Source organism: Centroberyx affinis, unplaced genomic scaffold (assembly GCF_046629955.1).
Source record: "Centroberyx affinis isolate AG114_WGS23_722 - 3 ecotype Tasmania unplaced genomic scaffold, CSIRO-AGI_Caff_v1 ptg000334l_1, whole genome shotgun sequence".
Classification (NCBI taxonomy): domain Eukaryota; kingdom Metazoa; phylum Chordata; class Actinopteri; order Beryciformes; family Berycidae; genus Centroberyx; species Centroberyx affinis.
The window spans coordinates 1-133090 of record NW_027279009.1 but is presented as its reverse complement, the minus strand read 5'-3'; the positions used below and the strand labels follow the sequence as shown (position 1 = coordinate 133090).

The 133090-nt window shown below is 40.6% G+C and overlaps 7 protein-coding genes across 14 annotated transcripts; 6 read left to right on the top strand and 1 right to left on the bottom strand.

The window, feature by feature from the left end:
- The first annotated feature begins 15304 nt into the window (after positions 1 to 15304).
- On the top strand, positions 15305 to 33220 carry LOC139641041 (uncharacterized). 3 transcript variants are annotated; one of them, XM_071515265.1, is made up of 38 exons: positions 15305 to 15463; positions 15674 to 15739; positions 16656 to 16721; positions 16987 to 17049; positions 17509 to 17583; positions 18151 to 18198; positions 18911 to 18946; positions 19050 to 19103; positions 19204 to 20397; positions 20585 to 20812; positions 20956 to 21048; positions 21314 to 21376; positions 21574 to 21633; positions 21843 to 21878; positions 21977 to 22039; positions 22127 to 22177; positions 22270 to 22329; positions 22531 to 22587; positions 23070 to 23147; positions 23251 to 23355; positions 23781 to 23843; positions 24703 to 24786; positions 25083 to 25148; positions 25234 to 25287; positions 25399 to 25458; positions 25828 to 25887; positions 26174 to 26275; positions 26372 to 26422; positions 26537 to 26632; positions 26959 to 27081; positions 27202 to 27303; positions 27390 to 27434; positions 27609 to 27686; positions 28870 to 28938; positions 29083 to 29122; positions 29255 to 29312; positions 30374 to 30719; positions 31512 to 33220. In XM_071515265.1, the coding sequence occupies exons 1-38, from the start codon at positions 15443 to 15445 to the stop codon at positions 31914 to 31916; spliced, it is 4419 nt and encodes a 1472-aa protein (XP_071371366.1). In that variant the 5' UTR covers positions 15305 to 15442; the 3' UTR covers positions 31917 to 33220. The 3 variants fall into 3 exon arrangements, with proteins under 3 accessions (XP_071371366.1, XP_071371365.1, XP_071371367.1); XM_071515264.1 differs by having other exon boundaries at positions 23248 to 23355; XM_071515266.1 differs by lacking the exon at positions 19050 to 19103 and having other exon boundaries at positions 23248 to 23355.
- A 247-nt stretch (positions 33221 to 33467) lies between these two features.
- Positions 33468 to 45979, top strand: apold1b (apolipoprotein L domain containing 1b). Of its 4 annotated transcripts, none has more exons than XM_071515245.1 (22): positions 33468 to 33771; positions 34572 to 34644; positions 34733 to 34801; positions 35398 to 35454; positions 35545 to 35616; positions 36598 to 36657; positions 36756 to 36827; positions 37407 to 37466; positions 38244 to 38315; positions 38463 to 38528; positions 38897 to 38974; positions 40233 to 40292; positions 40393 to 40458; positions 40910 to 40981; positions 41565 to 41639; positions 42359 to 42412; positions 42714 to 42755; positions 42974 to 43051; positions 43148 to 43187; positions 43545 to 43590; positions 43951 to 44365; positions 45123 to 45979. In XM_071515245.1, exons 2-22 carry the CDS (start codon positions 34573 to 34575, stop codon positions 45606 to 45608), a joined length of 2112 nt encoding a protein of 703 aa, XP_071371346.1. In that variant the 5' UTR covers positions 33468 to 33771; position 34572; the 3' UTR covers positions 45609 to 45979. The 4 variants fall into 4 exon arrangements, with proteins under 4 accessions (XP_071371346.1, XP_071371344.1, XP_071371348.1 ...); XM_071515243.1 differs by having other exon boundaries at positions 33469 to 33771; positions 42971 to 43051; XM_071515247.1 differs by lacking the exon at positions 34572 to 34644 and having other exon boundaries at positions 33470 to 33771; positions 42971 to 43051.
- Positions 45980 to 58565: 12586 nt separating this feature from the next.
- Positions 58566 to 64166, top strand: LOC139641033 (mucin-22). 3 transcript variants are annotated; one of them, XM_071515249.1, is made up of 8 exons: positions 58566 to 58744; positions 59715 to 60287; positions 60363 to 60535; positions 60751 to 60942; positions 61146 to 61241; positions 61991 to 62126; positions 62374 to 62544; positions 62978 to 64166. In XM_071515249.1, the coding sequence occupies exons 2-8, from the start codon at positions 59717 to 59719 to the stop codon at positions 63019 to 63021; spliced, it is 1383 nt and encodes a 460-aa protein (XP_071371350.1). In that variant the 5' UTR covers positions 58566 to 58744; positions 59715 to 59716; the 3' UTR covers positions 63022 to 64166. The 3 variants fall into 3 exon arrangements, with proteins under 3 accessions (XP_071371350.1, XP_071371351.1, XP_071371349.1); XM_071515250.1 differs by having other exon boundaries at positions 59715 to 60344; positions 60456 to 60535; XM_071515248.1 differs by having other exon boundaries at positions 59715 to 60535.
- Positions 64167 to 64729: 563 nt separating this feature from the next.
- Positions 64730 to 83155, bottom strand: LOC139641040 (salivary glue protein Sgs-3-like). The gene is made up of 5 exons (XM_071515263.1): positions 83104 to 83155; positions 77608 to 77855; positions 76047 to 76180; positions 68991 to 69088; positions 64730 to 68573 (listed from the first exon to the last, which is right to left on the bottom strand). Exons 2-5 carry the CDS (start codon positions 77813 to 77815, stop codon positions 67742 to 67744), a joined length of 1272 nt encoding a protein of 423 aa, XP_071371364.1. The 5' UTR covers positions 77816 to 77855; positions 83104 to 83155; the 3' UTR covers positions 64730 to 67741.
- Positions 83156 to 85490: 2335 nt separating this feature from the next.
- On the top strand, positions 85491 to 94121 carry LOC139641046 (uncharacterized). The gene is made up of 11 exons (XM_071515275.1): positions 85491 to 85783; positions 85908 to 86053; positions 89659 to 89953; positions 90078 to 90223; positions 90546 to 90834; positions 91344 to 91495; positions 91594 to 91885; positions 92425 to 92564; positions 92778 to 93027; positions 93749 to 93927; positions 94014 to 94121. Exons 1-11 carry the CDS (start codon positions 85491 to 85493, stop codon positions 94073 to 94075), a joined length of 2244 nt encoding a protein of 747 aa, XP_071371376.1. The 3' UTR covers positions 94076 to 94121.
- A 3775-nt stretch (positions 94122 to 97896) lies between these two features.
- Positions 97897 to 130661, top strand: arhgef40 (Rho guanine nucleotide exchange factor (GEF) 40). The gene is made up of 21 exons (XM_071515274.1): positions 97897 to 98133; positions 106829 to 106918; positions 107953 to 108060; positions 110907 to 111192; positions 111998 to 113258; positions 113728 to 113969; positions 114157 to 114342; positions 115393 to 115507; positions 116508 to 116601; positions 116761 to 116847; positions 118898 to 119014; positions 119883 to 119981; positions 120971 to 121122; positions 122591 to 122729; positions 123172 to 123291; positions 123828 to 124019; positions 124543 to 125067; positions 125737 to 126107; positions 126741 to 126990; positions 128092 to 128181; positions 130452 to 130661. Exons 1-21 carry the CDS (start codon positions 98131 to 98133, stop codon positions 130659 to 130661), a joined length of 4737 nt encoding a protein of 1578 aa, XP_071371375.1. The 5' UTR covers positions 97897 to 98130.
- A 69-nt stretch (positions 130662 to 130730) lies between these two features.
- LOC139641035 (pleckstrin homology domain-containing family G member 4B-like) lies at positions 130731 to 133085 on the top strand (the record flags this gene model as incomplete). The annotated part of the gene is made up of 3 exons (XM_071515252.1): positions 130731 to 130748; positions 132331 to 132510; positions 132969 to 133085. Coding segments are annotated over exons 1-3 (315 nt in total), but the record flags the coding sequence as incomplete, so codon positions are not given.
- Positions 133086 to 133090: the final 5 nt, after the last annotated feature.

Below are 133090 nucleotides of genomic sequence, written 5' to 3'. Positions count from 1 at the left end.
TGCTGAACACAAGTGATGTTTCTTCCATGGGTGGACTCTCTACCCTGTCACCAAGTCAAAGCTCAAAGGAAACGGCTGCGACTACAGACATATACACATCGACAGCATCAATGCACAGCAGCCTAGTGCAGCCCTTCCCCAACACCTCCACAAGCCTGCAGGCGTCACAGCTGAGCTTCATTGGTGAGAAGAGAAGACACACTGGTGCACTTTATTGAACTCAGAATGTTGAAATGAAATGAACTACAGTTATCTTCTACATGTGAAACAACCTTCACATCAACATTTTTCTCTTGATCTTCTCTATTTCTATCATTATCTCTTCTGTGTGTGTTTGACAGGTGCTTCTATAATGGTTCTGCTGCCATGTCTGAGCTGAGAAGGGATGAACGGCAGCAGGGAAATCAAGATATCCCCTGTGGTGATACCCAGCATGGCAGTGGCAACTTTAACTCCAGCCTGGTCTCTCTGAAATTTTGTGAAATGAGCACGATGTCTTAAAATAATATGCTGCATGCAAAAAAGTGAGGGATATACATGTACGTTTCCCCACCACAAGAGGACTACATGGAGGAGACACAACTAGAAACTGACATTGAAATAGTGCAGTGGAAAGTAAGGATGTTGCCTTCAAATCTGACTACCCAGGTTCAATTTCCAATTCATGCTGAGACCTTTTTTACTGTGAGTGAAGTCATTCATGTTCAGAAAAAGGTTTTCTTCTTCAACCATGAGCAAAACTTACCCTAAATTTAATTGTTTTAGTTGCCTAACCTTAAACCAAAGGCTTAGTTGCCTAAAACAACCCTAACCTTAACAAAAGTTGCTTTACCTGCTTAAACGTAACCATTAGCTAACATTTTCATGTGACAAACTATGAAAATGGTGTTTCCTTTTTTTGTTTGTGCTCATTTCACAGAATTTGATGGGACTGTTTGCAAACACTGAACCTGTGACAAGCCTTCAAAGTGTCATGTCTTCAGTCTCCACTGCTCTTTTTACTTCTAAACATGCAGGCAAACCTCAGTACCACATAATACCACACAGTGGCAGCAGTGAAGCGATTAGATTTTGTCCCACTCTTGCCTTCACTGAAGTGTCTAGCCTATTTGCCTTAATGCCGAGGCCTCCATGCCAATTAAACCTGCTTCAGTTCTGAGGAGCAAGGACTGGAGAATCAGTGACAAATGTGACAAAGTCTGAAAACAATTAATGTGCTAATCATGAAAGAGGTGTTGTTTCTTGTAATTTGATAAAAATTATGACATAGATATTATATGTTGTATTCATATCTATTTTAGTTATTAGGCAGAGCTATCAGGCCTCTGTAATAATAACATACATTAACAATACATTTTTTTTTAAACATACAGAATACAAATATTTCTTGTCAATATTGTTTTATAGCCTTCCAAAACATACACACATTCATTGAATAATAAATGACATACATTTTAATCCATATTTATTTAATAAATGATAAAAAGGTAACAAAAACATTTTTATATTTGTTCTCGAAACCGAAAATTTAGCGTCACAACATTGCATCTCTTGCATCATTCTTTTCTGGTTCTTAAAAAATTTACAAAATGGGATCAAGAAAATAAATCATGGAAAAATCCAAACTCCTAATCATTCATTACTCAAAATATATTACATCATTATCAAAATATAGAAAAACTATCTGACAATGAACAAAATTGGACAAGGAATAGAAAAACTGCAAAATGAAATTAGGCAAGATATACTGTATATATGGCTCAAATGAAGAGTAAAATAAACATAAAACTATAAAATATAAACTCATAACTATAGGTAAGACTTAGGGAAGACCTTAAAATTTTAAAAGTTAAATAAAAAAATAAAATCATCAATATTGAAACTTCTATTAGCAACCTTTCATCAGAATTGACTGCAGTTAATAAAAAGAAATATGCTACGTGATATGTTCTGTAACAAAGGACAGAATGTATTCACAACAAAAACATTTTCTTAAGCAAACTCCTCATTATCCTACTCAAACACTGGGTCACTATGCTTATCTGAGTAGCATAGCAGGTGATTTTCATGTTTTAACTTCAATTGAAGGATCACATTGTCCTCTATATGATGAGAAGATTCTACAACATAAAACCCTTCCAAAACCAACTCGATAAACTAAACAACAAAGCTGTTTGTTTCCTCTGTTCCTGAAAAGGTTTTCACCCAGTAGCAGCAATATGATGTTTTCCCAGTCCACTTGCTGTATGACTGCGTATGATGTAGATGTCTTTGCAGAGTGTATCTAATCCCTCACCACTGACTAAAATGATTCCAAAATCACTGAAGACCTCCCAGCTACTCAAGAACTGAGCGTTAAAGCTTGAATATCTTTGAGAAAAAGCCACCAAGAGAGAACGAGAGAATGTCTAATGTATAGACATGAGTCAGACCCAGAGATTTAAGACACTGAAGTTCTCTGAGAATGTCAAAGGAGGGATCATTGATGAGCTGCTGCTTTTTCTGAGCATTTTGGGACAGGACTTGAGTCAGTGATCGGATGTTTAAGATTTCCAAGGGGATAACACACAGGAGTGGAACCATGAAATAGACTAATTGCTCATCTACCTTTACATCCTCACCAGTGTCTCTGGCCCTCTCTAGCTTTTTAATGGCCTGGTTTATATTTGCCTTGAAAAACTCCAATACTACATATTTGGCTGTCATGTGCTTGTCAAATCTGGTGACTGAGTCACTGAGGGGGGTTTTAATTGCCTGTATGGAGTATGTATGTGTGACTTCGATTTGTTTACAGTAGAATTCTATTGACTTAAGTGCATTTGTCAAATCTTCCAGTGCTTGATTGATGCAGTTTCTGTCTTGATTCCTGTCTTGCTGGGCCAAAGATGCAAAAGCGCGGTTGTACTGTGCAACTGCAGCCCAACAATGGTCCTCTTGTATGGCTTTAGTGTACATCTGGATGCTCTCTGCAAGTTTTCCCTTTGTGCGCAGGTCCTTGCCAAATTTAGTGTAATGGTGCAGGATGGAAGAGGATGATTCTCTCAATGCCAGTTTTTGCCTCGCTGTGTGCATGTCTGCATCCAGTCTGCTTTTCAAGTCCTCAATGGAGTCTCTCTCATTGAAGTTCATCAGTAGCCACAAACCCCAGGTTTCATTCAGTGTGGACAAGTCTGAATCCGCTGGCTTGTTAGAACTGCTTTTGTACAAGTCATCTAATATGGCAAGATACTGACTGAAGAGCTCTTCCTTCTTCTTTATGTTTAGGATGTCACACTCCATATAACTAGAAAGTCTTTTTGCCACAAATGCATCTGGCCCTTTTAGCTATCATCATTCCTGAGTTAGAGGTTTGGGTTAAAATATGTAACAATGTTGAAGACATAGAGTTACATTCCTCATCCCTGTAGCTGTTTTGATACAACCTAAATTGTTTCACAAAACGTTCTTGGCGATTGTATGTGACATCAATCATATTTTCCAATAAAGAATAAAGTCTGTCTGTAGTAATTAGCAATTGCAGTGGTTCTGACAGGTGTCTGGAGCAGATGATGAGTTGAGCAGACCCAGGACATCCTTGTCTAGCTGTGCGGCCAAAAGCCTGTTGCTCCACGCGAGCATTCTTGGGCAGGAAGGTCTGCACTACAAACAAACCCCCGGCACAGTTATATTGTACTACCTACCTTACCTACCTTGTGGCTACCTTATATTGGCTGACTTCCTTGTTTACGGTGTCGCATAAAAGAATTCCCCGTACATTCCTCCGTGTTCTCCGTGGCTTTTCTTTTGTTTTCTTGAAAATCACATGCTTTCATAGTAGAGGCTATACACTTTGAAGCCCAAAATATGGCATTCTGATGATTCCCTTCAATTCGCTATGAACAAAAACATTGTGACAAGTCAAATGTTTGAAAAGATAGGCTTCGTCTCACAAAATGATCTTACTGATCTTACAATTAATTTAAGACATTTCAGGGATCTTTGGGTAAAAAACTGTAGCATACGGTGTTTTTGCATGCTTTAGCCCATTTACTACACTGCACGCATAGCCTACAGTACTTGCCAACCATTTTACAAATCATAGGTACTTTTTTAGATTTTTTAATGCAATTTTCATACCTGATAGGCAGTCATTTGTTTCCATTAATTTCACAGTACGACAATCTTGCAGCAAACTTGCTTGAGTTAATCCATCACAGTGAACATGCTGTCTATTTTGTCCGTTGCTTACCGTTGCGTGGTAATAAAGTTATGATATTCGGAACTTAATCAATTCGAAAATGGAAGTCCTGGATGTCGGAGCTTCCCACCAGCACCCGGACGCACAAGAGGACCGCAGACATATTGCGCTTTCAACTAAATTACCAAGCATCAAACCCTGACAGGATGTTCACTGTGACGGATTAGAAAACGAAAATGAAAATGTAGAAAACTATTCAATGAGTAAATAATGCAAAAGCAAACGGATCTCTGGCTTCTAATGTGATAGGCCACTTTACGGATCCCTGTAGGAAAATTCTCTTTTCACTTGCCCCAGCTAAAACGGATTCAATGTCTTGCTCAGAGGAACTTAAGCTGCCACTAGGCTACCCTGCTACTGTTTGTAGAGATCAAATAAATATGCCAAACATTTAAAATATTCCTAGGCCTACTAATTGGACCAGAAGGGTAATATCAACAAATACAGTATTATGCAGTGAGCCTGAGTTCCTTTATTTTCCCCAAATGAAATCATTTTATCCCAAGCAACGGCCTGTTGAAATTCTTTCATAATGTATTTTGAATAAAAAAAATCTATTTTTGATGCTCAGGGCCCAGTTTTTCAAAACTTTTAATTGGGATCAGAATTATACACAATTTCTATCTGCTTCCGTGTAATCCAAGATCAGACTGATCTTGCTGATTTTTAAGTTTTTCAAAAAACATATCATAGGATCATTCTGAATCTGATGCCACAAGTGTTTAAATAGGCCACTATCCTGCCATCTCTTGGACAAATAATGTTACAACATATTGTTAAACCAAAAGACCTGAGTGAACTAGATGAAGAGATTTTGTAGCCTATACTACTTTTATTCACTTATCTGCATAAATATACAATGCATAAGAATTTAAAGATGAAAAATTAAGATTAAATAGAAAAAAAAGTCTGCTTGGATGGCAAAATGATTACATTGATTTGAATTCATATTTATTTCATAAACGATAAAAAGGTTACAAAAAACAACATTTTTATATTTGTTCTCCAAACAGTGAACTGATAGAACACAAGTTAGTTGCACAACATTGCATCTCTTGCATCATTCTTTTCTGTTTCTTAAAAAAATAATAAAATGGGATCAAGAAAATAAATCATGTAAAAATCCAAACTACCAATCATTCATTACTCAAGATATTATACTTCATTACCAAAATATAGAATAGATAGACAATGAACAAAATTGGACATGGAATAGAAAAACTTCAAAATGAAATTAGGCAAGATATACTGCATATATGCCTCAAATGAAGAGTAAAATAAACATAAATTATAATAATTATATAATATAATTATAAAATATGAACTCAAAAGTATAGGTAAGACTTGTAATTAAAATATTAAAAGTTACATCAAAAATAAAGTCTTCAATATTCAGACTTTTCATCAGACCTTTCATCAGAATTGACTGCAATTAATAAAAAAAAATATGCTGCATGATATGTTCTGTAACAAAAGACAGAGTGTATTCACAACAAAAACAGTAAAATCCTCATTTTCCTACTCAAACAGTGGGTCATCTATGCTTATCTGAGTAGCATAGTAGGTGATTTTCATGTTTTAACTTCAATTGAAGGATCACATTGTCTTCGATATGATAAGAAGATTTTAGACCATAAAACCCTTGCAAAACCAACTGGATAAATTACACAACAAGGCTGTCTTTTTCCTCTGTTGAGATGCAAGGTTTTCACCCAGCAGCAGCAATATGATGTTTTTACAGTCCACTTGCTGTATTACTGCGTAAGATGCAGATTGTCTTTGCAGCGTATTTAATCCCTCACCACTGACTAAAATGATTCCAAAATCACTGAAGACCTCCCAGCTATTCTAGAACTCAATGCGTGAGTTTGAATATCTTTGAGAAAAAGCCACCAAGAGAGAACAATGTGTCTAAGGTATAGACATGAGTCAGACCCAGAGAACTAAGACATTGAAGTTCTCTGAGAATGTCAAAGGAGGGATCATTGATGAGCTGCTGCATCTTTTGAGCATCTTGGGACAGGACTTGAGTCAGTGATCGGATGTTTAAGATTTCCAAGGGGATAAGACGCACGAGTGGAACCATGAAATAGACTAATTGCTCATCTACCTTTACATCCCCACCAGTGTCTCTGGCCCTCTCTAGCTTTTTAATGGCCTGGTTTATATTTGCCTTGAAAAACTCCAATACTACATATTTGGTTGTCATATGCTTGTCAAATCTGGTGTCCCTGAGGGGGGTTTTAATTGCGCGTATGGAGTATGTATGTGTGACTTCGATTTGTCTACAGTAGAATTCTAATGACTTAAGTGCATTTGTCAAATCTTCCAGTGCTTGATTGATGCAGTTTCTGTCTTGATTCCTGTCTTGCTGGGCCAAAGATGCAAAAGCGCGGTTGTACTGTGCAACTGCAGCCCAACAATGGTCCTCTTGTATGGCTTTAGTGTACATCTGGATGCTCTCTGCAAGTTTTCCCTTTGTGCGCAGGTCATTGCCAAATCCAGTGTAATGGTGCAGGATGGAAGAGGATGATTCTCTCAATGCCAGTTTTTGCCTCGCTGTGTGCATGTCTGCATCCAGTCTGCTTTTCAAGTCCTCAATGGAGTCTCTCTCATTGAAGTTCATCAGTAGCCACAAACCCCAGGTTTCATTCAGTGTGGACAAGTCTGAATCCGCTGGCTTGTTAGAACTGCTTTTGTACAAGCCATCCAATATGACCAGATACTGACTGAAGAGCTTTTCCTTCTTCATTATGTTTAGGATGTCACACTCCAAGTACCTAGAAAGTGCATTTGCCACAAACGCATCTCTGGCTCTTTTAGCTATCATCATTCCTGAGTTAGAGGTTTGGGTTAAAATATGTAACAATGTTGAAGACATAGAGTTACATTCCTCATCCCTGTGGCTGTTTTGATACAACCTAAATTGTTTCACAAAACGTTCTTGGCAAATGTACGTGACATCAATCATATTTTCCAATAAAGAATGAAGTTTGTCTGTAGTAATTCGCAATTGCAGTGGTTCGGACAGATGACTGGAGCAGATGATGAGTTGAGCAGACCCAGGACATCCTTGTCTAGCTGTGCGGCCAAAAGCCTGTTGCTCCACGCGAGCATTCTTGGGCAGGAAGGTCTGCACTACAAACAAACCCCCAGCACTGTTCACTTCATTAGAAACCTGAAGGTCTGTACCACGACCCGCAAGGTTTGTTGCTACAATGACTTCTCCAGCCTCAAGCTTCTTCTTTAAGACTGCAGAATTGTCCATGTTGTTGTTTATATAAAGCTTTTTGCCCGGAACTCGATTTCCCAGAGCACGGTAGAGATCCATTGCTCCGTTGATGGTCTCACAGATGACCAACACAGCTCTTTGAGCCCTAAATAGAGTGGGATGGACTTGTGCCATGATGACACTGCAAATCTTCTTAGTCCACTCTTTCTCATCATCTATGATCACTCCTTCAACCTCAAACAACTTTCTGCGTTTGAATACAGGTATCTGACAGGTCTTGATACCTGTATAGAGTTTCTGCAAGGTGTCTGTCTCTGATTGTTGGCCAAGAGTCCCAGAGATTCCATATATCTGATCCCCATACTTTTGAAGCAAACCAGCATTGGACATATAGTTTGTGATGACTGTCATGTCACTCAGCTTGGTCTGATGTTTCATTTCAAGGAACTGCTGTAGTCCATCTGACCATGTCATGTTGTTTTGAACAACACCTGTGCAACTGTAGTCCACAGGCACTACTCCATGTCCCTCAACGATATATTCATGACCCATTGTCATTGTTTGTGCTTGGAATGCATTTTGTATCCAAACCTTTAGTTTGGAATTCACCAGATCTGTGAGGAAGCCGGGGACATAGCAGATATTTGTATCTTGGTTCAGTTCACATGGTGTAATGCACAGGACTCGTTTTATTTCCTCTTCTGCAGCAGTCAGCACACTCTCTTCATCAGAATACATATAACGGCAGAAGCCTCCATTAAAAAAGAGTAATGACACTCTGCGTCTTTCACCTCTGTTTTCTTGTGGTCTTTCATTCAGTTCTTCCACCATCCTATCGTTATTTCTGCAATGCAGGACAAAGTGGCATGATGGGAATTTCATTTCTATTGTCTTGAAGAACTCTGCCAACTGGTTTGAGGTAACACTCGCAATTTTTTCAGTTAAAAGTCTTGGGTTGTTTCTAATGTCCTGGACTGAACCTTTTGCAAGTGTACCTGTGTCCTCAGCCATCTGCAGGATGGTGAACTCGTCAACATCTTCACCTGTGATTATGTTCTCAAACACAACATGATGGAAGGGGTATTGTGGCCCCACTGTTGTCTCTGTGCCAATCTTACTGTACTGATTAACAGTGGCCCATATCAATGCCAAGAGTGGATTGAGATGTTGCAAAACAGGCATATCACTACTTATATAGACCATGTGAAGACCCTTATCCAGCATCAAGGAGTCCACCTCATCTACAATTGCACATTGGAATTTTCTTTGCCCAAATATGTCCTTCCTGTGGAACTGTTGCGTTATCCAGTCTCCAGCAAACTCTTCAGCTGTACCGTAAACAACCTTACACTCATAACATTTTTTTAAAGCTTCCTCTTCAAATTTGTTTGTGTTGCAGTCTACACTGATTTTCAGATCTTTATAAAATTCTCGCCATTCATTCAAATCTCTTTCTGCCAGAATTGGTGAACTGGACATGATGTCCACTTTCTCTCCCCTCATAGCTCGAAATGCTGCAAACATTGCCACAATACATGACTTTCCCTCTCCGGTGGCAACCTGAATTAACCAGCCTGATTTGGAAAGAGCCATAACACACCAGCTCACCATCTGTGTCAGTCGTGGTCTAAAGGATTTAGTCTTTTCCACTGCCCTACAGAGGTGCAGCAACTGTTTTTTCAACCCTTGCAGCTCTGATCCACCATTGGGTGAATCAAGATCTTTAGCAACTGATGATACAATTTCTTTCACCTCATTTAAAAGTGTTTCATCAATTTGATTTAACTCTTGTTGGAGGATTTCCTCAAGAATGTCATCCAGTTCCTTTTCTGTATCATGGCCTAAAAGTGTCAGGAGGTTTTCATCTGTTATGGTCCTGTCACAGACCAGCTCCATAACCGTTTTTCCTTCTTCAAAATTCAAACTGGGATTAATATAATTAATCTCTATTGAGTGCAACATTTTCATCATCCATGAGCTGAGATCTGCTTGTTCATTTGTTGATTTTGACTCAAATCGCTTTAGAAGGGCATTGAACAACTCCACGACATCTGTTGGTTTCCATTTGACATTTGTAACCAGTCCTTTAAGCTTGTTGAGAAGAAGCACTTCATTATTGTCAAGAGTTACCACATCAATAGCACGGCGTAAAGTTGTAAGCCTGTTTATCATTTCTTGGACTTGGAGATCTATGTCACTGTCAGCCATGTTGTGCGAAAACTGTCAAATCTGGTCCACAACTGGAAAAACATGAAAAATGTAGTCTGTGAGGTTTTTTTTATGCTGCATCATGTCTAAACAGCGTAATTCAATATTGTAAATAATACAATGGTAATGTGTTTACTTATTCAATATCAAAATAAAATAAAACATCACTGTATATAAACTGTAATTTATATTTAGCAGATTATTCAGGTTGTTTTTTCTACACTACACACTCTAATCAAAATATTCAAAAGTATGCAGCCATTAATTTTACATTGTATTATTTAGCTTAACTGTTTTAATTATGAACTCACTGAATGAGTGTTGCTAGTAGCCTCATACTCACTTAAAAGAAATAGATGAAAACGATGAGATGAGGTCAGCTGAGGTGATCTTTGATGCCAACTGGCTTTGGTTGTGCTTTTTCATGCCAGTCACGCATGGCACCACCCTGGGGAATTTCCTTTTATCCTTTCGATTTGTTTTGGACTCCTTGTAGACGTGTTATTTAGCCTACAGTAGACCATCAGGGAGTTGACCTCACTAGATGACAGAGTTTTTGGTTATCATTATTTTGTTCATTCAGTTCATATAACCATCTAAATTACTTGCTAGAGTAAATGCTTGTAAATACACTTGATTGATAAGCAGTATTACAATAGATCCAGTGCAAAATAATTTTTTTTCCAAAATACATTTTAAGCATATTGGCACTTGCATTTTAGTTGGGATACTCTAATCTGATACATATGAAATGCTATGAAAAACTGTGAGTCTGTGAGGTTGTTCTGTTTAAAATATTGCATCATTTTTAAACAGCATAATTCAATATTGTAAATATTTCTACAATATACAAATAAAACACTACTGCATATGAATTTCTCATTCAAATGTTGCCCACACTTGCAGTACACTTTTGTGGATTGACCCAGTAATTTATAATTAGCAGATTATTCAGGTGATTATCTTATCACTCCAACAATCAAAATATTCAAAAGAACGCAATTCAGCAAAACACATGTGATAATTCTCCACTGTATTATTTAGCTTAACTGTTTTAATTATCAATTTACTGAATGTGGTGTTAGCCTCATACTCACTTCATAAAAAGATGAAATAGATGAAAGCCAGGTCTGTCTGTAGGGCATCTGAGGTGAGCATGCCAACTTGATATGCTTATATTTATGCCACACACTGGCACCACCCCCGGGGAATTTCCTTCTATCCTTTCGATTTATGTTTCCAACTTCTTGTAACCGTGTTATTTACAGTAGATCACATGCAGGGGAGTTGACCTCACTGAGATGACAGAGTTTTTGGTTCTCATTATTCTTTTCATTCAGTTCATATAAACATCTAAATTACATGCTACAGTAAATGCTTGCAAAGACACAAGATTGATAAGTACTATAGTATCATGATAGATTCAGTGCTCATAAAAAAATTGATTTTAAACATATTGACACTTGGGTTAGGGTTATTTCAGTTGGAATACTCTTTCGTCAATGCTTCCATCTGATACATAAGGCTGTGCATTCATTAGTTGGATGCTGGTTGCAATATTTTAGAAAGGTGAACATGCAGGTGAAGGTGAACACCCTCCTTCACATTCATACAGCTGTTGGCTAGTGAAAAACAGTGCCCATCAGCAGTGTCATTTCACTAAACCCAAGATATAACAAAGTCCCAACATCTCATGATTTGCCGCCAAATCGACTGTATATTGATAACTAGCATTATATCATTATGGTTAGTGTGATAAATTATTAGATGTAGACAATGGTCTGAATGCTCCCCTGATGTGATTTTTTATAATATGACTGCCAAATAGTCTAGATCTCTGGGGATTTTAGCACGAAGGTACAGCTAGTGCAACTGATGCCCAAGATAGAATTGTTTACGATGCCAGCCAAAACATTCCCCATGCATCCCTGCGTGTTCCCAAGGAGTTTTACTTTTGTTTTCTTGAAAGTCACATGCTTTCAGATAGATAATGGCCTGACCATTATCTATCTGAAAGCATGTGACTTTCAAAGCTGCCAAGTTTTTTTTTGGGGGGGGGGGGGGTAAGACACATAATTGCATAATTGGCGGGGGGGTCTGGGGGTCCTCCCCATCAAAAAAAAAAAGTAATTTAAAACAAATTGCCTGCATTTCTACACCCCCTAACCTCTTGGATTAGGTCAAGAAACAGCAACCCTGTATAATATTAATTAATATTAATATTAATAAGCAAAAATGTTAAATTATGTTATATTACTAGATTTCAGCATTGAATTGCATGGGAATAAATTACAATATAATAAATTTGTGTATATTTCTCACTTTCCCCCTGATGGTCTGAATAACTCGCTGCTGCGCGGTGCTGCTCTGTCTCGTCTGTCCTGCTGTCAGTGTCTCTTTTCACGCTGCGACGTTATCAGTTATGAATTTGTTTTTCATTGCGTGAGAAAATGGACTTGTGGCGTGAGAGCCTGTGAAAAGTGTCAATTGCCTGAGTCTCATGGTCAATGCGTGAGAGTTGGCAGCCCTGATAATGGTACTTTTATGATTTGGAAATTAACTTTACACAAAATAATGTAGGTAATATTCTCAAAGCATTCTTAATAAAGCTTTACTAAAGTTTCATTTTATGCAGCCAGATTGTGGCACAATTCAAGGACTTCACGATTCCTGTTAATTAAGGATTTAAATTCCAAAAGTTTACTTTCCATAAATTGCATGAGAAATAGTTCCAGTGGTCTTATATTGAATTTAAGACATTTCAGTGATGAGCCTATATTTGGATAATTAAAAAAAACTGTATACCTAACAAGTCCTAGAACTTTCATCCAGTCAATGAGACATAGGTTACAACCAATAAATGTAGTGATAAATAGAAAGGTTGGTAAACTATGACCTGGAGTTGGTGATCATCATAAGGCAAACAACCACCAATATTTTAAAAAATCAATTATATTTGAATATACAGTATATTAATTTGTGCAGTTTTCCCATGAAATACCTCATCCTTATTTATAGAAGCTCTGCAGGAGGCATCATTTTGCATAATTTTGTATGCCATAGATTAGCATTTCTATTTGGTGTGTCCTCCAAAATCCCTATGAATAGGCTTTTAAAAAAATGCCAAAAATAAGGACTGTTTTGAGTGGATAAAGACGAGACATTCTACATTTTGTTCCATGGGTTACAATACGTCCACTAGCATCACTCAATCTTTGCTAACAAAATGCTAATCATGTGGGAAAGCAGACTACAGTAGCACAAAGGAGCTACTTCACTACATCCCTAGTTATACCAAGTGACTGGTTAAATTTCTGCAGTTCAAAGCATCCAAACAAACTATATGTCTATATGAAGCAGGTAGACCTGTGGCTTCTATATATAATACGTAAAAATAAAGCATTATAATCTCAAAATGTTGATCTATTTTTGATCACCTTGAAATTATACAGATTTTCTAGACAGATTTTTTTAATCCAGGATTCTCATCTTGCTGATTTGCTGAAGTTTTTCCAAAAAAACATCATACAGTATAATTCTGACCCAGATGCCACAAAATTTGCAGTCTATAAATGGGCCACTATCCTGCCATCTGTTGGACAAATCACGTTACAACATGTTTTTAGGCCAAAAGACCTGAGTGAACTAGGTGAAAAAGAGTAAAAGAGAGTTTGTTTGTTACTTTTATTCACTTAGCTGCACACATATACAATGTAACAACTTAAAGATGAAAAAATAGGATTAGATAGAACAAATCAAAGTCTCCGTGAATGGCAAAATAATTCAAAACAAAACTTCTCCCACTTCTCTGCAAACTGTTTAGGTTCACAAGAAGAGCATGTCTCATTGACTGTCCAGCTGGTCCAGCACTTGGTATGAGACTTTGTTTTAAAGATTTTTTTCATTTAATAAAATGCAATCATTAAATACAATTTCTAATCTATATTCAAGATGTATAGGCTGTATTTTCCCCACATCCTAACCAGTTGCATCACAATTTCCTGGTTATATATAACGCCATTAATGTCTCTAAATCCACCCTGAATCCTTCCTTCCAGTGGGATTAAGATTATTAGAGATTTGAAACAACATTTAAACTTGATAAAAGGTAGGCTTGGGTTACCAAATGCCAATCTGGAATATCAGAATCTCATTTAAACCCAATTTTCAGATTTCTGATTACTGATTACAATGTGATTAGCTTACTGAAATTAAGATACCTGTTGAAAAACTGGGCCTAGCTGCTGGTATGGATGTTGATGCTGAATATAGAGCCAGTGATTCCACCAGTCTCTCAGTTATTACCTGCAGCTCACAGGCCAAATTTAGCCACCTAAAAAAATGATTTTGGACCTGGAGAGTGTGATGAAATATAACATTCAGTCCCATTTGATGCAATTTAATTACATTTGAGGAGTTGCTTTGAGATAATTTGCTTATTTCAGTATTTCAGTTTAACAAACAGTACACTTGCAAAATACTAGATGGTGGTTATTTGCCTTATAATAATCAGCAACTGGAGGTCACAGTTTACCCACTTTGACCCAGCTGCCTGTTTTTCAGTCTGCTTTCATGTTAAGTGTTAATTAAGACCGGCCACATGTAGTAGCCTATGTATGAGGTGTAGGCTGATAATTAGGCCATTGTGCAGAGTTTCCAGAGCGCCTACCAGCACGTCACAGCAGCCCGGACCACACCGCCCGGTTCAGCTGGGCGAGGGCAACCGGTCGGTTTGCATTGAGATGAAGGCAACCGAGGGAAAGGGAGGGGACGGGAGGGAGGGAGGGTGTGTGTGTGAGAGAGAGAGAGAGAGAGAGAGAGAAGGGATGGTGGGGGTGGGGGGGTGGGGTGGGGGGGGGGGGGGGGGGTGCTGTGTCAAGCCGGTATTGCCAGAATAAGACCGGAAGTTATACGATTTGGACAATAATATTGTATCAAAATAATGGAATAAATATAGCTTTAAAAAAGATAGGCTACTTATAGCTGCACTGGGCATTAGCCTAATTATTAAAAAAAAAAAACACCCACCTTATCACAAATCGGTAAGCTTCCCAGACACTACATGTATTCGCTCTATTTTCCCCACATTAATGTCATGTTTTGGATATGGTCAGCGGTCTTTCTCGGGCACACACAACAGAAGTGACAATTCATGCTGCATCTCCAATCCCGATTTCTCCGACTTGATCATCTGACACAATAATAAGGTGTTCAGGTGGCACTGCCTGCCTGGTCGGAAACTCGCTCAGACCATAACGTAAATCCTCCACCACTTGAATGCAGGGTAAAGTCCTGCACATCTCGCGTCAAATCGTACCCCGGACACTCAGAGAAGACACACGTGAAATAAACCAATTTTCACCTGGATGGTCTCATTTTTCTACTATCAGAATTAATTATGAGAATAATATATTGAGGTTAATGTTCTACACGGCGGGGTTATAATCACAGCAGTGCCACGTTGTTCATCTATCCCAAGCCAGCCAGAGATGACCAGAACAAGACCAGAATGTTCGCCAAGACGGGATTTTATTTTGGAAAAACCTGACCGGAAGTTTAGTTACTGATGGTGGCTGTCTTGACACAGGTGAGTCAAGGCGAGATAGTTACCGATGGTGAATCCTGTCAATCATCTCGACGTAGCCTACAGACACGCTCTCAAAGCCAAATAAACGTGTCTTCCACTGAATAAATACATCTCCCCTGTGGAAATTGGATCGTCTAATGCAATAATCGAGCATTAAAACAGCTTTATTGGATTGATCATGAAGGGAGATACAACTGTGGTAAGTCTTGGAAATTGTTATCTTTTTTTTTTTTGCAGGTTGAGTGCCGAACAGACACGTGCGTAGCCTAATTGATGTTCATTAATTCCCATGCCTGTAAATAAATGTTTAACGGGGATGGAGCAGTAGCTTTAAAAATGTATCAAGTGTTCGATTCCAAAGTACCACTGAGTTCTACTGTTTTTCTATTTGCCGATATCTGCGTATCAGGAGAATGAGGATGGTCATGATGGGCAGGCTGGACCGAGAGATGCTTCTTCAGGGGAAAGGCGACCGGTGAGTAATTAAATGGAAATTAAGTTCTAATTAGGTAGCAAGCAACCTGCCTCTCTTTCATCTGTCACACATTTTACCCTAAACTTTGATTCACAAAAACACTTCAGGGTGTGTTCTTGAATAGTCTGCATAGTTTGACATTGCTTCCATGCACCTATGGCTCAGTGTGTCTTAGCATTTTTTTTTTTCAAGGCGGACAAACTGTTCAGCCAAGCCCAAAGCTCATTATTTCAGCTACTGTGAATGTCTTGTGCACCGTCATGCTCTGACAGCTGTTTTGCACAGTACAGAGCGTCCTCCATAGTCACATTACCATATCCATTTTGACTTAATGTTATTGCTTTCCTATTCTCTTACTGCTATGGGGGTCATTGTCTGTCAGTATCTCAAATAGGATAATACAGCATCAGATATATATATTTAAAGAATTATATTCATGTGGAAAAATCAAATGGACACAAATAAATACAATATATATAAATAAATACCTCATTCTCTGTACTTACATTATTTATTTATTAAATTCAAGTTTTTTATTTATATAGCCCATTATCACAAGCATGTCTCAGAGGACTTCACAGATTACAAACTTTCCATGGCTTGTCAGTAGGAATAAAATGGGCTGCCATTTAAAAAAGTTAAATTACTTAACGTTTGTGGGGTTGCATGTTTTTTGCATACACACCCCAAAACTGTCAGTTATGTTTGTTTTTTGCATAATTTTTATTGCTAAAATAGTCAGTCAGTGACATAATTTTAGACGAATCAGCAGTGAAATTGGAAAAAAATGATTGTTGCTAATTCTCACCTTTGTCCCCCCCAAAATCCTCTCTGTGCTAAACAACCTGAATCTTTTGTTAGGCCAGGGAAATTTGGCAGCAAAGGCGACTGATCATTTGTTTGTGTTTCTTTACAGAGTATTGTGAAGTTACAAGGAATGCTGAAAAGAGTTTCCCAAAGTCCTTTCCATAATCAATACAGGGTGAGCAGATTCACTCACAGACCTACTTCCTCACTCAAACACACACTCTCTCTGTTTGTCTCTCTCTCTCTCTCTCTCTCTCTCTCTCTCTCTCCCACTCTCTCTCTCTCTCACACACACACACACACACACTTACATTCACTCAGTCTAAGCAAGGGAGTTCTATCTAATTCTGTCTCTTCCTAAAATACAATACAATATGTATTCTCTCTGTCTCTCTCTCTCTCTCTCTCTCTCTCTCTCTCTCTCTCTCTCTCTCTCTCAGACTCTTGTTCCATCAACCTCTGACTCCAGTGGATCATCTATGAACGAGTCTCAAAACAAGCAGGTTAGAGACCACTGATAACAGCAACTTTGAACTCTGTATATATACACACACGGATGCAGGTCGTGGGTTGGGGATATGCGATGAAAGGCATTACATCACTTGCATATTTCCAAACTCATTTTGGAGACGCTGCCATTGCTGACGTGTTAGGGTGTGTGTTTGATTGTGAAAGACAGAAGAAACATAAATTCTTATTGATTTGATCACATCGGACAGAAAACCAACAGTTGTAAAGTCGCTAAAAGGATGTTCAAAATGTCTCTCCAGCAGTCACGAGTGTTTTCAAATTTTTGTTTACATTTCTGACAAGTGACGCATGGACTTTGATGGTGTATTGAAGTCAGGTTTGGAATGCATGTTGTTACCGCAATACCTGCGTGAAGCGCAAAGCATGATTTCCCACGTTCCAATCATCCCTGAGTATTCATTTTGTCTTTCATTTTGTCACGTTGTCTACAGGATGGCGAGTTGCTTAGTGATCTCTCTGCTGCCACCGCAGATGTGCCAGACGACCACCAGCTACACCTGGGACAGGTGAGGATGAACTGTTCTTTAACATCTGCAAAGCATGCAAAAGTAACATGAAATGGAATGGATATTTTTATTTATTTATTTTTTATGACATTTTATTGAGGATTTTATGTTGTACAAGCTGAAAACAGACAAGATACGTGGAGTGGAAGAAAACAAAGAAACAAATGAAACCGAACACAACAAAGGAAATAATATGATGGAGAAAGTATACTGGTAGTGCTACATTGTAGTACTATGCAATATATTCATATATCATATAGCATTAAGTGTATACAAAAACTGCACAAGCCCAAATATACATGTACGCACACATTCATGTACAAGAAAACAAATGCTTCTGAACGCATTAAGATATGTACACATACACACAGCACACGCCCACCCTAAGAAGGACATACAAACATAATCCTACACACCCAAATTGGATCATTTTTAAGTGACAGTTTAGATAAGATAGTAGTTCAGCATTCACCGCACTGTGGTTGTACTGGCTGTTCGCATTTCAACAAAACAAATCTCTCATCTTTCCTCTTGACTGATCTGTTTTCTTTTTTTCTCTATCCTCAGAATGGGTTGAAGAGGAAGGATAACCATCTCCTCCCTGCTGCTACCCAGGTAAAATCGCCACCCATTCCCTTGCTATGTTTTGTGCACTGTAGTCATCGTGAGATCTTCATAATTTGGTTGTAGGTATGATAGTGGACTGCGTTGGTGTATGACTGGGGTTTGTTTTTACTATTCTATAAATAAGCTGTTCATTATAGGAATGTAGCAAAGGGTTGTAGCGGAGATCAATGGTGGCATTGAAGCCCATTCCATTACACATCAGGTGTGTGTGTGTGTGTGTGTGTGTGTGTGTGTGTTCTCATGTACAGGGTCCACAATTCAAAATTCAGGCAAAATTTGTCTTTTGGTGGGAAAAACAAGAAGTTTCACCCGCTACACTGGCCAGTAACCTTTTGAAACAATAACATCTGAATGCTTCGGTTATATAGAGTTTGTTCTCAAATTTTGTCCCTGCTGACCACTGTACACTCTTTCCGACCGTGAGCCAATCAAAGCAACAATGGCACTGTATCAAACAGGCTCCTGATTGGCTGCCCTACACAAAGCGGTGGCATCTAAACGTCTTCAAAATTTGACATATTTCCATGAAAAATGCATTTCGACAGGTAAAAATAATTGGCAGGTATTTTTTAAAGTTTACCAGTCACTGGTGGAAAGTTCATTTTGGACACTGCTCATGTGGTTCCTCTCGTATGCACTGACACCTCATGGATCAGTCGGCAAGTAAAATTTCTGTTGTGTCACTCTCTCATGCTTTCAGAATGCGGAATGGGATCCATTCCATCCAAGCCCTCAGGTATGTTTTCAGATGCCTGTTAAAAAGACTCTGAGGAATCTGTCATCAGTGAAATCTTACACCTCTTCCTCTTCTGTCTCATTTCCCTTTCTCTGTTTATCAGAATGGGGTCAATGGAGGTGTGGCCAGAGGGAACCCTTTTTATGCACATTTTATAGTATGTATGAAAGATTTATTTTTACCAAATCATAATGTTACTTTAATTGTTATCAGTTGTCTTGAATGCTTTCTTAATGTCCATATGTTTTTTCCATCAGGAGTCCAGCAGTAAGAGTCCTAACATGGAGGATGTGGAGGGGAAAACCTCAGCAGAACCGAGCTTCGCTACTATCTTTGCTCCTCCACCTGAATTTCAGAGTTCACCTCTGGGTCTTACATCTGAAATTAAGACTTTTGAAAATGACAGAACCAGATCACCTGAAGCCCAAAGGGACCTATTCCAAACCCTTACCCACAGCCATACGCAAGACCTCTTCCGAACGTCAACCTTGCCCCAAAACACGCCTGCCAACGGTAGTCTTTTTCACGATGTAACCCTGAACTCACCAGATCTATTTAAGGCAACTTCCCCTCAACCACAGAACCCCTTCATAACCTTGCAGTCAGATACCACTGACCTGCTCAAAGCCAAAGGAGAGGACCTCTTCCAGACTGCTACGAAAGAGGATTTATTTGCTTCATCCACTGAGGAAGTGAACCTCTTTGATACTTCTCCCAGTAATGTTCTGGACCCATTCAGATCTCCTTCAAACAAGGAAGAGGATCTGTTCCAAGGAGTGGACCCATTCCACACCTCGACCAAGGAAGTGGATTTGTTTCAAGCTTTTCCAGCTGAAAGAGGGGAACTCTTCCAGGCCAAGGAAAACAATGTCTTTCAAGATCCCTTCGCTGAGGTAAAGGACCTTTTTGACACATCTTCTAAGGAAAAACTGGATATATTTTCACCTTCATTCACAAAAACAGATGACCCATTCCCAAGCCTAATTACAAATGACCCATTCCAAAACAGTCCCAATGTGTCTGACCCCTTTGGTACTACTCCATCTAAACAATATGACCCTTTCCAAGACTTTTCAAGTCGGACTCCGGACATCTTTCACCCTCTCCCCTCAAAGACCCAAGACAGTTATGAGTCCTCCCCCGCTGCCAGCAGCAATGATATTTTTAAGACAACCCCCAGCAATACAGCCTCTAAGACCACATACTCTACACCTTCCTTCAACAGTCCACCAGAAATGACGTTGGACATACTGTCCTCCTCCTCAGTTGATAAGTCTCCCGATCTCTTCAAGGCAACACCTTCTCATCCAGCCATCCACCCAAACTCCACACATGAGATTGTCTTGACCACTCCTCATGGATCCAAGCATGACATTCTCCAGCCAACCCCCTTCAGCCAGGCCAAGACTTTGGCCTCGTCACCTAGCCAAACGCCAACTGAACTGACACATGTAAGTAACAAGTGTCTTTGGACACATTGAAAGCCATTGTGCTTTGAAGTGTACCATTGTTTTCGTGGAGGCCGCTGCGTCCTACTGTAGGACGCATCTGCTGGGAAAATTATTTTAGATGTAAGACACACACTGTTTTATATGACATGCACTTTGGCTGTACCTTCTATTATAATCAAACTTGCAGGTGAAGACCTTTAAACGTCCTCCAAGACCTCTACCTCGAACCAGACCACCCAGGCCAGCAGACCCACCGAAGCCAGCAAACCCAACCAAGCCAGAAAACCCACCGAAGCCAGCAAACCCACTGAAGCCAGCAAACCCACCCAAGCCAGAAAACCCACCGAAGCCAGCAAACCCACCCAGGCCAGCAAACCCACTGAAGCCAGCAAACCCACCCAGGCCAGCAAACCCTGTAAATTCACTGCAAATATTATTAGAACTAATTTAAGCATAATGTTATTATGACCTACTTTTCTTATTCACTAATTTCTATCCTTCTGCACCTAGCGTGCTGTTAATTATTTTCTTTGTCTGTGTTGTTTCCACTGTCTTTAGATTGAGCCTGAACTAACATCCCCAAAAACTCCTCCCAAACCAGCCCCCAAACCGCTCCCAAAACCAGTTCCTCGCAGCAGGCCGACTGTTCAGGTGAGAATGCAGTTTATTTGTGACCTAATTAGCTGCCCTAATTAGCATGCATAACAACACTTTCCTGTATCTTGCCCCAAATAACACAGATTCTTATTGTTTGTACTGTTTTCATGATATCAGCTAATTCAATAATCGACAGTGAAAGGTCAAGCATGGACGGTGTGTGTAGCTGTTAAGGGATGCAGATACACTATGGATAAGGCATAAGTAGGAGTGAAAATATTTCCATAGGCATGTCTTGAATATTTGTATTGTTTTACAGGATAATAAACCAGATGAAGCTGAGAACTATGCTGTCTTCGAGGACATTCTGCTTATTGGACAGGTCTGTTTTAAGGATATAAAAATATTGAGAATATATTTGAAATTTCTGCTGCAAGCAAAATAAGATTAACAACAAAACGCTGCCATAAGGAGAGAGAGAGAAAATATACATACTGCACATTAGATTATCATGAGAAACTATTTAGGAAATCTGTCTATATAATGGTTTGTGTTACTTTCACTTTTATCCCCAAACAGGAAAGGTGTGTGGAGGACTGGCCCGAGGACAGTCCTCAGCTTGACCCCGACTTTAAACCAGTAAGAAAACCTCTTCAAAACTTCATGTACATCCTTCCTTGACATTCACTCTAAAATGTTTGCACACCATTGAGTATTTTCAGCATTGTACTCTATGCAACTGTAATTTTCTGTGGTAGACTTTTTGGGGTCACCCCCCATAGAGCTCAGCTAATGAATGCCAATTATTTTTAATTGTTGTTTTTTTCTTTTCTTTTTTTCTTCTCAAGTCTGGTAAATTTAGACTGCGGCGGGAATCCTTGAAGGTAAGAGTTTCAGTTCCTTAGTTTGTCTTAGTATATATATATATATATATATATATAAAAGGAGAAGTTAAAACTATACATACACTGCTTTCTCTTAGATGAAGGGGGACTCTGATGGAGGAAGTGGAGAGGATCAGGATGGCTCTGGGATTCATGGCAAGGTATGCCCGCAGTCTGTGTTCACTGTTTAATAATTAATGTTCAATATATTTTCAAGTGTATAGCTTAACATACAAACACTTTTACAGAAAAAGGAAAGGAAGTTCAAAGTCTCCCTACTTTCCAGAAGAGGGTCCAAGGTAAATAATGTTCACAGAACGTTCACAGATTCACTCCTTTGATTGTGTACTTATGTTTGTCCTTAATATTGTTAATAATTTCCACTTTGTAGGATAAATTTCCGGATGACCCGAAGGATGGGAAGAGTGGGACACTACCTCGAGGATCAAAGGTAAAAATGAGGGTGTCTGTAATCAAGTGTAAGCTGTCCAAGGTAGCATGTATGTGTTATAAAGTTTTTATCAAACACATGCATGCCAAAATTGCAGCATAGCATGAAAATGTGCAGCATAGCATGAAAGTATTAAAAACACATATTTAGCCCTTATAAGTCTTTAAGGTTTTTAATGACATTTTTATAATTAATTTTCAGGAGAAACATGAATCAAAGGATGCAGGTGGCAGCAGAACACTTCCTAGGAGTTTGAAGGTGAGTGCTGATGTATATTGTCTTAAAGGTGCTCCATGTAACATTTTAATATCACTAAATAATTACCACATTCATTTTGAGATATTAGTATAATTAGTGTAAACAAACAACACAACCACTTTTTTTCTTATGTTTTTTTGGGGGAGTATTATTATTTCTTCCAATTACAACCAAATTACATCCGATTTCTAGGCTGTTAATAATAATAATTGTTATTAGCCTAGAAATTTGATTGTACTATTCAAGCATTGGAGGAAACAACAGCAATAAGGTGTTATTTGCTCATTCCTGCCATTTTCAGAAAAATCATGGGAATATCGCGATACAAAATATCGCGATACTCGATAATATTGAATATCGGCCCAAGCCTAATGCCGTATATAGATATACTGATGTTAAAAATGCTACACTTGGCACCTTTAAAAATGGATGAGAGTGAAAAATATATTTTGGCCTGTTGTTAACACTGTGGTGTTTTCCAGGATGGATTTCCAGACACACACCTTTTGTCTGCAGGAGATAATGAAGATGAAGAGCAGAATGGCATGGACTACAAAGCAGTGTGTTTCTTACTATTATGTCTTTACCATCTCATCTCCATCTTTATGTGACAGTGGTAAACCAATGGTGGTGTTTTAATGTCCTCTTTTTTTTCATCAGAAGAAACCCCTGAGGACCAAAGTCACCCAGCTGCTTCGAAGAGCTTCCACTACTTCTTCTGTCGTTGAGATGAAGCACATGAATGGACATTTACCTCAAGGATTAAAGGTACGCCAACTGAAGTACATTGTCTGTGTTTCTGTAGAAGGATAGGGATTTAGGTTTTCCTTGAAACCTCATATTGAAACCTGATATTGAAACCTGATATTGTCTAAAACTGCACTGGTAGTTTGATCCTGGATCTAGCTTTCACCTTGGGCCGTTTAACAGACTTTGGGAAAAAAAGGTGGAAACAATGAAACAATACTTTTTCATATTGCATTTTTCAAATTGTACAACTTCACATTTTTCATTTCACAGTTTTCATTCCATATATTGATAGAATAGAGAAGTGCAGCTCTCGGACAAAAAAATCCCAAATAAATGCATTTTTTTATTTTCCCTTTGTGACAGACCCAAATGTGCAAAAAGTCAAGGAAATTGAATATATTTGAAGCTGGTGTAGTGACTTTTTCTCTCTAATGACACGATAGGATGATGATATCCAGAAGCAGAAGGTCCACAAGAAAAGCTCCAGCACACGTCGATGGTCAGAGGTAAAATAACTAAAAATTTTATTGCGTCGTGCCATTGTCTACTGCAGTTTCCAAATTGTAAGAGGATAAGGGGAAAGGGGTTTCAAAGAGTTTCTCTGGCGTTGTGCAGAATCACTGCCCAGCAATGGAAGTTGCATGTTGGAGGTTCATTTTATTCCAACTGGACAAATCCTAAGTGCTGAAAAGGAAAAAAAGCAAACACATGCGTCATTAATTCATATCACAATGTCAGTACTTGTATTTGTGTTGTATTTTGTCAATATGTTGCAGCCATAAAAATAAACGATTTATTTACCTGTTTTCTCAGAGAAAACAGGTAAACTGTATCATGATTTGTACATGGCACAAACTGATTACTAAATGAAAGCAGATGTGATCTCATAATCAAATTATTCCAACTTTGATAATACAGTTAAAAACAGTTTAACTTTCCTCCGAGCCCAATTGTTAATGAGTTTTCACACTGGTGTAATGAATCTTTTCTTAAACTCAATGTGTCTAAGACCAAAGAAATGGCCATTGATTTTCGAAGGGGAGTTGCTGCCCCGTCTCTTATGAAAATGTTCTATTCATCCTGCATTGAGTCTATTCTTACTTTTGCTCTCATCTGCTGGTTCGGTAATCTAAATCGGAGAGAAAAGAACCTGTTAAGAGGAATTGTGAAGCTGTCGGCATAAATTGATGTTGTGCGATATTGTCTGTGTTTTTGTGATATGTGATTATGTTTCTCTGATGTTGTTGATGTATTGCAACTGCTTGCTGTGAACCGAATTGCCCCACTGGGGACAATAAAGATTTCTACTACTACTACTACTACATCTACTACTACTAGCTTGATGCAGCATTTGGTTTCCAACAGGGCACAGTATTGGATGGCAGCTCTGAAGAGGAGGAGGAGGAGGGGGAGGAAGCCAGGCACGAAGACGCAGGCAGCCATGGATTTGTATGCTTTTGTTATACTTTGATGTTAATTAGCCATATGCACATTAATGTCAGGATTTTAAACATGATTGATCTATTTCATCTTAGCATGGCCACATTTCTCACCTTGCAGCTTAAAGTGGTTGAAGCACACTGTTACTCTTCAACAATCTTTCCAACCTGTACAATTTATTTTGAGTATACGTAAATGTTTTGAGTGGGGCTCTAAATTCAGTAGACCTTTGAACATTCAGAGAGCAGACCTGAGAGCGTTCTGGCATGTATTCATTTGGGCAATCTAATCTTTTCACTCTCCAGAAGAGAAGAAAGATGGTGAAAATCAAGTTTGTGCCTCAGAGAGGATTTGCTATCAGTGTGAAGAAGGTAAAGGGGACGACTCCTTCGTACACTGTATTATGGTGATAGCCTTGATGAACGTGTGCAACATTAAAACTGTTCTCTCCTGCAGACCGATGAAGACCTGAAGGGGGCACATGGGCATACACCTCGCAGAGGCTTCAAGGTATACAGCCAGTATATTTCATATCAGCAGTATTTTGTGTGTGTGTGTGTGTATTGTACTTGCACAGAATATGTCTATACACTGTAGTTAGAGTGTTTTTTTTTTTTTCAGGAGAAACCTCAGGATGAAGTTCATGGAGCACACGGCTATACTCCTCGCAAGAAGTCCCAGGTAACGGGATGTTGTAGTCCAGGGTTTGAGTCAGTCTACCTTCAGTTCAATCAACTCAACATAATTTGAAACTCCAACCCAAAGGATGACGATTCTTTCATTCTCTCTAATTTGGTTAATAGGTTGAACATAGTTTCCTGTGGATTTTTTTTGCAGATCTAGGGGTAATTTTCGTTCGAGACCAGTCCAAGATCAGTTTGTTGGTGTTAGTTTGTAGCATATGACAAGTTGTTAGTTTTTGAATTTTGACGAAAATCCACTTCCCTAATCAACTGATTAAAAAGTGAATTGACTCCATCTCTGATACAGTTATTTTGTCGCTCCGAATGAACTTGTTTTCCAGAGTTTTAATACTTATTTCACTCTTAGGATGATGCTTTTGAGGATGTAGAGGGGGCCAAGGGCTACACTCCTCAGTCGACTGGCAAGGTACCATTTTTGCGACCTAGTACTGTCATCATGGGATGAATGGATATCTGATAAAGATAGTTGATATTTCAAAAAAGCAAGTCTTAAATTTAATTATATTCATATGGTGTTTTTGTTTTGTTTTTTTTAGCAGTAATTTTGTACGATTAGGTGTCCAGTTCTTCAAATGGTGGATATGTCACTCTGTGCAACAGTGTTTTTGCTGCAGGTCTACCTGTCAGACCTACCATGCCGACATTCTTGATTTGCCTGTTAGGTAAATCCTTGTTTTGAATATGTTGCCTAGGCTGCTTTCATGGATGACGAATACTTACAAAAAGGAGTGGACCAGCTGTCTGTAGGAGTAACTGGAGATGAAGATCACCATGGAATGCAGGACTGCAGACCTGTAACTTTCTTTTCTTTTAATCCCCAATTTTTCACTGTATATTTTGTTACCTGATTTCACCTGATGGAAAGTGTTTTTTCCCCCCTCTATTGATAGAAGAAGCCAACAAAGATCAAACTGCTACATGTGGGTCGTCGAAAATCTAAGGTGAATTTATGTTTCAGTGAAGTGTTTAGTTGCAAAGCAATGGGAAATGAAGGAATGGAGGAAATGGTTTTGCTCAGTTTGGGTTTTTCAGAGATCTGTATTTCTTTGGTATAGGATGACATGCTTGATGACATCAGCCCTCAGAAAAGCAGCATCTCAGCAGCAGAGATGGAGGATGAAGAACAAAATGGGATGGAGGACTGCAAACCGGTATTTGTGTCTACTTTGTAATAGCAGTAGTATAGTAGCAGTAAGCGCAGCAGCAATAGTAGCAGCATTAGTAGAAGAATTATCACTTTGTTAATCTAAAACACAATATTGTACAGTGATACAATAGAAAAAACAAATGGGACGACTGGTGGATTAATCGAGTCGATCGACAGAAAATGAATCGATTATAATTCTGATAATCGATTAATCATTTTAGTCGTTTATCAAGTAATCTGATTTTATTCCCCTCACAGCATATGAGGGCTTAATGTGTTCTTTAGGTCTTTATCCAGCTTTACCCAACACATTTTGGTTTCCTTCATCAGAAAAATTCCAAACATAAAGGGGCTCTTCCCATTCGTCGCAAATCTAAGACAACGCAGGATCCCATCCTGCACGAGCGCTCGCAGACCGGACTGAACCACCACTCACCTCAACAGGCATATGATGTATGTCTGAATTTTGGCTTGATGCATAACATAAGCATCGGGACATTATTGTAAAGTCAATATGTTGCAGCCATAAAAAAAAATTCTCCAATATCAGCTCTATTTCTGTTTTTTTGGCAGGGTGTGTTTGCTGAGGATGATATTCCTCAGAAGGGAACAGATTTGTTCAGTCCTGGAGAGATGTATAAAGACGAACAAGATGAGATGGAATACTGCAAACCGGTATTTATGTCATTCTGAGATCCACTTTTCTGCTTCCTTATTGGGTAATTTAATATGCGAGTCTCAAACATGTGTCTGTTCAACAGAAGAAGCCGTCGAAACTCAAAGGCTTCAAAAAGCAAAAAGCTAAGGTAAGTAAGTGTGTGGCTACAGGTACACTTGTCCTTTCCATGCAACTTTTATCATCTGATCACACCAGGACACATCTGTGACAAATTCCTGTACTTCTGTTGTACTTGGCAATTAAAATAATTCTGATTTTGCTGTCATGTTCATCTTCCTTCTCTCTCTCTCTCTCTTCCCAGAGCAAAACTATGGCTCTGGAGTACGACGATCCACCAGGAGCCACGTCTAGTGACTACTACCGGTCAGAGGCAGCGGAGGTAAGTCCACACTTTTTCTATGTACAAAATACTATGACCTACTTAGCCAAAACGTAAGCATGAACTTGGCAGCGATGATTATTGAAATTGCATTTTTTTAAAGGTTAGATACATAATCTCCAGTAATGACTGACAAACTTCTATACCTTTTCCACGTGCGGCTCAAGAGCCAAAAGTGACCCATGCTGTACAGTACAAAATGCATACGCCTCCTAATAAATCTGTGACACTGCCAAAGTGGATTGCATAAATGTCCCAAATAAATGACCCAATTATTTACCTAACCCACAGCTTTACTTCCTTCACCCAAACCATCATGCTACTTTGGCATGCGCTAAAAAACTGTTTCAACTGACTTGTTTTTTTGATCTGATAACATATTTTGTATTAGCCTGTGAGACATTTACTGTTTAAAGGACCAGACTCACTTTATGGCAAATAAGCTCTTTCATCAGATTATTGTGCTACAAGAATGTAGCTCTGCCCGTATTTAATGTTGTGTATATGTTAAAGCTTTAAAAAAAAATATTAAGCCACCTGTTCCTTTTTTACCAAACATACAAAGTCTGCTAAAGCTCTTCCATGCAACACAGCAAAAAACAAAAAAAACAAAACATACTGGACATGGATATGAAACTGCAACACATTTTCTTATTGTACAATGGTGACTTGATCAAGAAGCTTATTTGCCAAAGCGTCATGGTATTACTTTAAGGAAACCTCTACAAGATGAGACTCAGCTCCTATTGTGTAAATAGGGAAGTATTTTTGTTTGAACGGTTCTTGTGGGGAAAAAAGGCATCATGAAGTAGAATTCTGGCATTATTCACATAAGGTGCATAATATTGATTCCAGCTCACAAGTGAGAAACTATTATGCAATGTTGTTGTTTTCCACTCTTATCTGTGGAATGGGTCAGGCTTGGTTATCTTCCTCTCTGTCTGTTCCCTTATGGGACTCATTCCTTAGACATGTGACTGGACCGGTTCAGCTACATAGGATAGATGGCAGCTGTTGAGAAACAACTAGACCATAGAGAAGGCTTAGTACCTACAAAGGCCGTGGTTAAAATAATGTCAGATGGTGATCGGATTGTGAATATAATAAGGTGTGTAGCAAAGAGTTGTTGTTTTGGTCATATCCCTCTTTGTCAACTCTCTCTCTCTCCCCCTCTCTCTCTCAGGCGGAGTGGATGGCTGCTCAGATGGATGAGCGTCTTGCAGCTGGTTTGGAAGAGGGCGAAGAGGAGGGGGTCAGTTTCTCTTAACATTGGCTATGCAAAAATTCTATTCTGCGTCACCACTGTGGCATTCACTGCATATGAAAAGGAATCATGTGTTAAAGTACGGTGCGGTGTACCGGTGTGACGCATCAACATTATCTTCTTGTGTCACAGGACACTGACAGTTTGATGGAGTGGTGGAACACCGTGGAACGTGAGTCATGTGTGGGAAACACACACACACACACACACACAAACTTTCATTCAAACGCATTCAGACACAAGCAACGGAAACTGAGCACAGAAACACACAACACTGAATTTCTTCAACTTGATTGTATTTCAGAATGGGATGAGGTGCCTTCAGACGATGAAGACAAGGCCATAAAAGAGGATGAGGCCAAGTATGTCTGTTCATCTCAACAAAATTATGTCCTTTTAATATTAACTGCTATTTGATAAGAACTCCTCAATTAGCTCTATTTATTCTAATTGCCATACTTCATGGGCATTGAAATGGATAAAAAAAGATACCCACAAACTAGATGGATGTTTATTCAGCTACTGTTTGACCTCAACTCACCACCTTTCACTCACTGAATTTTGGGTAAACCACTAAGACACTATTTGGGTCGGCTATGTCAGGACAGGCCACACGTCAAGGCCAGCCACATCAACCCCCCCTTCACCCCATTCTTGGGATGATGGCATGTGTATATATATGAAATTGTGAGTTAGGGTTGCTTGTCCAAGATTATGCTGCCTATTTAAATCATTGTCTAAAGCAACAGCAGTCAAGATTTGAATAGCTTTTCTTCCCTAAACCTAACCCTTTTCTAAAATTTTGAAATTAAAATTTGAAAGTTTGAATGGGAGAATTCTTCACCCCTTGGCTCATATCAAAAATGAAATTGATAATTGAATCGTTGGCGGCTTATTACCAGCAGGGACATCAGCAGTTTTGTTATGTTTATTATGTTTGGGTTATGGAAATTATAATAAGGCTGTTACAATGGCACCACTTTGCTCAAAAATCAACATCATTATGGGCCATTACCCTTTCCTATCTTGTTACTGAAAAAACAAGATAGACTGAAGAAACCACATGATTAGAAATAAAACACACCCATACAAAAGTAATATTTATGTAATATAGTTTGAATTCATGGAAACTGTCTGTTACAATGGACCTGCCAGATAACAGTTGGTGCTTGGTGAAAAGATGGGTTAAAATGGATCATATACTACTTTTGATGTATCATTCTGAAAATCTAAAATCCCTTGATGGAATGGCCTTTCTCTATTGTTAAATCAGTAAGTGAGTATCTTTCTTCCATTTCATTGTTTAGCCGTTTGTACTAACAACCTGGTCAGTATTTTAAATGTGCTCACACTGTAAATAACTGCCTCCTTGCTCCATACTCAGCAGGCATAACATTGCCTCTCTCCCCTGAATAAATCTCAGGTCATTCACCATCTTGGCGGAGAAGGTTCATCGCGGCCTGCGTGTCTTCAACAAGGTCTTCACTGAGCGCGCCGAGGTCCTCTGGCAGTACGTCATCATGCTTCACACCATCGCCGATGACATCAGTAACTTCCACCAGAAGGCCAAGATCGCCAACATCACCGGCGGCACCACCACGGCTGTGGGCGGTGTGACGGCCATCGCCGGCCTCGCTTTGGCGCCCTTCACCTTTGGCGTCTCTCTCGTAGTTACCGCCGTTGGTGTGGGTGTGGCCACGGCTGGCGGAATTGCTTCGGCTTCAGCGACCATCTCTGATAATGTTAACAATATGCATGACCGGAAGAAGGTAAGTTACATTTTCAAAACAACAAATGGGTACTTTAATGTCGACTGCCGTATTATGAATGCCTGTAAATGTTATTTTCTAGTTTGATTTTGTTGCATCATGTGTTATGATTTTAATTGCTTCAAATTGGACATCCACTGGGATTATGATGAAGACTGAACAAAATGGAACATTGATTTGAATTTAGTTTTAGATTGGTGATTATCAAAATCTAAGAATGCCATGTCGATACTGTCGATAGGCTGTTTGTGGAGAACGTTCTATTTGTGGAGAATGTTCCTCCCATGTTGTCTTGGAGAGAACAAACTTCTCAAGAAAGTGAGAACAGAGAACTTATGCGAGTTAAGACGTACATGTTCATATTCCCAGCTGTTTCAACTGGCTCTGTACTGTAGACTATAGCAACGTTTAGACATGATACGCCGTTCTTTGAATGAATCCTGGGGCTTCCCATTTGTGCTTGTTGGCCAAGTCACCATGCGATGCATCCTTGGCTGTCAAGTAAACTCCTAGGATCTGTACCCGTCCTCGTGTTGTGTTGTTTTGGAATGGTACTTCGGACATTACATTTTATGTTGAATGTGTCATGGAGGACACAATAACACTCAAGAGTGCAAATTGAGAGACATCCTTGTTGTCCACTGTCTGTATGTCTGGTAGTTTGTTCCAGTGGGCGGAAAATGTACAAGGATCTGGAAATGTAGATTTGTGGTCATGAATGGCTTAATTCAACATTGACTCCCTATTGATTTTGTGTTCCCTCTGTCTGCCTTTCCCTCTCTCCTTCCCTAGGTGGAGACTGTACTGCAGGACTATGAGATTCATCTGCTGGACATCGGGAAGATCCTTCACTTCGTCGATCAGGGCTTGTACAGACTCCGAGGCCATCCTTTCCTCCGGGGCGGCACCCAGCACTACTCCGAGGACTGGGAGGTCCGCAGGGCCGTCCAGATGATCAGCTTAGTCGACGGGCCTGTGATGCGAGCGTCGGAGGTCACAGACAGGGCCGTGGCCTCGGTCCAAGGACTCTTCAAAGGCATGGACAAGTACTTCATCAAGGACTCCCGCGAGCTGAGGAAAGGCTGCAAGAAAGAGGTGGTGGCTCAGATAAAGGAGGTGGCCAATGTGCTCAATGACGGGATAGTGGAGCTCAATGCCATCAGAGAGGAGCTGCAAGATGCGAATGGCAACTTGTGAACTACATCCCCCACGATGCAACATTGGCCATGGTGATTCCTTGTGGATCACCATCCCCCTCTCCTGGTTCAACTGGGGAACGGTTTCTTAACCAGAGTTCATGGGCCCTTTTAGAAGAGGCGTTCAGTGCCTGCTGATCAGTAGACAGTGAACGCATCATTGTACTGAAAATGGCAGGATGTTATGCTGTTTTTTGGGTTTGACTGATCAGACATCAGCATAGTCAAACCAGAAATTAGTAGTTGAGAATCTACTGCAATGTTATGCAACATGAGATAGAAATTGTGCAAACAAAAAAGTGATTGTGTCTCCTTCAGTAAGATTTGAATGTAGATTGTAGTCTCCAGTCCAGTTAGTGTACCATCAGGTCTGTGTATGTATGTACCCCACCAAAATCTGTGGTGACATCTAGTGGTGAAACGTATGCGACAGGTGATGTCACTACCTGTTGTACTCCAGGAAGGTATGGAAGGTGACATCACCTGGCACAAAGACCAGCCAATGGCCAGTTCAGTACCCTTTTCATCATTAGGTGCCATTTGTGGTTTAGTTACTCTTTAAATAGCAACTATGTTCTGCTTTCTTATCACATCATCTCATAGGGACATTACCAGTTTTCACAACTTTTTAATATATTCCTCTTTTCTGTAATGAGGAAACATGACTATGTTCCATATCAAATTGAAATGGATGTCACATTATGCCTGGTGTAATTTACTTTTAATGTAATTAATATTGCTGGTGTTGGAGAGTAGGGAATACGCATATCTCCTAACAAGTTTGGGAAATGAAGAAAAGAATGCAAATTTTCTCCTTAATGATGATCATTTTTCCTTAATATCAATGTATTACACTAGTACAGTGTTGTTTTTAACAGGTTTGTAGGGCCCAACTGTCATAAGAGTGTCCACACTTTAGTGGTAAAATTTAAAATTTAGTGGTAAAATTGAAATTCAAATTAGCCCCCCCCCCAAGTGAATGACACTGCAGGTTGGTGATTATATTGAATATTTTGTGTGCACATTTCTTTGTTTACATTCTAGCTTTTTGCACAATCCACTGTGTTCCCTGTTACATTTTCTATCACCAAACACTGGAGACATCCTTGATCTTGCCAGGTGGTGTGTGTATGTGTGTTCGCGTGCAGGTAATATTGTACTATATCTACCTACATTATTTTAACCTGAACAGAAGTACCTTTATCTTATTGTATTTTAAAAAAAACTAACAATCTTGATTCCTATAATTCCATATGTCCAGAGATGTTAATGTATTAATGAATTTGTGAATAAATAATGTTTTGAATCTGATGCTCCCACCCTTTTGTGTGTGTGTGTGAGAGAGAGAGAGAGAACTGAATTTGTGATGAGGGCTCATTTGGCTTTTACATGACTTGTTGAACATTATACGTGATGTATGATCCAAAGAATAAACCTGTATGGGACATTTAGACATTACCGCCTATAAGGCCACGCCCAACTTCAGGTAACGCAGGTGCACTAAGTGAAAACACGGGGTTGGTTTTTACCCGAAACTTTATTCACAACTTTGAAACAGGGCGTGTGTTGTAGCCTATTGACCCCAAACCGCATCAAATGTCTATTGTTCCCGTTTGAAACAGAAACTTTTGCTGAAATCAGAGCCAGAGAAGAGTCTCATCATACTGAAGTAACCTAATTCCTCTGAGGTCCGCCTCACTTCACTTTTTGCTAAACCAGTTTGGCGTCTCGCGGCTAGCAAGGGGAAGTGAAGGACTCCGTACACGTAGGCTACAAGTTTGAAAATCTGTTTCGCCCTTCTGTTCTCGCATTGCAACCGAACATTTTGGTTTTTGTTTTTCTGATTCAACACTGAGGTAGGCAGCCTGTACTCGTTGCATTGTGTTGTTGTCGACCAGTTGCTGGTATTTTGTCTTGTCAAACATTCCTCTGTAGTGGCGGACACAATAGACAACGCGGATAGCCGCAACAGGTGCCGTTCTCATGTGTGGGCCGAACTGTATTCCAAATTCAGACAATTTATGTTTCCATGCTTTTCGGCAAACGCACTTACCTTGTAGAAGGCAACTTAAGACCTTTTATGAATCGTTAGGAGCCACTCTTCAATTCGGCATACATCTAATACACCAGGCAGTATTTGTGTCAATAACATTGCAACTTTTCGAACTGGCTCGGCTTTTCTTCCCACGTTCGTCTTCCACCAAAACACACTGTGGTGGGCGGAAGCGAGCAATGTGAACTAGTTCAAAACTTTATTTTTTTTATGGAAAAAAGTGCTGCCTGGTGGAGCGGATGTAAGCCGAATTTACCAGTAGATCCTTATTATTCAGAAAAGGGCCCAAGTCATGTTTTGCGATGAATATACGTTTGCCCAAACAAGATCACATTAAATAACCAGAAATCTGAACGGAATTTGGTGTGACGGTGACTCCGCAAAGGAGAGGAGGGCACGCACTGGGGCTTGTCAGCTGATGACAACATGCTCTAAATGCTCTAATACCTACTGTATTGAAAAGATTACATAGCGTAGCCTACTTGGCATGCCAGAGTTTGTTATTTAGTTGGTCAGTAATTGTTCTGGTAAATTAAATGTCATCACCTCTAATACTAAACAACTGACTGTGCACACCCCCTTCTCTCTCACTCTGTATTTCAGCATGAACATGTTCAGAAGAGATAAAGGCAAAACAGCAGCAACTCCAGTGGTCCCACCTAGACCCAGCAGGGAGGTATTGTGTGTGTGTGTCTGTGTGTGTTTGTTTTTGTTTGTTTTGTTTACATGTGTTTGTCATTAACCAAGGCTTCATTCATCACCAGGAGCTGGATAACCCCATCGCACATGGCCTGAACAGAGAGGATGCAGGGATGCAGGGTGCTATCTCACAGGTAAATGTGGTTAATCCATACACACACACACACACACACACACACACACACAATCCATTTCCCACTTTTTTGACTGAATTACTTATTGTAGGAGAACAACAATGAGGTCAGGAGTCATGTATGTGTAAATTCTTTTCTACCATTTTAACACACATGACCCGGGAATTTTAAATTATGCTGATCCGGGTCAATCCCATGTAGGAGGTAATTCACACATAGCCTAGCACAGGGGAATGTCCCATGGGCCTGTGACCTTGTTATAAAGCCATCAAAAGCATGTGTTTTCATTCTGTGTTCAACATGGCGGACAATCAGGGTCGACTTGCCGCGTGAACCCTTTCACACCGACGTTCAACTCACGTTTTTCCCGGATTTCTAGTCCAGTGTGAGAGGGATAGTGGAGTGCTGATCTTGGATCTGTTACTTCTGTGTCAATATTGATTATTTATCATCTGATATAGAATGAAAAATTGATTCTTTAACATCACTGACTGCTGATTCTTTATCATCAGGTCTATTTTCAACAGGGATCATAGGTCATATTTCAGTAGTCATCAGTTTATCGTGATGAATCTGTGTGTTTGCATTAAATTCAGAGGACTGGGGTGATGGGAGTTATGCAGAAGGTCAACCCATTCAAGTCTACCTCACAGGTAAACACAAGGCACAAAATAGTTGTTGTTCTAATTGTGACTACTTCATATAAAATCAGACGTTATCATTAAATCATCTTTTGTATTCAGGCTTCCTCTACAGTCAGTAAAGCTCCTTCCTCAGAGTCACTAGAACAGGGAGCTGCCCCAGACTCCACACAGGTGAGAATACAATGAGACGGATATTTTTTTAAAGTTTTTATTTATTGAAGTAAATCTTTATTAGACAGTTTTTGCGTTACCCGCTTCAAAAACATGCCATTGCAATATGGCTTGTGCTGCCAAGCTATGATTTTAAACAGTAAGCCAGTCTTATTTATATCAAGCATATTTGGATTGCGTTTTTTTCAATTCAATCTGTCAATAATGACAGATTACAACACTAACATGTTAAGTTACTAGCTACCACACACTGCAAAAACTGACAAACTTGTTATTATCTTGTTACTTATTTTTTCTACTTATCAAGCTTTATTTTAGGATTTTTCTTTGTGAAATGCACAGGCACATTATTTTTTTTAATTTTATTTTATTTTTTTATTTTACAACAATAATGTAACTTGTTTCAGGACATTTACTTGGTAAAAGTGAAATTGTCTTGGAGAAAGTTTCTTGTTTTAAAATTGTCTTCATTGTTTTATGATGATTTCTTGAAAGAAGTCATTTTGGCATGTATCAATTGAAATTTATTGAAACCAGCTAGATTAACCTATCTGTCAGTACATGAGATAATTTGACAAAAAAATCACAAAATAAGCTTGATAGATCTGGAAATGAGTTAAAATCACTGGAAAAGCTTGACATTTTTTGCAGTGCAAAAAAGTAATCTTAGTACCATAATGCATTACAAAGTAGAATGCTACACAAAGTAACACATTACCCCCAACATTTGGTGACTGATGGTCTCACGTTTTGACAGTTTAACACAGTGGTTTCCAACTCCAGTCCTCAGGATCCAGAGTGCCACTGGTTTTCTATCCTACCAAGGAGTTAACTGTATTCACCTGGCGTCCCAGGTGTAAATCAGCCCCTGTTAGACGGCTAGAATGAAAACCAGCAGCGCTCAGATCCTGCGGACTGGCGTTGGGAACCACTGCTTTAATGAATGCATTGGCTTCAGAAAGTTATAAAAACCTGTTTCAGAACCCTAGTATGCTGAAAGGCGTCATGCAGAAGGTCAACCCATTCAAGTCTACCTCGCAGGTAAACACAGCAGTAACGTAAAACAATGGCTATTATAAGATGATTCCCATTGGGGAAGATCAAAGGCGGCTACTCAGCTGTCTTATTTTTTCATGCAGGTTTCCTCTACAGGCGGTAAAGCTTCTTCTTCAGAGTCACTGGAACAGGGAAGTGCTGCTGATTCTGCGCAGGTGGGTGAGGGATGATTAGTTTCAAGTAATAATCTGCAACATTTTCATATAAATAAATGTTTGTTTTGCTACACTTTATATCCAATTATTAGAACACAGTGTGATTCAGCCTATAGCCAGTTGATGAAAGCTTTTACATTTGCTGTTCAAAACACCTGGCTTGTAGGTCTTTCCTGGTAGGGAAAAATCCTCTGGTGCACAGGAAGTATGTTACCGATGGCGGCAACAGCAGTTTGTTTGGACAGAAGAAGAACTGGGTAGTTAGTATGCGCAGTGATAGCCACCATGGCTGAACAGACACAGAAAAGAGCGCCACCTACAGAAACTCAAACTTCACACTGTTTGACAAAAAAAACCCAACAGCAATGACTGCTTAGCAGCAAACATGTCACCAAAATAAATATACATAAAAGAAAAAAAGAGGGAATCACAGATCATAACTTTAACTTGCAAATAAAAAAATGGTGGAAAATGCCTCCAGCAAAGGGCTCCTAAGTTTTCCTCCTAGTTTTTGCCAGTGCATTTTATATACTTGACAGAGCACAGGATGATCCACTAATGTTTTATGTTGTGTTTCAGAACCCCGGTATGCTGAGAGGCGTCATGCAGAAAGTGAACCCCTTCAAGTCTTCCACACAGGTACCACACAGGCTCCAGTGAACCCTGCGAACTGACAGCAGCTTCAAACAAGCCTTGCAAGCAAATCATTGGTTTACAAGTCGAAGTGGCTGGAACAACATATTCCTGCCAACCGAAAAAGACACAACTGCACACCTGAACCTCCTTTTGACTGGGACTGGTGGATTTAATCACACCACGTTTTGATTCAGACACGCTCAGCAATTTGGATAGGGTGATGATGTCACTAGAGGAGGCCTTTAACAGCAATTCAATTTCACTGTCATCTCAAACAGTTCAGAAAGTTGGATTTTCAGAATTAAAAAACTGGAACTCTTCTGCTGTAACAAGGTGCCCATATCCAATATATAAAGAAATGATTGAGGATGAAGGTTCTGCCATTATTGTGTGAATAATAATTTCAATAAACATTTTGAATTACAAGCTGAACTCTACTCTGGTACACACTCACAAGCCAGTCGAATGTCCACTTTAAATTCAAAGCTTGATTTGCGCCATGCAGGAAGTCTGGTTTGCAGACAGGGTTTACAATATATATATATATATATATATATATATATATATATATAAACAAAACAATCAAAACTAAACACAATAAAACACATCATAAAATGCTTAACAAATCGCCACCACATATACCATAGTGACAAACATCAGTTGATAAGACCAGACGGAGCTAGCTTGATATAATGCAACGAAAACTCATTAGTGCAAAGAATGAAGTTCTGCTTTTATTTTGTTTGTTTGTTTTTTCTCTCCATCCCCTCTCGGCTCTAGGTGTCAAAGGAAGATCCTCAAAATGACTCTGCAGATGCACAAGCGACTGGGAAACAACTTGAGGGCAAACAGGTACAACTTGGCCTATTCTAGATAATCCACTCGTGTAAAACTCATCCGGCGTTGATTTGCCAATTTACCGTTTGCTCGTATTTGGATAACTTTCTGTTGTTATGCTCAAGTTTTGTCATTTGTCCAATAAACGTCTTTATTATTTAGAACCCGGGGATGTTCGTAGGGATGATGCAGAAAGTCAACCCATTCAAATCCTCCACACAGCCACAGGTACCAGTCACGATAATGAAGATGTCACTAATATATGGAACTAGAAAAGGTTAATTGTGTGCTTGCTTCAGTCTGAAAGTTTAGAAAGAATTCATCAGAAGTTATTAGCCAACTAAAGACCTTTACTTAAACATTGGTAACACTTTTATAATTAAATCATCTCTATTTTTAAAAATATTTATCAATGTAATTCCAGGTAGCAATTACTTTTCAAAATACATATATCACATTTTTAAGAATTAAACCTTTCATATGGCCTTGAAATTGTATGGAACCTGTTCCCGTGTTGTGAAAAGACAGTGTTGGTTGTGATTTTGTCTGCTTATCAACACCACGGCTATATCTGAACATCATTCTTGTCGTTTCAGGACACTCGGTCCCTACACAGCGACCTCTCCTCCAGTGCTGGAAGCTTAGCAGAGAATAACAACTTGCCAGAGAAGCAGGTAGCTCTATGCATTTTTAACACTTGTCACAACGCAAACCTATAAAGTCTTTCAATTGAACATGCAGGTGCACGTGGCGGACAAAATAACAGCAACAGCTAACAGTATATGAATATCAAGTACCTCAAGGTGGAGTAGGGCCACCCTTTGCCTTCAGAGTAGCTTCAATCCTCCTTGGATTGCTGTAATACGAGTCCTGAACTGTGTGGTGGAATATTGGACCTAAGAAGGGGAGAAAAAAAAAGGTGTAAATCTACTTCCCATAAAGGTTGAATGATGTATAGATCTGCTGATTGGGGAGGCCATGGAAGGAGTTTGACTTGGTGTTTATGAAACCACTCTTGAATTTTTGAATCTTCTTGAATCGTGGTGGTTATACGACCATACAGAGAAACCAGTAGACCTGAAGACTCCTGTGAGATGCCTGTCCATACTATTACAGATCCACCACCATGTTTGACACCTTGAAACTGTAGGTTGAAGGCATCCTTTAGCTTTTTCCAAACATAAACATGTCCGGACATAGGCAAAAGGATGAAATTGACTCATTGGACCATATGACTTTTTCCAGTGTTCAGGGCTGCAGGTTTTGTGCTCCTTACACCAAGTTATGCATCTCTGTGCATTGGCCTTGAATACAATACTTAAAAAATGACAGCCCTGCCATAAATACCAGCTTTGAGAAGCTCACAACATAGTTTTTGTTGAGACTGTGTCACATGGTGTTGATTCAGGTCTGTTGATTTTTAGTTTTCTGGTCATTAGCAACTATTCTATCAAGTTTTGATCTATGTTCTGTTGGTGAGCTTCGAATTGTAACCACTGTTCCTCTTTGCTGATGCGATTTGCCTGTGTTTGATCCAAATTGTCATGCTTTTTGAGACTGTTCCTGGGACTCTGTTAATTTCCTCGTGTTGCTTTGAAAACTCGTAAAAGTAATGATCCTCAGACCTCTCAGTTAAATACAACTCGCCTGTGTAGCTCCCTTTGTATTTGTGATTTTAGTTGCTTCAAAATGAGTCACTTTTCATGTTTCTGTTATTTCGTCCACCCCATGTATATTTTCTTTTTTCTGTTTGTCGCCTGGAGGTGACAAAAGAGGATGCCTTTTAAAAGATACAGTGGATAATCAAGTGACCAAACATGTGATATTTAGTACAGCTCATAGCTAACAGAATGAGATGAATAAATCTACTTCCTCTCTTGTCTTTTTTTCTGTTATGGAAGTATTTTTGTGTCATCTTTTGGTTTATTTTAGAACCCAGGGAAGTTCAAAGGGATGATGCAGAAAGTAAACCCATTCAAGTCTTACACACAGGTACAGTAGATAATAAGATCATAATCGGCTAACTTCGCACAAGCCAGCTGGATGTACTTGATGTGTTATCCATCACTTTGTTTTTGTTGTGATTATTTAGATCCCAAAGGAGGATTGTCAGACGGATTCGGCGAATCCCCAAACAGTTTCCTCAGTCAAGACGCAGGTACTGGTCAAGGTTTAGTGATGGTGGAAGGGATGATGAGGTTGCTGATGATTGTTTCAGTTTTATGTTAATTTTTTTTTTTTTTTGATTGACTTATTTAAATGTATTGAAGAAGTGACCTGAATGCAGTGATACACAGGACAACTGCCTCAGTATTTTCACATTAATCAAATAGATCTTGTTGTCAGGTAACTTTTGAATAGAGTTTTGACGTTTGTCTCACTTTTTTTTGCCTGTTTCTGGGATCGTTGTCCATCTACAATTCCCAACAAAAGTTCCCAGTGTATCATAGCCAGCAATAATACTTTGCTCTTGTATCATTTTGAGTAGGTGGCATCAGTGTCATTTGCTCTTTGGATATAGATATATATATATATTTTTACCTTTTGAGACTGACACTCAACTATTCGTAACCTCTCTTTCACCCACTGTCTCTCCATTCTTCATTCAGGACAGCCAGTCTGTTCACAGTGACCTCTCCTCCAGCTCTGGCAGCTTGGATGAAAGCACCATAGAGAGACATGTAAGACATGCAGTACATCTCCATGTTGTCATAAATGCAACTGAAGTAACCCTAACCCTAACCCTATTTTCCTTTATGTATCCAGAGTATAAGTTATTGCCTGAAATTCATCATTCTCTTTATAAGTTGTGCATCTTAAATATCAATATTCAGTCACTAACTAGGGCTGTAACTAACGATTGTTTCGATTATTGATTAATCTATCAATCTTTTTTTTTTTTATTAATAACTGAATTATTTAGTCTATAACATGTCACAAATAATGACAAATTCCCATCACAAGTTACCAGAGCCAAAAGTGATGTTTTAAAATTGCTTACTTACAGCAGCAAAAAAAATATATATATATTAATTTTATAATGATATGAAATGGAGGAAAGCAGCAAATCTTAGCATGTGCGAAGCTGTAACCAGTGAATGTGCTATTTTTACTTACTATTACTTTACTAGTACTTTACTACAATGTCAAACGATTAGTCGGTTGTCAAAATTATAATGGATTAATTTTCTGTCGATCGACTAATAGATGAATCGACGAATCGCTTCAGCACTATAACAAACTAACTGCACAACTTCTCCACAGTCTATTTGGTACACCGATGTTGACACCAGCAGTGAAGTGAAAAGCCAGCCGAAGGAGGCACCGAAGAGAATCGGGGTACGTAGCACAGGCTTGAGGGCAGGTTACGTTCAAATGAGTCAATTTAACACGTAAAGCAAAAGTGCTGTTTATTGGTTAACACTAGAAAGGACAGTGACATCAGTTGAAGGGGGTTAAATATGGTCATACTCCTTCTTTGTGTGATTTTGAAAATCTAAATCCAACAACACCGGATTGTGATTGTGCGGAAAGTGGATCTAGGAAATGTAATAGAAGGCATTTTGAAATGAGATACTGTATCTCCATTGTAAAATTCAAAACAGCAGCCAACTGATGGTATCTTCTTTCTAGTGTTAATAGAGCAACCATTCTTATTTTTTCCCGAAATATAGGTATGTGAGCCTTTTTTTTTTATATTTAACTTACCCTAAGGCTGAAGCAGAGTATTTTCATAGCAATGTGAACTCTGGTCTAGAAAGTTATACTGATACCAGAAACATTGCATACTTACTTACTGTCCTACAAGCACAAACAGCTTTAAATATCACTGGTCATGAGTAGACTTTAGATTTTGAAGAAAAATTCTACCCATAAATGTGAAATGGAAAAACTTTCTTCTACTTCTATCAGCTATACTTCTGTCAGGACAGGGGATAAATGCTGATGTCGTTTTTTTCAGATTCATTATTTACACACTTGCAGTACTGCTCTTTTACTTTGGAGGGCAGTAAAGTAAAAAAAAAATCATGCATCTGTACTCTTCTTTCCTCTTCCAGACTTTCAGAATAAGGAGAATTCTCCCCAGTGCGTTGTTTGGCTCTGGAACCAAGGTACCAGTAAATAAATTTAATTTAGCTGATAAATTAAGAGTTTTATTCTCAAAATGCTGTACACCCATTTCATTATCTGATGTTCATTGATCAGCATTTCAAAACACAAATAACATCCTCTGTGTTGGGAGAAAGGGGCTCAAGATAGCTAATAATTTCAATAATATTCCATAGTGAGTTTTGTTTTTCACTAGATGTCACTTTTTTTCAAATGGTGATCATATGATTTTGGAATTGGAATGTTCTCCTCTTCAATGATTTTTCATCTTTTCATGTGTTTGTTTGATTTTTTTCTGCGCAGGACTCTGCTACAGGATCATCTGACTCACAGCCTTTGCCCCAGGTTTGTAGAAAAATAGTTTTTTCTTCTTTTTCACATGAAGCACTGAACTGAAATGGGCTAAAATGTACCATGCTGGTCTAATTTACTCGTTCGTTGTACCTGATTAAGATGAAACTTTGGACAGGCACAGATTGGCACTGCAGCATTGTTGTCTGTATTAGTGGATAGTTTATAGTTGAGGATTGTATTCAGTGTACTGTGCCTCTCTGTCCTAGGAGGAGGCAGTAGAAGTCCAGATGCTGGAGATGGCTGAAGTACCAGTGCCCAGTGAAGGAACTGTCCTGGACCCTCTAGATGTATGCTTACCTTTTATGTTGTGTAATCATGTGTATGTAGGATGGTGTGTTATGTGTAATTTGTAAAATTATTAATTTGAAATGATAAATTTTCAGGATGAAGATGGCCTTTTGACATGGTGGAAAACAGTAGAGGGTATGTTTGATATTAAAAATGTTTTGTTTTGTGATTCAGTTGATCCATCAGTAGTTATTCTATTGCAACTGTTACTCTGACTACTGACTACTCTAACCACTACTGCTCACCATTTATTTATTTATTATTATCTATCTTATTGCAATATTCAAAACAGTTACAATAGAATATAATCTGTATTTGATTCCAATCTTATCTTTGTCTTCTACTGTTTTTATAGATTTTTTATATTAGTGTTTTTTTATTCTTTTCTGTCTTAACAAAGTACACAAGCAACCACTGAGCTAAATTACTTGTATGTGCAAATATACTTGGCCAATAAAATGATTCTGACTCTGTTTCTTTTGTATTTCTTAGGCTGGGATGAGTGGAATGAGTCAAACCAGAATGAAGACGCTGAAGAGTAAGTTAATGTTTACTGAAGTTACCAACGTGCTTGTAAAATTAATCTTCCTTCAAGGCTTCAGAGAATTATGTTCTGTTAATCCTGTACCATCAAGGTAAGCAAGTTGTCTGTCTGATCCACTATACCAACCTTTATCGAGTGAAGGTTTGCTGAGTACGCATGATCTTTTTCAGCAGCGTACTGCTTCACTCTCATATATGCAGACAAAATAATTTTTCTGCGTATGGGAACAGCTCCCATTCTTTCTCCCTCTTTCCATCTTGTTGCCTATCAGTCATCTTCCCCCCCCCATGACCTCTCTCCCCATCACACCTTCCACCTCTCTCTCCCTCCCATTCCCTTGTTCCTCTGCCTCAGAGTGGTGGAAGAAGCAGCCGATCGTGTCTTTATGGCGGCTCGTCTCTTTGTCCGCCTTTTCAACCGGCGCGGCGCCTCTCTCCAGCAACGCATCCTCGAGCTCCTCGCTGTGGCCGATGCAGCCGACGTTTTCCATAAGAAAACCGTCACGGCCAGTGTCGGCGGCGGCGTGGCCAGCGTCGCGGGATCTGTCACCACCATCACCGGCCTCATCCTGGCACCCTTCACCATGGGAACGTCGCTCATCGTCACAGCGGTAGGCATCGGCGTAGCTACTGCAGGCGGGGTGGCGTCCGCCTCGGCCAACATCACGGACACGGTCCATTCAAAGACGGACCGCAAGAAGGTGGAGAAGATGATCAAGGACTACCAGGAGGAGATGAACGACATCAAGGAGTGTCTGGAGTTTTTGCAGGTGAGAAGGGAGGAGGCGGGTTGTTATTTATTTATCTTTTTTCATTAATACAGATTCTGGAGTACTAAGCACGAGAGTTGCTGGGGAAAGAAATTATTTTGAGCTTACAAAACATTAACTAATGTGCTCAATATGCTATCGTGTGCAAGGGATACAGTATAAAATGTGTTTTAGTTGCATACAAAGCTTGCAAACAGTTTGCCAAGACGTACCCTCAAGACATGTGTTCTCGTTACCTCGAAGTAGAGAAATCCTATACGAGGTCTGTCTCGTTCGCACACAATAGTGCCCTAAATGTTGAAGATTGTGCCCTACGTAGTTTTTTTTTTTTTTTTTTTTTTTCTCTCCCTTGTTGCGTTCACTCCCAGGCTCCATACTCGTCTCTCTGTGGTTTTCAAACCTGTGCCATCGAGGCTCAAGTATATGCAGGTTTTCATTTCAATCAAACACTACAGCAGCCGATTTGGAATGAAACCCTGCATACTCTTGCTCATGCCGTTTCAGAGGCTTTTTTCCACCCTGCCAAGAATACAATTCTGGGGAAAACACTCGAGTCCTTATCATTTTTGAAACTGGTATATTTGAATGTTGTCACCAATATTGTCACCAAATATTGCCTAATCTCAATATTTGGTGACAATATTCATAATCGGCAGCTTCAATGGACAGATATTAGTCTTCAAATACCAATATGGGTCGAACTCTAACACGTTTACCTCTCCCCTTCACATCCCCCGTCCCCTCATTCACCTAACAGGACGGCATGGAGACACTTGAGGAGTGGGACTTTGAGGCGTACTGTGAGAGTATCTCAAAGAAACACCTCAACCAGAACGTCAAGCACGTAATGAAGGAGGGCGGCCGCGCAGGCAAGGCTTTAATGATCAACACGGAGAGCCTGATTAGTACTGTTCAGGTTCTCAGCGTCGCTGGTGGTGCAGCTAAAGCCGCCCAGGTGATGAGCGTCACCACGGGAGTCATGTCGGGTCTCTTCCTGGCACTCGACGTCTTCTTCCTGGCAAAGGATTCCATGGAGCTGAGAAAGGGCGCCAAGACAGACTTTGCTGCTAAGATCCGAGAAGTATGTAAGGACCTGCAGGACGGTCTGCTGGAGCTGAACCGCATCAAAGAACAGCTGCAGAAAACCATGGATGGGATAGAGGTGGAGGTGGAAGAGGAGGAAGAGGAGGATGAGGATGTGTTGGAGTCTGATCCGAAGAAACTTGCCCAGCTTGAAGAGTGAAGAGGGCAAGAGAGATGGAGGGACAATGGTTAAGGGAAACCAAACCAAAGCTTCACTGCCTTAATCCTAAATCACAAAAGCCCAGCAAGCCTTGACAATTTGAAGAAAACCAAGTTACAGCTCAATAGTTTTGAATGTGATTAGGTAGTTTTGGCAACAAATTAGGCTTGCCGTTACTGTACAGGCTCAGGCTGTGAGAATTGTAATTTTAAGTAGCTGTTTTGTAGTAATATATTTTAAGTATTTATATTATTTAATTTAGTCATTTTAACTTTATCTACTAAATTGGAGGTTCTGTCTTGTGTTGTCATTTTGTAATTTATGTATCTGTTAAATCAATGTTGTCTTAGCAATAAAAGGGGTTTCTTGTTGATTTGTTTGCTGCTGTATCAAATTACTTTCTCTTAGTTGTGGAAGTATTGCATTGTGTTCATACACAATGACTGTGTTTACATGGACTTGAGTATCCCGGTTATGATCAGGTTTTTAAAGTATCCTGTTTTTGTGTTTGCGCATGTAAACATCATATCCCGATTTCAGAAACCTTGATATGCCCTTATCCTGGTTTTGAGAAACCCGATTATGCTAGCTGGAGTACTCCAAAAGAAACTGGGATACTGTTGCATGTATACATCTTATCCCGGTTTCTGACCGCTGCCGACTACCTGCGCAGGCACGGCTTCAGCCAAGTGACATAACAGGAAAAACACAAACAATAGTGGCAACCAGAGCGTCTCACTTCTGGAGCGATGAGGAAACGGAGTTTTGTCTTTCAGTGACGAAAGAATTAAATATACTTGGCAGTTTAGATGGGAGAAAGCATCAAAATGCTGACCTATTCAAGTCTGTAGTATAGAGACTACAGGACACCGGTTTCCCAACACGTACAGTGGAGCAAGTCAGGTCATGGTGGAAAATACTAAAGAAACATTCCTACGTGGCCAAACATCAAAACAAAAGAAGTGTCTCTGATCCAGCAACTTTCAAATTTTTATTAAATTTAATATAAGCCAAAGTGGTCTCATTTTCAATAGCCACAGTCAAATTAATTTAAGGTTAACCGTTACAGAGGAATATCAGATTAACGATTTCAAAATTGCCGGTTTGTGTTCGTGTTGTGCAAATAGCATGCAGTAATCAGTAACCGGGATACTAGTATTAATCATGTATACGGGGATATGAATAACCAGATCGCTATATCCCAAATATGATCAAAACCGGGATAAGTCTCATAACCGGGATACTCAAGTCCATGTAAACGCAGTCAATGCAACAGACCACTAGAGGGAGGAACAGGTAGTTTTTAAGCGGAGGAATGAGGAGCGGAGCAGACATAATTATCTTGGGTTCAGAGTGAGGCACAGGCGCTTACATGAACAAGTGTTGAAAGATAACCCTGCCAGTCTGGCTCTCGTGAATTCCTTTGCGTTAAATACATCTTGCGTAGCCACCATTTCAACTGTTTACACCTTCCATTAGGGCTTTACAACTCTTACAGTGAGGAATGTATTTAACAGCTACACAGTATTAAGCCATTGACAAGGAGCCAAAGGAAGGAATCAGGTGCCCGGATTTGAAAAGGTACAAGGAACAAGGAAAAAGAAGTTCCAGACGATCCGGTTTTTTGTTTGTTTTCTTCTATGTTGCGTCTTTATTCATGTGAACTCATGAGGAAGTACCTTGAGATCATTCCACCATAATCAGTGTTGTCTTCCACACGCGTCATGCATGCCTGTGTTCATTTCAATGAGAAAACAAGGTTGAGAAATTTGAAAAATGGATGGGTCTTTGACGTGCTAGCCTTGTGATGGATGCCGACCTCTCCAGGGGTATTTCCGCTTTCCGCCCAATGCATGCTGGGAAAGGCTCCAGTCCCCTATGATCCTGAAAAGGAATAAGTGAAAATGATTGAATGATTGAGACTTGTCGGAGAGGAACAAGGAAGGAGGTTTACTGAAAATTACTGTCATGTGAAAAGGGAGTGGTGTCATTTGCTATCATACTGTCACTGTTTATATAGCAAATGCTATAAAGTAAAAAAAAAAAAAAAATGACGCACTGGAGGTAAGACAGTGGAGGCAATGATGCACATTTTCTGCCAGTACAAAACTTTACTCAAGCAGCCCACATTGAGTTTTTCCCTGTGATTTCTTCACCCTATTTTGCCCATCAAAACCATTCTTCTGTCATTTTTGTTTTAAAGAACAGGCATTTGTCCAGGTACAGGAAAGAGGTAGAATGGCTTTTCTGAAAACACCTAAAAAAGTGATATGAGAAAGATTATGATCCATCTGTCGCAATCTGTGAAAATGTGCCTCGCCAGTGCAGAAGGGACTTCATGACAGAGAACCATAGCTGTCCGTTTGAGGAATCACTTGTTCCCATTTTGCACTGTAAAGCAATGATTTGCTAGAATGGCTGTGTTTGAAAAATCCCTTATTTTTAGGGAGGTCACTGGAAGGGGCCACTTGAACCACTACATTACCTCTGAGCAAATAGGTCCGGTCTAAAGACTGATGCTTTCAAACAGATGAACAAAAAGGCCTTTGGTCTGTAATCACTCCCATTTACTAACTCCCAGTATAATCCCTTGTGCTATGGAGGGTGAGTAGTGATGTAGAAACCTGGCTTGGCTCTCAGAAGAAAGGAGGATGGGAGGGAGTGGGTATGTAATTGGGGTTTGTCAAGTGGGTACCTCCCATCACAGATCTTTTGTTTGTGTCTTGTTGAAAGTTTAACTTGAACCAAAATAGCAGTTTTTCTAAGTTGCTCAAACAGTTGAGATGCACTTGATGCCACTTCCCTTAAACAATAGCAGAGCAAAGGCAAATAAAGGCAGGACGAAAGCCAAGTTACAACTCACTAACTGAAAACAAATGACAAACCTTGCAAAAGAGAAACTACAGAAGCACATTAATCACCGGTACTGACCTATAAACTTTCTGCATCTAACTGACTGAGGGAATAGGATTTCCTAGGATCAACTTAGGTGAGAAGTCATTTAGTAGTTTTTAATAATAGTTTTTGACATGAAAGCCTTACATTGGTGGCTTTTTAAACTTTATTTAATCAGGCAAATTGCAAAAGTACTGTAAAACTTCAATTAAACGCTGAGTCCCTTTTACTGGCCCGGTGTGGCTACACATTTTGACAAATAAAGGCTGGTCTCAATTAGAAACCGGTTGCCATTGACGCTGCAAAGCATTTTATTTTTTTTTTACTTGCATTCAAACGTCAGTCACATTTGCTGATCGCCATGCTGGCACAGAGAAAAAGTACGACCTGAAATTCAAGCTGTCAGTTGTCAAATTTGCTGAACAAAACTCAGAAGAAGCAGCAGCAAGACATTTCTCCGTTGATCCCAATAGAGTCAGAGAATGGCGGAAAAATTGAACTTCAACGTCTGTCTGAGGAATACGGTAAAAGGGCCAGAGTGCGTGGTGGGGGGAGGAAGAAGGCTAGCGATGAGCTGGAGCTAAACATGTGCGAGTGGATCCACAGCATGCGGGCACAACATCTGAGTCTCCCGCAAAATGATCAGGATGAAGGCTAAAGAAATCTACACCACCGTGAGTGACAGTAGGGATGGGGAGGACTTTGCTGCTAGTGCAGAGTGCTCTCTCTCTCTCTCTCTCTCTCTCTCTCTCTCTCTCTCTCTCTCAGTGCATGAGGTTGGCCTAGATGTGCTGTCTCTCGGAACGAGATCAAATGAATGATTCGTAATTGATATGTTATTCGATAGCCTAATTTTTATACAACTAATATTCATACTGGTTTAAATAATCAATTTGATAGTATTTCCCATCTTTGCTGAGCAAGAGTTTTGTGTGAAAGGAATCAAAGGCCTGTCCCATATAGACGGCTGTCTCAAATATAGGCCGGTTGAGTTCAATGTTTGAAGCAAATAAAAGCCCGGACACGCCATTTTTACGCGTTTGCCATATGAAAAGGTTAGCCAACCATTAAGGGAACTCTTCCACCTGATCGCTGTAGGGCGCCCTGAGCTTTGTGAGTTAGGAAAAGAGAGAGATAATGAGGTAAATATTGGACTTTTGGACCAACAGTGCAATCATGTGGCTACAAAACAGTAGGATTTCCAGTTGGTGGACGTCTGATGGAACAAAATTCTTTCTCCTTAGAAAGTGTTGTTAGTCACAGTAAATTCCCTAGATGGTTCAAGAAGATCTGAAGCCATGAAGTCATAGTTCTTCACATACCTCAAGATGTGGCTCTTACAAAACTCGTCAGGTTAAATGGAAGATATGTGGGAGGGGTGGGGTCTTTGAATGACTCATACAATCTTTACTGTAAGAAGTGTCAAGCAGGTGTCACCGGTGTCGTTGTGGACTGTTGACACTGCCCCAAGGCAATATCGGTTTTATAAACGTTTATTACTGTATTACGTTTATAACTATTTCGCCTCTACCTAATGACTTTGGGATTTTACTTCAGACGTGTGTTAAGTGGATTATGTCATCTTGATGTGAGTTGGTGTTTTGGTGTGTTCTCCCACTCTATTCTGTTCTTTATCTTATCTTAAGTTTATTTAACAGGGACCGCGTACAATAAAAATATAAACCTCTCAAGAAGTCTGATGCATTGTAGAGAGATATAGCTCAACAGCTAATTTTCATCCCCAGTCCCTGGACAGTTGAACAAAGGTATATACATACACAACTACAAATCTTCAAAAAACAAACATTACATAAAATTACAAGGCAGCGTATATAAAACCACAGGAAATTTACAATGGTAGTCTAATCTGTTCCATTAATATTCAACATTTCAACTACTGCCACTATGACATCATCACCACCACTAGATACTACTGCCTCTGGGCATAAGGTCAATATCCACACTTAAAATTAAATGACAATAATAGCACAAATTGACAGCCTGTGAGATTTAAGAAGGCTGACACATTCACCCGACTGCTAATGCTCCATATTATATACTTCAAGTGTTAAGTAAATATAGTTGAGTCAAATGGAGGCAATAGCCACACTTCCCATTACCAACCGACACGTCAGCATCACAAACCAGCTGGAGCAGATTCTTTATGTCTGACGCCGCTACACCTGAAAATCCAGAAAACAGATACTGTTGATGGTACAGGGGAAGCAGTCTAGGTCACAGGTTCAGTTCCTATAACACCCAATGTGTCCATTCCTTCTCAAGTAGACAAGTAGTTTATAGTTACAGTCTCATACCATCAGAGATCAAGATGTATGCCATAGAGATGTATGAGATGAACATAACCACTACATTCCCAGTATGCCTTTTACTGTACACCCATGACGCATTTACAGAAACTTCCCTGGGGCTGTTTAGTTTCTGTGTGTATAAGTATCTTTTCTCTAAAGTAATCTAGCATACCATGCCCATTACTTTCATATCTTAATGTTTCTTTCCTTACATTATAAGAACAGCCAATTTCTGCTTTTCTGTATCAACATTCCAAGTGTTTGAAAGTATCTGATTACATACAATCTTCTTCAATCTGAAATATCTACAGTACATGTTTACATACTGTATATGTCAATCCAGATCTTCACCTAAGGCAGTTATTTGCATGTTTGAAACGTTTGTTTTATTCCAAAGCCACTATATATCCATTTTGGGAATAAATTATTGCTTGAAGTTTATCATGCAATTTCTCTAAAATATAGAGGATCCAGTTAGCAAATGTTTGTCAACCAAGAACTCAATTTACCTACCATCCTTTAATAAGTTCATAATTTATTTTAAATTGTGTGCTTCCAATCATTTCGTAGCACTTAAGGTGTAACACTTTCCAGTTGGTGGACGTCTGATGATGGAACAAAATTCTTTCTCCTTAGAAAGTGTTGTTGGTCGCAGGAAATTCCCTAGATTCAAGAAGATCTGAAGCCATGAAGTCATAGTTCTTCGCATACCTCAAGATGTGGCTCTTACAAAACTCATCAGGTTAAATGGAAGATATGTGGGAGGGGTGGGGTCTTTGAATGACTCCACAGCCTCCATGACCAAGGACAAACAAATCAAACTCAACTTATGCGTTTGAACAAACAACAACCAAGATATAACAAAATTCATTTTGTGAAATGAGCACAATGATGCATGAAAAGTCAGCCAAACATTTCCCACCACGAAAAGATCTCCATTTGTAGTCCATTTCAGCCCCAACAGCCTCAGTCATTCCTGTCTCAGCCCATACTGTAAAAGCTTGTAGTGCCATGACATGCCATTTAAAACAATGGTATATTATTGTTCACACCATCTTTACTGTAAGAAGTGTCAAGCAGGTGTCACCGGTGTAGTTGTGGATTGTTAACACTGCCCCAAGGCAATATCGGTTTTATAAACGTTTATTACTTTATTACGTTTATTACGTTTATAACTATTTCGCCTCTATGTAATGACTTTGGGATTTTACTTCAGACGTGTGTTAAGTGGATTATGTCATCTTGATGTGATTTCAAGCTTTTACTGTATGGGCTGAGACAGGAATGACTGAGGCTGTCGGGGCTGAGATCACTACAAATGGAGATGGGCGCACAGGGTGCAGACTGAAGACGGGACGAAAAAAAGAAGACGGGAGGGAAGAAAGAAAGGAGGAAAAACACAAAATTAACCTGACTATATATAACAAAAGTCCTAACCACAGCCTAAAAATGAAGTTCAAGAAACAAATGAAATGTCTGACAAATGTCAGTGAAACAAATTATTCCTTTTCCCTTCTTGTCCTTGATAATACGGATGTGGTGGAATAATTTATTTAATCTTAGTGAGAGTAAATAAGAACTGTTTGACATAGGTTCTTGAGGTCTCTCTGTGTTGTCTGTCTAGAGGGTGTGTGCAAACATTAAACAACCTCAGGGCTGTATGTGTTTTCCTGCTTTTAAGAATTGATGGTTAGTACCCTAATTTGTCACTACGCTGTGACATGGAGTTATTTTTTAGTGTTTGTGCATTTTGCTCGTGTCAACGACGTACGTATGCAGTTATGTCTGGCTGTGTTAATTTCACGTCTAAATAGTTGTTTGTGAATACCAGCGAGATTACACTGTCAAGATTAACACATGTTGACAGATGATAGAGACAGAGGTATTTTAATATATGTGCTGGAGAGAGAGAGAGAGAGAGAGAGAGAGAGAGAGAGAGAATCAGTCATATAGAGAGAGAGCAAATGATGTGAGGAGAGAGGAGAGAAAGATTAAGAGATGCCAAAACTTTTGAATCTGCCGTTTAATTCCTGTGGTGAAACCCGTGTCCCAGTGATGCAGATAAACAAGTGGGGCTCCATTTTTGTCAGTCCATCATTCTTGGGCCCAGCCTTTAGCACACAAAGTATAACGTCTCATATTTCACCAGGGTTGGGAGGTATTCTTTTGAAATGTATTCAGTTACAGATTGCTGTCTGCCTGCTTAACAGAGCAGAAAACAGCACAGCGGCTGGTAAATTGCAAAATTCAGCAGCCTTACACCATTTCACCCACCCGCTGGATTTTTAGGGTTGATGAACCTTTAAATGATGGTTGGTTACAGGCCAAAATTGGATGGCAGCTGGGGTTAATTTCCCATCCTTAAAGTGATAATGTGCAACATTTTCATATACATAAATGTCCAATGGTTCCTCTCGTTTTCTGATTGATGTACGAGACCGCTTTTAATTTACAATTGTAAATGTAACACCAGGCCATCCTAACTAGCTCTAAACACCATTAACCTAAATATCTTGTTCAATGGCTGGGTCCTGCAGGTATTATTACCTCCGCCAAGCAGGTAATGTTTTCACCCGCGTCTATGTGTTTGAGGATATCTCAAAAAGTTTGTCACGGATTTGCACAAAAATTGGAAGGTTGGTTATAGCCAAGGAAGAACTGATTGGTTGTTAATATTCAGGTTGGTGAGATTTTGGCCTGTTTGCAAATTACCTACAGCAGCTTTAAGTGATATGATATAACATTTAGTTTAGTTTATTCAACAAATACAAGAAGCAGGATAAGCTTGCAGCTTGTTTATCAAGGATAACACAATAAAGTCACAGACTTATTTCCATTGTGGTCGTTGATATCATTACCAAAGATAACACAAGTGCATTTGGCTAGTCAACAACAGTAATCAATAATGAAGCATCGCATTAGTTCAGGCAGACCACTGAAGTCGTGCACGCTATCAGCTGATTGGCTATCAGCTGTCCAATCCAAGCTGACTCTCATCACCAATCACATTCAAACAACTCAATGAGGTGGTCTTTATAATCTGCCAGCTCACACTGCCATTCATTCATGCCACTGCTGCTGTTGACCCAAGTCGATGCAAATTCCTTCCACCACCCCAACCTCCTCCTGTATTATCTGTTCCCAGGATGCTTGTGCAAGCTGTCTCTATCTGGTTTTATGTTGGTTCATATTATTAATGATATGTCTACTATGCCTTGGGGGGTTTATTGCGCTCCCCGCATAATCTCTCGCACGCTGCTTGGATTCATTGGGGAGCATCCTCAAGAGCAAAGCCTTTTCCGCCAAATACAACTGTATAACCATTAGTCCTATAATGGTCCAATCTCCTTTGATGTAAGTGTCTCGCTACCAGACCTTTGATATTCTATCAAGGGTCTGGTAGCAACGTATGCATATTCTGTGCAGAGCGGCGTTAACATTGAAAAACGTTGACATGGAAAACCATGAATCATGGTTGAGGGGGCAGGGATTTTAAGCCTCAGCATCATCTCAGCGTGTTTGGTGTGGAGCTTGTAAATCAAAATGCACCTGTATCCCTCTTCAGCAAACGTGGAGCTCAACGTCACCCACGCCTGATATATTAGATATAGGGAAATCATTTACAGTGAAGGCATACTTTTTTATTTATTTATTATTGCATGATTGAATTTACAGAAGAGTCTGGAATTTACAGAGAAGCTTTGTCGATCGGACCCCATCATGGAATTATCTTCATGGGGTAGTAACCCTATAATTAGATACTGGAACTACAATTTCAGTATGTATTTTGAGTTACATAGGTCAATTGGTCAATTGTTCCCAACCCTGACACACACCAAGATGGACACACCCACTCATACAATGGAATGATTTCAGCCATTGTTGTTCAGCAGGGATTGAGGAACAGGCTGGACTGGAACATGATGAGACTGGCAGAGAGGAGAGTAAATAATATGCATTGTTCACCACTACCAGTCCAGTTTTTCTTTCTGAGTCAACAGAATTAGTTGTCCATTAATCAGCATCATCAACTTGCCTGGCTGTCATGTGTGCATCCGTGTATGTGTGTGTGTGTGTGTGTGTGTGTGCATGCCCAATAAACATGTGAGTTGGACTGAATCTCAAAACAATAATTTACAACTACATGAATTGAATTTTGACCTGACATTCAGCAGCAGTTGTATTTCTCTAAACCCTACTGGGTTGTTGTGGGGTTCCTTCCCTGCTGTGTCTTCCTCCTAAAAAGAGAAGTAAGTTGTCAAATTCATTCCAAATCATTACACAACAGGATTGTAACGAGATATTGCAATCATTTTACACACTTTATCAATCCCAGTGGGAATTTAGACTTAATAGCTACACTACCAGTCAATTTTTTGTTTAACACTTTTTTGGTCACTGCATAATTCCATTTGTGGTATTTCATAGTTTTGATGTCTTTACTGTTATTCTAAAATGTGGAAAATAGTAAAAACAAAGAAACATATTCTTTAAAATAAAGAAAAGTTGATCACAAAAAAGAAATAAAGAAAGATGTGTGTCCAAACTTTTGACTGGTAGTGTACATACATAGAAGAGCAGGCTCAATCGTACATTCAAAGAGAGAACAGTGCGTGAACCCAAAAGAGCCACTGGAATTGAATTTGTATCTTTTTATCTTACTCCCATGCTGGGAAACAGCCCTATTCTTTCACTCTCTGACTACCTGGGCAGCAGAAAGGTTTGCGGAAATGTTCCACCCAGATCAGCTTAAGTCACCAGATAAGCGATCATGTTACAGTATGAAGGATGAGGTTTTTTTTTATGCCACACCAGTAACCTTTTCAACTGGTGGCATATGAAACTATACTGTGTTATTCTCCCCATACGTTTCGCATGACTTCTTACCCATTACACTACCAGTCAAAGGTTTGGACACACCTGATTGAATGTACTATGTTTTTCACAATGTTAAAGCCATTTTGATCTAAAGGCTTATGCTTAAATGCTTGAAATTTGTTTTTGTTTTTTTTGTTTTTTAGAAATAAATAGTGTTGATATAAATTGATGCCTATGTATGAATTTCTTTCCAAAGCCTTTGACTTTCCATCAAGGCAAAATTCCATTTATGTTATTTCATAGTTTTGAGTCAGTCTTAACTGATATTCTAAAATGTGGAAAATAGTAAAAATAAAGAAAAATGTGTGTGTGACTGGTAGTGTACCTCTTCCATAATTTTATAATACACACCAGGAGGTGACATATTTTTGGTGTCATGCGGGTGTCATGCCTGAGCATCCTGTTGGTGAGTGTCAGCACGTAGTGTGTGTGTGTGTGTGTGTGTGTGCACATGCTCGTGCCCAGGTCATTATGAGTGCACTTAAGCTGAATCACAAGACCAGATGCGTACGTTTGGTAATAACTGCCATGCCGACCAAACAGGTTCAACGGTGCGAGGGCAAGGCGGAAACGTCCACGCTACCACAGTGACTAACAGTAGATACCTTTGTTAGCCATCTTCATATATTTGAACTCTCACTACATCTTAATGACAAGGTATAATTTAATTTAATCATGGTCACGGTAAAAATGTGTTATTTCATTTTGTATATATATTGTAATGTTCATATCATCGCTGTCGGGTGGAAACCTTGTATCTTCAACATTTCATCTTTTCAGGAACAAAAAAAAAAGAGCCATTGTTTTTAGCTTGATGACAATGCATATTTGAGTTTATCCAATGGGGTTTTGAATGGTTTTTATCAGCCCAAGAGGTCAGAGAATTTTCTCGACCCATAGAAGAGCATGTAATCCCTTATTGATTATGAGGTTTCCACACAACAGCAGTATGGAATGGTTCGCATTTAGATTTTTAGTTTGTTAAAATTCACTTGGGGGCGTCCTGGTGTCTCAGTGGTCTAAGGCGCGTACCATGTACACATGACGTCCTCCTGTGTTCGAAGCCAGCTCGTCCACCTCTCTCCCAATCTTTTCTGTCTCTCTCAACGTTGAACGTTGAATCGAATAAAGGCAAAAATGCCCCCCAAAAAAAAATCTTTAAAAAGAAAGATTGAAGTGTTTGAAGAGCCTTGTCTATCCAGAGCTACCATTCCTAAATCACTAACCAACATTACAAGCAGCATAGAAAAGAGTGCAAGGGTCAAATCAACAGCATCCAGACAATCAAAGTAACCCATTCCTGTATCCCTAGCATGTCCATTTGTCCGTTTTCAGAGCCATGCATGCTTCTTCTAGCAAATTTCTTTTTCAAGTTCACACTTTATTTGAATACAATATCAAGTTTTAAAGGTCTTCTCCTGTGATTATGTTCCTGTACATTGTGTATGACAGCAGAGACCTTTGTTAATAATTACTACTGTCCAGCCTTTCACAGAGTTGACAGCTCAATGCTGTCTGGACTTGTCTGTTCAATAGCTGGGGAGGGCAAATGTTCAAGAAAGAAAACATTGCAGACAATGAGGATATTGAAACAAACACGGGAGCTGGCATTGCCGTCAACAGACCAGTTCTTGGCATTGTCTTCAGTCTCATATGACTGCTTTCAAATATGAACCCATACACACACACACACGCAAACACACATGCACACACACGGTACATTCTCTCTTTCCTATGTGGGAAACAAACACTAGTGGAGGTTTGTATGGAGAACTCGTTAAAGAGATGTAAATGGCAGGTAATGGGTGATATGTTTGAGAGGTCAGGCCTCACTGATAATCACCAGACAATCTCACACACACACACACACACACATACACACAGACACTGGTGCTGTTGCTTTGAGTGTGTTACCAAACCCATTTCCTGTAATTTACCTTAACGAGCCCTCCAGTCAAATCCCCATAGGTGGCTCTCTTTTAAAAGGAGAGGTCACCTTGCCTCATGTCAGGAAAAGTAAGACACACACACATTTTCTTATATAGCATCAAATGACACAAAATCCAAACATTTCAGATGTTACACTGTGTGACACCCTCATACCTCAGACACTGGCAGCTGCCAAGTGGAAATTACTGACCTCAATTATATTACTAGAAGGCACTCAGAGAGTGCAAACTTACTGTTACACCCAAACACATCATTCCTATCACTTACATTTTAAGTTAAATTGATTTCTTGACCCTGTAAACAAACCTATAAGATTTGGAATCAAGTCTTTGTCTTTGTTAGTTTAAATATAATCAATTGTTCAATCAATCAATCGAGGAAACTCGTTCACATTTTTGTTTTAAATATCCTGCTGACGAACAGATAAACTAACAGAGGCAAAAACATAAACTCTTTGGTAGAGGTAATAATGATAACAATAACCTTAATTTAGATACATTAGAAGATTACTAAAGATTTTGCAGTGTGAAAAATTTGAAGTCCTCAATAGAAAACAGGAATCCAGGAAGATATACTGTACTTTGGCCTACAGTAATGATAGTGTTGGTTTCCTCGTGCTCGTAATTTATTTTCAGTCTAGTAGGTTACGGGTATTGCAAATCTGAAGGAAGGAACAGGTAAAATGTGCAGTGACTTGGCACAATTCCATTGTCAGGGGTCGTGCAGGTGAGCAGCAGAATTGTTTCCATCACATACACCCTTGGGCCTATACCCCTCCCTCCAGAGATGACATGCATGACGTCAGAGGCTTCTGGGAGTGGAGTTAAAAAGGGACACACCTAAAACGAAATGAGTTTTGTTTTTTTTGTTCCCTTACCTACTCCGGTGTCTACACCCCTCCCTCCTCTGTTTAAATACTGGAACAAAGTGAACAGAGGTACTACATCCTCACCTGGGAGCCTGCTGAGAGCGTCTGGGGCAGAAGTCCACCTGTGAACCACACATAAGAGGAAAACTACAGCTACACAAATTCTTTATTTCAAGGACCTCGTTGTCTTCTTTGCCAAATCTCACACATCAGATTAAAGAAAAAAAGATCTACAGGTAGGCTACAACGATAATGACAGCAGTGAAATGTAGTGCTTACGTTGTTATGATGTTACACCCTTTCACCTGCTATGTAGTGTCCAATTGTAATTTACCTAGTCATAAGTGATAGTGATATGTTTATAATAATTTTATTTATATAGTATTTGTTTATTGATGGATGGATAAAATTAGTACTTGACAATGGCAGTTCAAATTTAATTCATATTATAGTATCCTTTTAAGTAAGGTAGTAATTAACACAAATTTACATTAAAACATTTTTGTCTTTAAACAGTCATCAAATTTTTTAATATTCAGTAATAGAAAAATACTAAATGAATGTGGTAAATATAATAAAATGGAATAGAATTTTTGGTTTAGATTCCTTTTAGGTTTATACATACATGGGTTTTTATATGTTTTGTAATAATTTTAGTTCTTAATTATTCACAGTTTTTAAAAATCATGATTTTAGTAGAACAACTACCTACTTGACACCTCAGGCCCATGATTTCCTATACTGAGAGAAAATGTATGTTAAATTATTAAGCAGAAGGTAAAATGATAAATTACAGCCTAATCTTAATGATTCCAAATTTTTAAAATTCATAAGATTTTTTGTCATGAAATGGTACAGTAAATTACACTTCAGACCATGTACTTTTTATGTTAAGAGCAAACTGATTTGTTAAATATAGAATGATAAATATATCTTAATCATATCTCATATATAATATATATAATAACAATATATATTATCTTAATTATATAATATTCATTATTCTTCTTTTTTTTTTTAATTAATAGGGTTAATTTAGTTGTAAAAGGGTATAGTATTTTACACTTACGACAGCAATTTTTGATTTTAGAATTGATTCATTTTAAATATTTTTCTATGCTAGTCTGAGCTTAATAAATATAAGTTACTGTAGCTGATGAGCCTGTCCCATTACTTACTTGAATGATCTTTACCCACCAACTCCAGATATGGACAACAAACTGGTCCTTACTGTTGTGCTTGTGGCATGCGCCTGGATGTCTGCGGGCACCAACGCTCAGACTACGACCACAATGCCCACAACAGCGAACGCTGCGACTACAACAGCAAACGCTGCGACTACAACAGCGAACGCCGCCGCGACTACAACAATGAACGCCGCCGCGACTACAACAGCAAACGCTGCGACTACAACAGCGAACGCCGCGACTACAACAGCGAACGCCGCGACTACAACAGCAAACGCCGCGACTACAACAGCGAACGCCGCCGCGACTACAACAGCAAACGCTGCAACTACAACAGCGAACGCCGCCGCGACTACAACAATGAACGCCGCCGCGACTACAACAATGAACGCCGCCGCGACTACAACAATGAACGCCGCCGCGACTACAACAGCAAACGCTGCAACTACAACAGCGAACGCCGCGACTGCAACAGCAAACGCTGCAACTACAACAGCGAGTGGCGTGACAACAACAGGCGGCATGACAACAACAGGCGGCATGACAACAACAGGCGGCATGACAACAACAGCGAGCGGTGTGACAACAACAGGCGGCATGACAACAACAGCGAGCGGTGTGACAACAACAGGCGGCATGACAACAACAGGCGGCGTGACAACAACAGGCGGCGTGACAACAACAGGCGGCGTGACAACAACAGCGAGCGGTGTGACAACAACAGGCGGCATGACAACAACAGGTGGCGTGACAACAACAGGCGGCATGACAACTGTAATGACTACAATTGCCACAACAGCAGCCCCACTGGTGACCAACACCACAGTAGAAGTTCTCACGGTGAGTGAAAATAAATACTACAAAACAGAAAAGCAAAGAGCACAGCAGAACAGAATAGAGTAAAATGATAACATAAAATAGAATGTAACAGAACAGAGTGGAATAGAATGGAATAATTTCACTTTCATTGACGGTGCTGGACTGCATCACACCTCGCACAATGCGGCCCTCTTAAGTGTTCCCTCTCTTCCTCCTCCCATCACACACACACACAGACACCTGTCTCTAGGGAACAATGTGGGACGACCCAGCTCTGCGCGAGCGAGCCATCTGACTGTAACCCAGCTGTACCAGGGTCGTGTTTCTTTGTTGGCATCCAGCAGACCAGCGGCCAGAACTTTGAGTTCCAGCTCTCAGGAGAGACAGATGGCTATATCGCCGCCAGCCTGTCCACCGACACCACACCGGTATGCAAGGCTCACTGTAACTATACACATAGAATTTTAGTCTGCCATTGAATCTAACCCTCAACTGATTTCCCTGGTTTCAAGGTAATTAAACTAATCAAACTAATGAAATGTCATGCAGATCTTGTGGCTCTGCCATGTAGTTTGTTTAAAATCAGTTGTGTATAGGTGTTAATCGTTCTGTCTCCGGTTTTGCCCCACAGGGAGGTAATGACACCACCTACATCTGTGTAAACAACAACAGCGCTGTTGCCTTCTTTGGCGCTTTCCTCGACAACAACCAGCTGACTCTAATAAATGTGAGTTTTACCTGCCTCTCTGGGACAGTGGGGTAGGGCTGGGTGGGGGTTGGGGGTGGGGATGGCTTTGGGTGGGGTAGGGCTGGTGGGGTGTTTGGGGTGGGGATGGCTTGGGTGGAGTAGGGCTGGGGGTGTGTTGGAGGTGGGGTAAGGCTGGGTGAGGGTTGGGGGCGGGGATGAGAAGCGTGAACTCCCCACCTAACATTGTGTGGTATGTTTTTTCGTCTATTGGTGTCCCCTTCCCTGTAGTCTGGTATTGTTCTTTTGCTGGTTTGCCCACTGAAAAATACTGGTAACATAGATAACCCCACCCCAACACGAGCTTTATGAATGCTGATTCAGTCCTCATGTCAGCTAATATACTACTTATGTCATTAGTTAGACAGTAATTAAATACTAAATAAATGCCTTGGGGTAAACCATGATAATTTGTGTTTGGAACCTGTTTTTCATGTTTATGTACTTCTCATTCTCTCCCCCTGGGTTGGTTCATCCTCTGCTTTTTGTTTGAAAAATCAAATACTGAATAGAGACTTGACATGCAATGATTGAATCAATATTACTTAATTAATATTAATGTCCCATGTAGCTGTTTTTAACCTGCTGCCCAGGCAATGTCAAGGCAAAGTGTTCATTTAAAATGTTACCAGGACATCTCTATGGGGGATGAATATTGTTTATATCAATACACCATTGAAAAGAAATTGTCATCTGTGTCCTATACTAAACTGAGTGTGTTCGCTCTGCAGCTGCCGGTGAACTCAGTGAGGGGCAGTGTCAATGGAAGACAAGTCCAGTGTACATTTGCTGCCACCATACCTGACTCTACTGCAAGGGCATCAACAAGCTTCTCTACCACCTTCTCCACTGGAGCCTTCAACAGTAGTAAGCTAATGAATTTAAGATACACATATACACACATACTGTACATCATGCACAAACACAGAGGTAACACACTCACAGCAGACAACTGCCTGCCTCCACTAAAACTTTCAACAATAGTATACAGGCATATACACACACAAACACACAGATAATGGATTTCTGACCACTGATCATACTAATCCTAATTCTGTTCTCCCATTTGCTGACGACATACCACTAATCTTTTGTCTTTTGCTTGTGCCCTTAGGTTCTGGTGCTGTGGGGAGCCCCACCACCCAAATCCGGACCAACATTGTCGACCTGTCAAACCCCAACAGCAACGTCACCAACCAGATTTCTAGCAACACCACCGCCGCACCCACCACCGCCGCACCCACCACCGCCCACGCCATCACACTCCAGCAATCCCTGTCCCAAGGTAAATACAAGAGAATGGCTTGGTTTTGCACAACATCTGAAACTAGGATCTTCCCATGCCATATATATATTATTAACCAGTCGCCGGTAGTGCATGAATTTTCTACGTCGGCTATTGACCACAGTCAGCTTGTTTCCTTGTGTGACGGTGCGGAAATAGTTGGCTGCAGCTGGATATTTGCCTAGTATCACCTGTCAGCAGCCATTAAACATGAACAAGTGTTGCTGTATGTCTCAGTTATAACTGCAACACTATTGGCAATACATCCAGCAATCAACTATCTTAAATTAGAGCACGGCGATATGGTTGCTTGTGATTTCGACGTAAAGAATGCCTGTAAAGTCCTAAAGATGAAATTTGTCTGTATGACTAAACCCTCTGTTTTTTTTTCTTTGTCTGTCTTTGTCTTTCTCTATTCCCCTAAATCCAATAGCTCTGCTGATCATTGCGGGCTTGCTGGGTCTGGCCATGCTGTAAGGAAACTGATGACCGAAGCCAAACCCCTGAGTGAAAACAGGAAAATCACAACTTCCCTATCCATATACATCTACCACTGAACATATTTATAAGTCCCATCACTGCAAAGCATCTCACAGGAGAAGAGTGCAGTTTCTCAGAGTTCGTATGTTGATAATTAAGAGAATTACGTCATATGGGGGAGTTGATCCTTTATCCTAGACTACACCTGCTACTCTGAGGTGCTTTTGGTGACACAGTACATCCCAGACATTTAGGATCACACTACATTTTCTGTCAATTCACTGTAGGCTACAGGAAAGTCACTTTTCTACAGCCCTTTTACAGCAGGTTCTGAAAGAAAGAAGTCAATGATATTTTAAGTGTGTTTTAATTTAATGTTATATGTGCAATCCTCGTCTGCAGAAGCCAGAGTACTGCTGGTAATAAGAACCTTAGGCCCGTATCGTTACTGTCAAGCGAAAACCTCATAACCATGACCCTAGAAAAAATCTCTGTAAAATTTCAATATTACATGGGTGTCAATCTGTAAAATATAAATGTATTTTAAGTTTATACAATTTTATTTTCATCAAAAGTTGAAGGCTCAGAGATAAGGTTTCTCTCCGACAACGGCCAAATGAAGAACTTTTTTTATTTTATTTTTTTTACCATGATTCTGTTTTGTTTACCCTGAGAATCAGATGTGCCCTCATGACTATGTATGTTGTCTATTGTGTGTGTGACTGCACATCTGCCTGTGTGTACTGTGCGTTTTGTGTACACACACAAGAGACAAGCAGATGAACAGACACTTAATATTTGTCAGTGCCTCCTCTCCTGTCACTCATATAATGATGCCAATAGATGGCAGACATGAGTGTTTTTGTGTACCTGTGTTCTTCTGACCGGTGTGAATGTTGAGTGAGTGAATGAGAACATAGTGTCAGTGATAAAATATTGCTCTAAAGATGAAGCCTACATTGGCTGATATTTGTGTGTGTATGTGTGTGTGTCTGTGTACTGTATGAGCATGCATGCAAAAAGAGCAATCGCTCTTGAAGGAGAAGCAATGTAACCACAGGTTGGCGAAACACTGATATTGCACTTTGTAATATTTAATAATGGAGTTTTTACATATTTTTGAAATAAATGTTTTACTCATACTGATTCTCTTGTTGCCATTTATAGTATATTATACTATATTATATTACATTACATTATATTATATTAATACATACAGTATATTATATATATGTGTGTATACCTATATATATATATATATATATAGAGAGAGAGAGAGAGAGAGATAAATATATAATATATATATATTATAATATAATATATATATATATATATATATATATATTATAATATATTACCATTTACACTCTTTGGCATTCCTACTCTTGGATGTTGACACTGACAGCAGCACCGAAATCTCCTGAGACAATGAAAAGCAATATAAGATCCAGATAAATGATAGCTGCTTTACAGAGAATAACTTCATTACAATAAAAAAGAGGAAATGTACATTATAATGTTATAATAATTTTTTTATTATAATGAAAACTGAAAATGCTACTTTATTATTGTGAAAACAGAAAACTATAATTACTTTGAAAATGATCAAGAAAACTGAGAAAATACAACTTTATTATTATGAAAAGAAAACATTACTTTATTATAATGAGAACAGAGAAAACCTAACTTTATTATGCTAGAAACAGAAAAAAGAAAACTTAACTTTAACGGAGAAATAACTACACTTTATTATAAGAGAATATTTAACTTTATCATAATAAAAACAAAGTAGAGAAAATAACATTGTTTCCAGTAAGTGTAAGAATCTGCTGCTGAATCTTTTTGTTTGGTTTGGTTTTGTAAAGTACAGTAGAAGTGGCCAGTTAACTTTACTTGATTTATGAAGAAAAATAAAAGGTATAGAAACAAAAGAGGCTTAAACTGGGATTTGAACCCAGGCTGTTGTGTGCCCACTGTTTGCACGGTAACTGGTCAATCCAGTGTTGACCATTGATTTTTTATTTTGTTTTTTTAAATGTCTGTTTAACAAAAAAATGTCTTTAACAATCCAAAGGTCACATTCTAGCAACAGAATCCTGAATCCCCTATCAATGGATACATCACTAAATACATCACTAAATATATACAAGACAGGCAACAAATAACAGGCCATTACTGTTTTACAGCAATCCTTTTTTTCTATTCCTAAATGCTATAGGAAAAATCCACCCTAAAACACTTAAAAAAAAAAGAAAGAAAAGAAAAAACAGCTACTGGCAATGACTTTGCTTTTTTGTGTCCCTTTTGTTGTTCACTGATGCATTTTTCTTTTCTGCATGCATAACTGTCCAAACATAGACAATGTGACGCCACGTTGAGATATTTCCAGTGCAGCTACAATGGCGTTTAATACTGTCTAACAACTGTCTAAAATGGTAAATGTCAGGTTATGGTAAATGACACAAGGGTTCCTTTCTAGAGCCGCCATTTTGCACCAACGTTCAACAATCATACAGGGAGAAACATCACAAACATCACAGATTGGTAGTATCTAACAGTATAACAGTAACAATGTTGCCTTTAAGTTCATATTTCTAAAACAAATATACACAAGATCAAGTCTGTAAAAAGGCTATCATGCTGTCAACCATTATATTATAATCTAAGGACAATAATCTTGTGAAAAGCAAGGTTATCTTACATGTTACTGTGAAAGAGATCCATGCACTGTAGTAGCATGCATATCTCAAATCAATTGGATCATAAATGAAAGTATGTAGCTGGACAATGAGGATAAATCCTTGACACAATGAGGATAAAGATGTGCATATGATTTAAAACTGTATTTGAATAGTTTCACTGACAATACATATGAAGAGTTCATTTTTAAAATGCTATTTATCCATTTGGGGGGAAAAAATATACTATATATGTGGCGGTTATCATTCAATAACTCCAAAATATAGAGCATCCGTTTCAGCACATATTGCTTTCTTCAGCATAAAATATCACATCATCTCAGGGACATAGTCTGCAAAACAGGTGTTCCAAATCAATGACATCATGGGGCAATCAGACAGAAAGAAATAGTGTCTAGAAATGCCAAAAAAGACCATTCACATATGTCTACATTGTTCAAGGAACCACCAGATTCAATGTAAAGATTCACAGAATAGAAAAAAACCCCAGTAGAAAAACATTAGAATATACTGTATATATACAATTAAGTAGATATAAATAGAAAAAAGAAGGTCTACAACAGTAGAGAATTCAATATTGCACCCCAATAAGGAATTAATTAAATCTTACATCAAGAACAGAGTAGAAAAATAGCAAAAATATAAAAATTCTTCTTTAGTACTGTGCATTAAGTCAATGTATATATGAATATGCATTTAGGAAACCAATCTTTTCAGGAATCAGGAATAAGCCTACAAGAAAACTACAGGAAAGGTCTGAGATTCGTCAGCCAAGGACATCAGTTCCCTGCTATCCTTTAAAATGTGCTGTAATTTGTTTTAACTTTGTGCCATCAACCAGTATGAGGACATGCCACTAAATGGTGGCTATCTCATTTTAAAAGAAAAGATTTTCCCACAAAAAATATCAGTATTATTACAAATGACATTTCAAATAAGTAACAGAGAACATAATATTAATAAATCTGGCCACTGCAGTTAGCTATGGCAGCAGTTAGGACTGTTCTGGTCATAGGAATTGATTTTGTGCAGTGAAACCCACTCAAAGTGAAAGACCAAGCTTTTGTCAACTTTGGGGCCAACTCAACTGTCTTAGAAGAGGTGACTGACAAGTTCGAAGCATACCAGCAGTATCAACAAACGGACCTACAAAAAATAGAAAAACCTGTGCTTCCTGCTCACAGCAACGTTCCATTAAGAGTCACAGATGGATAGGAAGAATAGAGTCACACTGCCACCATGTGTAAGACTCAAGGAACGGCTGGAGTTGCCCCCTGTTACAGCCAACCCTCATGTAATGTCATTTACATTTTAGACATTTGGCTGACACTGTTACCCAGAGCAACTTCCGAGAATAGAATACCATTACATTGCTGAATCGCCAACATGACAAGAGATTAACTGCCATAAACACTCCTGTGTCACTACAAGTGCTAAAAAAATAAGAAAAGGTACATATGTTTTTTTGTAAACAAGTCAGGAGCAATTTCAGAGCAAGTTGAGGACAAAGACATCAAAGGTTTACAGTGACATTTTCCTAATTTTATAGCAGAACAAATACAAAACTTTAAATGGCTGCATCTTTTTTTTAAATTAAAAACATAACATCAGAATTAGCTGATATTCCTAACAAGTGCAGTCACATATTTTTTCAGTCTTGGACACTTGAGTCTTGTGGATTTTCCCTTTTATTTTAATTTTGTTCATGATTACATATGTGTTCTTTTGACCATCACATAGAGCTCAGCCAGAGCTTTCCAATGATATGCAATACTCATTTTTAGCCAAAATGTCACTTATGCCCCTTTTGCACCAAACCCTTGATATAACGGACAGATGTATGATTATGACAGTTCATGTATGTATGGCAAAAGTCAAAGACATTATTGCAGGAGATAGGAGAGAGATGTAGGCAATGCCAAGAATTGCAATACAGCTTTCAGGGCATTGGCAATTGTTTCACTGGTAGTAGAAGTGATACTACGAATAGTACTGGTAGCAAACTTAGTCATACTAAACTAAAACTGAACTAGTAGCAGCACTAACGGGAGCAGGAGATTAATGGTTGGTCCAGAAGCAGTCGTAGGGGATTGGCATGTAGTTGCAGTAATAGTAGTAGGAGGAGGAGGAGGAGGATGTGTTGTAGTAGTGGTAGAAGGTTCAGTTGGTGTAGTAGTAGCAGTAGTAGTCGTAGGAGGATGTGTTGTAGTAGTGGTAGAAGGTTCAGTTGGTGTAGTAGTAGCAGTAGTAGTAGTAGGAGGATGTGTTGTAGTAGTGGTAGAAGGTTCAGTTGGTGTAGTAATAGTAGTAGGAGGAGGCTGTGCTGTAGTAGTAGTAGAAGGTTCAGTTGGTGTAGTAATAGTAGTAGGAGGAGGCTGTGCTGTAGTAGTGGTAGAAGGTTCAGTTGGTGTAGTAATAGTAGTAGGAGGAGGCTGTGTTGTAGTAGTGGTAGAAGGTTCAATTGGTGTAGTAATAGTAGTAGGAGGAGGCTGTGTTGTAGTAGTGGTAGAAGGTTCAGTTGGTGTAGTAATAGTAGTAGGAGGAGGCTGTGTTGTAGTAGTGGTAGAAGGTTCAGTTGGTGTAGTAATAGTAGTAGGAGGAGGCTGTGTTGTAGTAGTGGTAGAAGGTTCAGTTGGTGTAGTAATAGTAGTAGGAGGAGGCTGTGCTGTAGTAGTGGTAGAAGGTTCAGTTGGTCTAGCAGTAGTAGTAGGAGACTGTGTTGTAATAGTTGTGGTAGCAGGCTCAGTAGGGACTGCTGTTGTAGTGGTTTGTTGATTGGGTGATACTCTGGTCACTGTAGCGCTAGGCACTGCAATCCAATATGTGCGGACGCTCTGCATAAATGTTGCTCTGCGTGAAGACAGGACATATGGTGATCAGTACCTGAGGTGGGTTTAATGGGGAAGTCCACTGTATGACAACCTTTAGCTTGTTCAATACTGGGTGAGTATGCTGAGTACCATGTATTCTCTGTAATTTTAGGAAAATGTCTACCATTGCAGAATAATATCACAATATAAGAGAATGGATAGGATGGACAATTTGGACTTTCACCAATTGATGTTGTTTTGTAGAAGTCTTGACAATTTGGAAGTGGGTTATATCTTTTAGAATTGTGTGCTGTTTTATGTTTAATGTGACCTATGGGATCAACCCACCATGTTGAATTCCTTGCATGACAAAACTTACTTGACCAATAAAACTAATTCTTATTCTGATTCTGATAATTATGTGGTATGATAAGGTTACTGTACAAAAAAGACTTACCTGAAAACAATGTTCCCCAGGGAATTTGTGGAAGGTGCTGTCCAGACTGCGGTCACACCTCTCTTGGGTCGGTTATCAGTCTGGATCACTGCACCATTCTTTGTGGTTGAGAAAAATAGCATGCAAAGCAAATCAAGATTTTTTTGTTTAATCCAGTTCAAACCCAAAATACACAAGGCCTTGGATTTAGCATTCGATTAGATGCCAAGGATTATTAATTAATTATGGATCAGGACTAAATACATCAGACAAAGACCGCACATAGCATGGTATTGTAAATGTCACACAAAATCATCCAAATAAGAAGGCACTTCTTGGTGTTAGTGAATGTGTGACTACATGGACAGTAGGGTTCGACTGACAGTGGTTTTTCAACGCTGATACCGCAACCCAGTCGCCAGAATAAAATGTTGGCATTTTACGTTTCTGCAAACCACGGATACATTGAACGTTTCTGAACCAAAAATACATTTCATATCAACATTTCTAGATACGTATATATCAACGTTAGAGTGTTTTAACTGCATTTACATTTACATTTTTGTTTGGAATCCCCAGCCCCCCAATTCTCGTATATGCGCTTGTTTACGGCCTATGGCCATAGGCTAATTTAATTTTCTGTGACATGCACGCATATTTCCTTTACGAAATATGAACACAATATTCTTAACAACCCCCGAAATGATTGGTTCTTGGTTCCTGTGATAGGAATGGGACGCTGTGATGAGGTAAATTAATGTTTAGAATGTTGCACATTCTCTGCATAATGTTGCACAGTCTGCGTTGTTTACGAGTTTATGAGTTTATGTAAAGTGTCATTTACACAAACCCAGATGAAGATTCGTCACCTTAATAGTGCACTTGAGTAATTTACTAATTTAAAGATAAATGATTTTAGCCGGCTTTCACTCCTAAACCCAGCGCACTCGTTGCCATAACGACGGTAGCCCGGACAGATTTGGCAGTGACACAGCGCGTAGCAAAGCTCGTTGATTTCAACGAAGCACCTTTATTTGACAGGATTCATTAATTTATTATTATTCATATTTCACATCCAAAGGAAATGCAATACATAAAGTCAGTCTGTAAAACCTGCAATGACATTTTATTAACTCTGCACATTTTATTTATTTAGCTATTCACTTATGTTTTTTGTAAATTAATTTTTCATTTAAAAGCCTAATAATAATAATAATAATAATAATAATAATAACTTTATTTGTATAGCACTTTTCTAAAAACAATGTTTACAAAGTGCTTTACATACAGTAAAATCCAACAGCAGCAATAAAAGAAAATAGGCATAAAAAGTAAAATATGATGTAGACAGGTACAAAAAAAAAAAAAAAAAAAAAAACACAAACCAACAGAGATACAATTAAAAGCAGATCGAACTTTACATAAAAGTGTGTGCCGAAAAGAAATTATAAAAAATAAAAAATAGGAATAAAAGGTAATACAGGAGATAAACAGGTGCAACTAAAACAAAGAAACAGAGATACAATTAAAAACAGATGGAACTCTAAATAAAAGTGTGTGCCAAAACACAAAAAAGGCAAAAACATGGACATACAGGTAGAAGTAGGCAACACTACCGTTCAAGAGTCCAGAGCCAGCGAGAACCCTCCATGCCCCCGAAAGAGACCGATACCCCCAATCCACCAGGGCAGCACCAAACCAGAAACACAGCCGAGACACCGACAATGCCACAAACCAATACCACCACTCCAAATGACTGCTCCACTCCCCAAACCCCCGGCCCATCAAGGAACCCCCCATGCGCAGCAGCGACAGCCCCGCAGACCCCAGGCACTCCAGCCACCATGCCCCCAGGACACCCGGCAAAGCCCCGCCCCACGCCCCCTGCAGAACCCGCCACCGGCGCAAACGGCCCACAGGGCATCCCCCACGGACCCCACGATCAAGCCACCCCCACAAAAGCCCGACAGGACCCAGACCGGCCGACCGCACCGGCCAACCCGGCAGAGACAGCACCCGTCTCCACAAACCCGCCAGCCGATCATCGCCCCGAGAGACGAAAGCCACCCCAAGCGCGACATCGCCAAGAAACCGAAGACCCCCGCGCAAAGGCGCACACCCCAGCATGAAATCCCCAGCCTCCCGGCAACCCCACGCATGGAAGCAGCCCCCATCCCCCAAAACAACAACCGACCGCCGAGCCAGGAGAGACGAGCACCGCCTCCGACAGACCGACCAGCGAAACCGCCCGATCCAAACCCCATCAAGCCCTGCGGGAAACAGCCTGAACGCACGGCCCGCGAGAAAACGCCCCACAAGCCAATCGCACCCATGGCAAGTGCCGCAGGAAGCGCGCGGCGAAACCCCAGCCGAGAATCCTTTCTGTGCTTTAAATGTAATCAGTAAAAAATGATCTTAAAAAAGATCTTAAAATCAATTCTAAATCTTACTGGTAGCCAGTGCAGATGTGCTAAGACTGGGGTAATATGGTCTCTACGTTTAGTGCCAGTTAAAATTCTAGCTGCAGCATTTTGAACAAGGTATAAAGGCAGGTATAAAGAGAGTTGCAATAGTCTAGACGAGATGAGATAAAAGCATGAATTACCTTCTCTAAGTCAGCATGAGATAAAAATGACTTGATTTTTTATACGTTTCTTAGTTGAAGGAAGCAAGACTGCACAACTCTCTTTACCTGATCCTCGAAACTCAGGTCACTGTCAAAAATCACTCCTAAGTTTCTGGCCACAGGCTTTATGTTAGATGATAAGTCACCCAGATCATGTAAAATAAGATTTCTTGCGTTGGGCTGCCCAAATAAGACAATTTCAGTTTTGCTTTCATTTAACTGAAGAAAATTTTGTGACATCCAACACTTAATGTCCGTAAGACAGTTTCTCAGAGTGTTAAGGCAATTGGGATCATTATGTCTTAAGAGTAGATATAACTGTGTGTCGTCAGCATAGCTGTGAAAGGAAACATTATGCTTACGAATTATGTGACCAAGTGGAAGCATGTAGAGGGAGAAGAGGATGGGGCCAAGAATTGAGCCCTGTGGAACCCCACAGGTGATGTCTGCTGTGGTCGACGATGACTTTCCTATTCTGACAGAGAAGGTCCTATTAGATAAATAGGATTTAAGCCAACCCAGTGCTAAGTCTGAGATACCTACCCATTGTTCAAGGCGCTCAATTAAGATAGCATGATCTACAGTGTCAAAAGCTGCACTCAGGTCTAGAAGGATTAAGACTGAGCATTCTCCTGCATCTGCTGTGAGAAGGAGGTCGTTTGCTACTTTGACCAGGGCTGTTTCTGTGCTGTATAATGCTCTAAAACCTGACTGGAATTTTTCAAAAATATTATTATGGTTCAGATAAGATAATAATTGGGTAAAAACAGTTTTTTCTAAAACTTTTGATAAAAAAGGCAGTTTAGAAATGGGTCTAAAATTGGTAGGATCAGACACATCAAGGTTGGGCTTTTTAAGAAGAGGCTGAACCACTGAATGCTTAAAACTAGAAGGAAAAGTTCCTGTGGCCAGGGAGCTGCTGACAATAGACAGAATACTAGGACCTACTGTGTCAAAGACATCTTTGAGAAATTTTGTTGGAACAACATCAGAACAGCAAGTAGAGGACCTCATTTGGGAGACAATATCCTTTAAAAACAATAAAGAAATTGGTTGAAAACAATTTAAAACAGCTGAATTTTCCAACAAAACAGGTGAGTCCCTGTCAGCAGGTGAAATCTGACATCTTATATTTTCAACCTTCTGAGTAAAAAAAACTAAAAATTCCTCACACTTCTCTGGGGAGGCTTCAAGGCTGTGGCTGGGGGAGGGGCTAATGACAGAATCTATGGCTTGGAACAGAACCTTAGAGTTATGACAGTTTTTAGATATAAGGTCTGAGAAAAAAGCAGCTCTTGCATCCTTAACCATTTTCTGATATGTGAGCATTCGATTTCTCAAAATATCATGGAAGATCTGTATTTTATTAGCCTTCCATTTTCGCTCAGCTTTTCTACATTCTCTTAGAGAGGCCTGAGTTGTATCATTGAGCCATGGAAGAGCTCGAGGTTTTGACTTCCTGTTTTTGAGAGGAGCAATGGAATCCAGTACTGCCAAACAGGTTTGATTAAAGTGAGTAACTAGCTCATCAGTGTGACTGTGGGAAGTCATGACAGATATATCACTGTGAGTTGCCAGGAAAGCCTCAGAGAATCTGGTAGCAGAGGTTGCGTTAAAAATGCGAGAGCTGAGGGGAGAGGATGGCTTTCAGGTAGAAGGAAATAGTGGAGCATCAAATACAATTGCCTTGTGGTCAGACACACACATATCCTTTATCTCAAGATTATTTAGGGGCAAGCCAGATGATAGTACAAGGTCAAGAGTATGACCCTTTACATGAGTAGGCTCAGTAACAAATTGAATAAGGTTAAAAGACTCAATAAGCTGCATAAAATCAGTGACAAGTGCATGTGATGGGCAACACACATGGATGTTAAAATCACCAAGTATTAAAATTCTGTCGTATTTAGGCACAATGAGAGACAGAAGGTCAGAGAATTCCTGGATGAAATCTTGGTTCAGTTTAGAGGGTCTGTAGACTAGGACACATAGCAAGGGAGCCTTACCATTTACTAGGAAACTCAGTGATTCAAAAGTGTGAAAAGTGCCATTACAGATGGGGGAACATTTTATATGATTTTTGTGAATAACAGCTACCCCACCACCACGACCAGATAGTCTGGGTTGATGGAAATGAATAAAACCAGGGGGTGTAGCTTCAATCAATGGAGTGAAATCACCTAGACTCAACCAAGTTTCAGTAATCATAAAAAAATCTAAATTAAAAGAGTTAATAAAATCATGACAGATAAAAGACTTGTTAGAGAGAGATCTAACATTCAAAAGTCCAAACCTGACAGCTAGGTCGGAGGTGGGAGTGTAAGATCTCTTCTTAGTGCAGACAATTGATAAAAGATTCTGAGAGTTGACGCCTCTGGAACTGATCCACGGCTTCACTATATTAAGTCTTTCCCTGGTAATAACGGCAATATTAGTGGGGGAGAAATTATCAATGGGACTGTTTTTAACCCTAACCCTGTTTTTTGATAGACCAAGCACTGTGGGATATTCTGATTTTGACCCGGAACCGAAGTTATAGTTACTTGGCCCCTGGGGACGTCAATCGGTGACGGAGTTCTCAACTATGTTAATGGCCACAAGGTGGTCACAGGAGGCTGAGTGATGGTTGTATGTGGTTGAATAAAAAAATGTTACCAGCCAACATTTGTGAGCCACGGTGGTTAGGGTGGAGACCATCCCTTTTGAAAAGGGCAGACCGTTCCCAGAAAAGATTAAAATTATCGATAAAACCATAATTCAGACGAGTGCATTGGGATTGAAGCCAACTGTTGAGGCTAAGCAGTCTGCTAAAACGCCCATAGCCCCGATTGATTGTCGGTAGGGGGCCGGAGATAAAGATGTCCTTTCCACAGGACTTTAGTGCGTTAAAAAGAACATAAAAATCCCGTTTCAACAGTTCAGATTGTCGACGTGGGATGTCGTTAGTGCCAGCGTGAATGACGACCGTGCATACAGAGGGGTACAGAGTTAGTAGGCCAGCAAGTTCGGCGATAACATCAGTTACCTTAGCTCCAGGAAGGCAGTGGGTCACCGCCGACCTGGACTTGACGCCCCTGATGACGGAGTCGCCGATGATGAGGGTTGTTGGCTGTGGCTGTGATGAGGGGCCGTCGAGGGAGCAGCGACGACTACCGTGTAGCGAAGCCGGACGCTGAGGAAAATATTGTGGCGAGGAGGTGGCATCGCTCTTGGGAGGGGAGTGAAGTCCTGCTGGCTCGGAGCGAGGAAGACCTCCAGAGCGACGGATCACGGCCTCCTTCAACATCTTGCGGCGGGAAGAGGAGGTCACTGCCCGGGGAGGGGGCCGCTTGTTTGGCTTTCCCACGGTGGAATGTCGAGCCGCCCGATCGATCCTAGCCACCGGTGGTGAAGAAGCAGCAGTGCCAGCCGGTACCGTTGCCAGGGAGGGGTCCAGGTCAGGTGGGATCGTGACCGCAGCGGCATCAGCCTGGTGAACCGGAGCCTCATCGGACAGAATCGCATAGCGGTTCGACAGGTTTAAGCGAGGTGGTGGGGCAGCCCTGACCGGGTCTCTCTTTCCGCCGCGGATCACCACCTCTGCCCAGGACGACTGATGGCTGGGTGTTGAGCAGGAGGAAGGTCGTGGACAGGTGGAAGGGTCCCACAGGACTGTGTCGTGGACGGCTGAGCTAAGCGTAGCAATCTGTTTAGACTGCCCAGAAGCCATGTCCATAAAGCTGGACAGAAGTGAGTCTTTCTTCTGTAATTCATCAGATAGCCGTTGAATGTCTTCCTTGAGGTTAGTAATAGTCCTGTTTGCTTTCTGAAGCAGTACACAGTCTTCACAGGGCATAGTTGAAGTTCACTTTGTTAAGCTTGGCCACAGGCTAAAGGCGAGCCTAGCCAAGCAAATAGCCGGGGCGGCTTGGCTATCGAGCTGGCAGAAGATAGTCCGATAAAAAGAAAACCCAGCTGGGAAATATCGTAAAACCAATGGAGCTGTGATAAAATAATGTAAAAATAAATAAGTAAATACAATTGATTTCGCGGGGTTAAAACGTAGAGCCGGCTGACGGAGAAATGGGTTAAAACATTGAGCCGGCTGTCAGAGCTAAAACAGTACACGGTCGCCGCCATGATGCTATCCCACAATGCAACTCGTAATGTATCCCAGAGTTTCCCCTAGAATATGTAGGGTGGTCACCCTGCCTTAAAGAGCTGCTAACTCACCTGAAACATTTTTATTAGTATGGTATGGGTTCTAATAAAAGGTAAATATTAGCCCGATATATCGGAAAATTGATATATTGGTCTAACCTACTAATGGATAGCATGTATAATCTTACAGATAAAGTAAACTCAAATAAAGACTCAAATAAGGTTATAATCAAAACAGAAAAATCTCTTTTTCAGGTTTTGAGAAAATGGGGTTTTACCAAGGTACGATGTTATGCAGTAGTTTTACTCACCTGAATGTTGTTGCATGGCATAAACTGTGCATTTTGTGTGATAGAACTAAAACTTCCCACAGCAGTGTTCCCTCCCACCTCCTGGGCTTCAAGTTGAAACCCTATGAAGGGGGAAGTATTTCCCTCTAGGGTCACTGAGGAGGAGAATATGAGACAATGTAGGAGAACTCAGCTATCAGTTGTGGACAGTTTAAACAGCTTCTGAACTGATGCATGATGAACTTGGTTACTCAGACCCTTCTTGTTTACCCCAACCATATGATACTAGTTGTAGAGTAATTTAGAGCCAAGCTTAGTCACAGATGAATTCTCTTCGAGATACATTGAAATTTAAAAATGCTGCAAAAAGAATCAAACAATTAATATAGGCTAGTCCGAGTCTATATGATGTTTATGCCGGTGCCATTTAGAGTTACAGCTATTTTCCTTCTGTCCACATCTAGTTTACATTTCCCCCAATCATTTTTCAATGCATGCTTTTTTGATTTATTTTATGGTGTCAAACCTAGCTTGAAATTAATTGCTGTCCCAGCAAACAAAGACCGCTAACGAAGATGCCCTAAATAAAAAGACATGCATGTGACAATACAGCTTGAAATGATTTGAGGGATTTCTTCCTGTCGGAGACTTCCATTTCTTCCTGTGGGTGTCAGGTGACTGACAGTAAGCAGAATGTAACATAATGCAGCACTGATATGAAAACACTCAAATCCAGCACAGCACAATAACAATAAAACAGTTACCTTGCCAAAACCATTTAGGCTTCATGTTTACTATGATATATTATCCTGCTTGGGCAATTTTCAAATCTGTGAAAGTTGCTGTCATTACTGTACAAGAATCCCTCAAGCTCCCTCGTCTACTTCTACTTCAGTTAGTGATTTCCTACATTTCCCAGAATGACTTTCAACAGAGAACAGGTGTGAACTTGGTGCTTCAATCAAAGATGGGCATATGGGCATATAAATAGCTTGAAAGTGTGATCATTAAGCTGTGGGTTGTTGTCTATGATCAACACACCTTACTCAAAACTGTCTTGTGGCTGCATTGCATTCTGGTCTATTGAGGCTGCTGTCAGTGGAGAAATTGGTCTCTCTCTTCTACAATGGATTTCTCCCTGTATGATTGTTGAACATGGTGAATCAAAGCTCTTGCTCTTTGATTCTGAGGGACTGACACCAAAACATAATGCTTACCATTGCTGTTTTAGACAGTTGCTAGATTTTGGGGCGGGACATAAAATGGGAGGAGATCATTCAAAAGTGGCCGGCGGTGTAAACCAATGGGATATCCGTTAGGGAGAGAAAGGCAAGAGGCGGAGAGGCGAGATTGTTCAAAAATCTGTGATGGTTTTACTGTGTGGAATTTTTTGTGTATCCCCACTGCTACAGCATGATGTAGCCACTAAAAATGTACTGTTTTCTGGGAACTAAATATAATAGGGGGGAAAAAATGTGTTTATTAAATAGGTGTATATTATGACATGGTTGTGTAAATTAGAAACCACAGCAAAAGACAGGAACAGGTAGCATGGGGCATTACTGAAGAACTAGAGACTCACCAGTGATCATATCCCCTGGCGCATAGGTGGTTTGGGACAGAGTGATGTTGTTTGGTGGGGTGGAGCTCTGTCCTGGGCTAGAATGAAAATTCAAGACTAGGTTTCTTGGATCCAGAGTGCCGCAGGAGTCTATGAAGGGAGCAGATGAAAAGCCTTCCACAAGGACGTGATTCCAAGAGAAGAGCAGACAAAGGCATCCCAGCAGCATTTTAAGGCAGGAGGCAGCGCCCAGAACAGGCGAAGATATACTGTAACACAACACACACACACACACACACACACACACATTCGACACAATAAAGAAGATTAGCGAGTGAGTCTGGACTACCAGTGCTCGAAAGCAGCTGTACATATTTCCCTCATATTTAAAGCTGTAATAAGCAAAATTGTCTGACCACTAGATGGCGACGGAAACTGCAACACATTTGTAAGTAACACACAGACTGTAAAAAAAAAGATGGACGTAGTGAGTGTGACCTCACCCACAGGTTTCTGAGGGCTGTTTTGAAGCCTAAAGATTGGGTTTACGATTGCTACCATGTTGACATTTTTTTGAGCCAGCGCAGCAAAAGCCAGCCTTAGAGCCGCAGCTCCACCTGTTATTGGCCCGTTATCGATGACCTATCGATCACTGGACGGGCGACCTGTCAATCACTAGGAAAACAACTCCGTTTTATATCCGTTATATCCCATCAATGACACAATTATTTTGAAAATTGCCATATGGACACACATTAGAGTTAAATTAGCTACTGAGACCAAAACCTCTTGTCGAAAAAATTTATTGACTTTACATTTTGAGTGAGAAGTTGGGTTGTGGTCCCATTGACTTGCATGGAGTTGGGCCGGATTTGGAGTCCTTTTGCAGCCAGCCCCTAGTTGATGTTAGAGGAATTGCCGCCTGCCAACACTTCCTTATTGGCTTCAAAATTCATCTGTGGTTTTGGCCGCTTGGTAACACACAGCAAAGCCACTGCACTACGGAGGCCTCCTACATTGCATACATTGCAAAGCACCGTGCATAAAGGCTAGTAGCTAAGCTAAACGTACCTACGGAGAAGTGTCGGCGGTTACCAGACTCGCTTTGACAGAACTTTCTCCCGCTGAAGGTTACATGTCCCACAATGACAAGTGAAGAGGGAGGTAGCAAGTTTACTAGTTTAACAAGTTTACTCACTCGCTTCATCGATTCCGTCATTACCAGAACTTTTTTCAGGAATTGGAGGGGCAGAACAGCGCTTTTAAACAGTGAGGGCAGAGACAAGCTAGTAAAGAAAAAAGTGAAAAGCTGCTGAATGGACCAGGAGGAGCTTTGTTCCGGAGCGGAATTTGACAACAAGCTTTAGAAAAGAGGTGAAAACAGCAACACAGCTGCTGCTGTGTGGATATTGGTTTATATCATTATGTCTCAATGAAATCTCCACATAGCACACATTAGATTCAGGATTGATTATAAGGTCTGATATCGCTTATTGCAGGTTTAACAGTATGAAAACACACCAACTAGGAACACAAAAACAATTAGGAGAAATGCACTACTTCTCAACATTTCACACTGACCTCATTAATAGGATTATTGTGTACCTGATTCCCATGAAATGTTTTGGAGGAGGGGGGTAGGTAGGGAAAATATGGGTCATTCTCTGTTTGTTCCTCAGTCACTTGAGATATCTTGGATACTACTGGCCAAATAATATTGGAACTTGGGTTAATATTTTCGTTAATATTTCTGTTTTCATGTAATCACATGTACTGTGATTACTGGTTGAAGAGATTTTCATGAGCCTGCTCTCCTATAGATTGCAACTTCCCTCCTGTTGTAAACCGCAGTCATGTTGTCCCTACTGTATTTCTGTAGTTACCGTGTAACTTCCCACTAATTCATTCCGCATTCAGACTTCTAGCATGAAGGCTAGATATAAGATTTAAGTAGATGTAAGCAATGATAATAGCTGTAAACATCAACTTAAGGTACACTGGGTTAGTGTCATATCTCATGAAACCTCCAATGGCCACGCATACAGGGAATAGGATATATACATTCTATATATACAACCCTCCAATAATGCGACTAATATTACAGTCATCCACATGTCTTAATCAGGATTAATTATCTAAATGTCACCTTAATTGAAGTAAAATATATAGAATATAGCGGCCATGAAAGAGGTTCAAGCCTCCAGCACCAGGTGCTCTCCCATCCAAAGACTAACCACAGCCAAACCTGCTTAGCTTTCCAGAAAAGCTAGCGATGTGATGCAGGAGCTTTGGTGCTGGCATGTGTTAGTGGTTCTGAGGACTAGTATGTCAGCTAGTGTGTGTGAGGAGGGAAAGTCCGAGGACATCTGGTGGCTGGGAGGAGGATGGCAGGACTGGGGAGTGAAAGGAGTGGTTGACCACGAAACAGGAGCAGATCATGACACAGGCTGCACTCTCTCTCAAATTTCAAAATTAATATCTTCAAAACGACAGTAGATATCAACAACCTTTTAACAACTTTTAATGAGATTAGTCTGTAGATGCTACATAACAATTTTGGTGGTGAACGGTCAAACGGTGTAGGAGGAGATATTAAAAATGTGTTTTTCAAAATCTTTCCAGGCGGAGTACGGTCACCTGGATATGTGTACATTGTACATTGCTGGCAAGAAGGACTTGGCCACCTGGAGATTCGAACCCTAAACCTTTGTATCCCGAGAGAAGGCGACTTACTGACTGCACCACTGGGAAAACATTGTTCCCACGCACGTTCTCACAAGTCACAAGGCAATGACATCACATGGGCAAAACTTTTGTCTATTTAAACTTAAAACTTACAACAGTCAAAATGTTGGTGATAAAATTCTGAAAAAAATCACACATCATTCTGCTGGTTTCGGGTGTATTGTCAAATATTTTGGTGAAGTTTGATCAAACATTTGGCGAAATAGAAAATGTGCATAGAGTACAAATTGCAGCAAGAGATTGAATATCACTGCGGACTCACCGTTTGACCGATCTGAACACCCTTTGAAACACTTGATCTACCATCTAGAGAATGTCTGTGAAAATTTTGGTAGCATATGAATGAAGACTTGTGGAGATATAGATGTTAATTGATTTTGCATATTTTGAAAAATATAGAGTGACGGACTTCTGAATTGACCATAGGTTGCAGTGAGGCAAAGTTTTGTCACAATTCAGTGGATGTGCTGAAAAAAATTCAGCTCTCTGGGACGTACGGGTGATTTATTTCAATTTTTTGAATTTTGGAATGTGAAATGTCTAGAAATTTAGATTCGTTGTAATAAGCTGCGCCCACTTTAATCAATCATTACCAAATTTTATGCATCGACTGGGTCATGACCCTAGATCGTGCAAACCGAATTTCGTCAACGTCGATGAACAATAATAAACCAGCACAAAAACCAGCACAAAAATGTTTAAATGATATCTCTTGATCCCAGCATTTTCATAAAGGCATCAGGATCAGAACTAATGACATTGTCCATCGAAGTAATTCACATTATGTTGAGTGCCTCTAAGCCAGTGGTTCTCAACCTTTTTTGGGCCAGCGCCCCCCTATCCTTTATCCAAGTCCCTTAGCGCCCCCCATCAAATAAAATGTAGGCTAATTGTCTTCCCTGAATATTAATGTTGATTATTATCCTGTTTATTATTAGATTCATTTCTTTGACATGGTCTATGCGTAGCCACGATTTAGCTCCCAATTGGCCGGCTATTTGTAGCCCATTTGTAGCCCACTTTTAGCCCAAACTGTTTAATTGTAGTTTTTGCCTACGGAGCTTGTGAGGTGGATAATATCCCATCATGTTTGCAATGTCAATAATAAATACAAGGTGTTAGTATCATTTCATTGACATGGTCTATGTGGGACTGGCTACTGTATAGCCTGCTTAAGCCCATCCGGCGAAGTTAGCATTAACCTTTGAATTAGAATTATTTTTTGCTGTCACACATTCATACACCATTCTCCGTATTTGACTTTCTTTCATTTTACAAGTAAATACAAAATGCAATTACGATTCTCAACCGCTAGAGGGCAGCTGCACTGCTTGAGAGACATGACGACTGGCAACGCGAGACTTGACAGTTGGTTGGCGTAATGCTCCGCCCGGTGGAAGAAGCAGTCAGAGGCAGAGCAGAACTGAGCAGTTCACGACACGTTTACGGCTTATTTGGTTTATCTTGTAAGTCGCTGTGTTTTTGTCTTGTCATGTGTTCATTATGTATCTACATTATTTGTTATCATGCAGGAACCGTGCCATTTTTAGCGGTTAGCAGTGTAGAGTAAGCCATAGTGTGGTTAGCTTAACATGCTACCTAGAAAGCACATGTGCTGGCACAATATTCATGCACATTTCACAGCAGCAGACGATGTGTGTTCAAGTTGCATCTGTTTGTGTATTTCCTAAAACTAGTGCAGTGCCCGTTCAAAACGTGCCTGTTAGTGTTAGCATTCGCCTTAGCGGTTAGCCGGCAGTTGTTGTTGTTTAAAATATTCCTGTATGTCATTTTTGTAATAAATTCTTTTTATATTTATCTTGTTTGTTGTTGTTTGTTGGATGGATTGACATTTATTATCAGAACATGTTATATTTGAGGAAAAATAATCCTTTTGCCATTATTTTGTTGTCTATTAGACTTATATATGTATTTGTTAAATAGCTGTCTAATTGATGGCTATATACTTGGGCTATGGTTGGACGTCTACTAAACTTTCACTGACAGCCCATATTTAACCGTGCTTTAGCCTAGACGTCAGGTCTACGTATAGACGCCCATTAGACGTCTTTTAAACGAGAGATTGGCTTGCTATTTTGTCTATCAGACGTATATATGTAGTCGTTCAATAGCTGTCTAATTGATGGCTAGGCTATACTTGGGCTATGGTTAGACGTCTACTAAACTTTCACTGACAGCCCAAATGTAGCCGTGTTTTAGCCTAGACGTCAGGTCTACGGATAGACGCCTATTAGACGTCTTTTAAACGCAAAATTGCTTGCTGGGTAAACGCCATGTTGGTGAAATTTTATAGATAATACGTCCCGTTCCCGTGAAGGCAGCATGAAGCTGCGCTACAGAAAGCTGACAGAAACACTGAAGTAAAAAGTATGGAAACGATACACCGTCGTCTCATTGGTGTAAACTGGCAGGTTTTAGAATGTTGCAAACCACATTCTTTTGCAAGTAGTTTCAACTCGTCTCGTCGTGAATCTTTGGTGTAAACTCGCCTTAAACAAACGCCCCCCAAGAACACCTCAACGCTTTCAAATATATTGCTTCCAGCGCCCCCCGACGTTCTCTGAACGCCCCCGTTGAGAAACACTACTCTAAGCCATTCCCCAAAAAGCAAATCACTATTTAATTATGTTTTCCATCTGAAATTACTTAGTCTCTTCAGTTAATCCCTATCCAGATAACTCAATTCAGTTGTTTTCAGAAAAGATTTCAAACATAAAATGTATTAATCTATGAAAAAAACATGAAACTTACAACTTTTGGTCAAGCTGTGTCACGCTGCACCGGAGGATCAGCTGTATCGAATGGAACAAAATCAAAACTGACACACACACTCACACCTACACACATATACCTCATAGATCAGTCATTCATCTATGTTTACTTAAGCCACTTCCTCTTCAGACTTGAAAAAAACACAGATACCAATTGTCCTGATTTGAATTAAAGAGTTTAAAAATAGGATCAAGTTAAGATATATCTTATTACCTTTGTTATTTACTTTCTTTATCTTACTTTTTTTTGTTGGCTCGTCTTTATCAAGAGTGCCAGTGGTTTTGGAGGTCAAGTTAAGTTCTTATGTTGGCAGCCTGCCTGCAAATATTGGTGTAGGCCTATTGTACTTGTGTTGTAATTTTATTTCATAATCTTTCATTGTATTTAATCAATGTTAATATGTTCTTTGTCTATTTATAGTGTCTTCAACATCTCTCAGGACTGCATGTTGAACACTGAAACCTTTTTTAAAACATGTCACCCTTGGAAAAAAAGATATTCTGAAGTTGTTGGTATACAGCACATAAAGAATAAAACACATCTCAAACCAGTTCACCTAAGTTGCTTTCAAAGCAAGGTTATTCTATCATGCTGTATTCCATTAGGCCATTTCAATGTTGGCCTCTGACGCAAGAGATTTGTCAGACAACAAAAGGCAACAGGGTGTTTTTTTTTAGATTCGTAGTTCCGGTGAAATACGAATTCCTCCTCAAACAAGTTTGGGTCGTTTACACAGCCAGACAGTGAAAAGTTATCCAAACACAAAACTATCAAGTCTAGTCATGCACTGCAAAGACTCGTATGATATCATGCCATCAGACATTTTCATTTGTCAAAATAGAACCAGTACATTTATACTTCTGATATATAGGTGCTGTAAAGGAGGATCAGAAGTCTGCATGAGCCAGATTCTAGATTAAAAATAAAGTAACAGTGTTAGCTTTATCAATCCAAATAGAAATACAGTGATACACAGTTAAAATTCAATCATCAAAGTGGATACATGTTCATCCTTTTTTAAACATAGGATCACAGTTAGTGTGAATGGATGATAGTCGTGTATTAACTCTTTTGTTTTTGAGGTTTTTTTGGGTGGGGGGGTTTCAAATGTTTAGAAATAAAATAAAAAAAGAAGAGGGAAAAACCTTTACATGAGAGACTTTACACCACAAACATTGGACAGAAACAAAACAAACAAAAAAAGAATAATTAAATTTAAAGAATTAAATTTAGGCTCAGTGACTTATCATGGTGATTTTCTCCAGAGATTGGTTTCCCAAAAAGGCCAACAATAAAACAAAGATGACTGGATGACTTTACATAAGAACCTTTCACAATTTCTAGTCAAGGGCATAAAGAAAGGATTATTTTAACACATAGGCCACTCCCTGAAATTGAGTCCCTAGAATCATGTTTCAACACATGACCTAATTTGCCTACACCAGATTTGAAAGTCAATATTGGTGACAAAGTCCTGGCATTTTAGCAATGATGTCACTATGCTGCTATACCTTTAAGCTTTTCCACATCTGTTAACTTTCCTTTCCTTTCTTTCCTTTTCTTCTTTTCAAATTGATTGGATCAAATCATAATAAAATATACTTTACCAATTCTGACGAGATTTAACCATTCTGCATTTTTGCCTGTAAGAAATGACAGAAATATTTTTTTTTATGACCTATCAAACATTAGGTTTATATCAAAAGATGAGTTTCTGCTTTCTACTCAACTCACTGACAAGCCACTCTCCAGTTCGAAACATCGGGCAGACACTTGTTACAGCCAGGTCTGCATGTATGGGAGTGCACAGAAACTTAGAAAATCAATTTCCACATTTCCAAAACTGAGGTGACTATGGCTGCTGACAGGAATGCCACTGTCACTTTCACTGTCACTGAGGATGATTTAACTGGCATCCATAAAGCAGAAGAAAGAAAGAAGCAGGTGGCAAACACAGGCAATCTATAATCAAAAGCAGCGTCGTGGTTTTGAACAGGTTTTTCCTGCTGTATGTTTGGCTTCGCTGTTCTTTCATTTGTTACTGCTGTACAAACCCCAAAACGTCCCTAACATCACTGAAAAGCCAATTCAAGGCATGTACACACAGGGTCTCGGACAGAGCCAGACTGGCAATATATAATTTTTTTTTATTTTTTTATTTTAATGTGAAAAAAGCTGTATTTTGCTGTTAAGTTCCTTGCTCTAAGGCACCTTTGACATTTCTAACAATGTTATGTTTTCACACAGCAGGCATTCCCTTTCTCTCACTGATATTCTCAGCACTGGCAGGTAAACTGTTTGATTTTTGTTCTCCATCCATTTCACCCTTTTCTCATGTAAATAATCATTTTGTTTAATGATAAGGTATGCTTCTGCCAAATGTGGCATTGAGAGGAAAAGCTGTCCAATCATCAACAAGGGACAGTACGTTAGGTGCTGCTGACAATGCAATTGATGGGAAGAGATACCCGAACGTTCAAAGTGGATCGTGCAGCATCACCAATGAAGAGTCCAGCCCCTGGTGGAGAGTGGACCTGCAGCATGCGTATCACATTACTGCTGTGATGATAACCAACAGAAATGGAAATCCAAACTGGCTGGATGGTGGTGAGATCCGCATTGGAGACTCATTGGAGAACAATGGCAACAACAACTCCAGGTGAAGCAGGTTGATAAAGAGCCGCATGATACATCTGCCTTTGCTATATGAATAATCTACTGCTCCTCTCTCTCTCTCTACCTCCTCTACTCTTTCTTTATTTCTCTTTCTCTCTCACACACAGGTGTGCAGTCATCTCTCAAATCCCAAGTGGACGCACATACAGCTTTCAATGCAATTATATGGCGGGTCGCTATGTCAGTGTGTTTCTCCCTGGAAAGAAGAAGGTTCTAAGTCTGTGTGAGGTGGAGGTGTACACTACACAATATGGTAATATTGTGCTTATTATTAGATTTAGCCAGTGAGATCAAGGATTCTTATACTTTTTCAGCCTAGAACCTAAATCAAGTAAACTCAGTGTTCCCTAATAAAAATCATGACATGTGGGGACCAAAAGAAACAATGTTCTGACACATTGTCTAGGAAACATTGTCTTGGGTTGATTTTTTTTTTTTTCTGAAAACATCCTAATCAATACCTTCAGTACAGTAGTATGCATTGTATGTATCATTGTAACAATGATGTTTAAGTGACACACCAACTTTCCCCACATGGAATAATAATATCTATCTATTCTATTTCAAGCACCAGTTTTACCAAATGTGGCAGTGAGAAAAAAAAATACATCACAGACAAACACAGTTGGCAGACTGTAACCCCCTACCCCAAACATATAACTCATACGACATATCTGGAGTAGTTTTGATGAAAGACTGCAAATGTTTAAATATATCAACCCACATATTCTCCAGTTTAGCACCTCGTCTGAGATAAGGAGGTTTCCACTGAACAGCTAGAGCCTTCTTAGCAGCAGGAAGTCCAGCAAGCACAATGCGTCTCTGTTTGACATTTAAATTAAGGGTAGAATCCAGGGTCCAGGATTTGGGCCATTCGTGATTAGGCCCTTTTCACATCGTCATGGTAACAGCTTTCGCATTGAGAAACAGGTGCATTACAACTTCCTCTTGCCATCTCTGGCCTTCACTGAATCACTCCACAACCTGCCCAAAATGAACAATGGTGAAGTGCAAAGACTGTTTTTGTTGACTCCTAAACTAGAGAAAGGCTACAAGTTCTTCGTCTAAAGTTACCTCTTCGATTATTGAGGTGAGTTTTAGCTTCAGTTTCTCCTTTCTCCGATGTCATCGCTTGGCAGTCATTACCTCATTTGCATAACGTTATTACATTATGTATCTAGTGCTAGAAAGCATTACAATATTGTTGTTTTTGTTGTCTTTGTTGGATTGGTTTGTCAAGAAGTGGCAAAAATAAAGTTGACGATGTGAAAAGGGCCTATTGAGAATGCATGGTGAGCAAAAATCATGAATCAAATGAAAGCTGTTAAACAAATCAAATACATTCAATCATAAAGTATGTATTATGATTACATGTTATGCATCAAATACCACCTGAAAGGTCCCTTTAACAACGCATGATATTCAGTATTGATAATTGAATCGTCATTGAGCAACAATAAACAGGGCTCACATCCATACTCAGTACCTGTGATGATGACGGATTAGGTTTTGTTCCCATTTGGAATCATTTTCCAGGAGTATAAAAGAGTCTACTGTATCAAGTTAAAATGGGTCATTTGATGGTTTGGATTGGAGGCAAGGCAAGGCATGGCAAGTTTATTTAGCACATTTCATGCACAACCGCAATTCAAAGTGCTTTACATAAATAAAAGAAAAATAAAGACATAGACAGTGCAAGAAGATTAAAAAAGTTTTTTTTTTAAAAGTGAAAGTGCATTAAAATCACATTTAAAAGAAGATATAAATGATAAAAATAAATAAATATTCCAGTGCAGATGAGCATTGCCCTAAATTTCTTAAAAAGCCCTGGCGAACAGAAACATTTTAAGCCCTGAATTAAAAGATTCTGAAGTGGAGGCAGACCTCAGCATGAGGAGCATAAAAACTAAAAGCTGCTTCTCCATGCTTTGTTCTGACCCTGGGAACAGTAAGCAGACCAGTACCTGAAGACCTGAGGGGTCTGGCAGGTTCATAACATTGAAGAAGATCAGAAATCTATTTTGGGCCTAAACCATTTAGTGCTTTATAAACATACAACAGGATTTTAAACTCAATTATTTGGCACACAGGAAGCCAATGCAGTGATCTCAGCACTGGAGTGATGTGGTCCATTTTCTTAGTCCTGGTTAGAAGACTAGTTCAAGGTTAGTCCTGGTTGATAGCGAACTTTAACTTCAACTTCAGACTTCAAAATACAGCATGATTGTTAAAATTAGTGATAAAAGTTGAAGAAGTAAGCAAGGATAAGATTTTTCTGGTGAGCAAATGTCGCTATGGGTGTGTTGTCCTTCATGCAAACAACAAACTGAAGACACATTTACATGTTCTCAGATACCAGAACAAAATGCTCAGTATGGGATTGGTAGCTCAGAGGAAAACTATCGGATGTAACAGACAGAGAACTGCACATGGACTTATTGCTGGTGAGTATTGGTTTTTAAATGTTTATAATTGTATTTTCTTTGATATTGTTTTTCAATTATTTAGGAGTTTTGTTATTTTTCTGTATAGTTTGTCTATATGAGTTTTTCACTTTTTACATTCACTAAAGTACATTGTGTGACTCTTCAAAACCATGAATTGGAGCCAATACATCTGGATCTTCAGTGGTAAGTTACAACATCATAAACTCCATACTTATATTTTCATAACCTACTTCCCTCTCTTTAGCTTTTTTTAAAAATTATTATTATTATTAAATTTAGGCTCAATGACTTATCATGGTGATTTTCTCCAGAGATTGGTTTCCCAAAAAGGCCAACAATAAAACAAAGATGACTGGATGACTTTACATAAGAACCTTTCACAATTTCTAGTCAAGGGCATAAAGAAAGGATTATTTTAACACATAGGCCACTCCCTGAAATTGAGTCCCTAGAATCATGTTTCAACACATGACCTAATTTGCCTACACCAGATTTGAAAGTCAATATTGGTGACAAAGTCCTGGCATTTTAGCAATGATGTCACTATGCTGCTATACCTTTAAGCTTTTCCACATCTGTTAACTTTCCTTACCTTTCTTTCCTTTTCTTCTTTTCAAATTGATTGGATCAAATCATAATAAAATATACTTTACCAATTCTGACGAGATTTAACCATTCTGCATTTTTGCCTGTAAGAAATGACAGAAATATTTTTTTTTATGACCTATCAAACATTAGGTTTATATCAAAAGATGAGTTTCTGCTTTCTACTCAACTCACTGACAAGCCACTCTCCAGTTAGAAACATTGGGCAGACACTTGTTACAGCCAGGTCTGCATGTATGGGAGTGCAGAGAAACTTAGAAAATCAATTTCCACATTTCCAAAACTGAGGTGACTATGGCTGCTGACAGGAATGCCACTGTCACTTTCACTGTCACTGAGGATGATTTAACTGGCATCCATATAGCAGAAGAAAGAAAGAAGCAGGTGGCAAACACAGGCAATCTATAATCAAAAGCAGCGTCGTGGTTTTGAACAGGTTTTTCCTGCTGTATGTTTGGCTTCGCTGTTCTTTCATTTGTTACTGCTGTATAAACCCCAAAACGTCCCTAACATCACTGAAAAGCCAATTCAAGGCATGTACACACAGGGTCTCGGACAGAGCCAGACTGGCAATATATAATTATTATTTTTTTTTTTTATTTTAATGTGAAAACAGCTGTATTTTGCTGTTAAGTTCCTTGCTCTAAGGCACCTTTGACATTTCTAACAATGTTATGTTTTCACACAGCAGGCATTCCCTTTCTCTCACTGATATTCTCAGCACTGGCAGGTAAACTGTTTGATTTTTGTTCTCCATCCATTTCACCCTTTTCTCATGTAAATAATCATTTTGTTCAATGATAAGGTATGCTTCTGCCAAATGTGGCATTGAGAGGAAAAGCTGTCCAATCATCAACAAGGGACAGTACGTTAGGTGCTGCTGACAATGCAATTGATGGGAAGAGATACCCGAACGTTCAAAGTGGATCGTGCAGCATCACCAATGAAGAGTCCAGCCCCTGGTGGAGAGTGGACCTGCAGCATGCGTATCACATTACTGCTGTGATGATAACCAACAGAAATGGAAATCCAAACTGGCTGGATGGTGGTGAGATCCGCATTGGAGACTCATTGGAGAACAATGGCAACAACAACTCCAGGTGAAGCAGGTTGATAAAGAGCCGCATGATACATCTGCCTTTGCTATATGAATAATCTACTGCTCCTCTCTCTCTCTCTACCTCCTCTACTCTTTCTTTATTTCTCTTTCTCTCTCACACACAGGTGTGCAGTCATCTCTCAAATCCCAAGTGGACGCACATACAGCTTTCAATGCAATTATATGGCGGGTCGCTATGTCAGTGTGTTTCTCCCTGGAAAGAAGAAGGTTCTAAGTCTGTGTGAGGTGGAGGTGTACACTACACAATATGGTAATATTGTGCTTATTATTAGATTTAGCCAGTGAGATCAAGGATTCTTATACTTTTTCAGCCTAGAACCTAAATCAAGTAAACTCAGTGTTCCCTCATAAAAATCATGACATGTGGGGACCAAAAGAAACAATGTTCTGACACACTGTCTAGGAAACATTGTCTTGGGTTGATTTTTTTTTTTTTTCTGAAAACATCCTAATCAATACCTTCAGTACAGTAGTATGCATTGTATGTATCATTGTAACAATGATGTTTAAGTGACACACCAACCTTCCCCACATGGAATAATAATATCTATCTATTCTATTTCAAGCACCAGTTTTACCAAATGTGGCAGTGAGACGAGATGCCACTCAGTCCTCAACGCTCTCCTTCTCTACTGCTGCCAAAGCCATTGATGGCAAACAAAACTCAGACTATGGAAGGGGATTCTGTAGCCACACTGCCGAGAACGAGACCAACCCCTGGTGGAGAGTAGACCTGCAGCGAACATATGTAGTGACGTCTGTCAAAATCACTCATAGAGGAGACTGCTGTTCTGAGAGATTGGATGGAGCTGAGATCCGCATTGGGAACTCACTGGACAACAACGGAAACAACAACCCCAGGTGATAGCAAAAGAGGATTTCAGGATGCACTGTGTTTCCTTTGTGTAAAGCACTTTGTATTAAAGATACAATCTGATTTATTTTTTTTTACAATTAAAATAAAGTATTATTCTAGTGTTTATTCCCAGTGACACCGGGAAACTGTAACTGTAAGATTGGCATTGTGAGGACTTCAGATAGATGTAACAGTTATCAAATTAGCTAGCAATCTTGGGAACAACAACTATGACAACTGCCTGAATTTAGTGGGGAAGTTAGCTAGCTTAGAAGCTAGTTAGCTACTAGCTAGCTACCTATAGGCTAGATTCTAGTATCCCTCCAGATTCTCGAGATCCATTTGTTTCTAATAATTTTTTTCAGTGGGGAACTACGAAATTAAATGTTTGTCCAAGCAGCAGGACATAGCTGCATAGTTGCTCTTACGGGTAGAGTTCAAAATGGCCACCGTGGGAATAAGGTCTGACCTAAATATTAACCCCTCCCCCCAACCCTCACTCTTCCTTTGTCAGGTGTGCTTTCATCTCCAACATCACAGCTGGTAAGACCTACACATACCACTGTGCTGAAGGCAACATGGAAGGTCGCTTTGTGAACGTGATCATTCCTGGAGTGAGGAAGACTCTCACCCTGTGTGAAGTGGAGGTGTACGCTGCCCCAGCAGGTACAGCTGTAATAAATTAACTGACTGAAATTGATTGCAAACCATCTAAATCTCTGACAACATGTTATTCTTTGTTATTTACAATTTCTTCACATTAGTGGCACCTCTACCAAATGTGGCGTTAAGTGGAAGAGCCACACAGTCATCAGCATTATCTTCTGGTCCTGCCTCTAATCCTATCAGTGGGCATAGAAGCCCAAATTACAGGCATGGATCCTGTGCCCATACTTATAAACAGACCGATCCCTGGTGGAGAGTAGACTTGTTGGCTGTGTACAAGGTCAGTGTTGTCACCATCCTCAACAGAGGAGACTGCTGTTCTGAAAGGCTTGTTGGCGCAGAGATCCGCATCGGGAACTCGCTGTTGAATTATGGCAACAACAACCCCAGGTGAGACAGGACACAAGTCCATAATTGGGATATTTGAAAAACAGCATTTTCTCTGTATTCAGCTGTAGTGCAGCAACACAGCAATAAAATAACCACCACTGCCAGAAAATGAAATTAAAAAGAAAGAGAAAATGTTAAATGAACATTTTTGCCAAATCGTCCCCTAAAAACAAAGACATGCAAGCCTAATGTAATTGATTAAACAACCAAAGATAGATAAAAAAAATAAATAAATAAACAGATTGTGTTTCAAGCTTACTTGTGCACTTATATTCAGCATTAATAAACTTCTTGCATTCAAAGAATTTCCAGTCTGCTTATTGCTGATCTATATTTGGGCTACCTTGGAAGACCTTTCCCTACTGTTATTTATGTGAATACTTAACAGTAACTTAAAATAACTAAAGACCGCTGTTTTTGCACTGCAACATGCACCGTACTTGAAAAGAGAGCTAAAATTACCCTTAAGATCAGAGGAAACTCAGATTTAGAAGATAAAAGTGATACATTCCTCCATGATCTTTCTCTCCCTCCATCAGATGTGCTGTTATCTCACTGGATACACTACACTACACCTTCCAGTGCACAGACCTGGAAGGTCGCTACGTCAACGTGATCATTCCTGGACATGGGAAGATTTTAACACTGTGTGCGGTGGAGGTGTATGCTGCTGTGGCAGGTATGGTAAATTTGGCATGATGTTCAGCAGACAGGAATCAAACTACCAACAGAATACTTCCTAGCTATCCGATGCTGTGTTGTGTTTGAACTAGTAGTGGTGCTAATACTAATGCTACTAAATCTTTGCGGCCCGTACTCTCTGCACATTGGAATTTCAAGACACAAACATGCATGAGGCAAACAGGAACCAAACAAAATCCTTTCTCTCCAGTGCCAGAGGCTGTCACTCCTCCTCCTCCTCCCCCTCCTCCACCTCCTCCTTCTGTGAGCATGATGTTGAGTGGCAGGAATGTGACAGTGGTGGGAGCGAGGCTGTGCTGGTCCGATGCTCTGTTCTACTGTAGAGATCACCACTGGGACCTGCTCAGCCTTGGTAGCCAGGCGGACCAGAGGGACTTGGAGGGGTTGCTGAGCCACAGTCCCTTCCCCCTCACAAACCACCTCTGGATAGGATTGCGCAGGTACATTAACATTGACATTGTGGGAATTTAATCCAAGGCAATTTAATATGAATGAGCAGGTATAGGGGTTCATTGTCTCACTCAAATACACGTCAACAGGACATACAGTACTGTACATTGGCTGTTGCGGGGATCAAACCTGTGTCTTTTCGGTCTCCCTAATCTTCTTGTATATTACGTAATGTACAATTTTAAAGTCCTGAATTCAAAGATCAGTAATTTATGACAATTTGGGTCACACTATGTTTATAATAGGTTTTTTCAACCAGTCAGTTGTCTAACATCAGACTGGCTTGCTGCAGTAACAAGTTTCCTGGTTAGATAAGTCCCAAGTGCTAGTTTTCTCTAGCCAAAAATACCTTGGACATTCAAATCAGCTATTCGACAGAAAAGAGTCATAGATAAGATCATGGATTATTTTCACAGAGAAAATGTGGAGGAAACTTGCAAGGAGAAGGTGGACTTGTATCAAGATCCAAATCCCTGGATTAGATGGAGACAGCAGGTTTCTCCCAACTGTGCACTCTCCATACAAGTCAGATCCTTGTGAATTTGAATTTTGCAAAAATGAACAAATCCTTAAAAGACACATTTCTAAAAGTCAAATGTTGTGGTTGACCTTATGTTGGGTTGCAAAGTGGGACCAGCCACAACTGCATATTAAAACATGAATAGATACATTTTGTGAAAGTAGACATCTGTTATTAAATCTAATTGGCAGATACCTAATGGGTGACAGGTGGTTCTGGATGTCTGGTGATCCCATGAAATACACCAAATGGAAGCGAAGTTCCGCCCCCCCGCGTTACTCCAGCACCTGTGGGAGCATGGCCAATGGAGAACACTTCGTCTGGGGAGATCAGCTTTGTGAGCAGCTCCTTAACTTCATCTGCCACTCAGGTTAGGGTTACATCACACTTACTGTATGATGTGTTTACATATTGTGCATCACAACACCTCCTTGACCACCTCCTTCTGCCCCCTAGGTGCTGCGGGAGGAGTGAAAAGAGTGGACTTCTACAGCACTTACAGACCCAAAAGTCCATAGTGAGGGCTATAGTCTGTTGCTACAGTGTGTGAAATAACTGTTGTGGAACAATTTGTATTTACACCTATTTTTTCAGCAGGAAATAGCATATGTAACTACCTGCTCTCCTTGCGTGATATCAAATAATGTTTGGATGCAACTTTGGATTCAACATATTTTCTTAATCTGGTTTTCCTTACCTAAAGTCGGGTTCACAACAGTTGTACAAGCATGGATCAGACCCCAAAGTCTCCCCCTCCCCATTCTTCCATTCCATTCATTCCTCTTCCATTCTCTGGACTCATCAAAAAAATCGTCCATCCATGTATCCATTTTTATGACCACCACCCCTGTCTGCCAGTGTACCTGTCAACCATGACACCCCAACAATATCTAGAGCCTTCAGTTTTTCTGGACGGATCTATCCAGAGCCTTCAGTATTTCAGGACCCCTGGTGCTTTGTCACGGTTGAGTTTTCTGACTAACTCTCCTAAGGAGATGCTCAGATGCTCCAGAATCTTCTTGCGCTGCCTCCAACAGAGGGCATGTCTGTTGGGTTTAGGAGTTCCTCAAAGTGTTCCGTACACTTTCTGGGTGGGGTCCTGGAGATGGCTCCAAGAACAGCCTACGTAGGTGATGTCCTGCCTTCCCCTAGTCCTTAAATGATTTGCGAGAATCTCTTTGAGGCTGCCCGAAAGTCATTCTCCATAGCCTCTTCAGAAGCATAACATGAAATGGACTTAAGAGGCCACTTTTGAATTCATAATACTGTTTAATTATATTTTCTATCTAATTGATCTGATTAGCAAGTAAGACAGTGTGTGACAGTGTGTGAACACACAAAGTACTCTGGAGAAGCATGGGTACATTGGGGCAGCCGGGGGCATCACCTCCCAAGTGGGCCTCATGTTGTCCCCCTTTACTGCATACGGCATATCGAACACCACCGACATGGTCGACCAGTCCAGTGATCGCCGAGCCATCAGAGGCACCATCAAATAATTTAGTGAGAAGATGAACTCTGTGACATCTCCTCAGGAAATTAGCGAGGGTTTGGAAGTGCTGGGGCAGAACGTTGACTCACTTGACATTGAGGGTTGCTGAGTCAGTTCAGAGACAATCAGTCACTTCAGGTCCTGGCTGGGACGTGCCCAGGGAGTGTCGCAGAGCTGGCTTGCCTGGTTTGTGTGGTGAAACTTGACTACTGCCAGTGTACTTTGTGTGCCAAAGACAGCCACATATATGCTTTATTTGTGACAATTGATTGGCAGTTGACATTGATGCCAAAGAAAATAAAATTCCAAAATATTAGGGAGGTGAAAGCAGCAGAGGCGACATGTGAAAAGAGCAGGCTGGTACTGGTGGAGACCGAGTCTTACTCTGAGCTAGAGCCAGTCTGATCCACAGGCTAAAAAAAATCTAATCTGAGACCATGAAAATCATCCAGTCAATTACACAGACAGTTGAAAAACTACAGGAAATTGTAGATGAGCTCAGTGAAGTAAAATCTCTTAATTTGAACAATAATACTTCTTTGATTATGGTGAGGAGTGATAAGCCTAATGCCTGTTATTAATGTTATTTCTTAAAGGTTCAGGATTGATTACATGGTCATGTATCATAATGTACTCATTATTCTTAAAATTGTTAATATAATTACATTGTAATGATTTCCAAATTATAGTTGACTGCTGATGTTGGCTTTCATGTGAATGTGATTATGTAGATTTTGATTGCAACTGTATTCCTGGTGTTTGTATAAATTGAATCTAAAAACATCAGTGAATTAATGAATTAGTGTTGTGGGAAAGATTATATATCCATCAACCAATGTGTATTACATTGACCAATCTCTACATTAAACAAGAGATTCAACCAAGAATTGTATAAGTGTGGCCCATATCTACTTTAGGAATATTAATATTAATGTATTTTAGGTACCTTATCATTTTTATTATTATTATTATTATTTTCAATTAAGTAGAGTTGAGGCCTAAATAGGCCTATATTAATAATATGGTGACAGATGGAGGTCTCCTTATAGTAGCCTAAACCAATCAACTATAAATAATGTGGTGCAGTTGGCAGGTAGGGCTTGAGGTCCTGTATTTACAGCAATTTAAAAAATGACTTTTCCAGATATTAATGCAACAACAGACAATGAACACAAGGGGTCACTGTTGAACTGCTGCAGTGGAATCAATAAAATGAATCCCATTTCTCACAGCATACTTTCATTTTAGCCATCTAAACACAAGGATTAGTGCTAAAAATTAGCCATCAATATATGAGGCCTCCTACTATTGTGCATTAAAGCAATATCAGAGGTAACAAACAGTGAGGCCACAGCAACTTAAACCAGCAAGTTTTTTTTTTTTTTTTTATTGACCAAGATCACCATGCTATAAACATCTCACCTCTGTGCTGGATTGCATTAACAGTGGTGGAAAGAAAACACAATAAATCATAAATACAGTAAATTAAAAGTTTAATTCCAAAATGGGATATTGCCATTTGATCAAAGAAAAAAAACATCTATTCCTTCAAAATGATTGACAGCACAAACTTTAAAATTATGCTACTTTCTAAAGGATAATGAGTGACTTAAGTCATTCATTGGCGAAATGATAACACTGGACTGGAGCCTGTATATTTTAGGGATGTTGAGTGATGAATTTAAGGTAATGATGGATACATACAACATTTATCACTGTAAGACTGAAGTTAGATGAGACCAAACACTGAACTTTAGATCCCAATTGAACTTTTTTTTTTTTTCTTCTAGAAACTGTATGAAGACCCTGAGTAAATCTGACTACTGTAACTGCTGTGCCACAGTTTCATTTTCAACCAATCTTAACCCCTTACATAATTTATTTCCTGCCTAAAATCAGAGTAATACTTGTTATAGGCCTAACCTGAGAGACCACCAATTGGGTTGGACATGGTCCAGTCAGGCCTGGTTCAAATAGTATTTGCAAATAATTCATATGGTTTGTTTCAGTCCTATTTTAATGCCAGATGGGTGGGGTTTTCCACAAAAGGGCAATCACTGACTGCCAGTAGGTTGAGACAATCCCAGGAAAGTATTTGTAAGTCAGTCTAATATACTTCTCTGTAACTGCTTACCTGACACTCTGAACTGTCCCGATGGAGTAAACTCCACTTAGGTTGAAACTAAACTGACGAAATATTTGCTACTATACGATTTGGTACCATGTCTGTTCCCTATAACAAAAATAGTAGAGTAGTTATTTTCCTTGAATCTGACACTAAAATAGTCTCTCTAAGTCTTTTCTGACATTTAGGTATATATACAGTATCTATCTATCTATCTATCTATCTATCTATCTATATATAACCTATATATAGCTTGCATAGTCTTTTCACACACATTTTAGCTGTTAATCCTAATAAAGACTTGATTTTTATTTTTTAGAGTTTTTTTTTTCTTTTTAATGCCGCGACCCCTTTCACTCAAAATAAATCAAATGAAGCTTAATTAGCCATATACTTAACTTTAAAACTTAATTAGCGGCCATTGCCATTGCGAATCAAGAACGTGCAATTTCACCGACACACGAGCAATAAAAACAACATCAGAGGTTTTTTGGGTTTTTTTTTTTTGCAATTAACGCCTGGGTGGGGTAACAGCGTTTCATTGTCTATTCATTTATTTTACTCCGGGGGGGAAAAATGGAAAGTTTGAGAGGGAGAGAGGGACTGTAGTGCTCTTGTTAGGTGAGGGGAGAGGGAGGGAGGGGGGTGGGAGTGCATGGGACTGACGAAGGGGGGGGGTGCAGTTTGTACATTCCCAGGCTGGGAAATAGCGGCGAGTCGGGAATAGAAGAAGGGAGGACCATAACTGTTTGAGCGCAGAGAGCGTAAAAAATAAGAAATCTTTGCGGAAAAAAAAAAAAAAAAAATCACACAGATTGTACGGGAAGTAACGGAGGCTATGTGATAATAGTCGCTTAGATAAGAAGTGAGGGGAGAAAGTGCCTTGCAGAGAATGCAGAGAGGAAGCGAATCCAGGAAAGGAGCTGAGGACTATGTAGGAATTCCTGACTGAAGTCATGGTAAGTCCCCTTTTTAAAGCTGTGCAGGGCTGGGAATTTAGGCTGAAAAATAAGGTAACTTGTCTGGTAAAGAAGGGACACTATTATTGTTTATATAGAGGACAAATCACCAAATATTCCTTTAGAGACTTAAAGTGTTTCTGTTTCTTAGTGAGTTTATACTGACTTTTCTCTACTGTTCTTGATGGTATTTTTTATGTCTTATAATGTTACCATAAGTTTTTCTGTGGTTTAGTTTTTGACCTAGTATGATGTAGAAAACGTTTGGCTGTGATATATGTATGTTTGTCAAGTTAATTTAGGATATAGCTCTTTTTCAATAACCATATAGGAGTATCGAGTACAGACAAACAATCTTTTCTACTCTTGCACTTCAGTTTCATCACACACTTCTCATGAAAGCATGCATGGGATTTGGGAGGCTCATTCAGTAGCTGTAACTCTCAGCTTATTGCTCGCTAAGCTGTCAGACCCTAATGGCAGCGAATTATAACGACAAGATTCAAATTGTGTGATTTTGTAGAGAGGGAATCGGGGATTTTGTTTACCATCTCCACCCACTCATGGTCTGATCAGAGTGACAGACAGACAGATAGACAGACAGAGAAAAAGGCAGCTGGACAGAAAGACACACACACACACACACACACACACACACACACACACACCCAGGAAGGCACAGAAAGTGACACACAGAGAGCAAGGCAGATTCAGCAAAGAAAGGAAGAAAGAAAGTGCGTGCCTGATTTAGATTATATTAGTGTTCCCGCTTCTGTGTGCGGGTGGAGCAGGGTGGAGCAGTTTGGCAGGGAGAGGGAAAGACAGACAGACGGAGAGAAAGAAAGAGAGAGAGAGAGAGAGAGAGAGAGAGAGAGAGAGAGAGAGCTGAAGTGGGAAAGAGCGGAATAAAAGAGGGGGGTAGGGTTACTTTTTATTTTAGGAGACTTGGACAGCAGCGACAGTGGTTTCGGTGATGCCGCATTTTCCACATTGGACCTGAGAGAAAAGGGGAGAGAGAGAGAGAGAGAGAGAGAGAGAGAGAGAGAGAGAGAGAGAGAGAGAGAGAGAGAACAAGGGATGGCATGGACTTCAGGGAAGGGAGAACATGTGCAACAGAGTTTCTTCTGCCTCTACACCCAAATGGGAAAGTTTTGAGAAAAAGGGCTAGGGATGGAAAACAGTAACACATGTACACCACACAGACAGGCACGTGCACACACACACACACACACACACAAACACACGCACACGCACGCACACACACACACACACACAGCAAAATCATTAGTGGTAATTTATCTCTGAAAGTGTAAAAATCAACATTTTGCCTTTAATAACACTGGCACATTTGTTGTGCATGCTGTAACATATGCACGTGTTCAAATGCATCAGTACAAGCATAAGCGCACACACACACACACACACACACACACACACACACACACACACACACACACACAGCAGTGCCCCTTTGCCCATAATCTGTGACAGAGGGTATTTCCCTTCCCTCTGTCTCCTCTCCACTGATTTTGAAACACTCTAGTCCAGCCAGCCAGCCAGCCAGCCAATCAACACACTGATCCCAAAAACCTACTCTGATGAAAGTTGGCAAAAAATTCTCTGTGTTTGTTTTAACCTGCTTGGAGTACCAGATGGGTGGGGCTTACAGCATTAGAACAATCCAGATAGTGTTAGCTAAATTGTCAATCACAGAAATGTATCCCCAAAGTGACTTTCTGTAGCCTATATGCAGACCAAGGGTCAAAGGGTCATTGGGTGTGTTTCGGAGACAAGCATCTGAGCAGCTTCTCAGTTTGTTTAACATTGTTTACGGAGACTGATTTTGTATTTGAACATGTTCCTCATTTCATTTTGCTCATAATCCATAAGCATAATATATGGAAAACTAAATCTTAATTAACATAATATCGTGCTTTACTAGTGAGCTAGTTAAGTGGCTACAGCTATTTGGATGTGATGGAGTTAGGCTTGTTACTTGTTTAGCTAACCAGAGTTTAAGTTAGCATCAAGTATTTTAGGCTTCGTCCGGTAACGTCCAGGAAGACCAACAGTCTCTAGCTTTAACCAAATGTGATTGGTCCTTGTACTGCGATCGTCGTTCTCATTTGTAGAATACGAAACTTTTCGCGGCCCTTGTTCGCATCGCCACCTATCCCATCATGCCATGCTCACATGGTTATTCGCCTCTCACAGACGACGAACTGTTCGCCTCGTGAAAAAATCACGTCTGGTGTGCAGCTTGCCTTACTGTACGGTCCTCTGCAGCAAACTCCACCAGTCTGGCACTTCAGTAGGCTAAAACAAGCCATAAAACGTCTTTGCCTGTTTGACCCCGGTCTGGTTAGATTATACAGGAAGATTTAGGAGAGGAAATCAGTCTCTTAGAGGCTCTCCTCTTTCTTCCTCTTTGTCCTCTTTTCCCTTTGTCTGTCTGCCTCTTTTTTTTCTGTCTCCCTCTCTACACCTCCCCTCTCCTATCCTCTCTGCCTCTAGTCTTCCCCCCACCACCTCCCACCCCCTTCCCTCCCTTCTGCTCTTCCTCTCTCTCTCTCTCTCTCTCTCTCTCTCTCTCTCTCTCTCTCTCTCTCTCCCTCTCTCCCGGTCATGTACCGTAGGGTCTACATCTGGTTTCTATCATGGCTGCTGCTGCTCTTGTTTCCCATCGATCTCTCCCACTGGTCAGCCTCCTCCTCCTTTTCTCTCTCCCTCTCCCTGTCTGACTCTCTAGCTCTCTCTCTCTCTCTGTTTCTCTCTCTCTTTGTTTCTCACTCACTCTCTCCTCCTCTCCTCAGTAAGCTTAATTCAAGTATTATGTGTATTCCAGCCACTCTTTCCCTTCCTCACAAGTCACTCACATTCCCAATTATCCCTATCTTCTGCATCTGACTCTCCCTCTCTCTCTCTCTCTCTCTCTCTCTCTCTCTCACTATGCCAAGCATCTGTTTGTCTGTTTGGAGGACTACTGCGGCCTCTTCCATTTCAGTCTGCGTCCAGCAGAGAAACACAGGAAGTCTGACGGAAGAGTGACACATGCTGATTCTGTACCGTGTCTCCATATTCGCCACACACACACACACACACACACACACACACACACACACACACACACACACCATTCGCCCACCCACATACACTCAACGTCCATACAGACCGGAATACTGCACTCACACAGCTGGTACATGAACACACACACACCTTTTCCAAAAGAGGACTTTCAGGGGATGTAACACACCCTCTGGCGGCCATATTGGAGGTCCTCAGCTCTTAGCAACAGTGGCTGTAAACAGCTGATTGTGTTTCGAAACGTACAACTTGTCCGTCTCAACAGAACTGAATAGACATGATTACTTTGTACTAATTTGTACTTTTGACCGAGAACTGATCATTTTACCACTGATAAATCTCATAAATTTTGTGTTTAGGCTAGATAATGTCAAGCAAATCATAGTAGGCTATCTGGTTAGCCAACTATCTCTGTCTTCTTGTAAACACATCTCATTTGTGCATTAGCTAATGTATCTAGTAGAATCTAGCCTAGTAGCCTAGTGGCTATAGTTGTGGCTATAGTATGTTATTGGATGCTTTGCAGAATTAACCTGCTGGTTATATTTAGCTAGCTAACAATGCCAAAAAAAACAGTGTGCTCAGGTTAACTAAGCTGCAGCTACAACTCAGAGTGTAACCTGAATTTGGAAACAAAAGTACCTGATATTCACTTTTGCTAAGGTTACTCTACACTCACACCACAACAATCTTTTTCAGGTAGCTATCTCTCTTTTTCGAGCCCAGTTGTCATACAGTTAGCCATTATTTACGTATCGCCAATTCTCCAGTAGTGTACTGTGATGGACTGGCGAACCTGCCTTCCGCCCAAATGCATGGTGGGACAGGCTCCAGCGCCCCCGTGACCCTGAGTAGGAATAATAAGCGGGTCTGGAAAATGAATGAATGAATGAATGAATTCTCCAGTGGACCTCCAAGATGGTACCAAACATATTGATGGGAGATTTGTGAGGCAACTGCAAAGCCTCTATACCAGATACCTGAGTAGCATTAGCATTGAGTGTCATATTCCAAACTGGATAACACACTCGCAGCCACTTCAGGAGGAGGCACCCACTTTTACATGAGACTCTCTTCCTGTCTAGGCATCTGAATATAGTAACCTAGTTTACAAATCTAATCAGGGCTACTTTGTTTCATGTGCACTTATGGGTCTGGGAAAGACAAGAACAGTGTCTGATTGCATTTGGATGCACTGGTAGGCTATAGACGATAATCGAGTACAACACTACATGAATCAACTTGACCCTTTAAACCGACAAAACTCATGACATAGATTTATTACTGAAATTATAAGCATTAGAGTTCACCGTGAAAATATGCAGTGTTATACAACAGTTAGTTCCGGTTAGTTCGAGTAAGTTGATTGGACAGGAGGCATTCCATGAGTGCCGACATACAGTATAACAGCAGTGGGACGTTTTACTATATGTATCACTCCGCTTTACAGGTGTTCTAGCATAAACAATTTATGTGTTGCTTGGCAACACTTGGTAGTGGAATCCTGAGGGGGCTGCTTTTTTGTTGGCGGAGACGAATAAAAGACAAAAATCATAATCCGTTATCTCAAATTACCATTACTTGATAAATAGCGTTGTTTAGAGAACTGTTGTATAAAACCAATATCACACTCAAGGTCATGCTGTTATACTGTATATCACCACAGCTGTAATTATATCTTCAACACTCGGCCTGCAGCCTCACATAACAGCACTCCCTCTCGTGTGATATTGCTTAATTATGTTTTAAACTGATAGCTTTTTGGTGACTCAACTTACGCCTGTGGGAATAATCAAATTGTCATGTGCAGAGTTCAGGTTGAGCAGGTTGTGTTGAATCGGCGCACCAAGTTGGGTAACGCTCACAGCAATGTACGTGACCTTCTAGTAGCAGCATCACTCTTTCCCTCCCTAACATAAGACTTAAATCCCAAAGTGTATGTGAGTGATTGCGCTTCCAGATTGAAATTCCATTCTTTGGATATTAGCAGCGATATATCCTGTTGAAACTTTGTCTACAGGCATGGATACACAGAGAGCCAGTTAAGCAAAAAGAGGGGGTGGGGTGGGGGGGTGCTAGTGGTGTACAATTGTACCTTGCTCATCCAAACCAAATATTATTTCAGGTTAGCTATGTTGAGGTTTGCATATTTGTCTGTCCCCACTATCAGCAGATTATAAAACTGTAGGACTGAAAACTCTGTGATGCTAACAAGCATGAAGAAAGACTGCTGCAGAGTTAGATACACCCTGCATGCACCTGAGTGGCCCATTTACTCTATATCTATATATCTATACTTAAGCCATGACACTGAATGAGTGTTTCGTTGTGGTGTGGACTTTGCAGGACCAGATGGGCTCAAATTGCAAAGTCGTTCCCATGCAACGTGAAGATATTGGACAGATTAAGTGTTTGGGAAAGACCTCAACTACTATTTGACCACAGGTTTCCCCGAACCATCAATAAGGAAATTCCTTTAGATTGGCTAATGTCACTTATAGTCAGTGTTATAATACATAAAGCAAAGGGTCTTCACTAAGAAAAGAGGTTGAATCAACTTGAATCGTTTAAAAGGATACCAGCAAGTGTCCAATAGGTCAGCAAGGCAAGGTTTAGACTTTACTTTACTTTACCTTCAGTCTCTGTGTTGAATTAACTCAAGTCTTGCGGGATGCTTAAACAAAAGGGCTTGAGTCTAAGAGGAAGCTCCTGCTGGCTCGCCTTGCAATCCAGCGAACCCCCCACTGTGCTTTTACTAGACTCAGTATGTTCTGTCAGTGAGCCAGGAGGCTGTTTAAAAGCTCCTTTACTACCACTACACCTATTACACATGCTCTCTGACAGACTGTTGTTTACTATAGTCCAAGCACGGTGTAAATAATGTATACAGCCTTACACAGACTCTAATGTGTCTACCTTTGAATCTACCTTTGTATATCAAATAGGTGGCAGAGATGAGTTCTGTTAGAGTATATAAAGCGAGATTTTGACGCATGGTTTCTTTGTAAAAGTATTGATCCAGTATGTATTAGTCTTGGATACATCGTTATACATATCTGAGTGTGTCTGCTATGATTGTTTGTACAAACGTCTGTGAAGACAGTTGCATGTCTTATGCTACAAATCTCTCTCTTCCATGCTTTATCACTGGTTGTCAATCAACCCATATCAGCGGTCCTGCAAAAATTTCCCACAATAAGTTATTTCATCTAGTATTGAATCTTATTTTCTTAAAATAAGTTAATTAATCTGCTAGTGGGGTGAGGTAATTTCACATATCTCCAATGCAAATAATCTTGTTTCAAGGATTTACTGGAATCAGGTGTAATTTTCTTGATACTGGTGGAGTGATCTGCCTTTTTCTGCAAGAAAAAGGCAGATCAAGATAATAACACTTGAAGATAATAACACTTTTTTAAAGATAGTAACACTTGAAGATAATAACACTTTTTTCAAGATAATAACACTTGAAAAAGTATAGCTGCATTGGAAGCAAGTGTAATTATCTCACCTCACTGGCAGAATGTTTCACTTATTTTGAGAAAAATCTGTTTTTTAGACTGAACATAACACTTAATGTCTTGTTAAGGTGGACTTTTTTTATGCAGTGTGGTTTCCAAACAAAAGGATTTTAGTACTTTTACTTTTGTTTCACTGAAAGCCGGTGGACTAAGACGACCCTTGAGCTAAAGCTTCTGGAAAACGTAACCGTGTTCAGCATGGCAACATTTATGTAAGTTTTGTCATCTGTTTGCTCCAAAGTTACCGCATAGCTCCCATCCAAAATTCTCTGTTACTATGGAAAAATAAAGCTGCCTGAATATGAGCCCAATGCCACCGTGCCAGTAGTGCCATTAGGGTTGAAGTCACAGTTGAAAAATTCCCTTGGCTAGGCAGCCAACACGGCGGCTGGGGAATCGGACCTAACAGCTCCTGTGTCTGAACTTGAACCATTACAATCAATTAAGGCGCTGACCCTGACCTCAGCTGAGCAGGTCTCCAACCGTTTCTGAGTTCTCTACTTTGTGTGCAAACTCCTGACTTTCTCCTCCCTATTTCTCAGCCCTCTGTTTTGAAACCCCCACACTTCCAGTGGCTTTTTTTCCCCTTTATTTTCCACCCTATTCCTATAGTTTGTTGTTCTTTCTCTTCACTAGTCCCAACATTTCCATTCTTCTCCCTCTCTCTTCCAGACCTGGGTCAAATAGTAATTGCAAATAAGTCTCAACATTTGTTTTAACCTCCTTTGAATACCTGATTTGTGTTTTGGGTTTATTGCATCAGGGCAATTCAGATATAGTTGTCAGTCATAGGAAAGCATACTAAAATTGATTTTCAAATACTTTCCTGTGATGGTCTAAACTTTGTGGTATTCATTTGTATTGTCCTATTCATAAAACCTCACCCATCTGTAAGCTAAAACAAACCATAAAAAATGATTTGCAAATGCCTTTGAACCCAGGTCTTCCTTCTTCCACAACCCCCGCACCACTAGCTCATTCCCTCCTGGCCCTCTCTCCTTTTTCCTACAATCTGTTCTCCCATTCTGTGTTTTCTCATTCTCCCATGGCTTTCTATCCATCCTCTGGGTTTTGTAGTTATTCAGCACAATATGCCGTCTGTTGAAGAGAATCCCAACATAATTGTTGTCAGATGACGTTCAGAGAGTCGGATCGAGGTGAAACAAAGAAAGTTGGGTAAAAGAGGAGATGGGGGGGGGGGGGGGGGGGGACCAGGGAGGGGGATGAAAACGATAGAGAGAAAGAGAGAGAGAGAGAGTAGATGGGAGGTTGGAGAGGAAATCAGGAGGGAGGGGAAAGAGAAAGAAAGAGGTTGGAAAAGAGAGAAAAAAAGTTACAGGTTACCATGCCAACAGTCCAGTAGAAAAATAAACACTGTATGTGTTGCGTGCTCTGCTCTGTCACCCTCCACCTCACTGGCAGGCCTAGTGTTATGATGTGTTTGTGTGTGTGTGCGCGCGTGCGTGCGTGTGTGTGTGTGTGCCAGTGAATGTGTGTATGTGCATGCAACTGTGCATGCATATATGGGTCCATACATTCATATTAGTTTTTTTATGGCCTTTGTTGATGTGTGTGTGTGTGTGTGTGTGTGTGTGCGCATGTGTGTGCCTGTGCTTGCATGCACATGCATGCATGTAAGTGACTGAGGGAGCGAGTGTCGGGTATTAGGGAGTTAACATGCTGCAGTGGTCCGTCTCTTTGTTCAGGGGGTTCCTACATTCACTGGGCCTTGGAGGAAATGTTTGACACTCCCCAGACCGTACAACAGGAAGTTGAAAGTGGAGTATGTGTGTGTTTGTCTGTCTGTGTGTGTGTGTGTGTGTGTGTGTGTGTGTGTGTGTGTGTGTGTGTGTGTGTGATTGCGTGTGTGTGTGTGTGTGTGTGTGTGTGTCAGTGTATGAGCGAGACAAGCTGGCTGTTAAACACAAACACAGACATTGCAGAGTTCATTCAGTGTCCGGTTATGGATTAACTCTTTGCTTACCATTTTTTTACCTCCTTCTCTCCCTCTCCCTCTCTCTCTCTCTCTCTCTCTCTCTCTCTCTCTCTCTCTCTCTCTCTCTCTCTCGCTCTCTCTCTCGCTCTCTCAGGGTTCGGAGGCAGTGGAGGATTGTGTGCAGGGGGCGCTCTCATCTCTTTACCCTCCCTTTGAGAGCACCGCCCCACCTCTCCTCTCCCAGGTACATCTCACAAACACACACATATTTATTCAAGTCATACATATGTGATTACAGTGCACATGGGAGCAGATTGCATTGGTGCATTGCCTTCCCCAGATATGGTAACTGCTCCTAGTAGCCGAGCTTGTGGAAATGACCTATACCACGAAATACTGGCACGATTGCCACGTTCACGTCATCTCAGATTTACCGTAAATACGAGCTGCTGACTAGGAAAAACTTCCTAATGGTGATTACAAGTAAGATGTGGGAATGTTTTTGAGGCTCCAATATCTTCCACTTGGCGTTGTGAAAGTTGTGAAAGTATGTCAACACACGCAGGAAACATGGCAGTGAATCCACCAGTGAATCCATGTTGGCAAAGCTGATCAAAATCCAATTTATCAGTTATATTCACAGTAATACAATCAACTCCACTTATAAAACGTGAACAATATCTGCTGCAGTTCATTAATGGTTGTTTTTGAAGTAAGTTGTCAATGACAACAGTTGTCCTAGTAGCTCAACCCAAGGTTCCTATAATTTTTTTTTCCTGATGAGGTTTTCATGTGATTAAGCGCTATACAAATAAACTTGACTTGACTTGACCTTACGATTGCCATCTTGGATGTGGGTGGTCCAGCGAGTTAAACACGTAGCAGCGAGATGTCATCCCGTTCTTCTGCTTCTCCTGATATGACGTGAATGTGGCATAAAAACCGGCCCACACATTTGCAATAATTTAACAGTAAAAATCTCTCATATCGCTGTTATCATGTGAAAACATCTTGGTGAATTTCATGTTTTAATTTTTGGATTACATGCTCCTCTATGGGTTGGGAAAATTCTACCATCCTTGGTATTATGAAACACTTTCGAAATCCATTGGATCCATTGAAAACAAGTTGATATTTTGGAGAAGTTATGTTTTCACCGGACAGCGATGATATGTGAAGTCTATGGCATTTTGTTCTGATAGCCATCATGCCCCTTTTAATGAGCTGCATCCATCCATGTTCACTGAAGTGTTTGTTCCTGTTTGCATATTTGTGCAGGTCTTCTCGGTCCTTGAGTCGACCTATCAACATGACAGTCTTCGCTACCTCTTGGACTACTTCGTCCCTGCCAAGCATCTCCTGCACAAACTCCAGCAGCACGCCTGCGTGAGTCCCAATTTACAAACACTGCGGATTAGAACACACACATAGCTGTATAATCAGAAGCAGAGTGAACCGTCAAATCCAATAACTGTTCAGGAATTTGATAGAAGTCTGTCTTCTTCTGGTTCTTTGTAGCTCAGTGGTAGAGCATAGCACTTTCACTGCCAAGGTTAGTGGCTTGATTCCCCTCTGAAAATGAATGCACCCTTTGTACCTTGAGGTGCTTTGGATCAAAGTGGCCACCAGGGTATTTTCATGTCTTGGTGACACTGGTGCAGATTCGTATTGTGAACTTAAAGAGTTTCACAGTATAGTGACCTCACATACAGTGCAAAGGGACAGTGCAAGACATTGAAAAGATAATACACACACTACACAGTACTACACATATTATAAACTACAATTTGGAGGTTCTATTCTGCTCTAAAACTCTACTTGGCTGGTAAAATAGTGAAAGCAGCTGGTGAAATTTAGGATTCACCAGCCACTGTGGCCTGTAGACAGAAGAGGTAGTTTCCTGCCCTGGAATTTGCACTGAATAGAGTGAGACACATGAAATAAATTCAAGTGAAGCATAAATAAATTAAGGAGTATTGGTTACAATTTGCAGACTCACGCTTCTATAATGTATGTGTACTCGTAAATGCACAAAAGCATATGCACACAAACATATGATATGGGATACATTATGCAAACACTGTACAAACAGGCGACTTTCACATCACACACTCTCTCTCTCTCTCTCTCTCTCTCTCTCTCTCACACACACTCTTGCACACACACACACACACACACAAAGACAAACAAATATGGTGCAGCACACACTGTTTAACACAAGCTCTGAGGCTCATTCTGACCACCAGCATTCCTCATATTATGACGTTCCTAGACGCACACACGCAAAGATAAACAACACACACTGTTTAACAAAAGGCTGGAGGCTAATTCTCATAGAAATTTCTCATATTTCCCTATGCATTTTTCCTAGACACACACACACACACACTGACACACACACACACATGCATTGTGAGCAAACTATGTTTTCATTGTCGCTGAGAGGAGCTGCCTGGGACGGGAGTTAGAGTGTGAGTCATGACAATAATTCTTTCCATATGTGACTGTGTTACTGCCGTGCACCGGGAGAGAGAGAGGGGAAAGAGAGAGAGAGAGAGAGAGAGAGAAGGAGAGACGTAGGAGGAGGAGAGAGAGAGTGGGGAAAAGAGAGAGTGAGTAACAGAGAAGGGGTGGGTGTGGGAGAATGAAGGAGAGAATGAACATGGCTTTCATTCACCGTGCTTGCGTGTGTGTGTGTGTGTGTGTGTGTGTTTACATGTGTGAGTGTGTGTGTGTATGTGTGTGTGGTGTGAGCCCGAAAAAGAGAAGACGCTGGAGGTTGCAGACTATAGTAGACTGATTGAGAAGTGGTTGAGAAATGGGAGGTGGGAAAGAGGGAGTGAACACTGGGGTACATTGAGGGAGAACGAGAAGGAGGGAGGGGGAGTGGAGAGAGAGAGAGAGAGTTATAGAATGTGGACTGACTCAAAAAAAAGACAAACGCAATCTTTTAAAGACAGGAAAAGTGACACATGTTTTATAATGCTCATATATCCTCCCAGACAAATTTTCCTTCCCTGGAACTTTGCCATACAGGCAAGGAAAGAGACAGAGGGAGGAATGAAGGGAAGAAATTGAATAAGGCAGAGAGAGAGAGAGAGAGAGAGAGAGAGAGAGAGAGAGGTAGAAAACGGGAGGTGGAGGGGAGGCTGAGCAAGGAATATAATTCGATCATGTCTCGTGAGTCAGGAGGGCACGGAGTGAGGAGTTGAGGAGGGGGGAGGGAGAAGCCCCGTGTCTGTGGATTATAGTATGTGACCGGGGACAGGCGAGAGAGGATCTGCATGAGTTTTACACCTCTGACTACATGAGAGGGGATATAGATCTATCTGGATTGATTAAGGTGGGAGCAGTGTTTGTATGAAGGTAGTTTTTATAAATAGATGTGGTGATTGTTGGTGCACAGGCCTACCAAGCCAGAGGCCTTCTCCCCTCCGCCCGAATTTAACTAACAAACTGAGTATGTGCTAAAAAGATTCTATTATTCGCTGTGCAACATGTGGGATGTTCTATATTTACATGTTGTTTAGTGTAGGTTATCACTATTTCTATTGATTTAGTCATTCATTTTCTCAATCTTACAGAGCCACTTGATGTGGTGTGTTGTGTTTGTCGCTCATGAACCAGTGGACTGTTTTGACGGTGGCCTGCTATTGTGAAGAGTTGGTCATCTGCATGTTTGTCTGACTCACACGCTGACTATCTACAGTTATCTAGTGTCTTCTCACTGTCATGCTAGCTAAGCTGTTTTACACTTTGTAAAACACTGAATAGCTCCCAATGAGTCACGCGTCTGAAATTTAATGTGGCATTGTCATTTGACCTTTTGAGCCTCTGCCTGAACTATTCAATACTGTTGACTAATGTGGCATTAGTTCTAGAAATTCTACTTGTTTGAATGACCAAGCGCACAACACAGCCGTGCAAACAGGCACAAACCGGCTCATGTGAGTCCTGGTTTGTGAATGGGTGAGACGTGTGTGTGTGTGTGTGTGTGTGTAACCTGTGCAAGCTATGATGACAACTGTGACCCACAAATTAGCCTATACTAGGGGTGTTTTTTGGGGGGATGAAACTCAAAAGACTACATTTCTAAAGGGCAGTGAGAGTGCATTAAGATTTGTTACATGTAAGATTTCATTTCATGCAGATTAAGTCTTAATATTTTTATTCTATACATTTAACATTGTTTCATCCTCTATCTCCATTCCCTCCTATATTTTTCGTCTCAGTCTCAGTACCTGGGTTGCTTGTTCCTCCACTCCGGCTGGCCCCTCTGTCTGGGTGAGAAAGTGGTCGTCCAGCTCTCCACCCTGGACTGGAGGCTCCTGCGCAGTACAGATTTCTACCTGCAGGTGGTCCCCTTCTCCACACGCTGTCCCCGGCTGGCCCTAAAGTGCCTGGCCCCTGGGGGGCGCACGGTCCAGGAAATCTTGGTACCCGAGTCACAGCACCCCCTGGTGTTCACCACCGAGTGGCTGCACAGCGTCAACAAGGAACGGGGCCACAAGAGAGAAGGTAAGGAAGGGTTTCCATGTTCGCAATACCGCCCCTAAAAAGTATTGCTATACTGCTCCCACAATTCAACTTCTGTTCTCCCAGATGGCCATATGTTTTTCACTTTCTAGCTAAGTCTCGAAGTTAAAAATCGCTGTATCTTCAAAAATTGCTGATCACAAATTTATATTGTTCATAAGGTCTTCTTAATGATTTAAGTGAGTATTAGGTTCATAACAACTTTTCAGGTGAAAAAGACAAGTTCCAGCTTTGCAGCCTGGCCAGAAAGTAACAACCGTGACGAAGAGGGCAAGAATGTGAATTGAGTTAGATGTATGCATGACTAGGAGATAGATGTTTATGGGAGAGGAGTGGCATTTGGAATTGCTACAGGAGAAGGGGGTGGAGGAGATATGGATAGCAATAGGCAGCAGGGTGGCAGAAACCGTCCCATAACCAGAAACCAGAAGGTTCAGTCCCAGCAACATTCATGTGTCCTGGTGAATTGTCCTTGAGCAAGATGCTCAACCCCTACCTGCTTGCTCATTATAAGTCACTCTGAATAAGAGCATTAGCTAAATTCACTAGAATGTAGAGTATGGCACTAGTACTGCTAGGGTTAGATATTCAATTCCCACAGAGGCCATCTATCCTAAAAATATGCACTCATGTGGCTGAAGGTGCCCACCAAATAGTGCAAAAGCTAAGGAAAGGCAGCATAATAAGTAATGTATTTAGGGTTAGAAATCTAAAATACACTGTATATACAGTAGGTTGCACATAATGATCTATCTTTCATTCTGACTCCTCTCTCTACTCTGTACAGTCGGAGGAGGTCTAGATACCTGCCTGGTCAGCACGTGTGACGGGGTCGTCCGCTTACCGTGGAAAGAGGTGGTCTACCCAAAATTCATCCACGACCCTTCTGATGAGCTGGGCCTGATGTCCCACCACAAGGGCTCCATACCCAACCGCATGCCCAGTGAGGGGGACAGCAGCCTCGGGGGCTGGGGTGGATCTTCCTCTGGAGAACTAGACTCCTGGTCCTGGGATGAGGAGGAGGACGACGACCTACCTCCAGACGGTCTGGACGCCGAGCCTGCTCTCCCCCGGCGAAGGCGCAGCGAAGATGGGCTCGGGCGGACAGCGAGGCACCCCCAGATGGATGGGGACTACGTGGAGCTCTTGGAGCCCAGAGGAGGCCCTGATGGAGGGGTTGACCCAAGGCAGAGGTACCTGGAGATGCACGGGATCTGTAAGACCAAGACGTTGCCTTTGTGTAGGAAAAGTAAGGCCATCAAACTCAGGAAGGGGAAAGCCTGGGGCTACGGGAGGATGGATGGGTCAGGCAGCTTTCGAGCTGTCCTAGGCGGCAAAAGAGACGTGGTGGCCCCCAGGGGAGATGCGTTACCTTCTCGGCCCTCGCCAACGGTCATTGACCCCAGCAGAGGGAGGCGGTCCTATTCCTCTTCTCTCCACGACTCTGATGAAGGAGATAAAACGAGTCGAAACTCTGAAGGCCTGGAAAGCCACAGGCTCTATTTTGACGGTCCGTCCAAGGAGAGGAGGCCTGGGGTGGGCAGGGAGAGAGAGAGTAACGGCCTCACACAACCATGCAGGGACAGCCACAGGAGTAAAGACTCTGGGAGCAGTGACAGTTTGGTCACAAATGAGGTCCAAGACTTGACGAATCACAAAGCAGTGCATGTTATAGAGGGCCACTCAGATAACGGTTCTCACTCTGACTCTGTTTTCGAGGATACAGATAAACCACTGAGTGGAGACAGTGATGCTACCACGCCTACATCAGATGCACCAGAATGTGGAATAAAACCCGGGATGCCATTCGCTGATGTTTCAGCAAGTGGAGGGAATACTAACAGCCCGTTGGTTAGTGGATCTAAAACAAAGAACTCCCAGTGGAGTGGCAAAGGTGAGACAGACAGCTCAGCAAAACTTTCTGGGCTCAGCACTGGTTCTTCTGACCCAAAGATGAGCCTGACAGAAGAAAGGGATGAGGGAAAGACAGAGGACAGAGTGTGTCCCAGAGGAAAAGAAGTCAAAACAGCAGGATTCAGAGCACCAAGGTACCGTGGAACTCACAGACTTGTTTCTTATGAGAAATATGTACTGCGCCCTGTGTGAAAAAAACTCTTTTTTCACACTTGCATATGAAAGTACAAAATGGATATAACACCTACATGTGATTTCTACCTGGGCACATAAAGGTTAGAGGTATATGTAACTGAAAATATACACAGACTAAAGAGAAAAAGTGCTATCCAAACACTAGGGATTTAACAGAACACAGTAAAACCTCAGATTTCTGAAGCTAAAGAAGCCAAAGAATGAACAAAATACACAGATTATTTTGCATGCCATATTTTAAATTGATGTACTGGAAATTTAACACATTTTAATATTTGGGAAATTAATTTTTTTATCTTTTTTTTTTTTTTTTTAACCCCTGAATAACAAACTTTGGCGTGATGGGGATAATTGACTTTCTGTTGTACACTCTACCTCATTAAAACCATGCTGTACCTTGTTTTTTAGGAGGAAAAGGAAGGGAAAAGGGGCCAAAGGGAGGGCCAGATCTGGTGGCCGTGGGCACCAGAGGGGCTCTAAACTTACGAGTAAAGTTCCTCAGCCAAGTCCCACCTGCTCTTCCTCAACAAAACTACCAATCACAGAGGACAACCAATCAGAACAAGCAGAACAGACAGACGGACCTGATGGAAAATGTACTTCAACCAATGAGGGGACAGAGGACACTCGCTCAAGGAAAAGCAGCACAGGTTTGAAGTTAACTGAAAATTAAAACATATACATTGATACTTTTGCTATGTTTTATGGTTTTACTGGCTACTGTGTCGTGTTTTAAACCCGCAAGTCTTGGTGTTTCATACATTCCTCTGTGCTTATTGATTTTATTTGCTGCTTGGAATATTTTATCCTCATGATAATCTTTGCATCCCTCAACAGAGACAAAACCAGAGTCTTTGCCTGTCTGTACTGGCCAATCAGGCACATCCTTATTGAACCACTCTAAAGAGGAGACTGAGTCAGAGGCACATCCTGACCAATCCAATGGACTTTCATATAAAGAACCTCCCCTACTAAGGGAATTGGAGACAGAGTTTCTCCAATCAGGGAAGCTCAAGTTGACAGGTAAGTTCCTTGTAGGCCTACTTATGTCATGCGGCTCAGCAAAGTCATTGGTCAGAGGGAAAAATAACAGTTCAGCTTCACACTTTATTTTTCTCATAGAGTGAGTTTGGAATTTGGAAGATAACTGACTTGGGAAATGATGTATCACTTGAAAAGTGCATAGTTCAGTAAAAGACTGAACTGGATCCTTCCTGCAGAATGGACAGACGCATACAGTAAATTAATGGTGTGAAGAAGTCAATTATGTTCCCAGGAGGTAAACGAGTTACAGAAATGTTTGTGTGCCATAGCACAAGAACAAAATATCTAATTGTCCAACCTGAAGTAGCAGACTGTCCTTTCCCTTAAGTGAATCATTTTTGAAGCATGAATTCTCTGTGCTTCTGGTTTCAAATACGGTTAAACCAATATGGGTTTTTAATGACCGATACTGATATTTCTGTACTGAAGCTGCCGATAGCCAATGTTTTGTGCCAATATTCAATATCTTTACATTAGACCAGTTTTATGCCTAAAAACTTCCATGTATTCAGTGTTGACCCCAAAATGTTGTTGTCAGGTTGGAAAAGCCTCTGAAACAGCATTCAGACCATCATAGGGCACTAAAACTCTCCATCGAAACCCAGACTAATGAAATTCTTTTAGGGTAAGCAGCTCTTTAAGGCAGGGAGACCCACCACACCTATTGAATTGGATGGTTGGGGAAACTCTAGGCTACATTAGGCCTTTAAATGAAGAACTAACTTACCAAAAAAAAAGCATGATTGAACAACTAAGTGAAAAAACAAAATATGCAAAGAAAATAGCATTTCATTAAAGGTTTTTCAGACTCTTTTATGTAGCTGTGGTCAAAGAGGAACCTGCATCATATCGGGAGTGGACGACATTAACTGGCTGATGTCCGATATTTAATAAAAGCCCTATACTCTATTGGTAAAACAATATATCAGTCTAACCGTAGTCTCAACACATTATAACTCTCCCTTACCTTCCTATTCCAATACTATCTGCCTCCTCCCTTTCTTCTCTCTGTCACCCCTCCAACCACAGGTACAGTAGACAGGTTGGGACGCGCTCTGGTTGTCACGGAGACGCATACACCTGAGGAGGGGTCCTGCGAGGACGAGATGGCCCGGGTCCTGGCCTGCTACCACAGAATCACTCGGTAAGCCGCTGTGGCAGCTGCAGGCTGTGGTCCTGATTCTCCAATCAGGACATTAATTCAGAGAAGCATTTGAGTATTTGAAACACTTTTAATAGTTTGTTTTGGTCTTTCCTTTTGAAGTTTCAGGCTAATGTCAGGAATTCGAGCACTGCTTCAGTATTTAAACCCAGTGTGAAGGCCTGAACATTTAGTTGAGCTTACAATGTACATAAACGCCCATCACACTAGCCATCCGTTTCCCCAGGCTGTCCTGGTCACACGCACGCACGCACGCACGCACGCACGCACGCACGCACACACACACACACACACACACACACACACACACACACACACACGCACACACGCACACACACACACATGCGCGCACACTCCCCGTATCTTAAATTTTGTGATAAGCGTGTTCTCTCTTGTTTATATCTGTATGTGAGTCCTTTTCTGCTCGTTACATCACCTAATGACAAACCTGTTTTGTTAAAAGTGCTTTATTATTGAATTTGACTTGACAGTCAACTTGACTTGACTTGTGTTTTTTTTTTTGTGTCAGCACTTAGGACAACGCAGCAAGTGCCAGAAACTTTAGAAAACTATAACAAAGTTAAAAAAAAACAACAACAACAATGTAGTATACTTCTCTGAGCTTGCCCAATTTACCTGGCACAATTTAAATTCTTAAATTCTTCTTTCAATTCTTCTACAACAGTTTTAGAAAGAAATAATTATGTAAAGTTCACATTTGTTATCCCTAAAAAATACTGAAGATGACCCAGTCTGTAAAATCATTTGGCCAACAAATGACTTAAGTGATAAAGTACCAGAATCTGTTTAAAGTTTGTGCTATCGTTTTGTCATAGTAGTTGTGATATTACTCCGTTCAAATGGCAGATATCTCATTTTAGAACAAAACCCCTCTTTTCCATTCCAGCTGCTACAGGTCTGTCCCTGTCTGTGTTAATCAACTTTCTCTCCACCTCCACCTCTCTGCCTCCTTCCTCCTCAGGCCTGCGGCCAAAGAGAAAGGTCTGACGGTGCTAATGGACAGCAGGCGGTCTCCACCCTCCGCTCTCTGTCTCTCTGCACTTAAATTGTTCCAGGTGAGACAGAAAAACTAATTTAGCTAAATGTTGGTTTGTATGCTTTAGTTTACCTGCAGATGTGACCAAGTAGCGCAAGAGCTTGTGCGTTTTTTCCCCGACTGTGGTTTCAGGTTGTGTGTGTGTGTGTGTGTGTGTGTGTGTGTGCATGTGTTCCAGGTGTTGGTTCCTGGTGGTCTGGGATCTGTTCTGATTTTGTTGGAGGAGCAGCAGGAGACCCCTTCTCACAATCTGGACGGAGTAGAGGTGACCTCATACACAAACCACGTTTGCATTTTAAGTGTTACCTTATGGACCAATGAAAACATAGATTAGTTCCTCTTAGTTTAGTCGGTTTTAATTAATTAATTTGCAAATATACATGTTAAAACACAAACTCTGCAAGAGAGATAGAAACCCACATGGGACTTGTAAAAGCAGGTGATCTAATAAGAAATAAGAAAAAAATCAACATATAAACTCAGTCTATGTGTATGTCTAAACTAACAAAATACAAGTTCCCTGAAAGTCCTTTGTTCAGTATTTAATGAAGAGGGACAGTTTAAAATATGTGTAGGCCAAGAGGAAATAACATTTCATAAAAACGTAAAATGCTCAAAAGTTGTTTTTGTACCTTGTAAGTTTGATGAGTGTCAGATGCTCTAAGCTGAAGCACACATCCACATGCGGCTTGAATCTAAATAACCCTGATTTCCATATATTTGGCAGATGTAGAGTTTGCAAATAACTCCCATTTTTTCCGGTAATTCAGCGCATTGATCGGCAGATTAGTCCCCAAACCCGGAATTACTTTTCAAACGCATGCAAAGGGGTTTTTCTTGCCACATGGTTGATATTATGGTCTTACAATGTTAATAAAGTGGATCTCTAATCAGAAGGATATGTTGCAAACTGCTTACCTTTATTAAAAGCGAGACGTCATTATTTATAAATAAAGAAAATAGATGTTGATAAATTATCGAAATTGAGACAAAATAGTGAGGTAATGCATTAGTTCAAGCAGGTGTTTCCTAATCTGATGTGAAATAACTAAATAAATAATAAACATTCTTTACCAAAACTTATATCGTAGTTCATAGAGACTGATGAAAGACAGATCATTTTGCATTATTAACATTAAAGATCTAAATCAGACATATACGTACTATATGTTTATACATATTACATATGCATTACTTAAGGGTTTGTCTTATTAAGGGTTTGATTCCCGGTCTTTCTGTGCGGAGTTTGCATGTTTTCCCTGTGTTTGCGTGCATTGCCCAAAGACATGCAAGTCAGGTGGATTGGAGACTCTAAACTTTAAACCCATAGATGTAAATGTGAGCGAGTGTGTTTACATGCACATTAACACTCATATTCAAATATCCGGTTTATGAGTTGGCACATGTAAATTCCATATCCTAGGATAAAGCCCATATCCCGAATATGAAAAAGCTGAACATGCTAGCTGGGATATGCCGATATTAGCCGGTATGTTCTGGCAGTAAACATCATATCCCATGTATTGTTGGATTTGAACAGTGAAAGCTCTGTTTCCATGGAGTCACAACATCATAATAATACGCACTAATTAGTATCTATTCAAAACTATAGAACATTAGACTATCTCCATGAAAAAGCTGGTTATTTATCGTTCCATGTAAACGCCATATAGCCGGGATGATATTGGGAATATTAGTGTGCATTGTGCATGTTCACTGCCTTCTACCCAGTGCATGCTGGGATAGGCTCTCTTAGCAAGTGAATAAAGTTGGACATCCAGCCAAGCAGCTGTTTTTAGTCATATACTGAATCATATGTTTTATGTGTCTCATTCTAAGCACACACATTTTATGTGAGACAAGCTAACAAAAAACAAACAAACAAGAAAACTGATTTTTTGAATGAATTATACAGTTTTAAGAAACGCTTTGTTCACTTTGTTACACATTTTAAGGTTAAAGTTATGGGTGATTCTTGTGCAAAGCCCGTTATTATCAACTTAATTATGTATTCAGTATTCACATTTGCTAATGTTAAAGTACTTAGATAAGAGGTTACATGCTCAAGGTTAGCGGTAAAATAACTGCAACTCTCCTTGAATTACCACATCATACTGCTCACACCTTATGTTTATCCCTCGTTTTATTTTTATCCCTCATTAATTTTACTCATTCCCTTTTCTCTGCCCTCTGTTGTCGTCTCATCCTGCCCTTTCTCATCCTACCTACCTCCTTTCATTTCCTTCCCTTCCCTTCCCTTTCCTTCCCTTTCCTTTCTTTTCCTTTCCTTTCTTTCCCTTTCCTTCCCTGTCTAGGTCCACTTGGTGCGAGGGACAGCAGTCCTTCAGCAGTATGTAGACAAGCAACAGCTGCCCAAAGAGCTGGATGGAGACTTCAGCCACTGTCATTCAGACTGGCTGGCCTTCAGACTGGTGAGAGAAGAAAGGAGAGAGGGGTGACAGTGTCTCCCCTGTGACTTTATGTAGCGGCGGTGCTTGGGAGTAGTTTTAATTTTGTTTTTTTGTTTTTTACATCCATCCCATTTTTTCATCCTTGCAGTTTTAGTTCTAGTACAGGTTACAGTGCTAAAAAGGTTTCAATACTTTCCTGTGGTATTAGGATGACACGTCTGTTTTTTAGAGGAAAATTGGACATTTATCTAGCAGAGGTGATCTTTCAAGAGTGAGAGAGAGAGAGAGAGTACTGACTGAAGACAGAGAAAACACAAAAGGGACCAGAGAGTGGAGGCAGAGGGCAGAGGGGAGAGGGGAGGAGAGATAAGAAAGAGTTCGATGGCGGTCGACTTGGGGAGGATGATGTTGGAGATTCATGACGAAGAGGGTGTGGAGCATAGCTGAGGGAGAGGAGAGTCCTGAAGATTGTTTAGGACTGGCTAATGGCTTTTTCCCAGACAGTTTATGCGGAGGCCGTGATTGGTTTATCCAAACAAATGAAACTATTTTCCTGCCCTCTACACTCTGTGACCTCTCCCATGGACTTTTCTGGGTAGAAAAAAAATGTCACAAGGAAAAGGGAAAGAAGGGATTTCATACAATTTCAGAGCTAACCTTAGTGTTGGATTACATTCTTCTGTAACTGAAGAAACTCTTTGCAAAATGTCTACAATACAGCAATACATACTCACTTCTCATAATAGCCTATTTTTAGATCATTTTTAAAGAGATAAAGAGTTTAACCTTTTTTTATTTGATGTAGGGAGCACTGTTTGGTAAATGCTACTCTCCAAATCATTGATTCCTTCTCCTTCCCTTCCTTTTTTCCTCTTTTTTTCCTCCCCAGAGCCTGGAGAGTCTGACAGAGCGTTGTGAGAGCGCCCTCTCGCTCCTCGGAGAAGCACTGCAGTCTATGGACAATGAGCCAATGCCAGACAATATCAAGGTACAGCAACACTACTGTCTGGCTTGACATGCTTTCTATACTTAGGCCTACTGTATCAGTTTATCAGCCCAAAAGTTCCTGTAATTTGGTTCAGGACATTTACTTGGTGAAAGTGAAATTGTCTTGGAGAAAGTTTCTTGTTTCAAGATTTTCTTCATTGTTTTATGATGATTTCTTGAAAGAAGTCATTTTGGCATGAATCAAGTGAAATTTACTCACTCCAGCAAGATTATCTGCCAGTGCAGTGAGATAATGTGACTAAAAATATCATGAAAAAAGCTTGATAGGTCTGGAAACAAGTTAAAATCACTGGACACCTTGTCATTTTTTACAGTGTGGGACACGTTTGTACCTTTATTGACAGAGCGATAGTGTGGCATGGTGGGGAGACAAGTTGATACTTGTGTCCTTGTGCAGAACGATCTTCCCAGGTTGTGTGTTTGAGGTTGTGCAATCAGTTAAGACACACCGGTTTTCATTTTCCCATGCTGATCCAACCAGTTCTGTACTAAAGACTACAGCCATAGAGATACAACTGTTTTATCTCTATGACTGCAGCGCTGTTTGGACATGATTCATCCCTCTCACAATGAATCTTGGGGTTTCCCATTCGTTCTTGTCGGCCTTGTCACCATCTGATGCATCCTCGGTCCTCGGTTTTCTTTTGTTTTGGAATGCTTAGATATTTAGATCTTGCGTCAAACATGTCATGGAGGACACAGGGTGCACAGATTGAGAAAGACCGTGTGACCATGTGTTGAAATGACCTTGAGAGTTAGATCGGAAATGGCTGACCCACTGCTCTGATTGGAATGTTATGAGCTTCTCAGAGGGAAGCAAAGTCCTAATTTCACTGTGTGTATTATGGTGACTGAGCTCTTTAATTCCTACGAACCTCCCGGTTTTTCTACGTTTCCAAAAGCACAGTAATCATCTTAACCAGCAGAATAACCGACAGACACATAAATAACCGTGGCGTTGCTCTTTAGGCTGTTCCTCTCAGCATCGACAAACACAGACAACTCATGACGAGCGTCCTGGCCGACCAGCGGCTGACTGAACTGCAGCAGAGGGGCGGAGCCTGGCTCGCAGGACTGACCAATAGCACGTCTGGATTGGCACAGAAGTCTCCGGACTGCAGGTAATAATCAAATTTTTATACCATGTTAAAAATAATCTGTCTAGAATTTTCTCTTAATATACTATTGAATTGTGTTAATGAGCAATCTAGGCCTTTGAGCTCCATTTTATTGCCATGTCTGTATTCTTGTTTATTGGAAAACTCTACATATAGCATCTTTAATAATCCAGTCAATTAATAGTCATGGTCAGTAAATGCATGAACTGCATGTTATATGTGTGATCAATAGAAGTATTATGAAAGGAAATGGTAGTTACTGAATGATAATTATCTATTACTATATCTACACTACCAGTCAAAAGTTTGGACCCACCTGATTGAATGTACTGTGTTTTTCATCATCTTAAAGCCATTTTGATCTGAAGGCTTCTGCTTAAATGCTTGAAATGTGTTTCTTAGACAAATATAAATAGTGAAGTCGATCCTATGTATGAATTTCTTGTGTTATTTCATAGTTTTGATGTCTTTACTGTTATTCTAAACTGTGGAAAATAGTAAAAATAAAGAAAAATGTGGTGTCTCCAAACCTTTGACTGGCGGTGTATATTCTATATATCTGTAGAGTGGTGCTGAAATACAGTAATGATAGCTGAACTTAAACTGTAGACAAAGTTTTAGAACACTACCCATATTAATTAGCTTGTGTGCATATACTTGGCTAATCGTAGGCTTTGCTAATCATGTTAATTAGGTTGTGTACTACCGCAATCTGCTTGAGATTGTTAGGCCTCGCCAAGTCGGCCTATTTTAAATATGAAAAAGACATCATGACATCCAAAACAATTTTAATTGGGAAAATGGAAATACCAAGACATGCAGACATACTCTCTCTCTCTCTCTCTCTCTCTCTCACACACACACACACACACACTCTTTCGCTCTCTCTCTCTCCCTCTCTCTCTCTCTCACACACATAAACACGCACACACAGACCACCATACAAAAGCAGCTTGTTCCTGAGAAGGGTTCAGTGTTTCAGCGTAACCCCACCTAGGCCTTCCCAGCTCTCCCCATCTTTAAAAAGATACTTTAGCCAGGGGATTTCTTTTTTTTTAAGATCCATTATACGTTAAAAATACTCTTCATCTTGAAAATGGACTTGTTTGTTTTCACCAAAAATGCAAGCCAGCTGGAGAAGCGAAGAGGAATGTAAACTGAACAGGGGACAGAGCGATGTGACTTGCATGCCCTCCTTCATTTGTGCTTGACAGTAGAGATGCTCTCTGATGTTCAGCCTATATACTGTTGTGTTTCTAGCTCTTAGTGTATTATCATGCAGTCATGTGTTTTGGCACATCCTATAGAAGTATGAGGCCATTATTTTCCATAATTACATCATTTCTTCCTGCCAAAAACAGACAATTTTTGGCTAAGGCAAGATCTCCCTGTAGTTTAGTAGAAGAACAAGAACTTCTCACTTGTGTTCCTCGATCATTGCCTTTTAACGCTTTGACCTTTGTCCCCTCAGGGCCGCGCTAGCTGCGACCTCTAAACTGTATGACAGCGTGGACGACGCTCTCCATCGGCTCGTCCGAGTGTCCAACCAGAGAGGCCGTGACCTGGAGGCTCTGGGACGACTAGCGGGGCTGGCGGAAAAACTGGAGAAGGTAAAGAAGGAAGGAAGAGGAGTGTGGCTTCATATCAAGATTTCTGTTTCGGGACCAAAGATATCATATGCTGCCGCCTCATTTGTGATTACTACAGCAGAATAAAATGTAGCTAATATCACGATTCATTCTTCTGCCCCACGATATGTATTGTCACATTTTTGAATTGAATTATGAATTTCAATATATATATCGTCTCATCCCCAACATTCATCATGGCATATAGTATGGTTGTTGAAAAGGTGTAGTGAGTGCCCAGCAGTGCATTAGTCCATTGCACTATGTACAGTATACTGGATAAAATGAGATGTGTGAAGTAGACCATGACCATCTTTCTTTCTCCCTTCTCCTCATTCATTGCTCTTTCCTCCTCTCATCCCCTGTGTTCTCTCTCTCTCTCTCTCTCTCTCTCTGTGTCTCTCTCTCTCTCCTCAATCTCCAGTGTGATAAGGAGATTGAGCAGGTCCACGCTCAGCTGGAGGACTATAAGGATCCGCCTCTCTCGCTCAGCAGACTCTCTCTCAAACAGCAGAAGTTCAAGACGTTCAGAGAGACGGCCAATGTGAGTATAGTAGCATGACTGTATACGCACTAAAAATGCTGCTCTGTTAGCGTATTTGTGAGGTTTTTTTTAATTTCGGAATACACCCTTTCACTTGTATTGGCTTACCATTAGGGGGGAATTCTTAAAACTGAACAAGGGGATTTGTTGACAGGCAAATCATTGTTTCCCCTTACATTTTTAACTAAAATGATCAACCTTACTAGCTCTGCAAGACCCTAAAGCATGTTTTGCTACACATTTACTCTGAATTACTTATTGAAAGTTTTTCAAATGTAAACAAATGTATTTAAACAAAAAAAACACCCTTAAATACTTTAACACTGTTAAAATAACAGTTACTGATGATGTGATGTATCTTGCATTCTGGACCTGTTTTGTTGTTTGGTGGTATATTTTTCTTATTCCTGTGGATAACTGGCCAAATGTAGGCAAGGTGACATAATGGTGAGATACTGTATTTCCAGCGCAGCAGTTTTGATTTCCTAATCCAGTTACAATTTCAACTTCATAACGTATCTTCTTGAATCCTTTAGGATCTCCACAGCGAGACTCTGTCAGTGCTGAGTGACTTGGAGGGCTGGTGTGAGCTGGACTGGGAAGGCCTGGGCGAGGTCCAGATCAGACTTCCCCCGGTCAGGGAGAAACTTCGAGACATGTCCCACTGCCTGTCCGACTGCTGGACCACCCTGGACAACACACAGAGGCTGCTGTCCACGCTGACCGAGGTAACGCGCACAGGAATGGAAAGAATTTATACACACTTACAGCACATATACACTACCAGTCAGAAGTCTGGACACACCTGACTGAATGTACTGTGTTTTTCACTATCTTAAAGCCATTTTGATCTAAACGCTTACGCTTAAATGCTTGAAATGTGTTTCTTAGACAAATATAAATAGTGAAGTTGATGCCTATGTATGAATTTCTTTCCAAAGCCTTTGCCTTTCCATCAAGGCAAAGGGTGGCTGCTTTAAAAAATCTAAAATATAATTTTATAATTTGATTTGTTTAACACTTTTTTGGTCACTGCATAATTCAATTTTTGTTATTTCACAGTTTTGATGTCTTTACTGTTATTCTAAAATGTGGAAAATAGTAAAAATAAAGGAAAATGTGGTGTGTCCAAACTTTTGACTGGTACAACATACTAATGCAGGCACACATCGATGTTTCAAAACCTTCCACAGGGTAAACGACAAAGTCATCTGTTTTTTCTCCCCTCCACCTTTCCTCTCTCGTGCGCAGGCCACCCAGTGGTGTGACGCCGTCTCCTCCACCTCCTCCTCCCCCTCCTCTTCCTCCACCTCTCCTCTCTCCTCCCTCCCCCCCATCCCTCCGTCCCGCTTCCAGGACGCCCGGTCCCTGGCCATGGAGCTGGGCGGCGGGGCGCTCCTGGACCTCTGGACCCAGACGGTGGAGCGCTACCAGCGGACCGTGGCGCAGGTCAAACCCCGGTTCCTCCAGGCCGACCGGGGCCAGAACCAGGGCCAGGGGAAGACCAAGACCCCCTCGGCCAGCAGCCTGTGGGACCTGATGGGGCCCGAGGGAGAGGGGGACTGGGGGCTGGGGGCCGGAGGAGGGGAGGGGGCGCTGCAGTCCTGGGGCTCCCTGGCGTCACTGTTCAGACCGCAGACCTGCTCCACGCTGAAGATAGGAGAGGACAAAGGAAATAGGAAGGAGGGAACAGGGGGAGGGAGTGGAGGAGGAGGAACAGGCGGAGCTGGAGGAGGGAAGTTCCTGCAGAACCTGCTGAATCCTGCGAAGAAGAGTGTGAGTTTTTATATTCAATATTTGATATTTTTTGTATTTGCTATGATATGAGTTATTCTATTCTATTATATTACCTTGAGTGTGACCTGTGTAAGAAAATGTAAATAATTCTGTGTGTCCAACCTTTACTAAATTTCACCCTTACCAAAAGAAATAATCACACCGTCTTTTCAATACATCTACATCTAATACATCTTTCAATAGACCAATATGGGCTTTTTGAATGCGAATACAGATCCCAATATTTTCGGACTGAAGCTGCAGATAGCCAATGTTTTATGCTAATTTTAAACATATTTAAATTTGACCAGTTTCATACAAAAATAATTACAAGTATCAAGTACAGTGTTTCCCCCCAGAAATTTAGTCTTGGAAGGATGGAAAAGCCTCTGAAACATTTAGAGTTTAGATTTTCGACCATCATGGGACACCAAAAAGTCCACTAAAACCCAGACTAATTAAGTTCTTTTAGGTGGGATAACAGCTCCTTAAGGCAGGTTTAATTCTAAAATCCAATCCTCCCCTCCATCATATCAGCGGGGGATGACATTGAAAGGCTGACATCCCATTTTTATGAAAAGGCCCATATATCGCTTATCTGTAGCCATAAAACTGCCCAGTGCTAATGTCATGTTCAGTACGTTTATATCCGTCTCCCTCACCCTGCAGCCCTCAGAGGCCCCGCTCCCTCCCAAGCCCCCCAGGAAGCGCCACCCGAGCTTCGACCTCCAGGCGCTCCTGGCCCCCCGCAGAGGCACGGCCACCCCTAAAACGGTGGAGTCTCCCGTGGGCGCGGCCAGCCGCAGCTCCCCGCTGTCCTGGCTGGGGCGGCGGGCGTTGGCCGACCCCGTCATCACGGCTAGCATGGCAGCCGCCGTCCCCGGGTGGAGCGCTGGCGGAGGAGGAGGGGTGTTGATCCGAGGCGTGGAGGTCAGCAGCAAGGAGGTGGTGGACCACACCGGGTCGCCACGGCAACACGTGCTGCTGGGCAGGACCGAGAGGGAGACGGGTGGGGAGAGGACGGGTGCTACTGCGCAGAGGTGTGTGTTGGTTTTGTGTCTGTGTCTTCTTTGCTTTCTCTTGTATGAGAGAGAGAGAGAGAGAGACTGAGAGGGAGAGAGACAGACTGAGAGAGAAAGAGAGAGAGAGAGAGATAGAGAGAGAGAGGGGAGAGGGAGAGAGAGATGAAGAGAGAAAGAGAGAGACAGAGAGAGAGGGGGGCAGAGAGAGAGAGAGAGAAAGAGAGAGACAGAGAAACAGAGAGCGAGAGATAGAGGGAGAGAGAGAGAGACAGAGAGAGAGAGAGAGAGAGAGAGAGAGAGAGTCGGCGGAGTTGGCTATGAGTCCCAAAACCAGAGCGATATTATGAATTACATCAAGCGCAGGCCGAGCCGAGATGAAAGGGATAAGTGACTTCATCATCATTTTGTATCATTTAAGTATAAATTGAAGTCCGTTTCAGAATGATGCTATCAGTCAGAATGCAATCTCAGATAATTTTATCATTACTGCCTGTTTGATCTCTGTCCATTCCATCTTGCTGTCTTCTCCTCCACTTTCTCTCCCCTCCCTCTCCTCTTCCTACTCCTGCTTCTTTGTTCCTCTCTTCCAAATTTACGGATTCATTTTTCATCTTTCTCTCCCCATCTTCCCCACACTCCTCGGTCCCTCAGTAAGCTGTACCTGCTGTGGTGCCGGATGCTGAGTTCGGAGAGGCAGTATGTGGCCGTGCTGAAGGGGGTGGAGGAGACCTACCTGCCCCTGCTGGACGTCCCGGACGCCCCGGCCTCCATCAGGGGCAAGGCAGACGCTCTCTTCCCCAACTGGGCCAGCCTCGGGACCTTTCACTCGCAGTACCTCCTCCCCGCCATGGAGGGCGCTCTCCTGCAGAGCCTGCTGCAGCAGGACTGCTTCAGCAAATATGTAAGTTGGTGAGGTCAATATTGTCTGAGCTTTTGATATAAGTACTGACAGCTAAGTATGAGTTTCACATGTGTTTTGAGGGTGGAAAAGGTTTGTTTATATTGGCAGTGTTTGGAAATACTTTTTTTTATTTTTTATTTTTTTTATTTATTTATTTATTTATTTATTTTTCTGGTCAATTTTACACAATATCAACTAATACAGTTATGAAAGTGATTTAAATAATACTACATCAAGAATAAAACAAAATAAACATTATATTATTATATTAACATTATATTGTCTGACCGGAAAAAAAAAAAAAAAAAAAAAAGGTATAGGCTGAAGCCTAAGCTTATTGTGCCTAGCCTTAATACTTAACAAAACATTATCCTTGCTCTACCCAAAATAGCTGTGAAATACTAGATTAAGATCTGAAAGAACGCTCCAAAAAGTTTATTTTACTTTGGCGACACCTTTGTTGCTAAGCGCTCGTTGCTGTGGTGTGTCTGCACTGCACTTCCCAGAGATCACCTGTCAATCAAACAGTGTGTGTCCAGTACTGTGACGTCTTTTTCCTCTGATCTTCTGTTGATGCAATTTGAGTTTTTTTCTTTTCTTTGTCTGTTCAGCCATGGCGGCTATCGCTGCTCATGCTAACTACCCAGTTCTTCCTCTTCTGTTAATTCCAAACAAACCGCAAACGTAAAACGCATCACTTCCTGTGCGGCAGAGGATTTTTCCCGGGAAAGAGCTACCAGACAACGGCTGTTTAGAACACCAATTGTAAAAGCTTTCATGAACTGGATATAGGTTGAATCACAGTTGACTTATATCAGTTGGCAATAGAGAGTAGCAAAACGGGCATTTATTTGTATGAAAATGTCATGGATTATGACTTTAAATAAACCCAAATTTGGTCAAATAAAAGGTCAAATAAATTACAGATTGTATCTTTAACTCAGTTACTCTGATTTGCTGATTCATTGGATTAAAGAGATTGAATGATTATACCTGTCATTTTCCCCCCTCAAACCTCATCTATCTCACCTTTCTCTCTTTTCTCTCTCCTCCACACACACACACACACACACACACACACACACACACACATACACACAGCGGGAGCAGTTTCTCCAGTATTCCCACTACATCAGGACTAAACCAGAACTGGACTCTCCACTGATCACACAGGCTGCCGACTACTTTAAGGTAAGATTCATCATATTGCTGCTGTCTGATGAAAAACTTGTATCTCAAAAAACAAATCTACTTGTATGCCTAGAGATAGTTGAGTTGTTTTTTCCAGACTTTTCTTCCTGTGTCACCCCTCCTCCCTACTAAGTAAAAACAGTAAAAACAAATTTAAAAACATAGTAAAGATTGAAGACTGTCTACTATACTTCAAGTCACAGAAAAGGGACCAATTTTCTCACTGATGACTGTATATTACAGAAACTGTAAAACAGGTTTTAAAAGATTTCATGGGTGCCAGGGTCATAAAACCTGCTGTGTAACCTGTGTAAAAAAACAGAAAAGAAAAAAAGAATGGTTAATTTGATAATAGTCGTGATAATAGCCATTTCTTTTCTACAGCAAAACACCAATATAATGAAAATAGATAAGAGGCTGGGGTGCAAGTGTGCATACAATGTTAAACTAGATGGATAGTGGGTGGGCTTTTGGTGTAAAGGGTTCATTTGCTAAAAAAAAATATTTAAATGAAAATCCCAAAAACCTCAGGGTAAGAAGATCATAATTACTAACAAAAGTCTATTTCAAACGCATCACAAGCAGAAACCAATTAAAGTTGCTTTATTCTATACAGTGGTAGCAATTAAAAATGAGCTGTATACAGTAAAGCTAATTACATGTTTAATGTACACTAGCAAAGCTAATTAAAGAAGGATTATGTGGAAAGTAATTGGAGCTTGCAAGATACAATTAACTCAAGCTAATGCACTGACAGCATCACTGGATCATCAGATTACTAAGGGAACTTTACAAGGAGATGACAGATCTGTGAGGCTACATCGAAGTTCTGATACTGTGCAATGCTGACAAATCACCACAAGGAGGCACTATAAGCTCACTCACAAACTGTAGCAGCTCTGAAACAGCTTGAGCATGTTCTGGATCACGGTTGCAGGAGGGATTACGGTTATTGTGATGGCGATAGATGTGAAACTGGCATTCAGGCTAATGATGATGATGATGATGATCACTGTGGTGATGATTACAGTGATGATGAAGACAGCAGCGGCGCACGGAATGTGAATTCAAGGAAAAACCCGGAGAGAAACAAAGTGGAGTCCGCACACTGCAATGCTCCCTTATGCGTATTTATTACCAACTGCTGACGTTTTCAAGCTCCTGTGCGCTCCACTCATCAGTCTGATGAAGAGCCTGGGGACTAGTTGGTAATAAATACGCATTAGGGAGCATTGCAATGAGCGGACTCCACTTTGGTTTTTGATGTATGACCTTTATTTGTCTGGCACCTGCGTTCAGCACTGAGACGTACTATGTGCCTTTTTCTGCTTCTATGGGAAATCCAGAAATATAATGCAATTCGAAAAATTGGGTTAGGGTTAGGGGAAGTTCACAGAAAGTGATCCATTCCCTGAAAGATTTAGAAATGTCATGGATATGTTTTTTTACAATCCTGTTTTTTCAACCAAAAAAGCCTTTAAAATAAAGCTTGGCTGCTGGTTCATCTGTAGCCTATAACTTTGAAGGAACAATGACCAGAACAACACATTTCCTGATTGTCAAGTGAAAGCTGTAGCTGACAAAACTAGGAATGCGGCATCAAATCAGCCATTCAACTATATGAGCAAAACACATGTAAACATAGATGTGTGTTGGTCATGACATTCACTCTATATCTCATGGAAAAGTCACAGAATTGATTTAGTAAAAATGTCTAGGATCCCTGAAGACTAATTGAGACCACAGTGAGGTTGATTTTAAAAAAGAAAACAGTTTATTTACATCATCTTTTATCATTTATTTACATTAAACCTTCACACTGCAATAAATATCCATCTTAACAAGTAATTTAGTTTCATATTCAGCCTTCTCATCTTATTTTTGTTTGTAAACAAGTGACAAAAACAAGTTGATGTCTACAAAAACAAGTTGATTTGCATCTGAAACGTAAAGTGAAATTATCTAACCGCGTTGGCAGATTTTTTCACTTATTTTAAGAAAATTATGATTTTAAGACTCCATAATGGACTAAATGACTTGTTAAGATGGAGATTTTTTGCAGTGACACAAAACACATCTTTTCAGTGAAAGTAATCGTTATAATGTCTACTGTTGCATGATGATGGATTCACACTAAGACTCTCTGAGGCATTTTGACCTGAGGATGAACAGTCACATCTTTTCTTTTTGTTTCAACTCCTCCCTCTCTTCACTTCCATTTCCTTTTCCCTTCCTCCTTCCCTCCCCCCTCCCTCCCTCCCTCCACACAGTCCAAACTGCCCCCTGCCTCCCCCCTCTCTCCTCTCTCCTTCCCCCACTGCCTGCAGGCCCCCACCCAGCGGCTGGAGCAGTACTGCGAGGCGCTGGAGGAGCTGGGCGGCCTGAACCCCGCCTCCGACTCCGCCCTCTCCATCCTCAGGCACGCCCAGCGGCACGGCGAGGACCTCCGGGCCAGCGACCTCATCGTCGCTGTCCGGTGAGAACGCCTGTCCCAGTTTACGCGTCAAGTCCCACTTTCTTTTCTTGGGAGGGAAAAGAAGCTCGTCGCGATGAGGTCAGGCGGTTTAGTGAGAGAGATGGAAATGAAACGAGCCCGTCGTGTCGCTGAGTGCGTCGTTTATCTTGTTCAGAGCGTAGAGGGGAGGAAGAGGAAGGAAGAAGGAAGGGGGGGGGGGGCAGGTGAGAGGAAAGGAGGAAGGAAGGAAAGGAGGCGAGGAAGCCTTCGGGTACGGCGTTTATTAGGTTGATCCCAGGAAGAAAAGCTGCCACAGTGGCAGCTAATGCCGATCCGAGAAAACTTCATCTTGTGTCACAAAGCCGGAAAACTCCACATCCGCTTGTTGTGCTCTGACACGGCTGTATCAGTCAGAGCTGGCCATGACAAAAGTTTGACTCACACACACACACACACACACACACACACACACACACACACACACACACACACACACACACACACACTCACACTGTAGCTCTCCTCCCCTGAGAGGGAGAAAAAAGATTATGGCAGCACAAACACTCCCATTGAGGTACTTCAAACACGCTCCAAAAGCTCTCCAAGTAAAATGACTGTGAGTGGAGGACTTTATGTGTGTGAGTGTGTGTGTGTGTGTGTGTGTGTGTGGCCGGGTGGGTGTGGGTGTGGGTGTTCATAATGTGTGTGAAGCATCACTTGTATCATGCCCCACACATCACTAGAGGTTTAAAAATAAAGTCCTGTGGCACCACATAAAACAATTGGCGGCTGGTAAATTATGGGTCCTCTTAAATTTGTTTAGCAGAGAGGTTGAAAAGACATGAGCCTGTTGTAGTGTTTGTGTTTACTCAGCTGCTTGCTGTGTGTGTGTGTGTGTGTGTGTGCGTGTGTGTGTGTATGATCTTGACAAGTCATTTAGTCTTAAAGGAGTGAGTAATATGACTTCTATCGGCCTCTATTGGCGACCAGTAGGAGTTGCAACAACATCAACAAGTCTCTGTATCCCTCCCAATCTCACACACACACACACACACACACACACACACCCCTCCTGTCCCATTGACTTGACAGTGGCTTGTAACTGACACAAACAATAAAGTCACATTTTCACAGTAGAGACTGGTAAACTAGCTAATTAGAGCAGAGATCCAACAGAAACATCTAGTGAAGAGGCAAAATATCACCATGCTAAATACTGTAATAAAAAAATACTGCTTTGTCATTTGCTTTTTTGGCTTTTTAGGCTTTTTATCCTTTGCAGCTGAAACGTCTTGGAACTTATAATCTTACTTATTGACCCTTTAAAATGTTATATTTCTAAGGACAAGTGAATTATATCTGCCACAGGGCTGAGATCATGTCACTTGTTTCCAAAGCAAAGCAGCTTGCTTCAAGAATTGCGAGTGTGATCCGCCTCATTTCAAAATATCATCACAGATATAACCGGTGAAACTGCATCAGAAACGAGTGAAATTATTCCACCCCACTGGAAACATTTTTCACAAGGAAAACACGATTTTAAAACTCAATACGAGACTAAGCCACTTGTGAAGATAGATATTAAGATGTTATCTTTTGCATTACAAGGCCTTGGGCTTGAGCCTTAGGCCATAGACGATGTGTGCATCCTAATGTGTGTGTGTGTGTGTGTGTGTGTGTGTGACTGTTTTCAGGTCCCCGTGGCGGAGCGCGGCGAGCTGGTGCGGCACGGGGAGCTGGCGGTGTGCGGGGGGGCGAGGAGGAAGAGGACGGGGGTGAGGAGCGTTTTCCTCTACCAGCACGTCATCATCTTCACCAAGCAGAAGAGCCTGAGCCCGGGACGCACCGCCTACAACTACAAACACAGCATCAAGGTACCCACACACACTCACACACACACACTCTCTCTTTATCTCTCTCTAATTTTCTCACTATCTCCATCTCTTTCTTTCTCTCTCTCCAATGGATTTTGAGGAAAGTCCACTTCCAGAGTTGATTAAACTGAAAGCAAACGAAGACAAACTGAGCTGCTGAGCTGCTGCCAGACTTGACACACACTTAACTGCTTGTCTCTTTCTTTGCTGAGACACTGATGATGGGACTGTCTATTCTTTCTTTTTTATTGTCACTTAATTTTACTTTCATTTGGACTTTTCTGCTGCGCACTACGCGATTAAATCTCTACATTTTTTTCCATCTCATCATCACTTCCATTCCTTTGATTAAACTTTTGGTTCAGCCAAACGGTTTGTTTTGTTGTCTTGATTTTGCTGATTATTTTCTCCGATTCCTTCATGTTTTTTTTTACATTTCTATCCTCTTCTTGCTGCAGGCGGGCGAGATGGGTCTGACTCAGAGCGTGGGTGAGGAGGGAGTGAAGTTTGAACTGTGGGTCCGGCAGGCTCCTCGAACCAGAGACTGTCTCACGCTCCAAACCCAGAGCAGGGAGGACAG

Coding starts and splice junctions, on each gene's coding strand:
- LOC139641041 (XM_071515264.1), top strand. CDS start 15,443: ATGAAGGGAGATACAACTGTG. Junction 21,879..21,976: donor TGCGGCGGGAATCCTTGAAG/GTAAGAGTTTCA, acceptor GCTTTCTCTTAG/ATGAAGGGGGACTCTGATGG. Junction 22,330..22,530: donor CACTACCTCGAGGATCAAAG/GTAAAAATGAGG, acceptor ATTAATTTTCAG/GAGAAACATGAATCAAAGGA.
- apold1b (XM_071515243.1), top strand. CDS start 34,573: ATGAACATGTTCAGAAGAGATAAAGGCAAAACAGCAGCAACTCCAGTG. Junction 36,828..37,406: donor GTGCTGCTGATTCTGCGCAG/GTGGGTGAGGGA, acceptor GTTGTGTTTCAG/AACCCCGGTATGCTGAGAGG. Junction 41,640..42,358: donor AGGCACCGAAGAGAATCGGG/GTACGTAGCACA, acceptor TTCCTCTTCCAG/ACTTTCAGAATAAGGAGAAT.
- LOC139641033 (XM_071515248.1), top strand. CDS start 59,717: ATGGACAACAAACTGGTCCTTACTGTTGTGCTTGTGGCATGCGCCTGG. Junction 60,943..61,145: donor TGTCCACCGACACCACACCG/GTATGCAAGGCT, acceptor TTTGCCCCACAG/GGAGGTAATGACACCACCTA. Junction 62,545..62,977: donor CCAGCAATCCCTGTCCCAAG/GTAAATACAAGA, acceptor TAAATCCAATAG/CTCTGCTGATCATTGCGGGC.
- LOC139641040 (XM_071515263.1), bottom strand. CDS start 77,815: ATGCTGCTGGGATGCCTTTGTCTGCTCTTCTCTTGGAATCACGTCCTT. Junction 76,181..77,607: donor GCCAGGGGATATGATCACTG/GTGAGTCTCTAG, acceptor TCTCCTCCTCAG/TGACCCTAGAGGGAAATACT. Junction 68,574..68,990: donor CTGGGGAACATTGTTTTCAG/GTAAGTCTTTTT, acceptor GTCTTCACGCAG/AGCAACATTTATGCAGAGCG.
- LOC139641046 (XM_071515275.1), top strand. CDS start 85,491: ATGCTTCTGCCAAATGTGGCATTGAGAGGAAAAGCTGTCCAATCATCA. Junction 89,954..90,077: donor AATGGCAACAACAACTCCAG/GTGAAGCAGGTT, acceptor TCTCACACACAG/GTGTGCAGTCATCTCTCAAA. Junction 91,496..91,593: donor GGTGTACGCTGCCCCAGCAG/GTACAGCTGTAA, acceptor TCTTCACATTAG/TGGCACCTCTACCAAATGTG.
- arhgef40 (XM_071515274.1), top strand. Junction 108,061..110,906: donor AACTCCAGCAGCACGCCTGC/GTGAGTCCCAAT, acceptor TTTTCGTCTCAG/TCTCAGTACCTGGGTTGCTT. Junction 121,123..122,590: donor CAGAAGTCTCCGGACTGCAG/GTAATAATCAAA, acceptor TTGTCCCCTCAG/GGCCGCGCTAGCTGCGACCT.